The 121,023-nt window shown below is 44.9% G+C and overlaps 9 protein-coding genes across 15 annotated transcripts; 2 read left to right on the top strand and 7 right to left on the bottom strand.

The window, feature by feature from the left end:
- The first annotated feature begins 1,570 nt into the window (after positions 1–1,570).
- Positions 1,571–27,597, top strand: fgf11b (fibroblast growth factor 11b). Its single transcript, XM_057053957.1, has 5 exons — positions 1,571–2,629; positions 13,629–13,739; positions 14,680–14,783; positions 21,997–22,195; positions 22,278–27,597. The coding sequence occupies exons 1-5, from the start codon at positions 2,437–2,439 to the stop codon at positions 22,412–22,414; spliced, it is 744 nt and encodes a 247-aa protein (XP_056909937.1). The 5' UTR covers positions 1,571–2,436; the 3' UTR covers positions 22,415–27,597.
- Positions 27,598–37,029: 9,432 nt separating this feature from the next.
- Positions 37,030–39,838, top strand: LOC130537281 (claudin-7-A-like). Its single transcript, XM_057053963.1, has 4 exons — positions 37,030–37,487; positions 38,643–38,807; positions 38,886–38,970; positions 39,091–39,838. Exons 1-4 carry the CDS (start codon positions 37,265–37,267, stop codon positions 39,239–39,241), a joined length of 624 nt encoding a protein of 207 aa, XP_056909943.1. The 5' UTR covers positions 37,030–37,264; the 3' UTR covers positions 39,242–39,838.
- A 355-nt stretch (positions 39,839–40,193) lies between these two features.
- npm1a (nucleophosmin 1a) lies at positions 40,194–43,843 on the bottom strand. Of its 2 annotated transcripts, XM_057053956.1 has the most exons (11): positions 43,654–43,842; positions 42,472–42,551; positions 42,160–42,279; positions 41,901–41,994; positions 41,691–41,818; positions 41,564–41,610; positions 41,398–41,479; positions 41,239–41,319; positions 40,993–41,100; positions 40,822–40,896; positions 40,194–40,740 (listed from the first exon to the last, which is right to left on the bottom strand). In XM_057053956.1, the coding sequence occupies exons 1-11, from the start codon at positions 43,700–43,702 to the stop codon at positions 40,690–40,692; spliced, it is 915 nt and encodes a 304-aa protein (XP_056909936.1). In that variant the 5' UTR covers positions 43,703–43,842; the 3' UTR covers positions 40,194–40,689. The 2 variants fall into 2 exon arrangements, with proteins under 2 accessions (XP_056909936.1, XP_056909935.1); XM_057053955.1 differs by having other exon boundaries at positions 41,239–41,479; positions 43,654–43,843.
- Positions 43,844–44,377: 534 nt separating this feature from the next.
- Positions 44,378–55,325, bottom strand: kcnip1b (Kv channel interacting protein 1 b). 3 transcript variants are annotated; one of them, XM_057053958.1, is made up of 8 exons: positions 54,516–55,325; positions 47,140–47,264; positions 46,976–47,045; positions 46,821–46,891; positions 46,382–46,489; positions 46,198–46,302; positions 45,993–46,055; positions 44,378–45,583 (listed from the first exon to the last, which is right to left on the bottom strand). In XM_057053958.1, exons 1-8 carry the CDS (start codon positions 54,601–54,603, stop codon positions 45,536–45,538), a joined length of 678 nt encoding a protein of 225 aa, XP_056909938.1. In that variant the 5' UTR covers positions 54,604–55,325; the 3' UTR covers positions 44,378–45,535. The 3 variants fall into 3 exon arrangements, with proteins under 3 accessions (XP_056909938.1, XP_056909940.1, XP_056909939.1); XM_057053960.1 differs by lacking the exon at positions 54,516–55,325 and adding an exon at positions 50,571–50,595; XM_057053959.1 differs by lacking the exon at positions 54,516–55,325 and adding an exon at positions 49,475–49,828.
- hrh2b (histamine receptor H2b) lies at positions 51,496–64,766 on the bottom strand. The gene is made up of 4 exons (XM_057053954.1): positions 64,605–64,766; positions 61,120–61,913; positions 56,033–60,962; positions 51,496–51,736 (listed from the first exon to the last, which is right to left on the bottom strand). Exons 2-3 carry the CDS (start codon positions 61,738–61,740, stop codon positions 60,483–60,485), a joined length of 1,101 nt encoding a protein of 366 aa, XP_056909934.1. The 5' UTR covers positions 61,741–61,913; positions 64,605–64,766; the 3' UTR covers positions 51,496–51,736; positions 56,033–60,482.
- Positions 64,767–70,878: 6,112 nt separating this feature from the next.
- LOC130537882 (uncharacterized) lies at positions 70,879–77,424 on the bottom strand. The gene is made up of 4 exons (XM_057054979.1): positions 77,003–77,424; positions 72,988–76,005; positions 72,186–72,260; positions 70,879–71,550 (listed from the first exon to the last, which is right to left on the bottom strand). The coding sequence occupies exons 2-4, from the start codon at positions 75,939–75,941 to the stop codon at positions 71,334–71,336; spliced, it is 3,246 nt and encodes a 1,081-aa protein (XP_056910959.1). The 5' UTR covers positions 75,942–76,005; positions 77,003–77,424; the 3' UTR covers positions 70,879–71,333.
- Positions 77,425–80,798: 3,374 nt separating this feature from the next.
- Positions 80,799–95,766, bottom strand: LOC130537355 (protocadherin alpha-C2-like). 3 transcript variants are annotated; one of them, XM_057054098.1, is made up of 5 exons: positions 92,957–95,766; positions 90,662–90,723; positions 89,185–89,270; positions 83,982–84,185; positions 80,799–81,939 (listed from the first exon to the last, which is right to left on the bottom strand). In XM_057054098.1, exons 1-5 carry the CDS (start codon positions 95,495–95,497, stop codon positions 81,905–81,907), a joined length of 2,928 nt encoding a protein of 975 aa, XP_056910078.1. In that variant the 5' UTR covers positions 95,498–95,766; the 3' UTR covers positions 80,799–81,904. The 3 variants fall into 3 exon arrangements, with proteins under 3 accessions (XP_056910078.1, XP_056910077.1, XP_056910079.1); XM_057054097.1 differs by having other exon boundaries at positions 80,799–84,185; positions 92,957–95,765; XM_057054099.1 differs by lacking the exon at positions 80,799–81,939 and having other exon boundaries at positions 84,046–84,185; positions 89,120–89,270.
- Positions 95,767–100,662: 4,896 nt separating this feature from the next.
- On the bottom strand, positions 100,663–106,996 carry LOC130537766 (protocadherin alpha-C2-like). 2 transcript variants are annotated; one of them, XM_057054784.1, is made up of 3 exons: positions 104,426–106,996; positions 103,477–103,513; positions 100,663–102,746 (listed from the first exon to the last, which is right to left on the bottom strand). In XM_057054784.1, exons 1-2 carry the CDS (start codon positions 106,847–106,849, stop codon positions 103,502–103,504), a joined length of 2,436 nt encoding a protein of 811 aa, XP_056910764.1. In that variant the 5' UTR covers positions 106,850–106,996; the 3' UTR covers positions 100,663–102,746; positions 103,477–103,501. The 2 variants fall into 2 exon arrangements, with proteins under 2 accessions (XP_056910764.1, XP_056910762.1); XM_057054782.1 differs by lacking the exon at positions 103,477–103,513.
- A 1,938-nt stretch (positions 106,997–108,934) lies between these two features.
- LOC130537871 (protocadherin-10-like) lies at positions 108,935–114,356 on the bottom strand. Its single transcript, XM_057054972.1, has 4 exons — positions 111,616–114,356; positions 110,542–110,603; positions 110,382–110,464; positions 108,935–110,166 (listed from the first exon to the last, which is right to left on the bottom strand). The coding sequence occupies exons 1-4, from the start codon at positions 114,127–114,129 to the stop codon at positions 109,895–109,897; spliced, it is 2,931 nt and encodes a 976-aa protein (XP_056910952.1). The 5' UTR covers positions 114,130–114,356; the 3' UTR covers positions 108,935–109,894.
- Positions 114,357–121,023: the final 6,667 nt, after the last annotated feature.

Below are 121,023 nucleotides of genomic sequence, written 5' to 3'. Positions count from 1 at the left end.
GGGCGCTCGCCGGCTGCAGGGAGCACCAGTCATTAGAGGAGGAGAAAAATATCTTTTCTCTTTCCTTGTCAATACAAATGACATTATCTCCTCCGCTGCTCCCGTGGCTCAGCGGCCCTCTGCGCTCAGAAACAACCTCCGCTGTCACCTGTCAGTCCAACCCTGACAAGCGGTGACCTTGCTCGGCATTGTTGGAGATGATTCCAGTCGACCTTGTGTGTTGGGGAGACGGTTCTGGTGGCCGTTTCTGTGGCAATTGGCTCGTGAAAGAGGTGCCACGCCAAATAAAATCACCCCGATTGTCTCGGTTACGCTGATTTATTGAGTTAAGGGCTGAGGAACAGTTTCTGTTGTGGACGGACCTTTTTATGTGTCCATCAGTGTTATTTTGGTGAGCCAGCAGGATTAACCAGTGGAAATACGGCAAAAAACACACAAATGCACCATCAGATCTCACTTAATACGTGAATGAGGTTTGTGTCACAGCAGGTCCTTTGAGAATCTCCCTGCAGATGCAAATGTTTCAGGAGAGCGGCTTGATATTCCGCTCCTACGAACGTGCTGTTTGTCTTCCACCTGTCTATTTTTGCAGCATGGAAATGATAAACACAAAGCTGGTTTTCGTCGTGACGCCGGGAACGTGTGACTGCCGGGCAGTAACATTTACCAAAACCAGCCAGTATTCTAGCAAAAAAAGAAAAAGAAAAGTGCGTCAGCCTGACTTGTAATCTCCAATGATAGTCGCTGAAGTTTGTTGTGCCCTAAATCATTGCAGGAATCGTGTCAGATCACACATTTGCAAGCGTAAGCAGAACAAACGAGAGAGCCGAAGGAATATTACATGTGAGAATACCTCGTGTTTCTGCAGGAGCTGCGAGTTTGTGGCTCTGGAGGAGTGTGTGCCGGCTGTCTGATTCAATCTGTCCAATCTCGCGTCTCTCTGTCGGGGTTAGCGTAAGCCAGCCGCCAGACGTGTCAGGCGCCAAATGACTTGTGTTTTTGAATACCTCCAGTTGAGCGGGATGCTGGAGGAAGGAGACACGCTGAGGCACGCTGGCGTGACAGGGAGGCAGACGGAGAAGGTGCACAATAGCGGAGCGGAAGGAAGACCCCCGCTCTGAAACGTGCTGATGTTTTCGGCGTGACAGGATGGTAACACATGGTGATGCTGCTCCTCCGGAGGAGGCGCGGAACTGTTACAAATATGCTCCTTTAGCGGTCTCTCCCTCTCTCTCTTCTTTTCTCTATATCTGCCCCCCCTCCAGCAGTGGTTCAGCAGAACAGTCCAAATGATCGAGGTTGTTTTTAGGTAAGAAGCTGTTAAATAACAAAGCGCCTCATCTGCCAGCCGGGATTTCATCAAGTGCCAGTCTGTCTCTCTCTGTCTTACACAAACACACTATCTTCCGAGTGGAGCTCTCACACACACACACACACACACACACACACACACACACACACACACGCACACACCCCTCCTCCCCCTCCCCTACTTGTCTCCTTCGCTCTGCCCCCCCCCTCTTTCTCTCTCTCTCTCCCTCTCTCTCTCTCTCATGAATGTCACCTCTACTGATGGTGGCTGCTGGAATTCACGCGCCCATACTCTCAAAACCGCTTGCTGACTTTGGATGGGAGGGGTAGCCGGTGGAGGAGGTGGGAGGGGGCCGTTCGGCAAGGACTGTGGGAAAGGAGCCTGCTGTCGGAGGCAGAGGAGCAATCTCTGCCTGTCTGTGTCCATGTCTCTGCTCCGTTGCCTCTTCCATCCCCACGCAGACCGCCAGCATCCCGCCTGCTGTTCCACCTCTGGATCTAAGTGTGCCGGTTTGCCGCTCGGACCCCCGGCTCTTTACTCCATGCTGCCACATTTACACGGAAGGCAAAGTTGGACTTCTGCGGACAGCACAATTGGTGACACAATGTTTGATTTTCCACATGCTTTTAAGACCAATCTAGCATTCAGGATGGCTCTACTTTTCTTCAGTAAAAGTCTTTTTATATGTAAAACTAATTGAGCTCCTGCGCGCTGCTGTGGTCGACATTTAGTTCTTTTGCAATACAATCTTGGTGTGAAACATGAGTGGGGACGAGGGTTAGACAAATGCCGCTGGTCTTATCTTTTTTGAAATGCAAAATGTGTCCGTAGCACTTTTCAGCAGGCTCTGTTATTGTCCAATTTCTGCTCCGAGTGTTTTTACACGGGACTGCAGGTGAACTTGAATCTTTTCCTGTTCGTCTCTAAGGGAAGCCTCCAACCAAACTCTCTGCTGATAACCCACTTACACCCGGATCTCCCCTGTGGGGGATTTTCTGTTACGCTCTAGTCCTCCTTTTTTTTTTAGATTTTAATTTTAATTTAAAGAAGGCACAAAAGGCAAACCAGTAAAGGGCTACTGGGAAAAAAGAGACCCCCCTCCCAAAGGTGAGAGGGGGGGGAAGATGGCAGCTCTTGCCAGCACTCTCATCAGACAGAAACGGGCTGTCAAGGACGACCAAGCCAACCGACCGGTAGCCAACAAGCGCAGGCCCTGTCCGAAGAGCAACAAGTCCTTGTGCCAGAAACAGATCCTGGTCTTGATCTCCAAAGTACGTCTCTGCGGGGGTCGAAAAGGTCGAAACGAGAAAAGACCGGGTGAGTCTCTGCTATGGTTTTCACTTTCCTCTGCTGGTGATTTGTGGTCAAGGTCCAAATTGTAGCTACGTTCATGAATCATGTGTTTTCCTGAAAGAATTCATACAGAAAAGCTTTCATCTTTAACATAAGAATGTATAATTTTGTATTATGTGCAGTTTTGTTTTCTCATATTGATCTAAATTAATAATTAACCATCTGTTTGCCGATTGACTTGAAAAGTCAACAAAGTGCTAATTTGTATTATTAACCTGTCCAACAGCATTAAAAAATGAGGAATTTGTTGACACTTTGTTAATCTGGTTGACATAGATTTTGAATTACAGCTCCGCATTTATGGGTTCCAAACTTCATGGAAGGGGTATTGAGTAATTTAATTAAAATGTGATTCCCATTATTGGACGTGTGCAGACGCCTCTGTTAAATGTCAGTGAGGCTTTCTTGACACCTCCAGCAACAACACAGGAGAATCCAAGTAAAAAAATCCTTCCTGTGGTGGGGAAGTATGTCAGGTTTTCTGATGTGGCGTCACTTTGAAAGAGCGAACTTCAACACTGAGTAACTTCATGTGAAGAGCTGCCGACATGCTGCTTTCTCTAAAGCTTGTGTGTGAGGCAAGGAAATCTGGAACATCCGAAATAATGTTAGAGACCTTCCAGTTGCAGGGTTGTGCTCTGTGAAACATTAAAAAAACAAAGATTTCTGTTGAATTTAAGGATATTTAAACACTTTCCATGGTTTTTAAACTGCACTTATGCATAAAAAGAGAAGGGAGAATAATGCAATCAACTCATTTAAGCTTTTTTATTCTTTTGCTGGCCTGCTATATTATTTAAATCATGAGGAATTGCTCGCCTTATTCATGCACAATTATTAAGCGTAGTACATGAGTTAAATATTCATGCAACGGTGACCCTGTGCAAACATCCTTCATAGAGGCCACATATTTTTATTTCTAAAACAGCTAAAATTGTATCTCTGGGTGGAGAACTGATGAGAACTGGACTGTGATTGTCATTTAGTTTGCATTCATGCTTCATAAATGAAATCCAAACTCGTACTAACAAGGCACCAAGCAGTAATAGAAAATTCCAGCAACGCTAGAAGTCTAATGCCGTGCACCTGCTGGCTACTTGGGGTTGTTTTTTTGTTTTTTTTACCGTCTCTGAAGAGAAGCAAACATAATTAAAGTAGCGGTATTGCACAATGCAGGAATTCTATCATTCCACTTTAAAGAGACTTTTTTTTCATAAGGGCAAAGTGTGTGAAGTAGAAAAGTGAGGTGAAAACCTTAAAAATATTCCTTTTTCAATCTCTTCTTATGTTCTATTAAAGGTCTCACCCACTAGTTGCTGACTATAAGCTAAAGATTGTGTTGCGGGCTGAAACATGTGGACATGCTAACATAAAACAGTGCCTTAAACATGCACCACTGACTTATCCTTTATCAACATAAACTCCTGCAGCGTTAACGATGCTGGACGAGACAGAGATTCTGCTTGAGCTGCACAGAGCCCACTTAAGAACGGCAATTTAGGCAGATCTGGAGTGAAATGAACATTTCTCTTATCTCAACTGATGTCTATGATGAATGTAACATATCTGGAGTCGCGGTGCTGCACTTCTCAACATTAAAGCTTCATTTCTTTCAATATTTGGGATGATCAGAACAAATTCTACATATAAGAGTCAGGATAAAGTTCTTAATAGGTGGGAGTAAAGTCTCACCAGTCTGTGCTCTCCATTGGTTTGCCTGAAAGACTGCTGAATTTTGCAGATAAAAGGGAAAGATCATGGATTACCTGTGAGTGTTTACTTAAAAATGAATGATTTCTTCACGCATGGCTGCAGTTTCTGTTAGAGATGGGTTCCACAGCTTTTTTCCAGCTGCCACAGCAGCATCACACTGCACTCGTTATTTTCTACTGACTAAAATGTTGGGGTCACATATTTTGCATTCATGCTGCACCATTTTCCTTATTTTACCAGACTGTCCTCTGTTCATCACCATCCTTCAAATGTCCTCATATACAAAAGACCCCTTAAAGCCTGACCGATGAATAAAGTATCCCATTGTCAGTGATGTGCACTGCTGCCCTCTTTTCAAATCAATCAAGCTCATTAATGTATAGTGATTAATCAATAATCACCCTCTTAGTTTGCTCAAGGTGGAATCCGACTTGAGAAGGGAGATATATTGAACCACTTGCCCCTGTTTATTACCTTTAGCGCTTTAGAATTTACAATGAGTGTGGGATTTTTTTTTATTTTTTTTTTACAGATGTGTGCATGGAAAGAAAGCCATTAAAAATGCTACAAAATTAGCAGACATGCAAATATTTAAAAAAAATGATGATGAGAGGCAAAGCAACAGCTGCTCGGTGTGTTTGAGATCAGCAAATCGCAGTTCTGTGGACAGCGATGAGGATTTAAATGTGCTTCACAATTGGTGGAATTGCATTATTTTCACCAGTGATATGGTTTGTACCAAAACATTTCATTTGGGGGGTGGGGAGTTCTTGTTGCCTTGGGCATCCCAGCAACACAACAGAGCCTGATTTCATGTGTCAGCCTCATGCTCTAGCTCTAATAAGCAATTCCAATATGAATTTCAATCCAGCATGAGCTCATACGGGGTTTGGGATTATTGCGCAATGGCTTCTGCAGCTACAGCAGCACCTCACGCTGAACTAAAACACACTGCAGACACAGACATCTTGTAGATTTGAGTGAGCTATTTGGCATGCGGCTGTGCTGTAGTATGTCGTATGAGTAAGCGTCCGAGGGGCCAGTCAACGGCCCAGATATCGGTCCCGGCTGGCGAGCAGTAGACCGGGTTACAAGGAGAGATCCAGCACAGGATAACATTAAGCTGACCCGCAGAGTTCCAGCCTACAAAACCTGCTTACTCAACAACACCTGATCAGACAGTGCAGTGTTGGGTAGCTTCTCATCAGAACTTTACTGTCTGTGACAGGGTCAGGCAGAGAGAGAAAGAGGCCGGGAGAAAGAAACGGGCAGGGAGGGCGAGTCCGCAGAGGTAAACAGTGAGTTGATGGAGAGAGAGAGGCTCTAACTGACATTGGAGAAAACTGTATCAAAAGGTGGAGGTGGTTGGAGATGAGGGAGGTGGACAGACATGAAGAGACAGGAAGAGAGGAGGGGAGAGATAGTTGTGGAGATTAAAGGGAAGGTGGGTGGCAGTGCAAAGAGCTGTGAATCAGCCCATCATAGAGGCAGGATCTGAAGAAGGCCATGAGGTAAACACAGGGCCAACTGCCACAGCGCCTGTAAACATGAAGAGCATCTTTGCTTCAATAAGCTGTTTTTGTTTTTGTGCACGAGTTTAAACCATTGGACAATACTTCTCAAAAAACCTAACGGACGACTTCTTTGAAAGAGCTCCAGCAACCTAACAGCAAACACACGCCATCTACCAAACAATACTCTTTTATAGCACCTCAGTGCTAATAAAACAGGTTGTTGATCACTTGACAGCCCATGATGCGACCTGGAAGGCCCAGTCAATGGCCATGAACTCAGCAGCAGGTGGAACACTAATAATGCTGTTGAACATTGAGCCAATGATGATGATATGACCAGATAATTGAAATCTGTTTCATGTTCTTGCAGACTGGTGTTTGCGTGGAGCCTCTCCATATATATGACTTGATATCAGCATGGTTGATTTGGCTAATGCTAGTTTTCTTCATACTGTTCCCTGTATCCGAAGTATCCTATCATTTTTGGCCATGAACCCCCTTCTAAATCCACTATTTAACAAATTGTGAGGCTGTTTCTATATGTTATAATATGTTTGTTGTGCATCATTTGAGTGATTAGAAGATATTGGAACTGTTGCTATCAGTGCTAAACTAGATTTTCCTTCCAGCAGTCGAATATCAAGATTTCATTAAAATTTAAAGAGTTTCCAACAAATGACCGCTTGCTGATTGGCAGCATCCACACAAGATTAGTCACTGCTATGGAGGTCAAACAATTTCTTGGGATTTTCAAATTAATTCGTCAAATGGGCCTTAAAAACCAGGGACGAGATAGTATCAGATGAGGGGACACATATACGAGGAAGTGAACCCGTTTCCCGCCATGTTGAAGCGCTCGGTGTTTGTGTCTCCATTTCCTTTGGCATCATCTTTAAGATGCCACCTTTATCCTCCCAAGTAAACCTGCTAAACCAAATCAGGTGGTGATTTAAGTTGACAAGGACAGATTGAATTTGCCTCTAACGAGAAAAGGACATTGAGGGTGAGAACACCTGTAGAGGTAATGACGAGAAAAGGAGAGAGCGGGAACGAGTAACTGGGGCAAAACATGACGCCCATGCAAATGCATCAAGAAACGCTGATAAATATTAAATGTTCAATTTGTTAGAACTTTTATTGTTCCCACAAGTCTTATGGGTTTCTAACCTGAGGCTCACCCTAATGAACCCTAACGAACAGTGACAACTCCTTAACATGACACATAATAATGTACTTTACAGTATCTAACAGAAAACAGTCAGGGGAAAACAACTCACAATTTAGTTTAAAAAAAACGTAGGAGCCAGACATACAGTATTCGTCCCATGCTGGTGAATTAAAATGCAGCACATTACAGAATATGCATTAAATACAAGAAAGCAGAGCAATGGTGTTTTGAGACTGGTCCTCCGGGGTGCTTCAACTATTAGAACTGCTAGATTACTCATTATTGTGAAATTTCCAGTCATTACGGACCTACACACCTCATTAGCCCTGTGTTTTTCAGAACCTCTTCTGTAGCAACTAGGAGGGGCCGGCCATGATGTCTCTCACATGATTTTTGATCATTTTTGATCATCCTGCATGTCACAGTCTTAACCATATCTACTAAAATCAACAGGAATGCACATTAAGGAAAAAACAACCCAGGAACATTTGCATTTAAAGATTCTGTGGAACTGTCTCTGATCTGTGACACAAAGGTTTCCCTCCCCTAAATGCACTTTCTTCTTTTGTGTCGGCTTGTGCGCATTTGCCGGAACCTTTTAGAGAGAAAAATTAGTCCGTTTTTTAAAAAAAATGCATCATCCTTTGTTGACCATCTCCATGTGGTTATCGGGCTTTTTGTTTACCTGCGTGATCATCACGCGATCTGACAGAGGTACAGAGGTCTGCTCTCCCGTGGGACTGCAGAGGAACGGCTGTTTTTGTTCTGCATATATTAAAGCGCCTATTTGTGTCCTTGCTGGAGGGTCGATGGGAAGGTCAGGTGAGGCACGCTGCGATGATGTTAGGGGTGGTGGTCTTGCTAGCATTCTACTGGACAATCGTGGACACTAAATTGGTCAAACTGTGACGGCTGTAGTACTCCAGAACAGCACACAGCTCCACATCTCCCGCGCTGAGCGTGTTGTTAGCCGCCATTGATATGTTCCTGTCAGAATGCTAATGAAGCACATATGTGAATATCAAATGTGCGTTGGGGAAACGGTGTGGCCCTTTGCTCCGGCTCATGTTTGACACGCTCCTGTCAGCACCATTAATAAGCAGCAATAACTCTCACTTGGCAAACTGTTACGAGAAATGATTTATGAAGCCTTGAATTTCAAATCACAAGGCCATTGTCAGGGTTGCAGGTGGCACCATACAGCTTTTCCCCTCCTATTCTTTCATGAACCTCGCCCTGATCCTGACACATCCCTTCTCTGACATCCTTTTTTTGGAGCCTGTCGTCTCCTATCTCCTCACCTATCCTCTCATGTTTTGTCACAGATTGTGCCGCTGCCCTTTTCCTTCCCTCCATCCAGCCCCTTCCCCTTGCCTCTGTTTTGTTAACCAGCACTCATGACTTCATTCTTCCCTCTCTGTCCTCACACTTTACAAGTTCCCACAAGGTTGGTAATTACGAGTAGCACTGTAGCGCTCGTGGCCCACTTTGGAAAAGGAGAAAAGGAGGAATCATGTTCTCCTATTATTAGAAGCAGAATCAAATGCCGCAATAGTGACAGACTCTTCTTTTCCTTGCATGCACACACACAAATACAGTATCTGAAAAAAACGAGCAAGAGACATGAAGACACAAGATGTTAAGAGGGGAAGGAAGTATCGGGGAGTCCTGAAATCCTACGCCAAGGAAAACCCCTGTAGTTTGCTCCAGTCAGAGCAGCAGCAGAAGAAATGTCCTTGGCTGCACAGTCATGCATGCCTCCAATAATTACCTCAACCTTATCGGGAACAGCTCGGCTAGTGGGAGATCAGCGAGCGACATGTGGCGTTCAAATCAAGTCCGTTTAATATATTAGAGCAGTGATAACGCAACAACGAGCCTCATACTACGCCGATTAACGATAAACCTCAACCGCTGCTTATATGTAGACCAATTATGCTTTAGTGTCCTTGATGGCGGCCATGATGCACGAAGCGATTACCTTGGCTTCTTATGTGCGCTGACCTCATTTGTACAGACACACGCATAATTGCGGTGTGAATGGCTGCACTATAGCGCCGGGGCAACGGTCTCCCCCAGGTGATTTTTGAATTGATGACAGGCATCGCCGTATAGACAGAGGTTACCGCTTCAACGAGAATATTTTAACCAGCAGAAGAATCAGCAGACCTTGGCCCTTCTGTGGTGTTCTGGAGGTGGACCCTGTGTGTCCACCACTAGTCTGGCTGAGTCAACAAGCAGAAGAGCAGTGAAAGCATGTGTTGACCTGAGTCCTACATGGTCTGGACTTGGTAGTCGTGGTAGATGTTGATCCTGAACTCCACCGTTCTTCCCCTTGTTCGAATGGTCCAAGGTACATTGCGTCCCCTCCACTCACTTGTGATAGCACCACCGGCTTTTTAAAAATTCACTTTGACTTCCAGCGCACTTGAGGTATTTCTAAAAGCCACATCCCCAGAGGCGGGATTCTCGCTTCTCTGCTCGTCAGCTGCAAGTCACATTGCAGGCTGTGCGTGGAAGAGGTCAGCTGGAAAAGGGGCCTGCTGACAAGTAAACATGCTGCGTGCACTGACAACACCTGTGTGATGATGTACACAAATGGACAAGGGGGCCCTCTTTGGCCAACCTTCCGCTGACCCGGATCAGCGAATGTTGAGTTTTTGGAGGGTTTTCTTCTCGACGCACATGCACACGTGTCCCTCGAGTGATGAATGTAGTCACACAAATGCTCACAGCAGGAAATATTCAGGCCCATCAAGGCTGCAGGCTGTTGTTTCAGCGTAGTTAGTGAAAGACCCGTCTGTAAGGCAGATGTAGGTGCGCTGAGCCTGAAAGATAATGCACAGCCCCCGCTGTCATCTAATGACGGAAGGTGGACGTACATCGCTCACACCTGAGTGGAGGCACAGTGTTTCATCAGATTAATCATTCATAGCAGCTTGGGTTTTCACAAAGTGCTGATGGGTTTCATGGCTTTGGTTTGAGCTTTCCTTTGGAGGAGTTGAGAGTTTTTAAAATTCTTCAGAGCTTTTATGAACTGTTCAGATGTGAGTGCTGCAGTCTGTAAGATAACATTATCATTTTAGCTTAAAACCATTGTTTTAGTTGAGCATTGAAAGCACAACGCTGACAGCTTAATGCTCAACCCTCACTGCCATTTCTTCCTGTCCTTTTCTACTTTGTTAACACCCTGTTTCCCATATTGACCTTAACATTACTGAGATGGACCTGCACATACATGCAGCCATCAGTTGATGTCAGAGCTGTTATTTGATACGGTTGTTTTATACAAATATCATTGATCAACTGTCTGTATTGTACAGGGTTAGGGTTAGGGTTAGGGTTAGGGTTAGGGTTAGGGTTAGCTGAAGCAGTTAATCAATGAGTAGACCTGTAAAATCCTCAATTTTCAGTTTTGGATCTAGTGGATCCTCGTTTTCGGCCTTTGTCCTTTCAGACACTTTTTTGTGTGTTTAATTTATTACAGTCCAAAAGCATCAAAACAGAAATTAAAATTGTACTTGGGCTCTCTGCCTCTCAGCTTAATGGTATATGTAGCTTCAGAATCTCCGTTTTTGTCCATGTCTTTAAAAGAAAATATTATCGCTTCTGGCTCCCTGCCTTAAAAATATGCTCTTATGGTTTGAATACAAATACTATAGAATAAAAGCACACCTTTAATTCTGAACTTTAAGCCAGTCAGCTTCCTCCCATCATTTTTTTTTTCTGTGCATGGAGCAGGAGAGCCCACACGCTGTGTGTCCTCATGATTCAGGCTTCCAGCTCATGTAAATAAAGCTGCGTGTTGTGCTAATCCGTCCAGATGTTGACTGCTGTCACAGCGCGTCACTGTCTGTCAGACAACTTCTCCGGGGGCTCATGGCAAAAAAAGAAAGTTGGTCTGTCTACTAATGTTCAAGCACATCCTCGATTTGCTCGGGGATGCAGTGGGAAAATATATATATATACATACATATATATATATATATTACAAAGCAGTCACACCCCTGTAGGAAAGATCCTGGCAAATACACAGCCCTAATTTTATTCTGCCCTGGTTGCTTTGAATTTGACCACATTTTCTTTTTGTCTCTTGTGAATTACTTTAATGAAGTTCAAAAAAAGAGAAACGCTCGAGCAGACCTTTAATTTATCCTGTCTAGCGAAATGAGAGGAGAAATGACACCATATTAGGCATGAAAAAAGACACTAATTGTTAAAATATCTGTCAGAAAACATAAATCAGAACAGCAAATATTATACAATGTTTGTATGTTGATTTAAAGTGTGTCTTTGTGTGCGGAATACACACAGGAACATAACTGTTGCTGGTATTTGATGACAGCTAGCACCGCCCGTGTTCTGATTATGCTCAGTTTTGCTCATTTGCACGTTCAACGTTTTGTACTCAAGTGAGCGAAAAGGGTGTGTGTGTGTGTGTGTGGGGGGGGGGGGGGGGGGGGGGGGGGCTTTTAGGATGTTCACGAGTTAGAAAGTCACAAAGTACAACTGTAGCTTGGTGCTTGACACATCTGATGTGTGGAAAAGCTATCACTGACAAACCTCATTCATTTTAATAAGCAGATGAAATGGCCGATATCAAATTTTTCGTAGAAGTTAGGAGAGATACGATGGGGAGGTGGGAATCCAAGAGTTGATAGATGCAATATAGTTTCATGTTTTTATCATATAGTAAAAGCTGGCTTTTATTGCGTTGGATTAGAATGGGCTGTGTAGGATGGAGATTGTAAAGTTGAAGCCAGCTCCTCTACATAATGCAGTTTTTATGCCCCTAATACCAACAATGGCTGTTGTGATTGCAGCCCTATTGCACAAGCTTCCTGCTGAAATTGTGCTTAAAATGTATTTTCCTCCAGCACGTACAATGTCACTCCATCTTGTTTACTCTTTTCTTTTGCTGTTGCTTATCTCTCTTCCCTTCCGTTCTCACTTTCCCCTTTATTTCTCTCTTCCCTTCCATTCTCCTCACTTTTCCCCTTTATTTCTCTCTTCCCTTCCGTTCTCCTCACTTTTCCCCTTTATTTCTCTCTTCCTTTTTTGCCTCTATAGGGGACAAGAAATGAACAGTTGTCTTCCTCTAATTAGATGATGTATGAAGTTATTAGGTGCAATGAAATCACATGCAGCTCAAAGAGTGGGAAATGGAAACTGAGGGAGAGAAGAGAGCGCAGGAGAAGAGAGTGGGATGTTTTGACAAGCTGCTTTGAAAGAGAGATGAGGAGCACTGCAGATGCTTGCATGTTACAATGGGAGTAGGTCACATTTTCATCGATTCCTCGAACCTGGCACACTTCCTTTGGGAAACCATTTCCACGCGTCTCCTCCCAGTATGTTCTGGTAGTCTGAGGAAGGCAGGCAGATTGCACAGTGCCCTAGATCCCTCCCAGGGGAGCACGTGTGAAAGGCACGGGCAAAGTTTAGCAAAGGGAACTCCCAGGTGGCCTTCAGAGGGCTTGCCATGAACTGCTTCATCATCTGTGCTGCATTATTAAAAGGTGCGGCAAAGAAAACCGGCTAGTTCACAGAGCAGCCTAAATGACTGGGCTTTAAAGTGAATCGGGGTTCCCCGTGCTGTTAGAGCAGCTGGGCCAAGGCAGAAAGGTGCTGAGCTCAGGAGATAAATTAGACTTCCCCAACATGGAAAAGTGGTTCCTGTAATTGAAGAGGGCAGCAGTGATGCCTGAGAATCAGCGATAAGATTCTGCGCGTTTCTTAAATGAATGCAAAGTATGCTGCAGGGACTCTGCTCATGAAACATTCAACCTTTCTATTCACCCCTTCCTCTGCACCCAACCCCCTTGATTATGTATCTTTTATTTAGCAGGAGATGGACTAACGCTCTCACTTGACTTCATCCTCTGACAGTCCAGCTTCTACTAAAAATACTCGTGCCGAGACAGCCGACTGAGCTTAACTGAGACGGACCAGCAGCTACAAAATTTTAATTCATTGTGTTTTATAAATCCCCAGTGTGGGGTGAATTAGTCCAAAACTGTACCTTGGGCAATTCACTAATTAACTAAGAAATTGTTACTGAATACTCAAAGCATAAATCCTTCTTTTTGGTGCTAAATATTTTCATATCTTTTCTCCTCTTGAGAGCAAATCTCCGACTTCTGACAAGGGACACGACAACTGTGCACAGCTTTGTTGTCTAATAACTTTAGAAGCCTGGATTTATGAGCGTAAGACCAGGGAAAAGTCCAGTCTCCAATTTTCTGTCTCAGCCAAGGCTTTTAATATCACATATATGGGTTATGGTTGAGGGTTAGAGAGTGGAAAACCAGCATTTACTGTATTACAACACACCGAGATGACATTGTAAGATTTGTATTCGGGGTGACTCCACAGTCTCAGGTGAGAGCCCGGAATTGTTCACTGACTGTAAACAACAGCTGAGAAAGCCAGTAAAAGTTATACCCCCACCAAGAGTCAAAGAGGGACAAATGAAGAGTGCAAAAACTGGAACCGTCTCGGCTCTGAAGGGGTGGCAGCTGCACCGGTTTAATGCAGCGCTGTCGCTTTTTCCCCCTGTGTTTCTCTGCAGAGCCACAGTTAAAGGGCATCGTTACCCGGCTGTACAGTCAACATGGATACTATCTGCAGATGCAGCCTGACGGCACCATGGACAGCACACGGGACGAAAACAGCTCTTTTTGTAAGCCTTTTTTTGTGTGTATTTGAGTTCTGTCCTTTGACATTAATCTTATAATTCTTATTGTGAAAAGCATGCCCTCACACTCACACACAGCAGCTGAGGTCAGAAACGGTAGTGGTCAATCAAAAGGCGGCGGGCTGTCCTGTCCTGTCCTGTGCACACCCAGCTGAAGAACGCCTTTGAATGGGTTGCATTCTGCTCCAGACGCCCTGGGGCTGAACAATGGAGGCTAAAGTCATCCGTCAATGTTTTTTTCCTTAACTGTTATTGAAAATAGAGCCATGTCTCATCAAACTGTCCGTCAGACAAACCTCACCCATGCGCATCGATGCCACCTCTCGGTGCTGGAGAAACAAGAGCAAAGACGCGGCCCGTGTTTACATTTCTCGCCGTGAGGTGACCTTTTCTAGTGAAACCAGTATTAACGTGGCGTTTTCTAAAAGTCTGTTTGCTCCACATCCTCCGGAGCTGCGCCGCTATCATGTGTGGTTAATCACTCTCATTACACTAAGCTTGTTTGTGGGAGAATGCTGTGGCTGGGCAGAGATGAGACTGATCCACTATCAGCGACAGGTTCACCCCTCAGTTAACGGACAGATGTTATTTATCCGCCGGCCCGTCCTGATTCTCCTGTCAGATGTTTTTAAATCCCCCCGCTGCAAAAGCCTCAGAGGTAAATCTGAGGATAAAACACTAACAGCAGGCCTCACATTATTTTAGAATTAATGTCTGTAAATAATATCCGAAATGGAGCATGTGGCAGGATTCAGACTGGTCTAACCTTTCTCGTATAAAGCAAGGTGAACATGACATTTCACTTATTTCCTTTCTTTTAACTCTCCATGAATGTATTTATTCTGGCGCATTAAAGTTTGCAGTTCTTCTCATTTTCTTCCGCTTTGCTTCACCTTTTCTCTGCCCCTTTCTTCTCTTATTTTAGCACAGTTTAACTTGATTCCAGTGGGCCTGCGGATTGTGGCGATCCAGGGTGCGAAGACAGGCTTGTACCTGGCCATGAACAGCGAAGGGTACCTCTATACTTCGGTAGGTGCACCGAGAAATAACGTACATCGTTTCTCATTATTCCTCATCTCTTTGGACGGGAAATAACATTCACATGAATAAAATTTGAAAGACCCATCAGCTGCAAAATAACTGCCATTTACAGCAGAGACGGTATGGCTGAGATATTTCGGGTCTTAGAAAAAAAAAGCATTTTTATGACTTCTGCTAGTTTGACCCTGGTGGGCTACCTTTTATACAATTTTAAATTGACTTTCTGGGACTTAAACTTGCTTTACAGATGAGGAAGCCGTTATTTTCTGCCCAGAAGCTGAGTTTTAATCTGCTCATGCTGTCATTGTTGTTGCTGTCGTTGTTGTTGTTCTGAGTTTACTGTGCTCCGTTTCTCACGCTGATGGAACATGCTTGGCTACATATCCACCCCAGGAAGTTTAGGATTGTTTATGCAGTTCTGTTAAATTACAGGAGTGATTCAGGACTGCAATGTTATGACGGAGGACAGGAGGAACGTCTCATTTAACAGTTCCACAGAGGGAGAGATGTAGCTGCAGAAGGGTGAGGGCGAATATGCTAATAACTCTGCTGCCTGACTCAAGTCCCTGAGCCAAGGGTGTGGCACAATTGCAGGGTTTGATGGTGCATAATGGTATATTTACCAGTATAGTGTCCCCTTCCCAAGAAATTCCAAAATTTAATACACAGGTATTGTTGAAATGTAACATTTGCGGGTCATCGGACTGAACAGACACTTGTCTCCTGTGTGTAACCTTTGATGAGTGACTTGGACCTTTAACCGGGAAGCAAACGATGATTGTAATAATCTTGCTGCACAGTATAATGCAAATGTATTGCCAACACAGTGTAAGCATGCAAGATACATAATGGCAAAAGCAAAATACATATTACAAAAGATCCCTCAAAGCATGTAAAGCACCGGGCTTCAAACAAATGCATGTCCCACAAATTCCAAAGGGAATCTCAGCTGCGACAACTGTCCCAGAATTCACGATGCACTATGCAAACATAAAGATGAGCAGAAGGAAAACAGTCCATTGTTCATCAACATAATGGGCAACCAAAGTGTGTAGCAGTGGGGAGGTGGATAAGGAAGTCCATTGCAAATGTACACAGCAGCATTTGTTTTATGATTATTGCCATAACATTTAACATCATCTTGAGATTCCGCGTTTTAAAAGGATCCCAGTGCTGCATCGTGTAACGTTTAAATGTAAGGCAGATTTGTGAATTCGGAGCCCTTCAAATTTATGCTTTTTTCGTCCCCATTCACCTTTCCTGTTTCTGTTTTGTCTTTGAAGCGATGTAAGGAAACTGTTACAGCGGCATTGTACGCGGGATACGCGAAGGAGGGCTTCATTGTTGCATGTTAGACACAAACGCTTCCACATTTACGGTATTATCCTCAGATCCTCGGAGCCCCTGATTAGCATGCAATAGGCTTGCCTCTCTGAAGAGAAGGAGAAGGGACTTCCTCAGCACCAGTCAATAGCAGCGCTGGATTCTGACCTCTTCTTGTGTAGAAGTACATCATTGTGCAGTAGAACAGCTGTGCTCTAGTGCAATATCACGCATGCCTGGTTTTATTACCTCTATGTTATTCTCCACAGTGTACATAATGCACCTATGTTGCTGGGAGAGGCAGTGCAGGTGGTGTTCTACAGCACTCCATTCATATCGCTGGGCTTTGTCAACTTGTTCTGATTTGCTTTTACATTGAAATGACTGCGAGGGGGAATGTTTTCATGTATTGTAGCTCAGCTCGTCGCTGCCTTGGAGCAGCTGAGTGGATGAATGAGAGGCGAGTCACTTCCTTGCAGCTATGCTCTCATCTCCTTACATCTACATGTCTGTCCCCTTCAATAATCTGTAAATTGTTCCGTTCTATGACACCAGCTGATAGAATTTGTGGGGCCAGGGTCTAAAAGGAGTCTGAGGAGTCCAGTGCCGCTGTGTCCCCGACACAGAGCACAGCCTCATTATCTGTAGATGAAAACAGAAAATGGCTGATCCTGATATAAAAATAGAGCCTGGCTCGATCCTCTGCAATTGTATTATCCATGCAAGAAGGAGAAAATGGGTGGGTGTTCATTTACAAGTAGCCAACAGACCCCAAAAACCAATCATTGTGATTATAAAATCAAATCCTTGGAATTTTATGACGCACAATCTTAGATTTCTCGATCATAACCGAGATTGAGATCAAACGAAGATGAAACTGTGCAACAATTGAGGCTGCGCGATACCATCAGGAACAAACCTATCTTCAGTCACTTCGCTGACATTGTGATAGGAATAACATGTACTCGTTCATATTAATCTTTTATTAAATCGTACTTTCAATCACTAGATGTAGTTGCCCCGCATATGTTGTGCTTTAATTATTTTAGCGGACATAAAAAGCTGTTGCAGGGAGATGAATGGAATTCATTTTACTTTACTTCCATTGTGATGAGCGTTGGGCTAAACTAAGTCAGGGAAATTCCTAGTTGGGTTTTCTGTAATATAATTAGATTTAACTTGGGGTATATCAGATTATTAAGAATAATTATCCTTGAGGTTCAATGAGAATAAGAATAATTATCCTTGATTCACTTATTTAAACGGGGAAAAAAACAGTATGGTATCATAGATCATCACCGATGGCTGATGAAAGCACTAAATTTAATCATTTTTGGAGGCATTGATTCTTTTTTGTACCATTTTACTACTCAGCTCAAAACTACAAATGACATCGCAAGGACTCAAAGTTGAAACTACACGAGTACATCAAGAGTCCGAACCCCTTGATGATGATGCATGTGGTTAATCTTATCAGCCTATGATCACTTTTTTGTCAGTTGTCAGCATATTTGTCATGTTTAAGTGAATTTCATCCTCTAGCACCCAGGTTGGTGCTCCATGTCCTACAAAGGTTGTTGGTTGGATCCCAGACCCTTGTCTGTATTCTATATAATTACATACAAAAATCTATATAACAATACAGTATAAACACAGAGAAACAGTACATGACCATTTTATCTGCATCTGTGCCATCCACATCAGCCTTTTGAACAAGCGTTCATTTATAGTTTTCGGGAGGCAAAAATGTGACTGGTTCCAAATCAGCCGTGTTCTTTTCACGACACGTTTTGCAGCAGCACAATAGTGACTGTTTTGGTTTTGTGTAGGCAGATGACGCTCGTGCTGGACTGACAAAGAGAGAGAGACACCAGCGAGGAATAAAAGACCTGTTGGAGAAAAGCTTATTCCTGCTTTTCTAGCCGTTCTGTGGCTGGATGTGATTGTGGTGTGGGACAATACCAGCGGCAGGATGGCTGTCGCCACAGGCCAGGGCATTACACGTATGACCACATGTAGAGGACAGACTGATGAATACGCAATAACAAATGCAGAGATTTCAGGGTTGTTTTTTTTATATAATCCACCCCAATTCCAAGATCCCTTCAAGTGTTGGTGCTGACATGCAGTGGGATCTCAGATGGAGGCAGCAGGCAGTGTGTCACCTCTGTCAACATTAACTCTGATTTCAGCCACATTGTATTGGCAGGGGCCTTCCAGCTGTCAGTCAACACTGCACATTACCATCCACTCTGCCCTTGTCATGCGAGCACGCCGCCCACACACAGAGACAGACCGTACCGCGATACGGTCACAGTGTGAGATAGCATTAACTGCCAGTCTCATTCTCCGCAAAGCCCCCACTTCATAATCGTGTCTGTGCCATACTGACTTACGTAACGTGTCGTGTCGTGCAACAACAACATCAGCAACATCAGCCCTGCTCATGGCAACGTGTGCGCGTCTGTGCGTTGTCTGCGTAAATAAAAAAGGATGTGAGTGGGGCGCTATAAGGGTGATGTGGTTTTATGGAAATGCGGTTGTATTGCTACATCTGGGAAGATTTTTCAGACTGCCGGAGATTACAATGGAGGCATGAGGGGACAGTCTATAAACGCAGGAATGCCGTGTGACGCTGTGACCCCTGCTGTCGGAACAAGACACTACAAATAACTACATGCCCGATATGAAACACGTGCCTCGAATTCCAAAAGTGCAGCTAAATTTTCCAGGCCAATCATTCTGAAAGCAGAGAGATATCACACGGAGGTTCAATGAACTGCATATTTTTCACCCTAGCCGATTGTCTCGTACGTGTTTCCCTAGAGCATGCTGGGAAAGGGCCCGATTTAGGAAGCGTACCGTACTACTCTGCTGTCCCTTTGTGATGGCACGTGCGTTCCCGGTGTATGGTGAGTTAAGCATCCCGAAGCAGGTAGAATCGATGTAATCAGATATGAGGAAAGAGGTGGTGCATGTGGGTAGAGGGGGTGGGTGTGGTGGCGGTGGTAGTGGTGGTGGTGGAGTGTGTGTATTGGGGGCGGTTGCTGTTCTGCATCCTAAAAAGGTTGTTCCCATCTTGGGGATTCTCCGCACGGACACCGCACGTTGCCTTTCTCCGCCGCTTCCATTTAAATGTGTTTGCAGCTTGAGACACATGGAAGAGAATCTACCTGAGACCCTCAATAAGTCACGGTCCATTGAAGGGGAGGGGGTCGCATTCAATCTCTCGTGTGGAAATGGCTATATATATGGAAATACTCTCCAATCACTTAGGAAAAAAGTGCAGCTTTAACACATCCCAATTAGAGTGACTTTAGCGTGTGTTACCCAGGCAGGTGACATGTAGTCTGTGCACTGTGGGTGGGAGCTTAGAGGTTACTTCAAGGTGAGTCTCAGATATTTATAGCATTAATGGGACAAGGTTATTTGCCATTGTGTTTAGTTACAGTGGACACATTTTGACTCATTTAGTTTTTCCTACGTCCTTTCTTTGGTCAGACCTGTGGAGATTTCCAGCAGCAGGCTAATTCCAGGGGGCTGATTATGAAGGGTTGTTTTAGGGTATCTCATGACAGAGGTTGAGCTCAAGGGGGTGTCTCTGTAGTGACAGGCTCTCAGGGACATCAGGGTTAAAGGGTGGGCTGCAGGTGACCGAAGCCCTTATTCCTGCTGAGGTCCTGGGGGAGATGCAGAGAGGCAGGCCTCTTCCTTTCTCACTCTTCTTAATCTCCTTTATTACCCAGCAACCCTTCTGTCCTCTCCGAGTGATCTTCTCCTCTATCCTACCTTTCTCCTTCTCCCCCGCACTTCCCAACCCTCTTGCTCTCTGGCCTGATTAATAATGAATGAAGCAGATCATCTATCGATCCCATCCCTCTTCTGTGTTAGCAGCAGCCCGAGATATCAAACCTGTCAGAGGTTATTGAAAGATATCTCCGATTTGGCCGAATTTTCTCCGTGATGGTCGTTGATGAGGTTTGCTAAATAAAGAGTAAAGTTTTGTGTATTTAGAGCAGAGGGGGTAGAAAGATCTATAAACTCTGGTTGAAGTGCACTGAAGGATGGATTTGCCTCGTCAGCTCAAGGATGATGCCTGTCTGAGAAGGATAAAGTGATGATACGCGGTAACTGTGAAACGGGAGGTCTTTTCCACCTTCTCAGGCTACTTTAGGGTCTTTATTAAAGCTCACCTGGGTTGTGGTCCTCTGGACCTGCTTCTGTCATCCTCAGACTAAGGAAAATTCTCCACTCAGCCATTTCAGCCTGCTGCTCTCACTTAATCAATCCAGCAGATTGGCTTTGCACTCTGACAGGAGAAGGACCCTGTCAAGACCCTGATGGAAGCTAAGAGAGATGTATACATGCCCCTATTGGTTAATTACAACATTACGCAGGGTTCCTCGTGGTGAGGGCACAGAGGCAGGAGAAGAGCTGCTGGAACACGATCTTTCACAATAACTGTCTGTATTCTGGCAGTTGATCCATGGTTGGGACGTCTATTCGAATTTAACCAATCAGGCAAAACTTCTCGGGAGTAGCCTAAATTACATGTACTTTAGATTAATAAAGTAAGACAAAGTATGTACTCTAAAGGCTTTCCGGTCTGACAGATCTGCTAAGGTTGCTCGCCTTTTATTGCTTGTGACCTCTGAAAAGTGCACCGAGGCAAATATTAGCAAATGTAGCCAGGAGCACAATAAAACATTAATGGACAGTAATAAGAGCTCGTGATCACAATATTTTAATCCCACTGGATTTAAAATCACAAATCAAACTGTCAAGTATAATTATAATTGGACGTTTCTGTATTTTAAAGGTGAAATAAGTAAAACAGACATTTTCAATAATCAGTTAACGCTCATTTGTTTGTAGGGGTTTAACCTTTGCTGTGTTTGTGTTTAATACATATTCATAACCACTAAATATTTATGCCATTAAAGAAAAGGAAGCGGTGCTTCCACTATGGAGGCAGTTGCACCACCAGGGCTCCCATCACACCCTTCAGAGCAATGTCATTACAGCAGTTTACTGTGTGATCCATCTGATTGTTCGCCCCAGAAATGACTGACCTGGAGTGTCCACTAGGTCAGATTTTTATCATCCTTCCATAAATATTATCTTGTTTCGAGATCGGCATCCCCTCACATTTCTTCTGAGAGCGCGAGCATCCAGAATCGCCTCCCCTAAAAAAGGAAATTGACTGTGTAATTAAAACAGATGAATCGAGTAAAGTGGTTTGACGTTAAAAATCGGGGCCTCTCTAATGCTCTCCTAATCCTGTAGACACAGATTGTACAGTCCATTAGCTAAACTTGTTTCTCAGATAAGAGACTTCCGATGACTAAAAACCCTTCATCTTCATCAGAGATACAGTATTAGATAAAGCCCGCCAGATCTACAACCTGATTCCAGAAAAATATATCGATAAGACTGAGTAGGACATTTTCTTAATTGTTCTGGCTTTAAATTGACTTAAAAATAAGGGTTGCTCTTGGTTGGCGAAGCAAGGAAATTAGTAGAATGTCTTCATCAAACAACTGCTTAGCAGTTTTTTTGCAATCATTACGAGCTTAGTAAATTTATCAAGTCTGGGTTTAAAAAGAAATAAGCTGTTTTTTTTATTTTCTACTGAGATTGTGAAAGTCTAATAAAAGCTACATCTCTTACTTCACCTATTGTAGACTGAACTGAGTGGCGTGAACTCTGGTCTTCTCTTTATGGATTCTGTAAATAAATACTGAAACAGGAAATTATTCACCCAAGGAAGCAACTTCTTTGATCAAGGACGCCAGTGAAGCTGTCAAAAGTAGCTTATTATATCAATGGTTGCTCGAGATTTATTTTAATTTCTATTCTTTTTTTCTTTTTTTTACAGGAGAACTTCACTCCGGAGTGTAAGTTCAAGGAGAGTGTGTTTGAGAACTACTACGTTACGTACTCCTCCATGCTCTACCGCCAGACGCAGTCGGGCCGCTGCTGGTATATCGGTATCAACCGTGATGGTCAGATCATGAAGGGCAACAGGGTAAAGAAGAACAAAGGAGCTGCACATTTCCTGCCTAAAGTTATAGAGGGTTGGTCTCCCCAGTGCCGCCTGAATAAACCCAACGTTTTTTCAATCTGTCGCACTAACAGCTTCTGTCTGTCGTCACGCAGTTGCCATGTACAAGGAGCCGTCGCTCCACGAGCTCCCCAGTGAACCGGTGAGTCCTCCCTGCAAGACGGCGAAGACGTCCGACTCACCGTCCCTGAAGAACGGGCGCAAAGAAGCCCCCAAGGCTGAGGCATCATAGCACCGGAGCCTGAGGGTGGGTGGGACAAGGGGCAGCGGTGATGCCGGGAACAGGGCTGCCCAGCCAGCTCTGGAGACGCTGAGGGAATGGTCCTCGCTGACCACCACAGGTGTACGCTGCAAGATGCTGAGGATTAGCAATCCATGAGTATACCTGAAAGGGGAGCCCCCGCCCCTCCCACCTGCCACTAGGACCAAAACCCAGGACCAGATCCAGAACGACATCCCAGCCCCTATAATCACTCACCTACTTTGACATTTTCGTCCTTCCTTTTTTCTCTAGCTTCTCTGTCCTACTGCCTGCTTTATTGCACTGCACACTCACCAGTCACACGGTTCCAGTGCTGACTCAGCATCATAATCCAGAACCACGGGTTTCCCCTCTCTTGAGCCATAAACTCGGTAACAACAGCTAAGCTACTCCCCAAGGTCCAATAAAACTCCAAATGATGTGAAACAGCTCCCAGAGGAATGCCGGGGTCAGCCCGATAAAACGATCACGCTCTCCTTTCTTTAGTCCAACTCTTAAAATTTGAAATCATGATTGAAATGGAGAGAAAACCCCCAGTAAAAATGACTGAGAAAACGAACGGGAGCATACAGTAAAAAAAGGGAATAGTTAGGATTAGAACACTGAGACAAAAAAGAAACATTTACTTGAGAGGGAAATCATTGAACTAGTCTTCCTTGGAGGATGAGCCATAAAACATCTTGAGTTTTTACTTCAGACTCTTGATGGAGTCAACTAAGCATCAAGCAATATTTCTACCAACAAAGAATGAGAGCGGCACCTTCTTCTCAACCTCTGCCAGGCGACCGCTTATTACATCTGCGCCGCAAAGGCCGCAGAAGAACAATTGGGTCACGTTTCCAAACCGGAGCAGATCTGAACTCAGTCGCCTGCGAAAAGGAGCCGTAGTGTGTGTTTCACTCAGCATCTGCTGTCAGCATAAAGCCAGGTTTGAAGTCAAACATCAAAGCCGGAGGAGCCTTGGAGCTGCAGCACTTGTTATTCCGGGGATGTCAGGCAGCTTATCCACTCGCTAGCTTTATCAAATCACCTTGGAAGAATTGCCCTCAAAATTGTAGTCCTTTGAGTGAACATCTTGATGTGATTGTGTTTCAGCCCCTGCGAGCGGCCGTCTTCTGCGGCCACACGTGTGTGAACGGGTGACACGGGTGGGAACTGTCCTTCGGAGGAGACATCTCCGGGATGCGTCTGTCAGTTCGGAGCTTTGACAAATCCGACGTAACAATCTCAGTTATTTATCTATTTGCTTTGAGTGCATTGATTGATTCTGATTTGCACACTGTCTTTTGATCAGAGATGAAATATACATATATGCAATGACCCGATGGAGGTTGGGGCTGTTGGGCGGTCGTCAGTTCCGTTCCGTCTGAACGCACAATTGTGGCTAAAATGTTCAGTCAAGGCGAACGTACATTGATACCGAAAGGAGACAGTTTTATGTCCCCTAACTGTGTCAAGAAGAGTGATGCTAGCTGAGGTGGAAAGCTAACGGTAATACTCATTAGCCACTCACTAAAAATGAGATGATGGCGACGAGGGCATCAGCCGTGTGATTTTAATGGTAACTTAATGTGAATGAAGGTTACAGATGTGGAATGCAGGAAGGTGGGACTGAAGGGGAGAGCGCGTCTTAAAAAGGAGGTAGGGGCGGTAATTTAGAGGAGGATGGATCAGCGGGTGGACTTTTGAGCATAGGTAATAAAGAAAGTCAATTCTTGGCAGGTTTTATGTGGTTGTGATAATTACTGGAAGACAAAGAGGTACAGAAGGCACTTTAGGTTTACAGATGGAATTATCTGAAGGGCACTGCAAGACTTTCATTTTCTTGGCTTTCCTAAAGGGAATATCATTCATTTTAAAATGGGGAATATTTTCTTTGTCCTTGTTTTGGATTTTTGCCTACATAGCCCCTTTTTTTGCAGTATATAACAGAAACCAACCCCTCCCCGGTGGATTTACAACAGCCTAATACAGTTTCAAAGTTAGTTTCCATCGATTTTGAGATATCAACAACCACAGCAGGAGGCCTCAGCATGCTGTTGGGCATTTTTTTTATTAGGTGACACCAAATTGAGGGAATTCTTTGTGCTCAAACGAGTTATCCTGTTATTGGGCGTTATTTGATAGTTAATTTTATCAGTTGGGACAAAATATCATCAGTTAAAAAATAAATCAGACTTCCCTACTTGCTGTACTGCCGAATGCTGCAGGAAGTTGTCTGAGGGTGACACGGAAAGTAGCCAGAAAAGAACTGCAACGTCCTGTTAAATGTGAAGCCAGGAAAGAATCTGAATGTTTTACTCTGACTATGAATGTGAAGTGAACGTTGATGATAAGTTGTTCGGGGATGAGAAAGTGCAATAGCGACAAAGCTAGGAGTGGAGAGGTGGCATCAGGGTGGGACTCACCCTGGTGTAGGTGAGTCAAATTCCGAGAGAAAAAAAGGTCAGTAAAGGTCAGTAGAGCACAGGAGGTGTTGGGAGAAAGCGCTGAAGTTTGATTAATCGAAGTCCTTTGACAGTTGGTGCAAAGCTAATAGCGGTAACGTGGGAAATAAAAAAAATACCAGTATGGTTTGTCTGCCCACGCATGAGATTTAAAGTCATAATCCCTTTCCTACACAGCTCCTTAACCAGCCTAGAGCTGCTACAGCCCATTACCTTTCTTTTCCACATGATGTTGACTGTGTAGGTGTCTACTTTCAGTCTGTTTTTGAGGTTTGTGTGTGTCTGTCTGTCAGTCTGTGTGTGTGTGTGTCTATGATTAAGAGTAAGGTAAGACAAGTCACAGAGGCGAGAGGAAAAAGAGAGGACACCCGGCTGAAACGATGATCGATAGACTCAATAAAACACAAACAAGAGAGCAACCAGACGCCGATGGGTGAAAATAAAGTTCCCTGATGTCTTCTGCAGACAGCAGAAATCTGGTTTTGTTCATAAAAAAACTGCAATCTCAACTAAGGAGCCGGTTGAACACGGCCATGTTTTCCCACACTGGGCCGGGCTGACGTGCTTTTGTTCCGCTCAGTGTGAGCACCAGCAGCTATACTGTCCTCCGAGACACACAGCCAGTACAGCGTTCACGTCACGTCGCACCTTAACACCAAAAACACCGTGGCTGCTGCTTGAATGTGCATTTTAAAAAGGAATCAACAGGGTATTGTTGGACTTGATCACAATTTTGATGCTGTTAAACTGCAGCTGAAGCGTCACCACTTTTGTTGAGTCATAGAGATTCAGTGCAACAGCCTGGGGCGAGCTAATAGAGACAAACCTTTGCTATCATTTGATTTTAGGTTTATTATGAGGAGCTGACACAGCATTTTAGCCTCATTCAAGATATATGTAGAAGAAACTGGCTTTAAAAAAATACAGCTGATAAAGTCTGCATTATGGGATCATTTTAAGTTAAAGCTCTTTTACAATGCAAATTAGGCATGTGCCATCTTGAAATCAAGGTTCTTTTCCGTCATATGATGCACCTCTCTGAAAGGAAGCCTCGGCCCATTTTTCCAAACACTGCTGTGCCAACATGGTAAATGTACACCAGCAGCCACTTTACTGTATAAACATCTGTGTAAAACTGGCTCCCCCTAATGGAAACATTTGGTATCTAAACCAGAACCCTCCTATGATTGTGGACAAACTGTGATTTGCAAAGCTTTTTGTTAAAAAAATGAAAAATTGTTAGTTTCTAACATTTTTTGATGATTACACCGATGATTATGCAGCAATAACGGCCTCCTCTGCACACAACGCTCAGTCCCTACTGGAATATGCCATAAAGTACAGATCTGTGTGTGCAAAGCCCATGTGTTATTGGTTTTTAATAATAATAATAATAATGGACAAAATTAAATTAGTCACTGCATTAATATTGGTTATAGTGCCATAGGAATTTTCTGCAAGAGCATCATATAAACTGCACTGCAGCACTAAAATATGTGTAATCAAAAATGACAGTTTCTCTGAAGCCGGTGGGAATTTACTGTTTTTTGTTTTCTTTTTCTAAACTAAGAGGTTGGGGGTTTTGTGTTTTTAGCATTTTTTAAAACATAATTTACACAGAAATGTGAGTGGCCTCTCTGCAAACGCAAACCATGTGAAGGATTTTAAATATCCAGTACAACATAGCAGCATGCTTCCAGACCACACACCCTGTATGACTTACATGTATGGAATGCTGTCAGTTTCCACTACAGTATGTAAAATATTATATATCTGGTGTGATGTCGGGTCTAATCTCTTAAATATGTGCTTAAATAGTCACTGTTGTTTATTTGTTTTTGGGGTTTTTTTGTCTTTCCTTTGTGTCATGTTTACTTTTTAATGCGAACTCCTCTGGGGGAGGAAAAGTTGTTGTTCTTCTGCAAATATTCCTCCCTATTTTGACGTGTTCTCGTCTTGCACTGTATCCACTCTGATGCGTCCCCCGAGTGAACTCCATCCAAAACTAAATCCCACTGTGCACCGGAGCTGTGTGTTTGGGAAAGATGTATTCAAGTGAAAACAGCAGGATAACCGCTGCGGCGGCGATGACCTTGCAAGTCTCAGCGTTACGGTCACGCAAGTCTTCCAGAGGGATCCCTTAACCTCATTCTAGCCCTTCTTCACTTTCAGATCGCTAAGATATGCCTGTCTTCCAGGAGAAAAAACAATAAAAATGGTAAAATAACAAAAATACAAGCCATAAACAACAACGGGCCTCGGTGCAGAGCAAGGCCGGAATCCTCAGGCACATCCCAAGTGTTACGAGGGATTTAGACTCGGGTTGGGCTCCTTAAAATGAGAGCCAAAGCAAGTGGGAGGAATGTTGGGACTTCTCTGACCACCTGGGAAAGAGGCGAGGAAGACCAGCAATATGCAACGATCACAAGCCTGCAGCAATGGAACCAGCCGAAAACCGTTGGTTCTCAAGACCGACATCGGGGTTTTATTTAATTCTCTTCAAAGCATGCTTTGTGTTTTGGTTGAATGGCTCATTAGGGATGACTCCCTCTCAGTATCTTCAGACACAAGCCCTTGATTCACCCTCTCTCCCTGTTTGCCATCAGACCTGTGTACATTTCTACACTAACTTCTACATGAATTGAACGGGGATATCTTATTATGGAATATTATTCAATAAAATAACATATATTTGTATGATTGTAAGCAGGATTGCCGTGTTTGCCGTTTATTAACTAACTTCTATCCACTTTCCACCTACATTTAAGTGCTCCACTGGGTCCTGATCTTTGAGCATTGGAACAAGGACTTAATCTAGCAGCCATTATGCATTAAGAAAATATATTATAATTGAAATCTATAATTCCACAGCTATCACAGCAAGGGAGGATGAAGATTAGAGGATTAGCGCCCAAGAGGCAGGATGAGGACACCCTGACTTCATTAAATTACATGTAGAAAGAACCATAGTAATCTCAAATTTAGAGTCACCTGCACATCTGAATACCTAGCGGCAATCTATGCAGACAGGAGGAGGAGGGGAAAATTCAATAGGCTCTCCAATCTTTATTCTCTTAGTTCTTAAGGATGTTGATATTTCATAGATTTTATAGAAAATACTGTTCACTGTAGGCACATAAGCATGACAAAATAAAAATATAACCACTGGCAAAGCCCATCCTCTCACCCTTATCTACAAGTCATGTGACACATAATAACAACATAATGTTGGCTACAATAATTTTAGTTGACAGCATTAAACAGAGCTGACTAGTTATTTAACCTTTGAGAACATGCTGCTATAGGAGAAGTGGAGATTAAGTGAGGTTATCTGTTAATTACACATATGATTACCTCCATGAGTCGGTTCATTTGACTATGGCTACATCATAAAGCCCCGTTATTATAAAGTACAGGCATCATTGATGCAACCTTCTCAATGCAACGGTTTATCCATGCCTCCTTTTTTTGGGAAATGACTATTACCCATCTATTGCCTTCGACATCTATCACCACAAGCGGTTTAGATTTCTTCATTAAAATGTCAAAGTGGAGACATTATTTTATAATATTTTTCAGTTAAAAGGGAATTTTACTTTGAGGCTTTGAGGATTGTGTTGCCCCACAGTGGGACTGATAGATGAAAATGTCCCACAAACACCATTTCAGGTGCATTATCTCCTTCCAGTCATAACCTGGATACACATTATTTTATATATAAATGTGAATAGACCTCAGTGCTTTTACAGGAATTCTCATTGGAGATCCATCAGCCAGGCCTGGAGAGCAAACATATTGGCAATTCCTTTCCAAAGAGGACGAGCTGCATTTGACCAGAGGAGCTAATTCACTTCTACCAGCCGACAGATGGATATCAGCAGGGGGCAATTAGAACCGTGGATGTAATCATGTGCCTCTGCTGAGACCGCCGTGGGGTGATCGACACACAAAACTTTTTATGTTTGCCTTCACAGCATAGGTAGATCATAATGCTATTAAACCAGGATTGCAAAACTACAATAACAAGAATCTCTTCTAATCCATTTAAGTCAGGCGGTGTCCCCATTGTCTTTACCGAGGTTTGTCAATGCTTAGTGGAAATACCACACTGCAGTGGACGTACAGGCTCCTTCACGACTTGGTGCGTCTGAAGGTGTGACTGACATCAGTGGAAGTCTTTTTCATCAATTTGCAGCCAGCATTGTAAAAGAGCATGGTGATGTTTCTGCCTCAGGTTTAATACAGATAAGAACATCAGACCCGAACACAGGACTAACACAGGATTCAAGATTAAATTAAGAGAATAAAGCCTCAACTATATTGGTGGGTTCATCAGAAAGTTCCATCGGATGTCAGCCTTTACTGACCTGTAAGCTCCTGCAGTCATGGTTGAAGGGTTGGAGGTGGGCCTCCATAAAAGCAGATAATGAGTGGTGGGATGATTTCCCTCACAACTGGGTGTCTAAATGCTATAAAGGGAGAGACTCAATCTGCTGCCCTCTCAGGACTGAGGTGGTGGTACAATTACATCAAAGTCCATTTTTATTCTGGGTCTAGATGAAAGCATGTGGAGAAAATACTGACATCATATGTTGGGTTTGTAACAACTGTGCATTCAGAGTGGGAGAAATAACTTGATGGATCAATGAGAGAGATATAAGACAAGACAACAAAATGCAACAATGTTTGACAGATACATGGAAAATGGCACCACATATGTTGCTCTTTGGGTTCACGCTGATTGTAACTGAAGATGAAGGGGACCTTCATGTCTTTTGTGTCTGAATACCCTGGCATAAAAGGACCATCAAAGCTGCTTTGATGATAAAAACATGTTGCCTTTGAAGTGAAACAATGTTTAGCTTAATACTCAAACCTACTATCATTTCAAACGCAGGCTTCTATCTCAACATGTTGCCAGTGTGTAATATCCCTTGCAATGTCGTCATAGGAGATGTGCTGCGCTCGGCAAACACCAAATATCTGGTGCAATCCTTTGTTGGGCAAGGCACATTTGGCTTAGTGGCAAAATGTAGAAATCTAGCCACCAATGCAAATGTGGCTATTAAAATAATCAGGAATATTTGCAAACTGAAGGAGCAGACAGCTAACGAGGTAAAAAAAACAACTAAAATATTAATATTCACAATGAAATACAAATATTTTTCCTTTAAAAGATTTTGGAAAGCAATGGAATGTTGTTTTGTTGGTGTCTATGTAACTCAACAGATATCTGCCCTTCGAAAACTGCAACAGCTCGACTCCAACAAAAGCAACATTGTTCATTGGTATGAACATTTCAACGATAGGGGAAACAGCTGCCTTGTTTTTGAACAGCTGGACAAAAGTCTGCAAACCTTTATGGTGGAGAGGAATTGGAAGCCTCTACCTATTAAGGAGATCAGACCAATTGTTCAGCAGGTTTGTGCAATAGCAAACATCTTTAAACACTAGCAAAGAACAGTAATCAAAGAGGGATGTTGCAGGTTGCCAGAGCACTCAGCGACATGAAGGCTCTCCGGTTACTGCATGGTGATATTAAACTTCATAACATCATGTTGGTCAACCAACAACTAGAGCCTTTGAGAATCAAAGTGATTGACTTTGGACTCGCATATGATGTCTCAGCAACCCGACCCGGTCATATCTTCCAGACTGTTCCATACAGGTCAGTGCACTTCTAAACCTCGACAGTGTAGTAGTGTCTGCTCGAAAGGTATCACAGGAACAGTCTTCAACATTTACAGATGGCAGGGAGTAGCATATAGTTACCACATGCTTCTTTGTCCTTTCACAGATCTCCAGAGGTTTTCTTGGGTCTTCCATTAACCACAGCTATGGACATTTGGTCCCTGGGCTGCATGGCTGCAGTATTGTTCTTGGGCGCATTACTCTTTGAAGGAAAAACTGATTATGATATTGTGAGTGCAAAATTTCTTTGTGGGCATTGGTTCATCTGTGCTGGGTCATAACCACCATCCCTTGATGTACTTTTTTATTAGGAATTTAAGAACCCTTCTGCACTCCCTGACTCTTAAAGTTCGACGAAAGCTTTTCTACCCTGTCCTCCAGCGTGTCATGTCATGCTGTATTTTCAGGTGATGCAGATAGTCCAAATTATGGGTCTGCCACCAGACCAGTTGCTCTCCACTGGACTCATGACTACCTGTTATTTTGAGAAAACCTTTGACTCTTCCATCACGGCGTGGAAAGTCAAGGTACTTTCAACACTGTGGTTGCTCTACTGTGCCTGTTCTCCAGGGTCGTCCCAAACCAATCACTTGTATGCTTCACGAAAAAGTCCCAAAAAAGACATGAACAATTGTAATACTGGTACTTTTTTTAATTCTACTTGTATTTTCAGACTCTGGCACAATATTACAAAGACACAGGAGAAATGGCAAGGGATTTAAGGAAACATAGAATCAGGTCTTTAGACGACCTGCTAAAGGTGAGATTTCTTTCTTATGGTTCGCAGTAGCGGTGAAAGCTTTTTATCCTGAAGCAGCATCCTGGGAAGTAACTTTTGCCTTTACTCTTGTTCCAATTAGGTGCACCAATTTATTCATCGTCTTTCCCCGGACGACTTGGCAGAAATGAATGATGTGTTTATGTTTGTGGACATGCTTAAGCTGATGCTTCACATTGATGCTACTCAGCGTGTCACATCTCATAGACTGCTGGAACACCAGTTCATCACCATGAGCCACATCATGCCCTTCTACAACCTCAGCCCTTAGTGAGTCTAAGCTAGGATTTTAACATGTTATTCCAAAGCTGTGACAGTCACAGCTCAGTCCAACTATAAGACAAAGACGGTTCAATTTTAAATGACAGTCGGCTGATTTCGTGTTTTACTGTCTTGCAGTTCTCGGTCCTGCCATGAAATTATGATGGTCTCTCAGATTCACAGCAGTAGGAATGCTGAGTGGCAGTCGTCACAGCAGGTCAACATCAGTTCTGCTCAGCCTAAGTACGATGTTTGTCCCTCACCTCTCCTGCATCCTGCTGTGATGACTGGTCAAGCCCAGCTGGCTGGCCATGACTGGGACACAACTGTACATTCTAAAAAAGGCTCCAAGAGTAAGGCTGGAGATTGCAATAGCATCTATGAGCCCAAGCTGAAGCCGTCTGGAGGTTCTCCAGCAAGGTAAATTTGTCTCTTAATTTACTGGTTTACAGTTCACAAACTGATTAAATTATTTGTTTTTAATTAACCTTTTGGTTTCGTCCAAATACAGAGAAACGCATGCAGGTCCACTGATGTCCACCAGCATAAAACCTCACCCTGAGGCTAGATCTCACATGAGAATCAGGTCCGTCCACCCTTCTGGAGACCCTCAACCACAAGTATTGTGTTGGAACACAAATATATCACAGGGAAAAAGGCCTCCATTTGAGCACACGTCAAATGATGGAAGCAGTAAACAGCTGTTTGTCAAAAGAAAGACATGTGATGATCATGAAATCGGGAGAAGAGGTCAGTAGATATCCAGTGCAGCCACCTCTAAACTTCATCTTAATTCCTCTTTTGGAACCCCACGATTTAACTTAAGTGTTTTCAATTTTACCAGATGCAAAGAACCCAAAGCTGCAACACCAATGAGAAGCCAAGGTTTTAGTTCTGCTGCAGCTGGAGGGACGACAGAGGCAACACTCACTTAACATACAGACGCAGGCTGTGCATATCACATTTAAGCCTTCAGGGGTGTCCGACTTTGTCCTACCTAACTTAATTCACCTCATAATTGGGGGAGCTTAAACAAGTTTGGCCAATAAACTATTTGTACAGTAAGCTATTTTTTCCATTTTGTATAAGACAGCAAAGAGGCGATAACAATTTAAACTGCAGAATTTATTGTCAGTAAACAATTTGTTTTTTATCCATCTTTGTCCAGTCCTTGTCTTTTCTTTGTCACCAGTCTTTCATGTGTTGTTCTGACTGCTCCCACCTGTCGTCCCAGTGTTTATCCCAGTTCAGATGCTTGGTTTCTTTCCTTAGTTTTGCTTTGCACTCTTAAATAAGTCACTTTAACGCTCTATCTCTCTCCAGTAAACTCTGTGGGGTCACCAGACCCTGACACCAGGAACAGTTAGCCTTGACTATGGTCAAGTTTTTTAAAATCAGCTTTTGCGATCTAAATATCCCCTCTGTAAATTGTGCTGGGTCGTGTAATCCATGTGTTTACCTTGCTTGGATGCCTGCCAGTTCACCATCTTTGGATCCTGATCCCACGCTCTCCACACAATAATGTTTACCTACAGCCTCAATCATTTATGTAAATGAAGTAGCTGGATGGAGTATCAGTTGGATTCAAAATACACATCATTTATATGGGGGGATGTCGAGGGGAGCTTGTGAAATATTAAAAGGAGGGTGCCAAAAAAAGACCATGGTGGAATCACATGTGCCTAAGATCTTCAGTCTTCGTGGATTTCCACCTTTTTAACAATCTGTACCCATTCATGACAGAATAAACTCAAATAAAAGTGCCTCCTTCCTCTACTCATGAAGGTACAAAAACTAAAATTTCACCCAAACGCATCCCTTCAGAAACTTTCCCTCACTTTTCTCACTACAAGTGCTACCAAAAAGCACACTGTCCCGTGTCTTTGCATCTCTTTCTTGGGATTATGGCATTATTCCATTAGAAATAAATATCTCAAAATGTGAGCACAGGTCAAGAAGCGCGTGTTACAAATGTCAGAATCAGAGCGTTAGATTTCACAAACATGATCAAATGTGATGCGGGAAAAAAATAAAAACGAGTGACTTCCTGCAGCGTCCACTCGGTGGGATCTGTTTAAATCTGCTTAAAAACGCAGTTGTTAAGCAGTAATGTATTCAGTATGTGAAAGGCTGCAATTACATCCCATCCACAACTCAGAAGTCAATTAAACATTCGAATCTCTCGGTGACGGCCGTAGTAAATGGATGATGGCTCGTGTCCCACGAACTGGGATGATTAAAGCTACAATTCTTCAAGCTACAAGTCTTGCCGCGTCTGATCTGAGCAGATTAAGGCACGTGTTGTGCTTCCACACATGATTTCCCCTCTCAGACGTGACCCCTGTCAAGGTCAAACACTCCTCTTTCCTTCTCTGATCCTCCCTGTGCCACAGCATCTCAAATCTCATGGAAGCATGACTGGTTCGTTTCTATAAGATTATTCTCAGAACACCCACAAATAGACAGTCTGCGCTCCGTCTGAATGGAGCGTTATATTTTCTGATGCAGTAAATAAGGATTAAGGCATTAAACCAAATATAGTTCTCACGATAGCTGGAGGAACCAATTACCCTCTGTGTGTGCCTGTTCCCTTTATATATATCCAACTGCTAAATGTGAACAGACTTGGGAAAATCATGACCTTGGAGGCTGTTTCTTTTTTTCTTTTTTTTAAAAAAAGGTTGCATCTCATTTTATATTTCCAGGCTACAGTTGGACTGAATTAAATGGATTGTGAGTTAAATGTATAGTCCAACAGTTAAGGTCCAGCAGTACATATGTAATAAAGACAAACTGCTTTAAGGAAAAAAAGCACACTATATTATATAGTAAGTAATGCCTTAATGGGAGAGTAAATGCTTTCTTGATGATAAATGACTGTCAAACTGTGAATTTCTCCTCCAAGTGCCTCCACAAAAGGCTCCACCGAAACACTGTCACTGCCTCATGACACATTATTTGTTTTAATCTAACAGGTAATTAGTTGAGCTGTATTTTCATTTGTCCCATACAACATATGCGAATAGCAAAAAACAAAAACCCCTGAATTTCTTTCCTGAGCTGCATTAATCGTACATGCTAATATTAGTGGAGGTACGACAAAGTATATCATAAATATCATTTTAAACTACTTCCTTCCTTTTTTTAAACCCAAACTAAACTGGTTCACTACTTGAAGAATTGCAGATAGAATCAGATGACATGAAGTACATTAAATTGTAGCTTCCCAGGGTAAAATTGCGTATTTTTCCCCTCCTCATTATAAACCACTATGTCGACAGGGTTGGGTGCGTTTTCTCTGAGACACAGGAGAAAATGTATTATGGAATTACACCACACGAGGAATATGAGAAGTTGGCCAGAGCAGATTACTACATAGATGCAGGACAAATAGAAAAACTGTATGTACTCAAGCGTGTTCTTTAGGTCAAAAAGTCAACTTGATGAATGAAATAAAAAATTTGAGTGGAAGAATTGGAAGGAAAAACCTACCCAAACGTGGAGAGACAACATATATACCAAACATATCATAATGGTATATATTTAACTTTCTTTTTCAAAAATGGCTGCCTGGTCACTGCACACACGCAGCCCCAGCTGCTGCTGAGCAGGAACTAAAATGGACGCCAGCAGCTCTGGCTTATTTTCCCAGTAACCAGCAGATGACAGCATTGCTCTCGGCAGCTTGCTTAGCTTTAGTCTGGCCTGGTGTAACCTTTAGTCTCACAGCCTGCCCACTTCAGCACGCACGGCCGGGGTCAAGGGATTAGAGGGGTTCATTACAGTAACATCAGCGCAGCGGTGTCAGATGGCAAGGATAAATCCTAACTGGAAAGCATCCGACCGGGGGAAAAAACTAAACACGATTAAACTAAAGTGATGATTTGTGTGAGTCAGGGATTTAGGGAGAGGTGTGCAGGTACAGAATAACATATGGTTCATTAAGTTAAACCCTCAGCTGATTAGATCCTGGTGACGGGTCCCATATTTATGATATCTGTTGAAATGCCATCGCTTAGATCCCAAGATTACATAAACCTATACTTTAAACAGTGTGATTTACATTCAGGAGTGTTGCTACAGATTCTCAAATAGTTACTCATCACAATGAGTGAGGCTTTCAAGGAAACTCAGGGTGAGACGCGTGTTTACAGTATTATGACTCACTCCTGTTCAGCGTTGCGCAAGTTTCGCCGTGGGCCACTGAATCATTTTAGTCAAAGTCCTGGCAAAAACATCTAAAGGCGTGAGAAGGTCCCATGCCTGTACTCGCCAAGGTCTATTGCTAGTAACCAAACGGTCGTGTAGCACCTCGCACTGCCGCTGCACAGGAGGTCTCAGATTCAGGAAACGTTGCTCACCTGGGTAGCTACACTGGTGGCCTGGAATGCTCCAATAATACATATCTTATCAGTTTATGCCAGAGTTCCTGGATATGAACAGCCGTGTAAAAGGAATTGCTGATTTAGATCATAAATAACAATGTATCATGATGTTCTGCTAAATGTCTTAATATATTAGCTACATTATCTGGTAGATTGCTCCCAAATATTGTCTGAAACATTGTTTGTTTGATACATTGTGTGAGGCTATATTTATCGGAATTCAGCAGTTGGGCAACATGGTTGATCACCTTGAAATACATGTTTATATGTTGGTCTGACTCACTGATTGTTATTGTGCAGCAGAGGGAACTTATTTTTGACCTCAACTTCCACTTTTGAGGCTCTACTTCATTATTCCCCACCCTTAATTATTAAAAGCCAGAAGGTTTGAATCTTTCTGGATTCATTTTTACTTTCATTCCCAACACAAATGTGATGATTATACAAAGCCACAGCACCTTTGCAGCAGGTGCACTACAGTTTATTTATATTTTGACATCACTAACTTAAATGTATTGTGTGTGTGTGTGTGTGAGTGTGTGTGTGTGTGTGTGTGTGTGTGTGTGTGTGTGTGTGTGTGTGAGTGTGTGTCTTTAACGTGGTTGTTGTATGTTTATGTTTTGGGGGGTGCAAATTTTAAAGCCCCTAACTGAAGCAGCGCTCCACTTCCGCTGTTTATTTTTAAATACAGTGACAATAAAAGGCATTGCAAAACATCTGTTTTACAACGTGTTTAAATAACTGATCATCGGACACGTGCTTTCATTAAAAACCACAAATAAACTCTTACACGCCACATACCTCTGTTCTGCTGTCAGTTTTAGGTTAAAAATAGGCAAAATCTTCGTTTCACTGGGTCGTAAACGCCTCAGCAGTTCCGGTTCAGGAAGCAATGACGTCACGATACTTCAGGTGTTTTTTGCGCCACAGGTGATGAGTCGAAACTGCGTGCGCGTCCCCGCCCACCTGCTGCAGAAACCGCCTAAAAAGCTCGCTCCCGCGGCCTCCTCCCCATTCAAGGTGCGGCGGAGCAACAGGTGCCTGGAGAGGACCACAGAAAGCGCCTTTATTAAAGTTCGTGCCATTTTCCCCGGCGGCTCAGGAATACGCGCGTCGATAACAAGCGAGGCGCAAACTCCCAGAGAACGAAAGCAAAGTTCAGCCAAGTCCGTGAGAGGACGCGTTTTGATCTCCGCAGCAGGTGGACGTTGTCTTGGTCCAGTCACCGGAAGGTCGTCGAAGAACGAGGCGAGAGGAAATGGCCAACTCGGGTCTGCAGATTTTGGGCTTCGCCCTGGCGCTCCTGGGCGTAATCGGATTGATAATCGGCACCATCCTGCCGCAGTGGAAGATGTCGGCCTATGTCGGGGACAACATCATCACCGCGGTGGCCATGTACGAGGGCCTGTGGATGTCGTGCGCCTTCCAGAGCACAGGGCAGATCCAGTGTAAAGTCTACGACTCGATCCTGCAGCTCAATAGTAAGTGGAAAGTGGTTGTTTTTAAAAGTTTGTTTCCACTAAGTGTAACAGGAAGTGATGAAAAAGAAAAAAAACACGCACCTGTTATATATAATTTTGCTTTTTATGTGTTGCCCTTTTACGACTCTCAGACGTCCCAGATTCTTGTTGCCAGACCGGTTTAGTTACTTATTAACGTTCGGCTTTTATTCATGCGGGAGGGGAGATTTGTTCGAACCCCGCCGTGGAAAAAGTATCACGCAGGTGTCGAATATATCCTCCAGAAAGAGCTTATATTTTCACGGTTACTTTATTTAAAAAAAAAAACCCACACACACAACACCTTGGTAATCATTGCTGGCCCGTGGGGTGTCGGCTCGTGGGGCAGCCCCTCCCGTGGTTACAGGTGAAACGGCACCTGTATGGGTCGCTCTTTAGACAACAGGTCCAAGACAGATGTTGACATTATCTGCCTATAGAGACCAACACAACTAGTTTTTTTCCATGTAATGTATTGATTTGATACAGGTGAGGGCAGAGCATAAAGAGAAGTAGGTTAGAGTTACAAGGTAAGGTCGCACTATGTTCAATTTTATGGCTCTTATCTAAAATCGGTGGCCACATAGGGTCGTTAAATGTGACTCATGCGTTGGTCCTCTGGTTGATTGTTGGCGATATTGGCGGGGGAGAAGTCGCTGCTGTTGGCTGAATGTTGCCAAATCGGAACCCTCTGCCGGGAATTCTTTGCATTCTTAGAAGCGCTTAGTCGCAGTCTGAGGTTTTGGATCGGCCACCTGCTGAAAAGCAGACTGTGCACCTGAAATGGGGAGTGTCTAAAGAGAAACCTGAAACCTGGTTGGACCTGTTTGTGCCTAGCTTCCACACACACACACACACACACCCTCCTCCTCTCCCTCTACACAACCTCTGTCAGTGCTGAGGCTTCTTGTTAGAGCCAGTTTCAGCCGTTTGTCACATCTGGGAGTGGTTATAAATGAGACGGCAGCTCCGTACACGCAGCAAAGCCTTTTTTATGGTTTTCCAAAGTGCCAACTGCTGATGTCACTTTGGGCCCCTAATGAGTGTTTTTTTTTTTTTTTGGGTTAGGTTTGTCACACCCTGGACCCTGCACCCACTGTAAATGATTAAAATATCTTCTGTTCTTTCTCTTCCTAGGTGCCCTGCAGGCCACTCGCGCCCTCATGATCGTCAGCATTATCCTGGTGGTGGCCGGACTGGGTGTATCCTGCATGGGAATGAAGTGCACCACCTGTGGGGGGGATGACAAAACACGCAAGTCCCGCATCGCCATGACCGGAGGCATCGTCATTCTGATTGGAGGTTGGATAGCATTAACCTGTTTGTATTTTTATTTGAATTCCCTCTAGATTCGATGTTTAATTTGCTTTTTTTCTGCAGCTTTGTGTGCCATCGTCGCCTGTTCCTGGTACGCCCATGACATCATCCAAGCCTTCTACAACCCTTTCACCCCTGTCAACACCAAGTAAGTACTTTAGTGTTGAGGCTAAGTGGAAATATGGAACCAGAATATCACTTTCAGTTTATTTGCAAAAGGTCTGCTGCTATTTTTTGATTTATCTCTTTTTTTGTTCCTCCCCTGAAGATTTGAGTTTGGTTCTGCCATCTTCATCGCCTGGGCCGGAGCCTTCCTGACTGTAGTGGGGGGTGGCATGCTGGCCGCATCCTGCCCAAGAGGGAAGTCTACACCCAGATACCCCATGTCCAAACCCCCCAGCAGCAAAGAGTATGTGTGAACTGGACTTTAATTCAGAGGCTGATCGAACACTTCCACATTCCCGCTAGTCACATGTTTGAAAAGGAGTATCAGAAGAGCAGTTTTTATATATTGTTTTTTCAGGATGCTCCTATGTTTGTTACTGTTATATTTTAAGAAATGCATTATTAAAGTAATGGCTGTTTTACTCCATGAAGAACAGCGGTCAGTGCTATTGACTGTGCCCAGTCAAGAGGTGACACCTGTAAAGCACTCTCACAAAACATGTTATTAAACGGTCGTGTAGGTTTCACTGGCTGCATGTTAGAACGTATGGCAAACTGTAGTGAGCAGAAGTTTAGATGTAGCAGTGGACGTCTAGCCTCACTGTGTCTGAATCCATAAGATGATCATGTGACACTGCTACCACGATTCCATGTTTGTGCCTTATTTATACAAATGTGATAAATGGCTGTTCTAATCACGTTTATCTGTAAGCTTGCCATCGTTTCCTGTGTAACATGCAGCAAGTCATTTTTAAATTTGCCATCTTATTGCTGCACTCAACTTCATTTTTTTAACTTTTTAAAATTGTGGTTTTACAGAGTTGTGTATGTAAAATAAATATCAAATCTCATTTGCAAGTGTCTTTAAATTTGTGTAGAACACAGCCTCAAAGGTTCAAATGTTAAGGCGTCACTAGACTCAGAACTGGACGCCATCTTAATCATATGGGCTTTTAAGTTGGCTTTTCTCGCCCCCTTGTGGCGACAGAAGGTAAATGCTTGGACTATAACACGTGGGTTAACGTCCAGTAACTGATCCGTCTACGTCAACATCAAGGTCCATTTGGCACTTCTGATAGTTAACAGATGCCATTAGTATCCTTAATGTCCCCGCCATGGTCAGGTATTCTTTAAAATGGTTCTATTGGGACTTCGGTAATTGAAGTGATCAGTCATTGGACGTTATTCAAAAGATGTGTCACAAGATTTGTCAAAAAATTGGTCACTTTATTATTCTAATTGTAGAGAAGCAGTTGCCATAGTTCTGGTTACATTCAGCACTTCATTTAACCCAGATGCAACCGTTACAAATTGATGCAGCTCTAACAGGTTAAATCTGCATTGATACATGAAGAAATTATATCCTTTCTGACAAGACACACAGGATGGACAGTTTGTCTTGTGACCCTGAATCTCACAGTAGCATCAAATAAAAGTGCAACGTGATTCTTGTTGATGGTTCTGAAGTTTGGGATTCTTGACCGAATGTGTTATATAAAACAAAATAGATACCCTGCTCACTCAGCAGGGTATCGCCAATTGTTCAAGGGTTTAACACTCATGTCTCTGATCTCATGAGAAGGTGGGCGGAGCTGGACGACACTTGGAAAATGACACGAGGCACAAAATTTGGCTTCTGAGGGCTTAAGGGGCATTACACATACAGCAAAACATAAAAAAAATTCAATAAAATTGCAGGGATTTATTTCGAATCCTTCACCGTCTGCCTCCACTTCCACAACTCTGCCACAACCTAGAATAAAAAGAAACAGCTGTAAACATCCAGGGACTAATCCAACACCAAATTCATAGGCTGGATAAACTTGTACTGTACTTCAGGGTCAGCCACTCTGTATCCATTCTTCAGAAAGTTCTCAAACTTGGGCTGGGCTTTGGGTAATGTGACTCCCTATTAAATTCAGGGAAAATACAAAGGGAGATTTTAATTTTCACAGAACAAAACCAATATTACAGACAAAAATGGGCATTTGGGAATTGAACGCACCTTCTTTACTGCCTCCATCATTTTGGCTTTGACTTCAGGAAGGGTTAGAGCTGCTTTGGGAGAGGGTGAAGTTTTAGGCTTATCCCCCTTCCCTTTGGGGGTCTTCACCTGTAAATATAGAAATTCTTAAAGTCTTGAATCTAGAGAAAGGCTGAAAAATGTGTCATCGAAGAGAACTGTTATATTTGTAACCAATAAAATATGCCGTGTGCACCCTTCTGGAAATAAAAAAGGCAAATATATCACCTGCTTCTGTGCGGGGGTGTTTGGTTTAGGACTCTTTCCATTCTGAGCTGGTGGTTTCTGTTTGGACGGTGTTGCTTTCGCCTGTACCAAAAAAATAAAATAAATAAGTGATACAACCCACCAAATGTACTCAGATGAACTGCCAAAACACGAGCGTGCCTTAACAGGCGACTCCTCAATGTCCTCTTCCTCGTCATCATCCTCATCATCCTCCTCGTCCTCGTCGTCATCATCATCATCACTACACACAAAACCATTTTAATTTTAAAAAAAGTGGTGAATAGAAAGCAGAAGAAACAAAATAGCACTGGGAAACAACGCTCACTCGTCTTCGTCGTCTCCATCCTCTTCCAGGTCCATTTTCATTTTTTTCTATGAGATGTAAACAAGTCTTAAATAAATGTTTACAATCACATGGAAGACCCAAAGAACTCAAAGGATGTAAAAGTAACCTGTGATTTTGAAGCTGGTGACGCAGCAGGTCTTTTCTTTGACGTTTTAACATCTTCCTCCTCTTCTTCTTCCTCCTCCTCCTCTTCATCATCATCATCCTCGTCGAAGGACTGATCGGCCTCCATCACTGTACAAGTTAGGAAATGTGTCAGACTGGGTTTAGATATCGATACTGGCGACAGTGTGGGAATAGCTTCGGAAATACTCACTGACGAGGTGCTGTCCACTTATGTGAATTGGACCAGAACCTGCTTTTAGACGGAAGGCTGCTGGAGGCGTGATGGTGAACCCACCCAGGCAAGCCTACAACACACACCAAGGTCAGCTATACACCACGGCAACCAGATCGGAATCAAACTAATATCCTTAGAAACACAGGATCCCGAACCCAAGATAAAACAGAACCTCCCCAATATCAATTTACTGTGATGAGGACTCCAAAGGGAAGATGAACTCTCGTTTACTCACACTGGGCAGAGAGGAGGGCTTAAGTGAGACCAGAACTGCCTTGACTTTCTGGCCCTCTGCGTCTTGTCCTTCCATCTCAACCATGTGGAGTTCATCTTTTGTTTTTGGGTCCACACAAGCCTGGAGGAGGAAAATGCATATTTGTGTGTGCAGATGACTCCTTCAAGTACACAACCATGTCTATTAATGTAAAAAAAATAATTAAAAAAATCACATCTTCCATTATCATCTATATGAAAATTCTAAATCATTTGCAAAACAAGAGGCTGTAGAATTTGGCTGAAGCTTAACTCGTGATCCACGACTACTCACCATCCTTAGGTCCAGTTGATGCTCAAATCCATCGTCCTCTGGGTTGAACACGACCTCCTTCCCAGCTTCCAGCAAACACCCTGGTGAAGAACAGAGTACAGTGAATAAACGGTCCCAAAGCAGCAATGTTACAAGACAATCAACCCAAAATGTAACGTAAATGCACACAAGATGGAGCTATGCAGAACACAGGTGACACATGTTCTGTTGGTGATTCAAATCAGTGAATCAGTGTTTTTACTAATAAATGAAAATAAAAAAAGGACCTACAGCATGTCTTTTGCTGCTTTGGGGAGAGTGCTGTGACATAAAAACCTGTACTTTAGTGTAACGTTTAGTCTAAGGAAAATACATTTTAATGTCACGTGAAACAAAAAACTTGAAAACATTCTTGAAAACTTGCATCACTTGATGTGATTTTGAAGGAGTAGATTTACTCATTTCCATATTTATTTAAACTAGACAGAGCCAGAAAATCTTATATATACACACACACACACCTTGAGTATTGTAAATGTAGATTGTAATTTTATTCATTTGACCCCGCCAGTGAGCGACTTAGGAAAAATAATTAAGCTCATTCGCACAAATCCAACCATTAACACAAATGTACATTTTAGTGGGGTGTTGCAAGAATCATTTCAAAGACACGCTGCAAGAGATCTCATTAAATTGTGGTTAAACCAGGTTCAGTGACCCACTTCCACCAACCCGGAGGGTCGTCAGCAGGTTCCACGTGTGTGTGAAACCACGTTGCTTTGGCTTTCTTGCCAATTCGTTTACGGTGAAATAATATGCTGTGGCAGGTTCTCGGGGATAGCATTAAAATAACGAGTAAATAGCTGATAAACTCACATGCTGCGGGAGGAATAAACCACATAAATACTACTTTTAATGAAAACCTGGACGCCGCCATGTTGGTTTTCAAACACGTGCAAGGCTAACTCAAGTCTGAAGCCACGCTGTTAACAAGGACTCGCTTACCGGATAGAAGCAGTATTTAAATCAAGGTAAACTGCATATTAACTTTCCCCTGACGATTAAAACTCTTTTTATGGAGCACGAAGGGTGTAGTTTACTGAGAGGAATCACAGCAGCTGCATTCTTTGTTCTGATATCTGCAGTGAAACACTGAGACAATATTCAACACTACGAAGTCAGCGTCCAATAAAGTTCTCTTACCGTAGAGGAAGGTCTGCGGTGCCATCGTTTCTTCGTCTAAACCGTTCATTTTGTTGGTTAATATAGCAAACCTTGTTGCTCGACTGCAATTAGCAATGGACTGGCAGCGGCAGCAACTCTGAGGAGCAAACCCCGCCTCTTCTTCTCCTCCTTCTAGGAGGTTCGCTTTCTTCTTCTATGTTTATATTTCAGTAGATTGCAATGGGACACACTTCCACCTGCCGTTTGGGAGGACAACGCTCAATACCGCGTTTACAACAACTACTACTATTAATCCTAAAAATCCTGTGGTGTGTCAAATCACATTTAAATCACACTTGAAATGCGAGTTCCCCCCCCACAAAAAATACTATTATTTCACATTCGTGCGTAAAATCACAGAGACACTGCAAATGAGCTGTAAATCATGCTGACAATAATTGATAACCTTAACACAAACGTGATGGAAATAGCAAAGCATCACACATACAAAATATATTCTGTTAATTATTTAGTTTGTAGTCTATTCTGACTTTTGGAACACATTATAATGAGTTGTACCTTACGACATAAACACTAGACATCTTGAAGGCAATGTCATAACAGGATTGCGCATAAAATAAGTGGCAAGACATCAAAAAATGATACCGCCTGCCAGATAACCATCCCCCAATGTAACAAATGGCATGACACACACTCTCACACACGCACACACAGAGGAAAAAATCTAGACATACAAAAGGAATCTAAGAATTTACATCTTTATTCATATGGCTTCAAATTATATTTCTGATGTGAGACTTCATCAAATCTATTCCAACCCAAGATATCAAGACAACTGAAGGCTGTGATTTCACATGATGTGATGTCTACATGATGAAAAGCTGCTCCTGACAGAGCGGCATTGAATATTTTGGTACTGAACGTCCTGTTGGAATTTCTGTTAATGTCATGACTTTCCTCCCTCCCTGACCCGAGAGTGTGACATCACAAAGCCTCTGCCCTATAGCTCAGCTAAACATCACATTTTGAGGCGTCTACATCTCAACCATGCTCGTACCAGAAATTCTTTACAGCAACTCAAGAGCTACCTTTTAGCTTTCATTTTATCTTATATGATAAAGATTGCCCTTTTATCTCTGATGCATTCAAAGTGTTCGGTTTTGATCCCGGCAAAGAAATATATTTAGATTTTGTTTTGTGGGCACTTCTTTGTGAATTCTAAAACAACCTAACCATCTTTCACCACACATTTTTGGTAACACAACGGTTTGACGACAGGAGCGAAGCAGCAGGTGCAGATGTAAAGAGTCAGTCGGTCGCTCCCTCGTTTCAGATAAGCTCCAGAGCAACACAAAACATTATGACGTAAGATCTGTGGAATGTGGCTGCTTCCGATCAGGAAGCTTTGAACCGGATTTAAACAATAATCATCACCAAATCACCTCGGTAGGAAAGCGAAGGCCAGGTCAGCACAACAGTACGGGGGTCACTGCAACAGTAAAACCAACGAAAGATACTTCGAATCTGGCATGACATAGTCTGTATGGCCAAATTCCTATCTGAGAGATGGCTGAAGAGTAAGAAGCTCTGCAAAGGCATGCATTCATGGAAGGGGAAAAGAAAGCAGTTCTTCCGGGTGGACAGTAGCTCTTAGCTGGTGGGGCTCAGCTGTGCGTCTTCATCTTCCAGAACTAGAGGTTTGTCTTCTATTTCCACACCCGTCACATTATTTTGGTAGAACCTTTCCAGGTCAAACATCTTGAAATGTTTGCATCCAAAATGTGGCCGAAAAAGACGGGAAGAGGAGGAGAGACTATTGGAAGAGATGCATCCACACACGCGCGCTCACACCAATTCCTCTTGTTTTTTCATGTCTTTGTCCCCATCGTCTCATTTTGTTCTACATCACGTTTTCAAACAGCTGCATGGATCTCATCATGGTTTCATCCTGTTCAGGAACAAACAAAGGATAGGTACTACTGGGTACATGTACTGGTTGCATGAAAACATTGATATAATGTTTCTTTTCTTTCTTTCTATGTGTGTCATGACCAGTTTACCCATCTCAAATAGAGCTCATGTACATATTTACCCATCCATGCATTAAAAAGAAAAAAAAAATGCTAAGAAATAGCAAATATTCCCATTGTCATACTAATGTGGAGGTAAGACGCTTATTGGTAATATGTGGTGAGTAAACATGACAAATCTGCTAAAGAAAGCTGGAAACGTACAGTTCAGCCCGACAGAAATGTCCCCAGTAAATGGGGATTTCCCACACTTCATTATTTTAGATTGGGGGATGCTGATATCTGCATCTTTCTTTGTCTGAATTCATGATTGTTTCTTCCACCTACCTCCTGACAGGCTATGACGAACTCCTCTAAAGTCACCACTCCATCTTTGTTTTTATCCATTTTCTGTGTAAAGGAAACACTCAGTGCAGTAAACACATATGAAACCAAACATGTTTAGCATTTACAGACAGGAATGTTGTGGTAGGACATGTTTTGCCCTGTTGAACAGGATCACAGCGTTTGGCCCAGTCGATCACAAACGCACCTGAAAGAAAGCGTCCACGTGCTGCTGGGGGACATCTCCCTTCAGCGCGGGGTAGGTGTACTTGCCCATCATGTCATAGATGGCTCTCACGATCTCGGTCATTTCCTGGCAACAAAAAGAGAGCCCGCATTGAGGTGAGGCCTTAGCGGCCGTGCAAGCGCGCGGCGTGGGAGCGCGGCGTCACCTCTCTGTTTATGTAGCCATCCCTGTTGATGTCGTAGAGGTGGAAGGTCCACTCCAGCTTTTCCCTCACTGTGCCTCGCAGCAGTATAGACATCCCTGTTACAAAGTCCTGGCAGCAATCAGAGGAAAACATTAGATTCTGAAAGATTCACTGAAGAAACATACAGAAGGCAGCCGTTAACGTGCAGCCATGTTTGATCAGTTTGGCTTTAAAAATGATGTGTACAGTAGTTTCCAATCATCATATTTGCTGACCAGTATAGGCAGAACAGACTGGTTGCTTCTTATTAGAATTTTATTACAATATTTTGCACTCCTGTTCTCCTAAATCAACACTTTTTTGTTATTGTTTCAACAGCTCATGACGTATCTCGCCAGCAGTACGCTGACTGCGAAGGCCTCCTCAAACACGAAGTTTTGCTGAAATCAAGTGTATTTACCTTAAATTTGATGGAGCCATTGTTTGCAGTGTCGAAGGCGTTGAATAGATAATGCGCATACATGCTTGCATCTGCAACATACAGGCAGCACACATGACGTCCGCATCGCAGCCTTCAGTACAGCGTCAAAAAGAAGGAAAAATGTTGCTCTTTACCTCCGTGAGGGAAGAACTGTGCGTATATGTGCTTAAATGTCTCCTCATTCACCACACCACTAGGACATTCCTGTGGAAAACAGAATGATTTTAGCAAATCAGAACAGGACTTTTGGCATGGAAGTGGACTGATGTACATCTTTAGCAATAAGAATCTGAATTACATTCTTAAACCCACGGTAGAGGATCTGCAGCTCCTGTTTGGAGAAGTTAGTCTGAGCCTCGAGCTGATCGAGGGCCTCGGGCCTGTGACACACCGTGGTCATCTCCAGCTCATCATCTGCTTTATCTGTCAAGAAGACGGGACTTTGTTATAATGGTGACGGGTCTACAGCCACTGATTAAAACCTTTAAAGGTCGAACGTGTCAGAAACTTCAGAAATGCAAATAGTGAGGAGAAACACGCTGAAAGCCACTGTTCAATAAATGAGTGAAAAAGATGAGAAAATTATGAGAGAATAAATAAACCTGATGGATTTAACGGTAAAGACAGAAGGGGGGGGGGGGGTGTCACTGCTCTGACATCATCCAACCACACAGCAAGGCAAACATCCCCACATCCTGCAGCCGCAACGATCAACGCGGCAACGGTGTCTCACTAGCAAACAACCGGGGGTAAATAAAAAGCTCTCCTTTATTGTGCCAGCCTCTCTGACTGTGCTTGCTCAGGTTTTATACTCTACCTGATACCTCAGGGACATTAAGTCCTGCTAAACTGACTGAATTCTTGCTATAGTGTCATTTGGCTTCATCAGCTCAGCCGCAGATCCTTGATACATTCTATTTTCAAACACTTCCCAGAGGGATCAAACACATAAAATTGATACGGATATCAGCTCTAATTAGCTGCAGCTCTTTGCAGGAAACAGCCACCAATAACTCCCCCCTTTTTTGATATAGAAAACAGAATGTTATTTGTTGGATGTTAAATTAAGTTTTTTTCTATTAAATTCCAGCAGATCTATCGAATACATTACTTATTACTGATGCATTTACCACATTTCATGCAAATGAAACCATGTCAGTGTAATCTATCCTTTGTATTTGCTTGTAGTGCTCTCTGTTCCTCTTCTCATCGTTATCTGTTGTCATGGGGACACAGGGCCCGGATGCACAGTGATTAGTATGGATCAGTTGGTTGTCACTCTAGTATCACTGTATATTTATTGCATTTTGCCATCAACAAACAGAGGAACAGTACGCCTGTGTGACAGAAAACGAACCCTGGGTGAGAATATGAACCGGCCAGAGGTGTTGATTGGTGCGAGGCATTAAAGGAGAATAAAAGGGTGTGAGAAAATGATGGAGGCTGTGTCAGTGCAGACGCTGTGTGACAGGCAGCCTGGAAATGGTGCAACAGCTGCTCGTGCCCATAAACATTCATCAGCAGGTTCCGGCGGAGAGCTGCAGAAGCTTCACGCCAGCAGAGCGCACCCATCGCATCTGCTGGGTTTGGTGCAGGCGTTAATGTTGTTTGACGTTCTGAGACCACTTCAGACAGAAAGATCGATGTGGCTCAGTTAAGTTAGCCTAAATTAGCCTAAATACTGGAGGGATAAAATGCAAATAGGTGCAGATAAAATAAATCTTCTTTCTACGCCATTTGTGAGCTTTGGAGCTCCTAGAAAATGAAATATGGATAGAAAATGAGTAAAGGTGTGAGCATTTATAACCTTTTCATGGCTCATAACACAAGATGTCTGAACAATTTCGTCTTTAGGATTAAATGAAAGCAACCTCAGGTCAGACTTTAATTACTTCCATTGTTGGTTTATTTATCTCTATTCCATGTTGCTATCAATTCACCGTTAATCCTAGCAGAGAATTATTCACACTTCCCTCTTATGCCCCTACAACCCAGTCTCCATGACAACAAGGATCTCAAGCATAAGGCCAGTGAGAGGTATGTTATGTGATCTGAGTGTTAATTCACCGCCTGAACCAGCCTTCCTCCTCTGCCTCTCTTTCATTCATCCAGTCTCACACACACACAAACACAGCAGTGCGCACACACACATGCGCACTGGCGTGCATGCATATGCACACACACACACACACACACACACACACACTCACAAAACATACACGATCAGAGTCAAGGGCAGTGATTGTGCTCTCTTATTTTCAAGGACACTCCAATTGCTGGTTTGGTTCAACCTAAGCTCCCCATCCTCGCTACAGCCTCGTGCCTCACACCTGATCCTGCAGGATCCCTCTGCAATCACGGCATCTTACAAAAGAACCCCACCATAAGCGCTAATTTTAAATCTTTTACCCATCTGATGTCATGTGGTTGTGCGCTTGTGGACTTCTTTGTTCAACTATAAATGATGCGTTCAGTGACTCCAGGCACTGGTAAAGAGCAGCAATAATATTCCCGACATGCATCATGCACAGCCTCACAACTGCACTTCTTCCATATTTCCAGTGAAGTTTGTTCTCTCCCCGCTGCTGCCTGTCCCTGTTGCTCACCTCTCCACTGCACTACTGCAGACGTACCTCTTGATGGTCTCCTCTGCTTGGCTTGCATGGTCAAAGTGCCCACCACTGCACCCATGTTGTCGCCGTGGAAACCAGGCTGACCAAACAACCCAGAGAGTGATGGTCCTCGATTTTCTGTCGTGATCTCCTGGTCTGTATCCGCCTGACCAGCTCTGTATCTTGAAGAGGTTGGTCTTTGTGTTGTTAAATCTGGGATGTCGCCTGCTCTCGCTGGTCTCAGATCTGCCACAGAAGCTGACTCTTCTCTCTGGATCCTGATCTCTTTCTTCCAAACACACGCAGGCTGTTCCTGCGCCACTCCCTCCGTTTCTGCGCTTCACGCTCATCACCAGCCTTTCCCCCCTCTTTCCCTCCTCGTTCCCTGCCCTCCTCATGCCCTCGTGTTATTGTGGGCTGTTGGTAACCAAGGCGACACTCAATGATAACACCACTGACAAGTGAATGATAGCAGGTGAAGGTCGTGTCTTTAAATCTGTCCAACATGACTTATTTCTCCTTCCACTGCTGTGACACACATACACATCTATATATCTTTGTGAGGACATACACATGCATTGATATACTTTCCACCCTAACACAACACAAAACCTAAATCTTAGCAAAAAGTGTTACCAAAATGCAATTTTAGCATCAAAACAGTACTGTCTATTTACATAAAATATAAAATCCACCCGCCCAGCTAATTTTTTAACAGTCGCATCAGCGGGAAGATCGGAATCCTCATACTAGCACGGAGAGAAGGGCAGCTCAACAGTTGCTGAACCCCAGCACACAGGTTCGAACAACTGAAATGCCTTTTGAAATTATTTGAAAATGTCACTATAGGAACTGAGTGAAAACACACAGCTTCTCACACTGGCACACACACTCAGTCCCTCATGAGTCCCCAGCTCCATGATGTATGTATCTGCATTGTTATGAAGTCCATTTATCTCTACAGTAACAGTAACAACCAGATCCACACACGCTCTATTTATTCTAATCTGAGCAGCAGCAGAGAGTTTTTAAGGCGGCAATAATTATTCATGGAATAGATTCCATTTGAATAACCAGCATGAGGGTTATTGATTTGACTGCAGATGCAGAAACTGACCTATTCAGATGAAAAGTCTTGTGAAGCACATCTGAATGGGTTTTTAGAACATCTGTGTGTTCTTTTGTCGGTGCATGTGTTGCGAGGGGGCGGATGGGGGGGCTTCAGAAAACCTCTCTCGATTTTAAAAATTCATGCTCTGCCATTTTTCAACGCCGTTCTCTTCCTGTTTCGCGAAAAAGTTGCGCTCTACTCTGCCGCAGCTGTTAGAAAAAGGGCGGTTCGGTGCGCTGAGGCGGCACGAAGCGGCCGGAAGGCAGAAGAAAAGCAGATAACTTTCACTCTCCTTTTTTCACTTCTGGCCTTACTCTTTGAAAATGGCGAGGGCTGCACAAACATAAACCTTCAGGGAAATGGCATTAAAAAACTGTTTGGATGAGTGTGTCATACGTAATTCTGATTATGCGTGAAAATTCTCTGACACCTTCTGCAAAATCACTCTCACTCCTTGCTGGCCCTTGATTTACATATGATGCACACGTGCACACACATGCACATTTGCTCTAAGTAACCCATGGTGTTCCTGCTGTCAGCTGTCTGCCATCTTCACACTTTTTGGTGCGCCAAATTACCATCAGCCCCTTAAAATACAAGCAGTTCACAGTCAGGGAATCACCAGTTCTGACCATATTTACCACAAAGGAGAATCATTGAAACAGATCTAATGAGTCAGCGTTCCTATGACATGGAAACGGATGATCAATAAATGTTGTAAAAGCCAGTAAAATCTTCCCGTTTTACTGGCTTTTACTCTTTCATGAATTGCCCCCTCGTTCGGTCTCCTGCTGCATTAAGTTTTCATGTGCTTTTGTGGAACACGTAACAGCCATTCATGAGAAGCCTTTTCACTCATGCATTATTTCAGCAAGAGTTGACAGCAGTGCACTACGTGTCACAGAATTGTTAGAAAGTGCCATAAAATATATTATCTCTTAAATGTAGGCCTTTGGCTTTATTTGCAAGTCCTAAAAGATGATGAAATTAGGTTTTTCACACATCTCTGCCAAACAGACTCGTGAGGTATGCATATAAAACAGCAGTAGAGGACAATATGATGGCATTTTTGGTCGATCATAAGCATCTTCCACCGCATTAATGCCTTCAGTGTGCAGCTGTGTTGCCTTTTGAACAGCAGGGGGCAGGAGAGTGCAGCACATGCCTGATTACTGAACAAGCAAGAAAGAACAGTTATCAGTTCACACAGGCTGATCTTTGCTGCACCTGTATAAGCATCACAAAGACGCACACACATACACACACGCACACACACACACACACACACACACACACACGTGTGCAAATGTTAGATAGTTTAACAACAATGGAGAGAATTATAGTGCAGAGAAGCTCACAAGTGGAGACAAAAAGAAATCTCGATGGTTACATAAAACCAGTGAGACGATGTACAAAAACAAGCAAAAACAAGTCACTATCAGCTTCAATTCAATGAAATAGAAAAAGATGTAAAATTTTCCAAGGATCATCTATATTTTAAATGTATCTGATGAACAGTGACTCTGACGTAACAATCACAATGATTTATGGTGACATTAATGTTTGAGATCAAAGAATGAATCAGCCTGATGTCAGCGATACACAATAATGGTCCAAATCACTGATCTATGGAGCCCTGGAGTGGCAGGAGGCTGTGTGAAAGAAAAAGGAGACAAAGGAGGTCAAAAAGAAGGAAGGGGTGGCAGTGCTGAGGAGGAGAAGTCATAGAAAACTAAGAGGAACAGACTAAGCAGAGAGAAGAGGATGAAGCAGAGCTGCCGACACCAGAATTCATTCATTGATTTAGAGTTCAATGGGGATTGTAAGTGTAAGTTTTTGATTTATAAGTTGTTCCTTTGAAGAAACGATTAACAAAAAGAGATTCTTTAAATGAATGTTCTTAGCTTTTGAATTTATGAAGCATCCCAATGCGTTTGGATCTCGTGCGCTTGTTTATTCCCAACATTTCTGTGAGGTAATAGTTCCCTGGAGAGTGCGCTCATCACGCTGTAAAAAAACAAACTCTTTTTCATTTGCCTACAAAAAAATCCAGACTTGCCCTTTCTAAAAAAGGTTCCAGTAGGAAGCTGACAGAGCTAAATGTAGGACACTTGCAAAACCAAAAGCAGATCTGACAGAACTTTCAAGGGCTGTGTAACATAAACCATACCGATTTTTCCCCTCAAGGGAAATAACTTCCAGGTAATAGAAATTATTGGGAATGTTGGTGGGAAAGGGGCTCATATTAGAATGAGTGCCTGCTCAGCTTCTGTGTAGGTCGTCTTGTGTGTATTCGTCTCTCTGTGATGGTCTTCAACACAGATTTGAACTCAGACCCGTGTGAAACAACATGACACACATGAACTCCCACAGGGCCGACACAGACCTCAGAATAACCACAGGAGTCAGTCGGCGTGAGGCCTGAGGCTTCCCGCCAGCCCTGTTTATGCAGCCCTGACACTCCAGCTTGGAACATTTAAAGGGCTCCGAATGAATATCCATGCTGCACCGGCGAGTAGATCACCGCAGAGGCTAACTGGACGACCTTTCCAGCTCCTGTCTACATGCGTGAGACTGTGCAGGCACGTGTGCATAACAAGATAAACTACTGGAGATATGTGCGTGCAGATGATGACGGCCTTGCATAGTTCAGTCTACCCTCGCTTGCGTGTCTGAGGCTAAATATGCATGTATGCACGTTTTCTCGTCTTCCTCCATGCATGTGATAGTGTGCAGGTCCTTCGCACGAACTGCAGAGCCGACGTGATGCTCTGAAAGATATGTATATACAGCGTCAGCACTTTCTACAGTTACAACACTGAATAAATAATTCTTTTGACTTGTTTCGGCCGGATTGAAGTCATAACCAGGGACCCAAACGAGGCAAGAACCAAATCGAGAGCTGAGCCTTGTCACGAAGCAGCAAACACGCACCGAGGCACAGCGTCAGGGACGATCTGTTTAATAAAACGAACACTCCATTTAGCACGAGGACACAGGGGTCTGCTGTCTGGGGAAATGACAGCACCAGAGAAGTCTCAGTGCCCTTGAGCTGGTTCCATAACATGTACGTATGTGTTCATGATAATGTGAGACAATTTCTGAGTCTGACTTTTGCTGCTACACCACTGGTAAAGCCACTATATATCAACAGTGTGACATTAGCTGTGAGAGGTTGACACACAGAGACTATATACATACTGGCTTTTAATTTGTGGCATAACCATTAAGGATGTGTGAACATGATAAGAAAATTGTATTTTTTTATATTTTATATTTTGGGGTCAGAAGGTCAAAAGTCACTTTTCAGGTCCAGACACAATCCAGGCTTTTAACCAGAACACATCAGAAATCCAAACTATTCATGCCACAGAAAAATCAACCTCTTTATCTATTAAATGGATTAAAACTACTGTTAAAAAAACTAACTAGCATGATGTCAGAGTCACTTTGGGGCTTTAAATCAGTGAAAGAAGAAAAACGCTTAGTTTCAAAAAGCATCAGAATTGCAAAGTCACCCAAAAGCATTACCAGAAGGCAAACCTGCCGTATTAGAAGCTGCTGAAATCAACTGTCGAGTGTATTTCACATCACCGTGAACTGGGAAGCTGCTGTCAAAGATGAAACCATCCAGAACGTGAACATTCCAGGAGTTTGCTGTTGAGTTTGCTTGTGGTTAGATGAACCCAAATATAACTTTGACCATAGCAAGAAGCACTTACTGGTATATCAGAGCAGAATAATAGAACGTAATGAACTACAGACTGCTGCTGTCTTTTGTTTGTACTCTTTTATGATCACATTGCTCCTTTCTGGACCAGTTTTACAACATGCACATGTCAAAGAACAAAATAACTTGGTGAAACAGGAAGACATAAGAGCAGGTTTTGGGGGAATTCTAACAACACACTGGTATGAGAGCAGATTCCAAAGTATGCAAATGTAGCCTACCTTTTGTGAGGGTTCCTGACACCAACCTCTGAAGGGACTGGATTAGTTTGAGCACCCCCTGTCGGCAGCGGCTGGTACAGCCAGCCATCCTGATGAAACAGGCGTTGGGGCAGATCTAAGAACCCTCCTCAGATAAAACAGATTCCTCTAAGGTTCCAAGTGTCCCCAAAGCTCCTGTGATCTTTTCAGAGATATTTCTATTCTTTGGTTGTGTCACTAAAGTTACTTCCTCAGCAGGTTTTCATAGATGACACCAGAAATTCCATTAAGAAAAATATTGGAAAGTACTCACTGACTATAGACAGGCAAACTAAAATCTGGGTACCTGTTACTGTTCACTCAGGTGCATTTAAAGATGCTGTTGATGCTCTCAACAAAATCACACACACCCAGGTGGATCTCAAAATGATGAAAAGACAAAACTTCACTGGAGCTTATTGTGTAGATCTGAATTTCAGAGAATTTTCAAGAGGCACGGTTGTTGTCCTCACACACACACACGAGGCAGGAGCTAAATTATTGAATAGACCCCAATAGTAGAGCGTGAGGATCTCTGGAAGTTCAGTTCATCCATGAAAAGAGCAGAGCGGGTGATCTTGTCCAGTTCTCACCACCTCTCGTGGCTGGTTTCTCTCCTCTCTCCCGTCTCCCAGTGCTGCAAGGAAGCGCTTCCTCGCCCAGTCTTCCCTCTGAGGTGTATGAGCTCTGCCGCTACAATGTGTGGAGGAGTTCTGCACTGAAGCTCACAGCAGATCTGTGCTGCAGCGAGCAGCAGCAGCAGCAGCCACCACAGCACCCGCCCTCCTTCACTCCCTCTCCAAGGCTCAAATTTGTGCTCCCTCACATGCAGGTTCACTCGATCTGCCTTTATTATCAGCACTTGTCCAGTGTAAGACTAAAGGGAGGCTTTGTTGCTCAAGTAAAGCATTTTAGCATGATATAAACAAGATTACTCCAAATGTATAACACCTCTAATGTACGAACCCACATCAACATCTCAGAGGCTGCTGATTGCACAAGTTGTCTATCCTGTTTGATATTTATTAAACCCATGCTTTACTGTTGCATTGAGCGTACACACAGAGAAGCCTGTTCCTCCAGAAGAACACGCATTCCTCTGGAGATATTGCACATGGGAATCCCTTTAAATCATTATAATATTACACAGAAACTAGAAGGAATAATCTGATGATCTTGCTGTGGAGCATATAAACAATCACTACTTATATGGAATAAAACTGTTTTAAAATATAGCAAAGGAAGAAAGGATGCCCTCTAAAAATACTGAGTAGAAAAATGACTTCAGCAGCAGCCAAAAGATACTGACCATCATAAGTACCGCCTGGCTGTAGTGCATGATGCGCATTTCTCCAGAAACTACTGAGAAGCTGTCTCAGCTAAGTTTATATTTGCAGAGACTGACTCATTTAAAAGTCTCCTCTATTGCTGACTGACTCCAGGAAGGGTTACATAAGTTTGCCAGTTCGCTGGTGGAGACGCAGCTTTTGGTTTCTCACCCCACTGAACTGAGGCGAGCATGACGCAGTGCTTCCACCATCTATTTTCCTCCCCTTCGCCCTCCGCCTTGTCCATATTTAATGCGGATGGATTCTGTTTAGCTCCTTGCTGGCGAAGTCAGGAGGTATCTGCCTGGATTGTCTGTAGCATGGAGAAAGGAAAAGAAAGCAGGAAACATAAAGAAGTGCAAAAGAAAGACCAACTCTTCTGTGACACGTGGAGGTTGTTCACACAATTCTGGTTGGATCCCAGGAGAGGAGCACTTAACTCACAGAGTGGGGGAATAAAAATAGCAACACTGTGCAAAGCATGTGGTCCAAAAGACTGGATGTGTGCAGGATATCTAAAATTATTGTTACATTTTTGTACTGTGTTGCTTCCTTAGCTGTCACATGACTTCACAACAACCTGAGCTGCATGGATGAGGCTACTCTGTGTATTTCTGGTGCGGACAGGTGGAGAAATACACCAGATTTGTGTGCACTGCTGCTCTGTCTGGCAGAAGCAGAGAATGAATATTTCTGCAGCAGATAAACAGTGATTCAAAATGTTGTGAATACATGCCGACGCAACACCGAAAAATCAAAGCAAGCAAGAACAATCAGTATTTACAATGTAGTTGAGATTCAAAATAATTATCCTGCATAAAAAATGTTGGATTTTGTTTAAGAGGATAAGGCTGGGTAAAACATAAAACCCACAAATGATACTAAAAGAGGCATCCCTTTATCACATTTTAGAGGTTTCTCAGTGATGGAACCATGTAGGGGGCATTTCCAGCCACTCCTGCATCAGAGCCACTTAACCACATCTGCCCCCTGGAGACCAATAGCAGGCAGGGCAGTGCCAACAAACAACCTGCACGGCTCCCGAAAGTAATTAATGCATCCCATCTGGGCCCATTGCTTCATAGCATTGTCATTTTATTGATGTGGCTCTTCATCACAAGCAGGAGCAGCCGTAACACCCATGGTGGCTGAGATAATGGCAGCATGCTTTAGAGATCTACAGTCTACAGTAGTACTGTAGCGAATATACTGGTGCCTGCATGACAGAATAATTACATTTTACATCAGCAGATATGACTATTTGTGAGGGGACCCACTTCCAGTGTCCATGGTGATAGTGAATAAATTAATATGCAAAGTGACAAAAATAATAAAAGACTTTGAGCAAAAAATATTGTTCCCACAGTGAAGTAAGTGAGCTGAATTAGACTCCTGGTGATATTTTCATGCATCTTGTCTCAGTCACGTTTTTGTGAAACCTAAGTCAAACCTGCGTTTGCATCAGGACCGAGTGTTCAGGATGAAAAAGACTGCTGTGTGTCGGCGCTCGCTGCACACTCCCACACTCAGATGTTAAGCGTGCAAAGGAGCGCGCTAAGGAAAATAATCTGCTTGCAGATTTCAAGTGGGTTTTACAGGCGGTGGTGCTCTGCAGGGATGAGGAGTAACAGCAACAGTAGGAGGCCTCGCAAGTGCAGGGCGGCTTTAATATCAGAGCACATTTAAACTTAAGCACATAAAAAAAATATCAATTCTTGTGTTTAGGATGCTAAAGTCTCAGTGAGCCGGTTGGCCTGGCTTCCACATTTGTAGGGCAACATTATTGTGGGGATGTTCATTTTCTTTCATTGGAGCACAAAAAAGGTAAAAATGAGACACAATTCAATTGCTGTTGTAGTGAAGTAAAAGTTTTGCATGGTCTTGCACAGCCTGCAGAAGAAATTTGTTTAATTATCCATCACCGCCTTTTTGAGAGTCAGGGATTAATTAGGATGGGTGACCTGACAAACACCATGCAGCCCTCCAATCACATGCACTGTCTGCATTCCAGCCTCCCTCTGCAGGCTCGTGTTTTAAGGGAGCCAAACAGGAATCTGTGGTTGCGCTTCACCTCCTACACTGTTGCATAATGGACTTTATTTAAACACTCCTGTCTGAATCCGGTAACAGGTTCACACATTAAGAACTAAAACAATTAAACCACTCATCTACTTCCAGCGCCAATATCCAAAAATCACCCCAACCTTTGACAACCCACATTCACTGAAAACAATGCTCACATTACTTCATGGAGGTGAAGGCCTGTTGCGTTCAGCAGGATGAAAGCGGGTCAATACCGCCATCTGCTGGTCAGGATGTGAGGACAGAACATTTAAGGTCTTCATTTCATTTTATTCTACTACTACAGCTGAAAAAACAAGGGAAGAATTGGAAGCAACAGGCATCAAGCCATCAGTGACATTTGTTGGTCAAGAATGTGACCATTATGAGCCTTAAAACTGAGATAAATATGAGATGCAAATAAAAAGAAAAACAAACAGAAGGACAGAAATGTGGAAAGAAGAGGAACACAAAGCAACTGTGCAGAAAGGTGCTAAGAAATGATTGTGATTATTATTATTACTATTATTTTTCTTGAGCCAAGACGAGAGGGATTTGTTTACATTTTAAAAGCTGCTTTGCTAAGAAAGGAAAAGGGTGTCTACTTCCTGTCTGTTTAGCCGCTCACACGGATATACGGCATATGCGAGAAATGCTAAAGTGTCTACTGGATACATGTGGATGAAGAAGTGTGGAGAGTAAAGGTTACTTCCTGTGCACATTTCAGAAGGATCAGATGGAAAAAAAACATCTCGTAAAAACAACAGAGATAAGAGGGAGGAGGAGGAACAGAATACAAACAGCGGCATAAATACATACCCTATCTACAAGAAAAAGATAAAAAAGAAGGGGGAACTGGAGGTACCAGTTCCTGTAGGCCATCAGGGAGTCCAACCATGTGTTTTTGCATCATTTTAATGTATTTATATATAAAGTTCTCGATAAGGCCTGGCAGTGGTACAAAAATAAAGGATCAAGTGTCTTTGTACCAAAAGACCTTCAGAGAGGGTGGCAGCATCCATATTTGCCTGAAATCCTGATATGTTAAATTTGGCTTAATCTGATGGATTAGACATTCACGAACATGTTTGCTGGGGCACGTTTGCAAAAGGCTGGACTGAGTGTGTCCTGACTGAACTTTTATTTCTGTTTGGTTAAGGGTTTTTTGCACATGTCAACTACTTGCTGTCTTTATGCACCCCAAAAGCTTTTTAAGTGTTTGTTAAGTCGTGTTCTTGATTATAAATTCTCCATTAATAACAAATCTCCCCCTCAGCTGTTTAACATGCTGTGCTACCACTTGACCTCTCTGATTTCAGTGGTTTCTCATAACTCCCATAAAACTTTAAAATCCACTTTTAGAAAAAGTGGCTTCTACTCAGCTTTTAGACTTAAACAGCTCTTCATAAAGTCCCAACTGACTCTAAATTCTCAGCCCACGGATGGACCTCTGAATGAGAACCAAAGAGCCAACTGTTACCTGTCAAATGTACCCCCTCTCCACTGGATGGAGTTTGATTATACAACTTTACCGACCATTTTTTACATTTGGTCCTCTTCTTGTGAATGAAGTGACCTGTTGACCTCATATGATCTGAGATCCTCAGGTAGGACCCTTCTGGTGGCCCCAAATCCAGGTTAGAGACTAAAGTTGACTGGGCATCTGAGATCAGGACCCTTCTACTTTGGAGGGACCTACCAGAGGAGACGAGGCTCGTTTATTTAGTTGTTTTCCTAAAACCCACCCGCTTTGCTGTTTTAATTTTCTCGAGCTCCTTGAAATCCCGTCCTTTCAAAATGTGTTATATAAATAAATATATTCATACCCAATCATCAGTTTTATAACTGGACTAAATGCAGGAGACTGCAGTGAGGCATCTTCTTACAATATTTAAAGGAGCAGTTTAATCTGGGTTTGTTTTGACACATTCCAGTTTAAACAGCTCGGTAATCCAGGAAGCCGCTGAGGTCAAAATTATACACATCACATGGTCACTTATTCACATTCATTGGCAAGCTTAAAGGAAAGGGACAGGTGACAGAGTTACACACATTTATCGAAGCTGCCCATTTCTGGGAAACTTAGTGACTCATCCATTCATTTTGCACTGCGCTGTTCAGTCATTGTTCCTGTTGAATGACACTCTGGTCTTCCATTCAATGCAGTTAGTAGTTAGTAGTAGTCCTGTGAGGCTTGTGCCCGCAATTTATATGTTTTACATAAGCTTATGCTCGCTGTCTGAACTTGCATCACAGATTAAATAAAAGCAAAAACACACACATGTATAATTATGCAGGTGTATGTAGTGATAATCAGGCCAAAACGAGCAGTTTGACCTCTCACGACCTCTCTGACGTTGCGTGACTGGTTCTTCGCACAAGCGCCATCTTGTGGACAGTTATAGCAGTACGAGTCAACCCAACAGCAAACATATCACAGGGAAATGTTAGTCTGTAAAAGTGAAAGTGTTACATAACGTTTGTACTGTGGGGATACCAGTATCCCCAGCATGGGCCTGTGGCAACTATGGAATTTGTGTTAAATAAGGTGGTTTTCAGTTCAGCTTGGCTCATCAAGAATGCCATTTTTGCATTGAAGAGTAAGAGTCTCCCCCTCCGCAGTTTTTATTACTGTGCTGATGTGCCTCTCAAGATGCTTTGGGACCCTTTTGCTATTAGCGCATGTGAGCCGTTGAGGCACGGACAAAAAGGTAAATGGCACTTTGATGTGCGAGAGTCCTCTGTAGCGGAGCAGCTCTGCATAAGCCCTCCGGAAATCCCTGTTGAAGGCCGGATACAGGATGGGGTTAAGGGCTGAGTTAAAGTAGCCCAGCCACAGCACCACCGAGTGGATTGTATTCGGTGGGTTTCTCTTTGGTTTTATGCCTGTCCAGGTGAAGAAGGTGAAGTAAGGGAACCAGCAGATGACAAAAGCCCCTAGCACAGCTGCCAGGGTCACTGTGGCTTTATGCTCGCGTGCTATGACCGCTGTTGTTGACAAGCGAGCAAAAGATGGAGTGGCAGCACGAATACGGTGCACCTGGAAAGATCAGAAAAGAATAACACGTATACTGTTAGCGTGTTGCTGCATGTAGGAAATTGGAGGGTTTAGAATTTATAGAATCATCCAAAACTTTAGAAGTTTGGCAAAAAGTCGTGGCAACTGCGTAGAAAGAAAACATTTTGTGAACACTAACCTGCTCCCGGGCCACTCTGAATATGCAAAGATACATTCCACACATAAGCAGCAGTGGCAGATAGAATGAACACAGGGTGTAAAGAACAACGTAGTTGTTATTCCATTCAAACTGGCAGTAACGTCCATCCCTGTCTTCATCCCCCACGCCCCAGTCCAAGTGTTGCACCTGAAAGTCGACGGTGTTCCAGCCCATGTGGATGGGAACAAAGGACATCGCCATTGACCAGGCCCAAATGGATAGCAGAACCAGTGCCGCCCTCAGACGGGTAACTCTGTGGGGGTAGGTGAGAGGAGCTGAGATGGCTAAGTAGCGGTCCACGCTGATCGCCAGCAGGGTCAGTATGGAGGACGTGCAGAGCAAGACATCCGTTGAGATGTAGATGTTACACAGGACTCCTCCGAGGGACCAGTTCCCACTGCGCAGCTCCACGGTGGCTGAAAAAGGCAGCACGAGCAAGCCCAGCAGGAGGTCTGTGACTGCCAGCGACACCACAAAGCAGTTTGCGATGCGCCGAAGCCGACGACTGCGACACACGGCCAGACAAACCATCACGTTGCCACTAATGGTCAGAAGGATAAAGGCCACCAGCAAGACGCAGCGGGCCGCCGTGGAGCTCATGGCTGCCGCCCTGGCTGCGGGTCCGAGGCGCGGTGCTGCTGGTGCTACTGTATCTCAGTGGGAATTCTTTAAACATGCGCTGAGCACGAGCATTCTGGGGTCACCGTTTGTGGATCTGTTACGGGGCTGAAAGGAACCACAATGACAAACTGCCCCTGCATGTGGAAGCATTCCTGGTGACAGAGAGCAGAGGGAATTCCAAAGTGTTAAAAATACTTATTCCTCAAACACAATCAATCACAGGTATATAATGTAATTTATTACATAAATATTTACCTCATGACTGACATCATCAGTCGTGATTGAATTATATACACAAAGATCAACCTGGTCCTTCATAATGGATTCAGACAGTTTAAGTGTTAAATACTTTGACATCTAATTCAATTAAATGACTTGTAAGAATCATGAATAAGGGGGTTTCTATAACATTGCATTAAAAGAGTCAGTGCTGATAACAGAAGCCCCCCTATTTTCCACACATTTATTTTGCCTGAGAAAGTGATTAAACATCTGCATGTACGCTGTTTCTGTCATAGTCATCCTTCCAGCTTATAACGATTCAACAAATCTGCATTTTTAACAACGCAGATGAACCAAGGACAAGATGCGACTTCTACAGGTTGAGTTTGTGCAGTTTTCCTCCAGAGACGGAGAAATGTACGGCAGTGTGAAGCGTCTGCACTGTGTAGGATGACCATAAACCAGGCAGCAGCTGTCAGAGCTTTAAAACAAACAAAAGCTCCCCGAGTCAAAAAAGGAAAAGAATCCAATGTATCAGAAGACATGCTATGGCTTTTTAAATCAAGGTGTATTTGAGACAGCACATCGGCCTCCTTCCTGGGTCTGTAGTGAGGTTTTAAACACAGAAGCAGCACTTATTGCACAGTTGCTGGTGGGTAAGCATGTTGAGATATTTGACGGTATTATTGATGCTTTGTTATTGCAGAGAGCTCTCGATCCCCTACCCCACAAAAATAGATCTTATTTGGCTTCAGCCTTCTCAGAATATATTTTGATATTCACATTCATCTGTTTTTAGCTCTTATCCGAACTTCATCAAAACCCTCATATCCAAAAACGTCCATATTAATCTAATATGGAATCACTAATATAGAAAAACAAACAAAGAAACAAAATAGAAGCAAAAGACAAATATATAGTGTAATTGCTTTCATATAAATACTTTTGCTTCTTTCAAACACATTTCAAGAACCACAATAAATGTTTTATATGTAGCTAAAGACATCAGCCGGTATAATAATTGAATAAGAATGTTATTGACATTTCTGACATTAATATTTATAACTTGATATAATAATGATGGACCTAATTTAGAAAAAAAGACCATCTCTAATTACCTTCACTTGCATTATGGACCAGAGGCAATAGAACACAAAATCAATGATACAAAGAGAGAAGAAAGACAAGTATTCAGCTCAAACCTGAGTCTAACTGCTGTGTAACTACTGACAGATAATGGCTGACTTTACAGCAAGAAATATGTGACAGACCCCGTATGCAATTAAAAAAAAAATAAATCGAAATCTACCCCAAACAACTCTGCACTTATACATCATTGTTAAAAATTCTGATTTATTCATCTCTCTCATATAAACTCAATGAAAGGGCACTTTCCTATCTTGCTCCAGGCGTGAAACTGTAACTTCTGCACATCCTTGCATCAGCTTAGCTGTTATTAAATGACCTGACTTGGTTATATTATAATTTGGGAAGCAGACCTGTCTGTGTGTGTGTGTGTGTGTGTGTGTGGTGTGTGTGTGTGTGTGTGTGTGTGTGTGTGTGTGTGTGTTGTGTGTGTGTGTGTGTGTGTGTGTGCGTGTGTGTGTGTGGCAGTCCAGGATGTCATTGGACGGCCTGGTGAGGGACCCTTTGAGACTTCCGTGCTGCCCTCTGCTTTCTACCTTAACCCTGTTCACGCCTTTATGCATCACCAGTTGGGCTCAACGCGGACTGATTCTATTAAAGGAGCTATTTCACACTGTTTTCATTGAACCCCCCCTCCTAAATCTTATTTTCAAAGTCTTAATAATGTCAATAGCTGTCCTGCAGGTCGAATCCTTTGCCGTTTCTATGGCGACGTATATGTATTGAGCATTAACATAGTTTAGCTGGCCTTATCAGCCTGCTGCTGTCAGTGTGGGACGATGAAGACCAGATGTAGACGAGCTCCGCGAATGAAGAGAACTTTCCAAACTGCGTCTCTGACAGCCGACAAGAACAGTGTTGCTTTAAATTTCACTGCATAATCAACCATGATCAGATAAAGAGTTTACAGGATATCGCTTGTTTACAATACATTGATTAATATTATTCACCTGCAGGGTTGATTATGTGTATTATATAACGTGTCTCTTCTCTCATAATGCTATTAATACATAACCATATGACAATGTTATCAGCACTGACTGCAATTTTCCTTTAATGTAATGTTACAGAAGCCCCCTGACGCAAAGGTCAAGCCCTTCCGGGACCAGATTAAATAACGTCTGCAAAGAAGATGAGTAAACTAACTTGAACCGAGGTGTAAATCAGTCGGCCTGTAATAAAGACAGCTAATATCGCGGCTGTAACACAGGGGGGGTTGGATTTTTTTTGCAGCAAAGCAAAGAATATTATGCACAGAGACGTGATAGCTGTCTTTGCATCATGCAGATATCTGTTCTGAGCCGGCAGGATGTGTATCCAATTTCCTCAGACAGAGATAAAATGAAACCTGTATCTTGTGTGAGTTGAATTAGACACACACAAAAAGATTGATATGTGACTTAAACATGGTCAGATCCATATGTTACAGCAAATGCTCAGATGAAATGTTCACATTTGGAGTCAAACAGAAGTACCTAGATGTTCGGTTCTGAGGGAGACTCGCTTGTCCTCTCAAACGCTCGCTGATGTGAATATGAACCAAAGGAAGCAGAGACATAAATGAATCACCCCAATTCTGCTCAGTCTCCTCGCCAGAGCCTCAAACTGTTTTAGTCCGTCTGAACCTGGAGAAGCTTGTTTGTCGAGTGTTTTCACTCACCTCACGTGCTTCGTCTTAGATTAGATCCTAGCCGACAATGAATGTTCACCTCTGTTTGCTTGAGCCACTCAAGTTTAGACTAAGCTCTCATTCATTCTCTCCCTCCCTCTCTCTCTCTCTCTCTCTCTCTCTCTCTCTCTCTCTCTCTTCCCCCCACCTTCCTCACCGCCCCCTCCCTTTATCTCTACACTACACTAGGTTGTATAAATTATTCAGCCTGGGTGGACAATGCATTTATTTACAACCTGTGTATCGAGGTTTTACGCTGAAGAACAAATGTTAATTAGAATGTTGAGTTCAGAAGGTTGCTTAGGAACCAACAGTAAATATGCACTTTGTTTCCCTAAAAAAGGGCACTTGAAGCTCCCACCTGTCTGCGGTAGGTTTATTTGGCCTCGCTGCTCAAGTTTATGTGCTGTTTTGTGTCCGTTTTTAATTATTTGCCTTTATCCCCTGGTCCAGAGCAGAAGTGTGCGGTGTATGATTAACAGGAGGAGATTCACAAACAGCCGTGATGGTCTGAAACAGACTTAAACTGAAGTGATAGGAAGAAAAAGCTGCTGGCCTATCTCTGCGGTGCTCAGCTTTTCCTGTCACCTTCGATCGAGTTACCAATTAAAGTCAGTCCGGAGACTCCTACAGACCTCACCGATAAATCAATAACTCCGAAGTTGAAAGTTAAGATCCTCTCGAGACAGCTTGAACATGTGTTGTGCCACCGCACGTGTGTGCAGAAAATAATCAACTGCGGTTGCTTTAAATGTGCAATGATCCAGAAATGAATGTGGGAGGGTCAGTGGATGTTTAATATCCCAAATCCCAAAGTGGGCCATAAAATAATGCATCCTGGGAGGAGGAGAATGCCTGAGAATCACTCAGCCTGCTGTTTGCTCAGCTTGAAATAGCAGCTTGTTGTGACTGGGTCAAGAGGAACTTGCTGGACTGATATCTCCTGTTTGCTAATCTCCCAAAGGGCCAGACAGACAGATTGAACCTCATCATTTCTTGGTTGTTACACAAATATATTTATAAACTGTGTACGGATATTTCAAATAAAACCTCTTTCAATTAACCCCGCTGAAATGCATGCTCATTACTATCTATCTATCTGTCTGTCTGTCTGTCTGTCTGTCTGTCTGTCTGTCTGTCTGTCTGTCTGTCTGTCTGTCTGTCTGTCTGTCTGTCTGTCCGTCCGTCCGTCCGTCCATCCGTCCGTCTACTCTATCTATCTATCTATCGACCCGTCCGTCCATCCACCCATCCATCCGTCCGTCCATCCATCTGTCTCTATGATCCATTGTGGTAACATCTGATTCTTTCTTCCAAGTTGTCAGTCATCAGAATAAATACATAAATGTAATGATTTCCTTGTGGTGAATGAATAATTTGCTTATATAAGATTATTACATTTGGACTGTTGTTTACACAGCAGCGATGCACCGTCAGAGCGGCTCAGAGATATCAGGAAATGACTGCGCCTCGTGTCTCAATCATCCTCATCCACGTCATGCTAATGAGACATGAGCGATCCTGAAGTGCTGCTGCCCACTAACAAGCTATTCTTCTTCCCTTTCATGGCTGCCGGGCTGACCTGTTCCATGATGCTACACATCCCAATCCTGACTTTCATCTTTCATCAAAGCTTTCTTCCATATTACATAAAAAAACAGCTCCGAGCCAAAACGTGGCCACAAACGCCCCTCTCTGATTTTTTTTTTAACTACTATTCCGTGCTGGCTGGACTGGCATGAAATCTTATACAGCATCACAGTTGGGTTGATACTGGGTCCAGACATTTGTGACTTCTGCAGCATTTTTCAACACTGGAGCTGTCAAGTATTTTGTTTATCTGAAAGAGCAGAGCGGTAGATGTGGATGAATGATGGGATTCCGTTGTGTTTGTCTTAGCGTGCTGCTGCTGCTGCTGTGTGATACGACCCTCACTCCCACAATCCTCCAAAGGATGTCACGGCCGTCACTGTCAAATCCGGAGTGTTTTACTCCCTGTTTTGTCGGAAAGTGGTCTGGCTTTAAAAGATGTGAGGCTTCGCTTCTTTGCTCTGTTCTGGAGAGTTAAATTAAAATATTAATTAAAATCTCCATATCTCCTTCTTCCTGGTCTTTCCTCTTCTGCCCATTGGAAGCCATTTTCCCTTCAGATCTCAGTGAACTGCTTCAATCCCCACAGGATCTGGCAGGAGGGAGAGTTGTAACCCCCCCCAGCTTCTTCCTTTCTTGTGTCCCCACATCAAAATAAGTCATCGGTTTTGGCTGCAAATCAGAACAGTAGCGATAATTCCATAAAGAGACATAAGGACGTGACCGGACTGTTTGTGTTTGCTGGGAAAAAGTTTGGGCAAAAGAAAAAAAAAATCAGCTCATAAAAACAAGTGCATGCTGACAAGTGAGCCAAAATCATAAATCAATTAGAAATAGCACAAGTGCTGTTTTTTTAGTCTGTGTTCAGGTCACATTTGGTGACCTGCGTGCTAACATGGCTAACGTGCTAATATGAGACTGCATGAATACTGCAACTACAACTGTGATGTTTAATGAACTGATTTGGAAAATAACACTCAAGAGTTCATGCACGCACGCACGCACACGCAAAAACACACGCACGCACACACACACACACACACACACACACACACACACACACACACACACACACACACACATACCCTTTATTCTTCAATTTAGCCAATGAAAAGGGAACAAATTCCCATGATATTAACAAAGTTAATGATCTTGGGTGGGTGCTTGGGGTGAACATATGCTGAGTTGTGCTGTCGGTAGTAAATTGGTGTGTTAAATCAGGTGTTCATAAACTACTGCATGAAATTGATCGCACACATCTCTCTATTCATGTGCTGCACGCTTGTCTTTTTTAACCCCTTATGGTGATTCCGGATGGTGATTAATGTGTCAACACTGTGCAATCTTGTTTTGGATATAACTGTATTCAACTTGTTTGCTGTGTTTAGTGTATTTACTGCAAACAAAAGTTAGGTAAAAAGCCACTGCCAATGTTTCTGCAGAAGTACGGCTGCAACGTGTGCAGGTGATGAGATCAGAAGGTCACCCGCCTCAGGGGTCCCTTTCACTGATTTCCTCTACAACACCTGATCAAAAGGAATCAAAAGGTCAAAGTGTGACCTGATTTTGATCATTCCACCTTTTTATTTGTATTCAGCTCAAATGTGAATTAAGAGCTTGCCTCCTTTTCAGTTTGGCTCAGGGATAATGCCAGAAAAGGCAAAGGGAAAAGGTCAGAGCCAGAAAAGCCCACCAGTTTTGGTTGTTCACCTCTAAATACATAAAAAAACAGATGCTTTTCCGTTATTCATGCCGAAATTTAACAGCTAACAAATTCATCATTGTTGCTGGTTATGCTGTTTTGAAATGCCAGCTTATAGATCCATATAGATCCCGTAATTTCCGGACTATAAGCTGCTACTTTTTTCCTACACCTTAAACACTGCGGTTTATTCTACGGTGCAGCTTATTTACCGTAATCCAGAAATTATGTGCTTTATTACTGTTATTATTCCTGTTCCAATCCAATCTTCCTGAGAGAAGAACAACGGTGCAACTAGAACAACAGTTCACAGATCTCTTCCGATGCTCAGCAGGCTGCCGAGGAGGAAGAGCACAGTGGAGAAAATGAATGTTTCCTCTCGGAGACCGCCTCGGTCGGGCTGCCCACAACATAACAGATAAGAGATTAAGCTCATTACAGCTGTTGGGCTCACATTTCCAGTTTTGTCCAATTAGAGCTTGTGTAGAGTTCTCGGCGCTCCAAATTTGGAAAGGTTTTGTGTGGAATGTTGCACTCAGATGATCAGAATATGTTTTGCCGGATTAAAAACACACATGAGTCATTGGGGCCTCATACTGTAAAGCTGCAAAAATGCAAATCAGGCCCAGTGGCCTGTTCAGGATGTGTGCACATTTGTAATGCATGCACACTGTAATTTGATATTTTCTGATTCAGAGTGAAGCGTCTGGGGGAAAAAGAAAAATCCAGCAAACGTGATGCAGCTGCACCTTGTTAGAATCTGGGGATGTTTGAGACCTTCTGGCTGTTCAGGCTGCAGCTTCAGACCGAGGCGCACGTGTACGTGTTCATTTATAGCTCGATATATACGTTGACATAAGTTTATGTCTTGGGTTTGGACGACTCACTGCTGGTCTTTTATTTTTGGCCTTTCAGAGACTAATTTTATGCAAACCTATGACCACAGACAGTTTGTTGGTGTCGGGATGTTTTAGTTTGACCTCTTGTCACAGGTCATTACCGGAGGAACGTTTTTTAAAACGAGGGTGCTAACAGGTTTCTCTGAACCATCAGGGTGTTGGAGTAATAGTGAACCTTTACATTGTGAGCCTGTGTAGCCGCGACCCTCTGCCTTTTTACCCAGCGCACAGGCGAGGCTCATTTCAGCCGCACAGAACTTTGCATGCAGGAGCTCGTCAAAGGCGTCAGGACTGAACCATCACTGAACCCAAATAATGAGATAAAAGCGGCCGGAGGCACCGTCGGTGCTGCAGTTTAGTTTGACTGGGTGTGAAAGCAATACTTTCAGAGGTTCAAAGCTAATAACATCCGTGTTAGAGACTTTGGAGCGTGGGCTCAGGGTTGTCAGATTCTTTATAATCTGCTGTTTTTCTAAATTAAATGCTTTTGTTTTCATTTAGATCTTCTATGTGCAGTAAATCTCTTTAGAAAAAGCAATAATAAGTATTGCGTTTGTGAGCTTAATGATTTGTGAGGACATCTTTGTAATTATTTATTGATACAGAGTGGATATTGGGGATTTCATTGTTATTGATAAATGAATAAAACCATTTATGCTCCTTTATTAAAGGCTGCACCTTCTTCCCTTGCTCCTCCCTGCTGTGTAAACGACTTCACTAATTTCCCTGCTGACATTGTTCAGCCATTCGTCTTTAAAATGAAACACTTGAACATTCACACGGAGGAGGAGTTATTCCTCTCACTGCGAGCAACGTTCCGCGTTATGGAACGCACCGTAAAAGCAATCAGCTCTGCGGCCTGTCCATGCTTTGTTTTATAGCGCCAATGTCTTCGGCTCCAGGACCTGGCAGAGTGCACCGGCTGCACTGTCGTTTCAGCAGTATTGCTTTCAAAATTGGCAGATCCATTCGCTGAAGCTCAGCAGCTGGTCAGGAATTCATAAGCAAGCGGGACTCAAACAGGCTGATCCCTGATCGGTAAACACGACCCCAAACTGATCTAAGTTTGTTGATCACAGGTGAGGCCTATGGTCTAGCCTTGCACCCTTGTCCTTCCCTACCACCCTCAGATGCTAATTTTGAAGGTGACCCCAGGGAATGTTTCCCAAAGTTTGTAAAATGCCACTTGAAGCCAAGGATTAGGTGACAACATCACAAATTCACACTAATGTCTGTCACCACAGGCAATGACATTTCACTGCTAAAAAAAGGTCAAAGGAACATCATTTCTGCATCGGGGGGTCCTGGAAAAGAACACGTTCCATGCCTTAAATAGCAGTAAACAAATCACCTGTTTGGTATATTTAGGAGAAACTATTTAAATTGAAGCATGTTTCAATAAAACCAGTGGAAAAAGTGTCTGGTTGCTAATGAGGAACAAATATTTCCAATGTAAAGGTTGTTGTTTTGTGCCTACAAAAAAAGTAACACAACAATTCCAACATGTTTATCCTCCCGCCTGCAGCAGAAACACGTCAGTCTTCTTCTGAAGGGGAAATGACATCAACATTTTTTTACGTAGCTTAGTCTTAACAACCCAAACTGGTAGTTGATGGTTTTTAATGTACATTTACATCCGGGGTTATTTAAATCTCAAGATCCCCTAATTAAAGAATTGGCTTCATGACTGCACCCACGTGCGCTGAACAATCCCGCGCTCGAACGCACCTTCCCTCACATCAGTGTTTTATTGAGGCCTTTTTATGAAGCTCAGATTGTTTGGGGATTTGGAGACCATCGGCACAGTTCCTCCATCCTTCAAGGGCTGCGGCGGTTTTTGGGCGTGCCGAGATTTGTGCCTCCAAATTTGGCTGATTTCATCCACAAAGGACGCAAAAAGGATTCATTTTATTCAGAACGTATCAAGGTAAAACATTCATAGACAAAGCAATCATCTCATTATTTTACACGTGGAAATTGCTCCTTTTAAAAAAAAGTTTGGCATTGCACAGTTAATCTAAGGAGAGAAGCTGGGGGACAGCTGAAGGAGACTGGAGCTGTGGGAAGCATGTCAAACAGGCCGGAGTGACAACAAAATAACACCGTCTTCAAACTGGAATAGAAAAAAAACTCCTCACAGCTCAGCTGAAGGTCGTGCAAACCAACTGAGCACGACATGAGCTTTGAAAAGACTCTTCTTCAGGGAGACGGCAATTGAGAGTAATCCCACAGTGTAGGGAAGGAGGAGAATAGTCCGGCTCCTTCTGGCAAAGGCTTGTGCTGGTCAGCGATAGTCAACGCTGGATTGTGGCTATTCAAACTCACGGGGGTATTCGGAGGATGTCTACCTCTGCTGGATTTTCCTCGGGAGCCATTTGAAAAGAGTCTTGCACAGTTTTTTGCTTTTTACCTTGGACTTTGTCAGGTTCTTAATGGTGTTTCTGAGCATGCTAATGTTCAGGGAGTGAGCTAGGTGTGTGGAGAAAGCCTTATTCCCTCTCGGTGAACGATTAAGCACCTCCAGGAGATGTCTTTCTTGCTGCCTGAAATCGTACTCCACGCTGGACAGACAGACAGACAGAACAGAGTGTTTAATTAGGAAAGCTAGATGGATGTTCAGGTGCTTCAGAGAACATGAAAAACACTTTTTTGCAGCTTTTTGATACGTTTCATGCCTGTCAGATTCCAGAGTGCTTGATTGGTTTCAGCAGGACGTTTCTTCTGACTGGAAATGTGTCTGTTTTGATTCTGTTTCAGAAAGCGCGTGCATCCACCTTTATCTTCCACTTGGCCTTTGAGAAACAGCCTCTAGCACATGCCACTCAGCCAATCAACTTACATCATCACTTTATCATAGAGAAAAAAAGGTCGTTTAAAGTAAGCAGATCAAGAGGAATGTTTGAAAAGTACTGTTCAAGGCTCTGCTTTGTAGGGCTTATTTTCCCCATAAGATAACGAGAAGCCTTTCAGATTAGCCTCTCTTAGCCTCATTTGCACGTGAAATATATCTGGGACGGTGTTTTCGCTCTTGTTTTCCCATTGCATCGCCTCCACCTGATGCAACAATTCAGCAAACGTGTGCAAAACAACTGTGCAGGCAGAAGACGGCGAGCTCTTGAGAAAAGTCTCCCATCACGGGACACAATTGTTTCTGCTGGCTAGATGGCACAGCAAGATGGCGGCCCCTGTAGCTCACCTGTAGACAATACACGCGGTCTTCTGGCAGGTGGTGCAGTTTCTCAGGTCCTGTCCAGCTGCGTTGCACCGCCGGCTGCAGCGACCAAAAAAAACACATAATTAAAATTAATTTGGCGACTAAGAGAAACTTTCCCTACGCTCAAACTCCACATCTGACATTCGCAAAAGACAGCTGCTGGCACTGACGGGGCGCGTAACGGGCATGAGACTCATGTGTCTGACATGGGTCCGTTATTAGCGGTTGGTTATTCTGAAACATGACCCCAGAGGCAGTCGCAACTTATTAGCGCGCAACAGTGAGAATGATTGACGGAGACACGTTCCCCGGAGGTGGTGTTAATTCCTCTTATTTGTCCCAGGAGAGTTTCCCCAGCTAAATAAATCCCGGCGAGACGTGCCCTCTCTCCAAACACCCAGTAGGTTTCTGCCACAGCCTGGCTCCCGGTCGCAGACCTGGTTGCAGGTTTCGGAGCAAAGTTAAAGCTCCGCGTTGTCACATTGCAAAGCTCGATCCACAAAGTCAGCCTGTTGCGCAACGTCTTACATAATCTGGACCCAACCGAAGTCATTATTTATTTCCGCTGAAAAGGATGAACTTTTCCAAAACCCGGTTCAGCATCAATAGTCAATAACAAACGCGCCGTTGCTTCCGGAATCTTCCTAAATCACCAAATACTGTTGCGGCCTCTCCTTCGGCAGTGAGAGATTCAGGCTGATGCCGTCAGCGTGACCTCATCTTTATTTCATCTGTCTGACTGCGCTCTTGGAATATTAAGAACATGTAACGCACGGACTCTTACCCACTGCTGGGAGTGTGGGACATCTCCAGGTCATGGATAATGTTCAGCAGAGTGGTGATTCTGTCCTTGTTGGCCGCCAGGCTGGCTTCCACATTCTCCAGCTTCTGCTGCAGGGTGGCAGATTTGCAGCACTGTGGGGAGGGGGGCAGCAACCGGGCCACATCGGCTGGGTGGGAGTGAGCGCCGCCGGTGTTCCCCGGGCACGGCCGAAGGCCAGACAGGCTCAACTGCAGGCGCGGACGGGATGCCAGATCCATGGCAAATGACGGGAGTGTGGAATTACAACCGGGGTCTGAATAAAGATCCCCAACCGGGGGTGTCAAGATGGAGGAAAGCTCTGGGTCCTTCTGTGATCGTGGTAGGGATGAAGTATCCGAACCAGACGTCAGCTGGTTTAAAGATGCCTTGACGCCATTGGCGTCTCCACGGGGGTTTGTGTGTTTATCCGCGCTGGGATCGAGCCCCACGTCTGCCGGCCTGGCAGCGAGCTTCTCCGCTTTTTTTATCTGCTGGTCTGTGTTTGCTGGTGGGCACGCCGCACACTGTCCCGCACGTTCTGAGTATCCTCCACAACGCCGTTCTGTGCTCGTGCAAGCGTGCAGGCAAGAGCCGCTCGGCTTAATTAGGGAAATATAATTCCGAAGGCTAGTGACCTGTGACACGCTGGAATTTTCATGGGGTTTTGACTCATAAGTGAGTAATGTCTTGATCGGATTAGCATTTATTTTGTTTCCGCCTCTATGTGAATCGCTTCTGGTGGTGATGTCGGATTTACTGTGACTTGCATCAGTGTCTCTTTGGTGATATTCCGGCAGGGTTGCCAGCTCAGACACCACAGCCGGACATGCTGTCGAGCTGTTTTCCTCGGCGGAAGCGACGCAGCCTGAACCTGATTCATCACTGGCTTGTGCGTTGCTGCCTTTTCCCGGTGGATTCGTATTATTCCCACCGCGCTCTCTGTTGTGCTGCGTCTCGTCCGCTGACTGAAGTGAAACCGCCGCCGATACGCAAGCGCCCGCTTGGCTTTCCGCCGTTGTGGCGTCGGAGGCGGCGGCTGTGGGCGGTGAACTTTTCACACAAGTCGATGAGTTCCTGAGCGCTGTAGCTTGAGCACATCTACGCATAATTGTGGAGTTAGGAGCCACGCCTGAGAGTGGAGAAGAGTTTGAATTCTGGGGATTTGAGGAGTTAAGAGCTGCATTTGGAGTTTCTGTATAAACAAGAGCTGTTTCAGCATTTTTGCACTTGGGTTGAACCGAGTAACATTGTGAAGTCGCAGGTTTGGTGGAATAATGCGTGATTTTGTCTGAATTCTGCCTCCAAGTGCTCTGCTGTGGAGTGCTGAGTGGGACGTGCGGCGCAGTGCTCTGAGGGGCGCTTGAAATTGCAGGACGCCCGCTTGAGTCCATTACAGCGGTAAACAGTGACCTTTGATGCGGCGCATAACCTGAACAGGGCGGAACACACGACTGGCTCACTGATGCAAATTGTGTGTCTGTCTCCAGTTTATGGGCTGCCTCTAAAGCGCTGGGTGCTAGTGATACAGGTTTAGCGTCGCTTCCGTCCGCGTTAACCTTTGCTGCAAACACTGAACTCTGGTTTTTGGATGCAGCGTTAGCGAGCGCCATGTTTTCTGCGGGCGCTAGTGCGGCGTTAAACTCTGCGGTTCTCTTGAGTGCGTTGGTGATAGAAATGGTTCCTGCTCCTGTGGCCGTGGTGTACAAAGAAGGTGGCGTGGTGTCAGGCGCAGCGTGGACCGATACGCACACACTCATGGGCCAATTGTGATGCGTAAGGTTGCGTTGTGGGATCCCACGGTTTTGGGGATACGTGTGCGTGGTGTGTGGTATGTTTGATTTGGTGGCAGTGGCCATCTGTGGGGTCAAATGAAGCCTTGATGCCTGGGAGACCGTGTTATGCTGTGACGGCTTTGTTTCAGTAGTGCCTTTAGTGACATTGACCGTTTTAGCGCTGACAAAGGTGGATTGTTGGGTGAATAATGCTTTCCTGGCAACAGCTAAGTGGCTCCTGGAGTGCAGCGGACACAGTGGCGTTCCTATTTTGCTGTGTGCGACTTCCACTACTGATGTTCTCTCATCTCTTCCAGTGATGTCAGAGTTCTGCTGCTTGATCTTGTGCTCCGGTTCAGTCAGTGGGAACTGGTCGGTTGTCAAGAGCGGGTTAACGGCCTTCTCTCCATGACAAGCGCTCTTCTGATCCAAAGTGAATATTCCAGCGGCGTCCGACTGTCTCCCGCCACACTGGCCGCATATTTTTTGCGGCGTCCTGAAAGGTCGAACGCCAGACAGCAGCAGAGGCCTCCCAGATTTCTCTGCGTGATGACTTTGCAGCTTGGCTTGTTTTTTACCAACAGAGGATGCGACAGGCTCCGCCTCAATACCATCGACGCTAATTCCACCGATGGCCTCGGAGTCCACCACGCTGCCGTTACTGTAGCGAGGGGGTCTCAACTTTGACTTGACACCTGCGTCTTGAGAAGGGGGCAGGCTTCCTTTGGTTTCCTTGCTTTGACAGTGTGTCTGACTGATTTCCAGACTGCAGGTCACATCCCGAGAGGCCTCACACTCCACAGTTTTGAAAGTGACTTCCTTTTTAGTCTTTGAGCTCCTAGTTTTCAGTTTTAAAATAGCCCTTTTCTCCTGGTCGCTCTTTAGTATCTCCTTGTACTCGCTGTCATTGTTAATGGAACTGTTGGACATTTGAATGCTGTCTGATGGTGCAGCTAGTGCGCCAGGTAGCTGCATACTGTTGACAGGGGGTCTTCCTACCGCCGGAGAGGTCTGAACCCCAATGCTGCACTGAGTCCCCCATGACTGCAGTAGGGCCCCTCCAGTCCTGTCTCCTGCTATCGTCCTCCAACCGCGCACTCCGACCAGAGCGGGGACACCCAAAATTGGAACCGGAGCTGTCAGGTCGACCGCTCGTCTCCCCATCCTTCCAGTCAAAGAAGCCCGGCTATTTGCGAGAGCGATGGCGCTTCCACACCATTACACCCATCTGAAAGTGAGAGAGGGACAAGTTTACTGTGAGAGACAGTCGAGGAGGCGCGGTGGAAGAAATCCATGAGTAAGCAGGACGATTGGAGACAATGCACAGAGCGGGAGCGGGGACAACAAAGCCGCAGACATGAAGGATAAATACAGCTGTCACGAATCAGCCGTTACTTTGTGATAAGAGGAAATTAATGATGCCCTTTCTTTTTAAACTGTCCCGACAGGGTGTGACCGGGGAGAAATTGGAACAAATCCGCTGATGTTGCAATAATATTTAGGACAAAAAAGTCTTGAGTATTAGCATTTCAAACGCACTCTCACACACACTTCCTCTGTGACAGCCTCAAAACTGCGTTTCTACGTGATTCTGAGGGGTGTGAATGAGAGCTGCATTGTCCTCCACATTTAGATCAACCTTGGAACGAGACCATAATGTTTCAACTGATGCTACAGACTTCATTACAGCACTTAGCCAGAGGCGTTCTGGCAGTTTTGACAAGATGGCATTTTGCGCCCGTGCGCGCACGTGTCAGCAGATCCCACGTCTGTGCAGGGAGGAGGGGGGTGGTCGTCTTGGGTCTCTACAAGTCAACGGCGGGGCAGCGTCACGTGGATACCGTGCCTATGGGAGGTCATAGGTGTTGATTAATGCTCAGGCAGAAGAGTGTGTGTTGTGCTGGAAGCTTTGATTTATGGTTTCAAGTGGTGAACAGAGCCAGTGTGACAGTGCTGCCTCCTTCCTTCCCCACAGCCTCTTCCAGGGTTGTCAAATTTGCAATAGGAACATTTAATCACCAACTCCGCTGCGATTTGTCAAGTCACCTATTTGTCATCAGCACCTAATGCCAAGTGACAACTGGTCTCCTCCATACTGTAAAATCCAGCTGTGCGCAGGGGACCAAACCGCTGCACAACGCACTTCCTGCGCGGTCGAAACAAGTCAAACGTTTATTTGCGGCTTTGCTTGAATTCTCACGCAGTGTTGGTGGTTGCAGACATACCTGACGCTTTGTTTGCTCGGCAGCAGGACCTCTCGGCTCCCGGATTCCAGATTTGCTGCTACTTTTCCATTTGTTGTTTTGTGTCCTGGCTGGTTTCTTGGTCGTAAATCCTTCGATTCGTAGAAATCAAACTAAAGACAGAGTCTGCGTTCCAGCACCACTAACAAGCCTCCTCCTCCGAGGCTCAGGGTCTCAACTGATCTACCTTATTGATCAAGCTTGAAGTGGAGCGGTGTCCTCAGTGCTGCTCTTGTTGTGGTCCTGCTGCTCCATGCTGACTTCATGATCACAACACCGCAGTTGGCTACAGTACGGCTGCCCTCCTCCTCTACTCCTGCACGCCTCCCCCCCTTTTCCTCCTCCTCATCTCTTTTTCTCTCGCCTCTCTCTTTATGCAACTACCCTCCTTCCCTTTCCTGAGAGACAGAGGAGAAGGAGAGCGAGAGAGGGAGGGAGGGAGAGAGAGAGAGAGGGAAAGAGAGGCAGTGACTTGCATCACCCTAGTAGGGACTGTGTGTAATTTACCACGCACAGTGAAAAACAAAAAAAAGCAACTCTCCGAAAAAATGTCCAACACACATAATGAATGTGTGAAATTTGAAGCCTTTTTGAAATAAGGCAGCTTCTCATCTGCCTGCAGGCTGTCTGAAACATTAACACCTGGATGAAATAATAAGTCAATCAAATTTGCTAGGAAGTTGGTGCTTTGGTCTTGGGTTCGTTGATTTTGCCCTTTCTGGACCAACTTTTCAGTCTCTGTGGAGTGTTTGATTGGGTTCAGGGTTCGAGCTGCTCCACTCAAAGTCACCGTGGGTTGTCTTGACTGTGTGTTTAGAGTCATTATCTTGCTGGAAGGTAAACTTTCAGCCCTCTCTGGGGAAGTTCTGAAGACTCTGGGACAGGTTATCATTAAGTCTATTTCTCGCCTAACTAGTCTTCTTGCCCCAGCAGCCTAATGTTGCCCCAGCATGCGTCACTGAGATGATGGAGGTGATAAAAGGTGCTCGGTTTTCTTCAAACACGATGCTTTGAGTAGTTTAATATTGATGCCATCAGAGACTCTTATTCCTCACAGTCTTTGAATCCTTGAGGTCCATTTTAAACAGACTCCAGGTGCTTTCAGGTGTCCTTAACTAAGCTCAGACTGGTGGAGCTGCGGTGATGACTGACCTTCTGGAACCTTCTCAGAGTCAGAGGGACCATTGGGTTCTTGTTCTCTTAACGAGACCCTTTCGCTTCATGAGGTTTCTTCAAGAAAGACAACTAAAGATGATAAAATAGTAAACAGTTGCATCAGTGGGTGTTTTACAGACACGGGCAGAATGTTGTTTAGTGGATGCTGACTGAAATCCATTAAACTTTAACAGCGTCTGCAGACTGCACATGTATTCCATCAGTGCCGCCATGGGCAACTCCAGAATGACTTAGTTAAAAAAAAAAGAAAGAAAGCTTGTGTTGCCTCGAGATGGTTACACAGCATTGTATTACTGAAACTGTGTACTGTGCCTTAATGACATGGTTAAATATTTAAACCATGCTTCTTAGAGGGCGTGCTTTATAATTAGGCTGTGTGTTATCGCCACTTCCTAAATTTCACATTTGTTCTGAGCCTTCTGGTGGCAGCCGTGTCATTCATTCGATTCGCTGTGGCGACAATGAGCTGATAATGAAGAGAGATCAGACCATCAGGTTGGTGAAGGGCTTCGAGATCCAGCAGAGAACATCGCAGAACAAAAATGGATCATCGTCCATTCTGAGAAATAATGTGTTTCGGGGCCTGCAGAATATTTTTAATCAGCAAATGGGTGGAACAGCAGTAAGTAAAAGCCCAAGCACCAGAAGCCATAACCTTTGATTGAAGGGGTCAAGGCCTATAAGACCAACATGGTGGCCAAGAGCCCAGCTTTTACCATGCAATGCACCCCCGACTTGGAGCTGAGCTGAGTGTGGAGCTGAAGAGGAAGCTTATCTTGCCACAGGATGTGGCAGTGAACTTGCTCTGACATGATCCTGCTATCCAAGGAAACGAAAACCATCATAACGCTGCGGAACTCGCAGAGTCCTGCGAAGAGAGGCTGGACACATCTCACCAAATGATGAAGGCAAAATACCAAGATCGAAGAAGCGGATTTAAAAGGAAGGCAAGCAATCAGCTTTCCCATTGAAGTCGGCCACTGTGGGCTCCCAAAACGATCGATGCCCTGCTTAATCCACAGGGTTGGACTGAGTCTGGCTCAAGACAGCTGTGGATGCAGAGAGCCCGCAGTTTAGACCCTTCTGCAGATGAAACCCAGTCAGACATCGCTGCCCCTGCTCAGGCGAGGAGTACAAGCTAAGAGGTGGGACATCTGTGAACCTGAGATCCCTGCTGATAATGTGGAGGAGTTTCCAACAATGTGAGTGTGGATTTAAAGGAATACAGAAGAAGAGCTGCATCACCATGGATACACTACTACTGTAGTTGCTACAGTTGCAGCTTGTGGCAAAGCATCTCTGATGTTGACTTCACCTCTGGAGCTAAACAACAAAGTTTCAGGGCTTTTCCTAGTTATCAAAAAAAATGTAGACCCCAAAAACCCAGCTAAATAATTTCCTGTATTTTCTTTCTTAGTACCTTTATGCAGATTTGTTTAAAATAATGACGTTTGAAAACACGTAGTTTAATCTAAGACCTGTGAGAGTATTTTTTGTATAATAGCAAGTGACAAATGTGAACTGGAAACACGTTATTCATAATTATGTAAGAGTATCTATAATAAATAAATGAAAATTAATTAAGGGAGGAATTTACGTCATCGCGTAATTGCTATTCATAGAATTGCCACTAGATGGCGAAGGAGCATTAAACTTCCATTATGCCTGCAAACATTTTGGGTTTAATCAATGTTGAAATTATTTGAAAACACCTTTAATAAAACAAAATTATTAACTTACATCTGCTCCCCGCGCCCTGGTCATAAAAAGGAATGTTGTATGTTGTAACAGACGATAATTATCAGAAGATAATCATTGTGACTCCACGAGACTCGTGGACCTGCGGAGAGGCAGAGTAAGAAATTGTCTAATTAGGCAAAATAGACAAAATGATATGGATCTCAGATTTTGATGGTCTGCATTTCAAGGGGATAAAGCTCTGGCATCAGTCTCGGCTTTCATCAGAAGGTGTCCGAGTTGTTGGAAAGAGCTCATGATGATACTTGATTCCACAGCCAGATGGTGTCAGTGAATCATCAGCCATCCAAAGAGCTTTAACCTGCCCATTAACCCGCCCAAGACATGACAGCCTTGACCTTTGGCCTGGTTGGCTCGCGTTTGTGTTCATGTTCACAGCTTTGCAATAAAGTTGTGTTTTGAGAAACATTCAGCAGCATGAAAAATGGTTTATCAGCCTTGTTCCATTTTGAAATGAACAAATGTCTTTTTTTTTTATAATAGTCTTAGCATGCAGTTTTGACTTCTCCTAGCAGTACTTTACTAAAAGCAAGTGGTACTGTAAACTGCTAATTATTTAATGTATGCGAGGTTCACCTCCCTGACTGATAATATGATGAAATAAAACAATCATTAATATTTTCAGGTAGTTTTCATTTCCCTTTTATAAAATTCTGAGAGAACTGGACAGCAAAATGAATCCTTATTTTCAGAATTCTGTTCAAATGCCCTGCATGTGTGTGTGTGTTATGTGTAAATGCACAGGAGTGGTTGCCTATATTTTATCATTATTTATTATATTTTACATAACAACAAACAGTAATCTCTTTTTCACAGCCTGCAATGACGCCATGACACGACTGGATCATATTTAAGAAAAAACTTTATTTGTGACTTTTTAACAAAACACATTACCAGATTGATGAAATCATAAGAACCACTAGAATCACCTTTACAATGATGAAGCAGGTGTACAAAAAATGAAAAAGTTCTGAACAGATCTGCACTGGCACAGTCCACTGATGTGAGCCGCTCACTGCTACACCCCGTGAGACTGAGGAACATTCACTATACACAAGCAGAGAATACATCAACCTTATTTTTTTTATCCTTTTTTAAGTATATTTTGACTTTTTTTTCTCATGTTTTCTCTGTATTTTTGTATTCAGTTCTCTAACGGAGAGAAGTAGATATGGAGGGTGAGCAAACGACTCTTTGCTCGGTCGTCACTTCGTAGCTTGACGCGACTTTGAGGGTTTTCTCACCTATGAAAAGTCAGGAGGGTTAAAAAACAGAAAGAAAGGAGCGATTTCATAGCAGAAGACAATAGCATGATGTACATCTAGTAGCTTAAAGTCATTTTCAACAGGATAAAAAGTGTGTTTCGTTCAGCTTTTCCCACAAGTTACTGTTAGCAACAGCGTACATGTATGTAAACGTATGTAAGATTGTGGGGCATTGAATGAGTATTGTCTGAGTGTGTGTATCAGAGTTATATCTGTACCGATACACACGTCCCAGCGAGGGAAAAACATTTCTATGTATATATAGTATCTATATAATATCTGTTTCCTTTGCTTATAACATGCAAACAGCCACTTGGTGATCTGACAGCACAGAAGTACAGTTGAAGGGGGCGGGGCATGGGGCAGGACAGGGGGCGGAGACACGTGAATGGCAGGGAGGGAAAAACCAATGGGCCGGAAAAAAGGAGCGCTGACGTGGACCCAGCTCCAGGACCTCCATCCTGACTTCACCTCCTTCTGTAACCTCTCTCCACCGCTGCCGACCTGGATTTCACTTGATTTTGCGAAGGCCTCCAAATCCGATCGTCCATCAATAATTCATCACTCTGAAGCAGCTCCTCCAGTCCAGTTGCAGCAGTTTCTTTATCTACACAATTCTCTGCAAAGTCCCGCTCGTCTTTTATCCCGCACCCCCTCCGCCAAGCCAGCAGTGAATAATATCAGATTATGCTAATCCGTCAGACGTCGTCAGATCCGAGGCTGGGGATGACAAAAAAAATTGCATATTTGACGCTGAAATGCCGACAAGAGAGTGAGAGTGTGTGCAAGCGCAGATACACAGACGATGCTGGGTTAGAGTTCACTGGAGCCGTCCCAGCGTGTTCTGATGACCCAGGAGAGCAGGTAGGGACACAGGTGGACGGGCAGGTCCCACGAGCACTGAAGCAGCGGAGGCAGCGGTGTGGGGAATGAGGAACAACTACTTAACATTCAGAGACAGAAGAGGAGGGTTCAGCCTTGAACTGAAACGAAGCAAAGAGCAACTTTCCTGCATCCCAGCCATATCGTACACTTCTTTATCGAGCATGGCTTTCAGGTTCAGAGTGTCCAGGAAGGAGCCTGTGTCGTCTTTATGTAGAGCTTTGTGTTTGGTGCATGTCTGCATGTGCATATTTGCATGTATGTGGTCGATACACGCAGAGATTAGGACCCTGGTTGACCTGTGTTCAGTGAGGTCAGGGATCACTTGGATCAGCTGCACGTACGCTCCCTAGTTATATCCCATCCGTTCACTGCCCCCGAATTCCGGGCGTTGCCAAAACATAAGCGGTAGCACCACAAGAACCTGTTACATAACCTTAAGTAGCAACTACATATTTAAGCAAGCAATAAAGCAGGTGCAAATGATACAAAATCACACAACTGCACTCACTAACAGTAAATTAGGATTTCATTTTTTTCCTTTTTTTTAGCATTGCACAAAGCCTTTTTTTTATTTTTCAAATTTCCATGCCTGTCGCAGTCATTGATGATGTTTCCATCCATTTTCTTCCTATTCACTTAATCCAGCCTTAAATCTGCCATGATGGGACTCGCTAATGGTCCACCATGTATGTGCTTATGCTTGGCCAAACCCGTCCAACACCGTACTCGTCTCGATGATGTCATTCTAAGCCAGGGAAGAAAAAAAAAGTCGCCCGGCTACATTTGCACAGTGGTTTGTCAATTAACTGTACACGATTTATAGAAAATGGATGAAAACATCGAGACACTTGTAAAAATCCAACAGATACCAATCACCAATCATGGTATTAACGCCACTCGACTTAAATCTACAAATTTGTCAGCAATGTGCTGATTGGCTGCTCATCTGAATGAACGCCAGAACTATACAACAGTAAAATCCCCCTCGTTGCCCGTGGTACAGTCCAATTTAGCAGTGTGTTAATTACAAAATATCTTCCAATCATGGAGCCGGTGATCATTGCCTGACCTGGGAACAAACGTAGGCGTGGATGCTGCGACCCAGTCCAGGCTGCGTTAAATCGGAGCGCGTTATCGCAGCGGTTCTGCAAGGTTCAACCGCCCCGCTTGTTTTAGCGATGCTAATATTGTGGTGCCATGTTGTACGGTGTTCCTTTAACTCTTTTTTTGCTTTTTCTTTTTATAAAAAAGACCACATTTTTCTGGATCTACAAGGCCTCCGTAATACTGACGTTAAAAGTTTTTTTTATTATTATTTACTTAGTTTGGCTTTATTTTCACCTCAAGCGCGGTGATTGAAAAAGGAAGGGGGCTGCATAAAGGCCGAGGTGCCAATGCGGGCAACCTTAGCCGAGGACGGTCAGATACAAATAGTGTGGGGGGGGGCGTTGCTGCAACATCTTTCTGTTTGAATTTGGTCCAACTGTAACAGCGTCTCTGTTGTGTTTTGGTGATCATGGGTTTTCACTGGCCAAGCATTAAAGGCCAGACGAAGCCAGAAAGCTAGAACCATTTGTTTAGCACTTTCACGTTGTGTGAGAAGCAGGATCGGGTCTAAGGAGGGTTTGGCCCTTGTACAGTGTCTGTGTGAATTTGCACGGGGACACCCTCGGTTTTAAAGAGTGCATTTGGCTTTGATCTTTTGTTTCTTGTTTGCTTTGCTCTGAGATTGGGACGTTAGTAAGTTGGCTCTGTTTTTAAGTCACCCCTCAGCCTCTACTCATCATCCTTCCCTTTCTCCTTCTTGTCCTTCTTGTCTTTCTTCTTCTTTTTCTTCTTCTTGGCCTCGTCCTTCTTGCCGAAGCTTATGAACTCGCCTTTGTCGTCTACGGGGCCGGCGTCGTGGCGAATGGAGATGATGGCTGGGGACCCGGGAATGATGAAGGCCTCGGGGGGGATCTCTCCGGGCTTCAGGGGCTGGGGGGGATAGTAGGCCTGCGCCGCGCCGTATCTGAAGTTCCAGCTGTTGCTGTTGACACCAGCGCCCACAGGCGGCGACAGTTCTCCGCCACCTTCTCCATCTGCACATGTTGAAGGAAACAAAAGGATGTGACTGCAGAGACATTCTGATTTACCCGTATTTAAATCTTCATAACTGTTCATGTAAAAAGGGGTCGATGACTAAGCCTTGGGGCTCACCTTATATAACATCCTCACATCCAACATTATCCTATAGACACAATGCTGTGGACTCACTCTACCATATCCATATATGGTTACTATTACATTTGTTTTAAGGGAAATGCTTTTATTTTACTTTTAGGGTATAAAAACATTCATGAATGCATATTCCAGGCGTTCTACAAATAAAGAACAAAGCTTTCTTTAAACCCGCTCAGAAATAGCATTTTCCGATGACCTTTACTGACGCAGGAAGTACAAACGTTCCTGAAAGTCGTGGATGCAGCAGTGTTTGATCCAGATTCATTCCAGAATCGACTCTTTTTTCACGAGCAGATGATGAACGAGTCATGTTAAAAATGCAAAGCAGTTGAAAATAGCCCATTAGAATATGCATTATTAAATCCTCCAACTTTAAACAAAAGTGATGCTAAAGGGAAGAGATGGATGCTGTTATGACTTTGGCATGAGCTCAAGATGATGCGGGTGGTTAATCAGTCATTTCTTCACGTTTATTGTTGGTAAAGTCTGAAGTTTGTGTTCAGTTTATGGTTAAGTTCACTACATCACCCACTTGGCCATCAAAAATTCACCATCGGCCATTAAATCTGTTGGCTACTTCCTAATTTCTCACGACGGTGCTCATCAAGAATTAGAATTAATCCCAACCATTAGGAGTCTGAATCATTATTATTATCAATTCCCACTTGTAACATCGATCAGACTTCATTTTAAAGTTCATTCTGGCGTCATAAAGTGTCTGGTGATAGCTGCTGATCCTGCCCGTCACGCTTTGCTCTTTCCTCAGAGTTGCTTAAGTCTGGGATGTTTATAAAAGCTGACATATCAGGAATAATGGAAACGAAGCAAAAGCAGGCAGAGCCGGAGCCTGACAGTGAGGCGACGGCCAAAGAGAGCCGACATTTTCAGGACAGCGATCCAGCCGAGAGGGAACACTGCGGAGGAACAAAGCTTAAGAACGCGGAGATCTTTAACTTGGCAGCGTGCTTCGTGTTTGGACGACGGCAGCAGATCACTGTTGCCATCACCGAACGCAGGGATTCCACTTCCTGGGCTCCGGCAACAGCAGCCTCGATGGCAGGTTAGAAAATGGCCATTAAAATAGGCAATAGGGAAAAACAGGGCGATTAAGGTCATAAGGTTAAAAGGATGCGAATGAAAAGGAGTGGATGAGATGAGATGAGGAGGGAGGGAGGAAGGGAGGCACTAGGAAAGACGGGGGTGGGCGGGTTTGCAGACATGGTGCTCTCAGGCCCACACCAGTTCCCTCCGCAATGACCTACTTTCAGCCGGGATTTTATTTAGATCAAACAGGCTCCTGCAACAACAAAAAAAAGGACTCAGTTTGACTTTTCTTTTGTAGACTATTTATGACATCGCTGGAGCACTGAAATTGTCTCAAACGCTGCTCCGCTGGGGAACACGTTCTTTAAAAATACCGTCCGCGCGCACGCCCCGTCCCGATGCCGCGAGTTCAGCGAGCATACGAATAAATTACTCGTACGGAATATCGAAAAAGATGGGTTGCGAGGCGGAACGCTGAGCTTTGCACTGTTGATCAGTTATTATTTAAAAGCATGCAGACGGCTCCGGATGATGCATGGAATCACTTCCAGAGGTGCACAGACGCCCCAGATCGGGCTTTTTTAGTGAAATATAAACTATTTCTGCCAACTTAGAGGCCTGTTTGTGGTGGATAAGGAGGAAAACAACAGAACATCACATAAACTGCAGTGGAAATGGAAATACTGGATCCTTTATACCAGTCAAGAATAACACTTCTGATAGTTTGACCTCTTATTTTATTTGTTTTGCGACCACCAAACAGGGAGACAGACAAAAACCTCCATCGTTTTGCTATAAACCTTTAACGATCGCCAACCAGTTCAGATTTACCAGGTTATTTTGAATGAACGGCTGAATAAAGGATAGTGCTTCACATGGTCGTGTGCGTCAGCTGACTGCTGACAGTAGGGACGAAACAAAGGCTAACATTCAGGTTAGCAGCAGCTCAGAAGCCTATGAATAATTTCTTTTTGACTTGTAAAAATAGAAGTGTATACATTTTTAAGTTACATTAAATAGTTAGAGATTGAGAGGCGGTTAAATGAACAATATAAAGGCCTCAGATAAAATCTACAGTGACGTTGAGCCTGACTATTCAATGTCAAGTTATTTAAATATAATTTTTTTTAAAAATCAGCAAAACGACCGAACAATCTAATTTGGCTTGTTTAATGATTATTCTGACGTTATCGTCTTATCTCGCCATCAGCGAAGTCAAAGCTGGAGAGCGTGTCTGTTGTGGAGGATTATGACATTTGATGGTGCGGCCTGTCTGTTTGGATTTAATCTGGGTATTAAACCCAGGAACAGGATCTGACATTTGAAATAAACTCCCATTCAGCTGCTCCCGTCGCGCGGTTCCTGTGTGGAGGAGGACAGCCGTGCTGAAAATAAACCGAGAAGACAGCCTGCGACGTTCGGAGGGGAGACGTGCAAAATAACGTGGAGCAGAATGTGGATGAGATTAGCGAGGCAGTAATGCAGCCCATGACACTGGCGTGCACAATGCACCTCCATTTTATATAACCGCACCATTTCCTGTTACCTGATTCTGAGATTTAACGGAGGAGAGGAGATGAGAAACACATCCTTTAGGTGATGCTAAAGCTCTTGGCGGGTTTTAAATCGGAAACAAATCCCGCGTCATTTTGCAGGGGTGGAAAATGTGGAAGTTTTTGGCTTCCGCTTCAGATTCTTCTGCTTATCTTCAAATCATCAATCATGGAAACTAACCATGGGACCAAAGGAACCCCCCCCCCCCCCCGAGCTGAGCTGAGCTGAAGTGGCTGCGCAGCATCTAATCAGGTGAATCTCGTCCAGGTTTTTTGGGGGGACATCCCACATCCCACAGCCTGAAGTGTTCCTTTACAGGTGTGTGCCTGTATATATATATTTATTTCCATATGCAGAGCGTTCGGCTGGTGTACAGGATTATTCGTAACTCCATCTGCGTTTCATATTAGCCTAAATTTCCCAGCCACGTGTGTAGTCGGGGGATTATAGCGGAACTGCTGGTAAGCAGGTCAGTGCGGCTTCTTGTGAGGAGGTTGCCATGACACCTGGTGCAGCTATGTGGGAGTATTAAGCCTCAATTTTCCTGTAACCTGATGTCCTACATTCCAAAGAGGCCGCGATATTTCCTGTCTCAGCCAGAAAGACGAGTCCCTCTGGTGTTTTGTAACACCTGCATGCACTCTGGGCATCGTGCAGATTGCACAAGGCGCATGTTCCTCTTCTCTGCGTGTCGTTTCCTCCATGTCTCGATGCCCTCTTTTTAATACCGACCCTCGCTCGCGTCCTCACAGCTCCCAACGCTGGCTCCAAATCTTCCATTCAGAGATGTGAACGGTTGCCATGGAAACTGCCTTCTCGCCCACTCCCCGCTGATGGAGGGTGCGGCCACTGCCGCAGTCGATCAGTTAGACAGTGTTGCCAGGCAACAGGTCACATGGCGTTCCCTAGCAACAACACTGCTGCAGGAACCTGCCAATCCTCTTAACCTTTCTCTCTCTCCATCCCCCAACACCTTGCTGCCCCCCCCCCACCCGTCTCTCTACTCCTCTCCAAAACTGCGATTAAGCCCTTTTAACCCCAAAACCTCAGTGGGAACCTTGAAGGTTGTCTTTAAACATGTTAAAAACCAAACCATTCATCATAATTGTGCGGATGCGACTTGAATGGAGAATAATCTGGAGGCTGTGTTTACAGAGCAGAGATTTATCAATGCAAACAACTGGTTTATCCTACAGCACACAGAGCTCACCCTTCTTTTTCTTTCTCAAATTGCCAGCAGCTGTGGATACAATGGAAAGAAAAAACAACAACCTGTGTACAGTCTATGGCATGTTTTAGCACAACATACCATGAACAGGCTTTAACCACAGACAGGATAAACGTATGTGTCATGCAGCATTAGAGGAGGGAGAGAGCGCTCGCTCTGTGTTGGGGCTGTCTCGTCCCAGCGTAAGAAGGTCCGTTCTCCTCCCCTCTGGCTCCAGACCAGCATCTCCTCCTCTGCACCAGGGGTCACTTATATAAACACAGCTCCGACTGCGCCACATTTGGAATGCGCTCCATCACAACCATTCACTGCCGACTCTGGAGCTTACTCCCGGTTTCATCTTCGGCAGCGGCAAACGATGGCAGACGGGGCAACACCGTCTGTTCGGTGATTAATCCTGATGCTCTCCATCACCCTCAGGACTCCACCCATGTTTTTATTCTTGGAATTGGACAGATAATCGTTGTCAGTAAGCCTGGCTGATGAGACAAGGGGACACTGTTCCTCCGTTGCGAAATAGTTGTTTTCAAATTCTTCCAAGGCACTCGACATTCAAGTATTGGAGTAATTAGTTGTGAGCCAGTGTGTCTGGAGACCCTTTGTGTGTGTGTGTGTGTGGGGGGGGTGGGGGTGTGTGTGCTCTGTTTCCTCTTACTTTCAGCATTTCCACCAACGCAGCACAGCACACACACACAAACAAAAATGCTTATTTTTTTGGGAGTCTGCAGCTCTCCAGCTGCCAGCTGCTGTTGGATGGAGATGTTTATCTGTGCCTCGGCACAGGGGCCTCAGGCTTTTGGCACCTCAGCTCAGCTCTATATAAACATCACACTGGAATTCAATATCATGTAGATGATTAAAGGACAGTTCACTCAAATCTGGAGTAAAAACAGATGATTTAAATGTGTTAAAGGACCTGTAAAGTGTCCAGGTGGCTTACATGCTGAGTCAAATCTGCAAACTTACTGGTTTCATCTCAGTATTTGAAAAGACAACTCAGTTCTGGTGGACTCTGCTGGACTCCTGCTCACCTGCAGCGCTGGACACAGTGGGCCAGTTCTGGACCAGCATCCCCTGCGCTCCCTGCATCACAGAGGCCTCCTCCATGTGGACCGAACTGAAAGGCAGAACAAACACAGTCACATACATTTCCAGGAGGATCTGGGGTTCCTCCAAAGGTTCCTGGTTCCAGCAGCAGAAATGCAGCTGCCAGTGGCGATGATCGGACCTACAGAATGCACAGGAGCACCATCCCTGAGTGGGGCCTCTGCAATGCAGCACATCCAGCCTCTCTCAGAAGTGCAGCACACTTATGCTGAACAGGGACTTATGATCAATATGCGCCCCTCCCAAAGCACTGATGAACCCAAAGGTGCGAGACACGTGACGATTTATTTGTTTACGCCGTCTGAATGCACTGGGAATGTGGGTCAGCGGCACGCTGCAAGGACAGATCTATTACAACTGCGCCCGTGCCGGGTGAAGTGTCGCGAGCCGCTGCGTCTGCGCCTGTCACTGGCGCCGGCGCGTCAGACACGCGCGGCAAATTGCGATGATGATTTATGTTAATTGATGTCAGGAAGACATGATGCACATTACGTTACCCTCCGCACCCCGAAATTAACACTAATGTCCGATTCAATCAAACGCGCGTGCAGAACACTGCACAACTAAGCATAGCTAGCATGAAATCACGAAAATCCAGCACAATTAAGACACAAGTGGAGGTAAAACTAATTAGTCCCTGATGTCCTGGTGGAAATACTGATTTTACAGTCAGCATTTCATCTTAATCTGGAAATTTAGTACCTGGAAATGACCAGTTCAGCAGAAATAAACCCCTGGGGCAACACTCACGCCCTTTAACTTAGCTCCGTTAGAGGATTCAGTTATCTTTGGTTCAATCAGTGATTGGGATTCATTCCATCAATGCTGGAGCCACGTCTGTGAGGTTGTAGCACCCCAGCACATGTGAGGAATTAGCATGTATGTCTGGAGTCTGAAATGTCCTCTGTTGTCTGTCTGCATGAGCCTCACCGCTGGACAAAAAGTATAAAAATACACACAGAGATGCACGGCTGTGTGTCCGTGCGCACTGGTGCCGATGCATCTGGTGATCTGAGAAAGGTCAGGCTCAGCTCATTCGTCCTTCATGCTTCCTGCTTGAAGAGTGCAACTGTGGGTAACACTCAGAATGTTGATGACCTATATTGTGTTACACTGCAGAGGAGGAGTGAGACGCATCCAATGCTTGTGCAGGTTAGGACACACACACGTGCTGGGAGGGCCGCTGGTGACGTCTGATGGGGAGGGAGGGATTCTACTGTATATATTAAGCTGCAGCATATTTTTTTTGTGTGGCGTCAATGGTGATTTGGGATGTGCCGCAACATGAAGGGTCACAGCAGCACGGTGCAGGGTGGAGCAGCCGTGAGCGCCTGACTCTGAAAGGGTTTTTTTTTTAGATGAACAAAGTTGCGGTCGAGTTTTAAGATGGAAAGTGCTTACCTCTGTACCCCTGCTGCCCTCAGAGAGGCAGAGTATCGCCAGTCAGCATTTGGGGCTTTGGGCTGCAAGAGAGAGAGAGAGAGAGAGGTGGGGGTGGGGGGTTAGTTCATACAATGCAGAGCCAGGCTCACATGGTCTCATCAATTAAACATAATACACATCCCCTGCACACACACACACACACACACACACACACACACACACAGTATCAACATGGACACACCAAAGGATTCTAAAGCGGCCAGTGAATCAAAACCATATCGATGCCTTTTTGAACACTCTCTGCCTCTATAAATGTGAGAACTGTCATGACTGTTGGGTGTGTATAAACCAATTTGTGTGTGTGTGTGTGTGTGTGTGTGTGCTTGTGCGTGTTTCCATGTGCATCTGTGTGTGACTCCAGTAAATCTGTCTGCTGCTGATGAATTGGGTTGCTCCTGTCAGGACCCCCCTGGTAAATTACTGCCCTCACACCCACTAAGTGGCAGACATCTTCACCTAAACAGCCTCCTCCATGTCCAGCCTGCATCGGCCTCCGGTCCACCGACCGAGAACGAGCAGATATAACCGATTAACTGTTTTAATGAGAAACAAATTTACTGTTTTCTTTTCCATGTTTTTGTCCCCGATCAACACATACACATATGGTGATTGTTTAAATGAATTTGTGTCACGATATGTTCGCACGCAGCCTTTCTGGAGCGCTTAACAGTGCCATGATTAGACGCCTGAAGGAACATCAGTGTTTCCAAACTACTGTTAACCAGATCTGCTTTCTTTACTTATGTGTGGCTGCGCACAATCCTAAAGGTTTAAATGAATTTTTACGCGATCAAATGTCAGATTTTTAACACGAGGCCAATGAAGCCGACCTTGCGTGCTAGTTATTCAGTTGTGCGGGGGCTTTTTTGGCATCCCTTCTGTGAGCGGAAACTGCTGGGAGCATCTGTTTTGCAGCCCATGTTAAGTTCTGTGAGCACCATGTAAGTTGCAGCAGCAAAGAGCACTGAGTGAGAAAATCTGTGTTTCAGGCCCAAACCCGCTCAAGCAGTGGCAGGTGTCCCAGATAAAGATGGCACATTTTGTTCCTCGGTGCAACCCAGAGGGGAGTTCTTTGTGCTGGTGGACTCTGAGAAAATCTAATTTGCTGGGCTGAGGAACAGAGGCTGGAGGTTAATTCAATCTACACTTGCTTTGGAGAAGACATTTTCCCATAACTAATGTCCCTGTGACTGGTGCCTCATCATTATGAAGCTAGAGTACATCCCAAGATAACCTCTTGACCCCTGAAGTGTGTGACGCAACGACTTTCAAAGTGATATTTTGGAATATTTGGCGCTTTGACAACTCAGTTGTTTGAAGTTTCAAAATCGGACGTCTGAACTTTCCGTTGGAGCTAAACTTGGCTTTCTCTAACTAATTAGCTAATGCTAATGTCAACTTTAAAGGGTGCACGTGTTACTCAGAAAGTCTCTCAGCTGAGATGCCAACAACACAGCCAGATATCTGCAATGGGCCCGCTTCATAATTTATATCCAAGCACAAGAGCTGCCGATACACTTGTTAATGAGTTCCAGAAATCCTGGTGGTTCATTGTTATTTCATTCTCATTAACATCTGAATACAATATGCGGTGAAATGTTGCTTTTTGCCTCCCATAAAAAAGAATCAAACTTTTTAAATCTAAAACTTGTACAACCACCCTCATCTGTGGCTCTGGCACGCTCGACTGTGATTTCACAATGGAGCAGTGTGATCGACCACTCGTTAACTACAGATATATCCGTCTATCTGACAGTGTCATCAATGCACAGCTCTCTCACAGTGGGGGGGGGGGGGGGACATCCACTAGTTCTGCACGCACATCCAGTCAAAGCCGCTCGCATGTTGACTGAGCAAGTAGTGAAAGTCTCTACGTGACCTGTTCTCAGCGCTGATGCGATGACGAGCTCGCGTCAGGACACAAATCTCTGAATCATCAGAAACCACACAGGACGCCTGAAAAGCATCAAGACTGACACTAATGCACTGCGAGTGCTGAGCTGGGCCGGGCTGATGTGGCCGTGCACTGCAAGTGGGATGCGAACCAAGAGGCCTGTGAAGATTCAATGCGTGGCAGGATGGGATTGAAACAGACACGCAGGAGCGTCCCGTAGCAGCGACACGCGCGTCTTTAAGCAACCCAATACAAACCCTTAAGAACCCAATAAAGCCACGTCAATGCATGGACATTAACTGACGACCTTGGCAGTTATATGGACCAAGGTAAAGATCAAAAAAAAGGGAGTGACCCACCTCTGGGCAGATCTGAAGAGAGGCATCGGGCATGCTCAGTCGGCGGACAAATCCGCTGCCACTCGTGAAGAAGCGGTCGGCGCCGCTGCCCCAGGTGCCGCTAATGGGACGCCCCGTGTTGTAGAACATGAACGTGTCACTGCCAGAGGTGGCGGTCAGGCAGGTCTTGTAGCAGTAAGTCTTTGTCAGGGAGCCATTCCCGCGCACTTCAATGTAATGAGGCTCCACTTTAAGGTCTCGCCGGAGCACCACGTTGTTATTGGGCTGCGCCGCGGCTCCGCCGCTTGCTGCCCCGCCGGCGCTCACGCTGCTGCTTCCACCGTCCGGAGGAGGCTTCTGTGACCCACAGCAGGTGGAGCAGGACCCGGGCTGGCTGCAGTAGGCGTGACAACGCACGATGGCCAGGACCACCACAGTGACCAGGAACACAAAGGTGGTGGCGCTCAGAGCCACGATCAGGTAGAGCGTCACGTTGGAGAAAAAGAGCGTGTTGTGAGGTCGTATGATCCTCTTAGGGTCCGGGGCCACTTTGGGTGGCACCTCCATGACTGCCACATTTATCGTGGCCGTGGAGGACAGGGGAGGCAGCCCATGGTCTTTGACCATAACAGTCAGGGAGAAAGAGGTGAAGTTGTCTTCCAGGATCCTCCGGGTGGTCCTGATCTCACCGGTGTGCTCGTGCACCTTGAACAAGTCAAGGTCAGTGGCGGTCTCCAGGACATACACCAGCCAGGCGTTCGGACCGGCATCCGCGTCATATGCCACCACTTTGGTCACCAAGGCACCAGGCTCTGCGTTCTTCTGTACCGTTTCCAAAGAGCGTGTGCCGTTACCGGGAGGATTAACTATTAATGGCGAATGGTCGTTCTGGTCCATTATGTAAATGTAGACCGTGGCGACACGGCTGAGTGGGGGAATACCCCCGTCTTGGGCTTTGACTTGGAAGTGGAACTCTCTCAATGACTCATAGTCGAAGGCTCGCAGGGCGTACGCCTCCCCTGTATCAGCCTTCACAGACACATAGGAGGTGACAGGGATGCCATGGTTGTTGTCATTAAGCACTGTGTAAGTGATGCGCGCATTCTCTTTAATGTCCGCGTCCTGAGCTTTCACAGTGCATAAAGAGGCCCCGGGGGCATTGTTCTCGGCCACGTACACCGTGTACGAAGTCTGTTCGAACCGTGGCGGGTTGTCATTCACATCGGCCACGTCCACCTGGATGGTCTTCTGGGAGGAAAGGGGGGGGTTTCCTCCGTCTGTGGCACTCAGAGTGACATTGTAGGCATCAGTGGTCTCGCGGTCCAGGAAGGCTGAGGTAACCAGAGTGTAGTAATTTCTGAAAGACTTGATCTTGAACGGAAGGCCTGGCGGGATTTCTAAGCTCACCTGCTTGTTGGTGCCAGAATCCCGGTCGGTGACGCTAATGAGGGCTACGACTGTGTCCGCCCGGGCGTCCTCCCTCACAGGACTGGACAGAGACGACAGCACTATCTGAGGGACGTTGTCGTTCACGTCCACCACCTCCACCACAACCTTGCAGTGCGACGCCACGGCGCCTGGGCCTTTGTCCATGGCCTGGATGTACATCTCATAGGAGTTGGTCTCCTCGTAGTCAACATTGCTCCTCACTCGGATTTCTCCCGTGTTGGTGTCCATGCTGAACATCTGCCTCACCCTCTCGGGAGTGTAGCTGCTGAAAGAGTAATAAACCTCTCCGTTTGTGCCTTCATCCAGATCTGTTGCATTCAGTTTAATCACCAGAGTGTCTTTGGGCGAATTCTCCAACAACTTCACCTTGTACACTGAGCTGTCAAAAGTGGGGATGTTGTCATTGGAGTCCAGGACCCGCACGTTGATTTTAGCTGAGCCCGTTTTCTCTGGCGTCCCGCCATCCACAGCACTTAGAATTAATTGGTGGTAAGGCGTCTGTTCGCGATCGAGGGGCTTTTTGAGCACAAGCTCGATGTGCTTTGTATTAATGGAAGGTTTGTTCGAAACCAGCGCGAAATGGTCGTTTGTGCTCAGCTGATACATACGGACCGAGTTGGAGCCACTGTCTGGGTCTTGGGCATGTTCGATCGGGTAACGAGATCCCGGTAACGCGGATTCTGTAATCTCTAGCTGGTACTCGTCTCTGGGGAACTGCGGCGCATTGTCATTGGCATCCACGATCTCCACCTCGACATGGTGCACCTCAGTGGGGTTTTCGACCACAACCTCCAGATTAATGAAGCAGGTGCTGGATAACTCGCACAGAGTCTCTCGGTCGATCCTTTCGTTGACGAGCAATTTCCCGTTTTTGGGGTTGACAATCAGATAGCGTTTGCCACTGTTGGACGTTACCTTGATTTTTCGGGTGGAGAGCTTTCGAATATCCAGCCCCAAGTCATGCGCCAGATCACCGACCAGTGCCCCGTTTTCTAGCTCTTCTGTAATTGAATAGCGCAACTGTCCAAACGAAAGGCCACAAAACAAGGAAAATACCACAAAATAAAAAGGCACATTATTCCCTATCCAGTTGCATATCCCCACCACAGCCATTGCAAGCTCACAGGATCCGCAGACGGATTAAACGCAGCCTTCCGCCTTTTTAGCTTGCAGTATCTTGCATCCCAGCACCTCATCCAGGTGGGCTAATTGGTCTCCCAGTGAATAAAACACGGGCGTTTCATCCATTGTGTGACCCGTCTGAGGTGAATCCTCTCCAGCGCACCCATATTTCCTTTGTCCGTCTGCGCTTTTTTTTTTGTCTCCGTTGCGCGCTGCTGACGGGTGTGTTTCCTTGCTGTTGAAGCTGTGAGATTCGCAAAGAGTCCAAAATTGTCGCATAAAAACCGGAAATGACTATTGTGTCTTTCGATATAAAATAACGAACGCCAGTTTATCAACCGATTAGTTTCGCGGTGGATTCTGGACCCGCTGCCGGGTTCTGGAAGTCGAATTGGAAAACAATTTTACAGAAATACACAGAATTTTGAGATTTGTGTTTTTAGTCTCAGTTTGGCCCTTTTTGATTGGGGTTTGGATTGTCCCTGACTGTTGACAGCAAACACAAAGAGACGAAGAAGACGGTCTTCAAACAGAAGAAACACAGTCCAGTTGACAGAGAAAACTACCTTGGATACGATGACCTGGATGATTGAGAATCTACACAGACAAACTGTTTTAAAATGCAGGAACAACATTTTCTTTGGTTTATTTATGTCGTCATAAGTATGTTAATTGTACTTTTGGCAGCACGAGCATTATTCGGTTTTATTTTGAAAGGGCAGTAGCCGGATGCGCTGTAAATCGATGCATCTGTCTTGACCTTGAAGGCTCCGCATCCCACCCTAGTGCGCTCTCCAAAGCTCTCTCCATGGTGGCGCAGCTCCCCCTCTCCTCCCCCTGCCCTCCACCCATTTCTCCCCTTCATCCCTCCATTAAGATGTCGGTGTGTACGTTCGTACGTTGGGAACAGATGACCGGCATGTTAGAGAGAATGGCCACCGCACAAAACTGTTAAATATCCACATTCGCGCACGTGTTGGACGAAACCAGTCATTTGTGGCACCAATACGAAGCGCTGTGTGTGTACTTGTTGACCTTAAAGGACGCGTGGCAGACCATTAATCACATCTGTCCATTTCCTGTTTATTCTGTTCAGCGTCACTCTTGCGCAAAGTAAATCTGCAGAATTCAATACTGCACGCTCTTGCTAAATGACCAGAAAAATGAATAGGGGGGGGGGGGGGCGTGATTGCGTAAAGACACATGTTTTGTCGACTGGCTTCGGTTGGGCTCCCTTTGTCTGCGCTGGAGTCGTTTAATTTGCCGGTAGCGATTTTGTGGCGCAGCGGTCGCGGCCGAGGCGCAACAGAGAGAAAGCATCACACTGACAATCACAACCTTCCCTCCACACGGATCACTGTCAGTGGTAGACTGTCTGTCAGGTCACATAATCGTATTTAAGATGCCGGTGGTGAACCCCACGATGCACACGCTCACTTCCCCTGCAGGCTTTCGGAGAAACGCGATGTCTGGAGAGAATATAGAGGCGCGACAAGAACGCATAAGCGCATATGTGCCGCACGGAGGAGAGCACAGAGTAAAGAAATACTGAGGGGTGCATTAATAATGCAGGAGCAGACTATAAGGTCTTCAGCTCTCCAGTATCTTGGGTGGGAGGGGGGTAATAAAAGCTCCACAAGCAAGTGAGCAAGCCTGGTGATGTACTCCCTCCCTGATGGAATCTTGCCCCAGGAGGTTGTTTTTAGATGAACATGTTAGGTTGGGCTCTGAGTGTAAGTGACATGGTGAAGCTTATTCTTCCCAAAATGTAAACATGGGTTGCTTTAAAATCCGTCAATGTTTTTTTTCTACTTTGAAACCACTGGTTAAAAGTAATTGTTCACCTATTTGTTTGCTGTCTCATAATAATGTCTATTATCTGTCATTTGTGGTAAGAGAGAGTCACTGTGGGGCTCAGTCAGCACAGCTGGGATTGACTTGTGTCTTTTGAGAAGGTGCACTATTACAACTTGGCTCAAAGTTGTAGCAAAAGGAGAGAATCAGCACACAGAAAGATCAAATTATCTGGATATTTTTATTGAGAAACCCAAAGAAATGTGAGAAAACAGGATGTAGTGCAGGTGTGGGTGGATAGGGGTGTATGTGAGAGTGCTGAAATAAGGATTCAAACCCAAACTAAAATGATGAGACGGCCATGAGGTATGGTAGCAGCAGCCCAGCCAGAGAGAGAGACTAAGGAGAACCACCCCTTTTATGCCCTCTGGCTTCTCCCAGCTCGCAGGTGAAACCAGTCTCACTGTCGACCCACCCAGTTTCTGGGTAAACAAAACAAGACACATGGGCAGGCCGTCACATGCACCTTTAATTTTTTTTCACAAACAAAACTTTTGTGCAAGGATTGCAAGGTTGGAAACCACGGCTCAGGCTGGAGCCTTTGAAAAACAACAGCCAGATAACTAATAAATTAGCACCCACAGCTTCTTGTGCAAAAATGGAAGCTGGGAACATTTGACTAAATATAGAACACGGAGCCGAGCCTCAGTGGAGATAAAAAGAAACGCTTCTAGAAACTATAGCCAGACACATGGTGAAGAAAACAGGAGCCCTTTGCAACAAGAGTGGGGCAGAATTAGCGTTAGCCGAAGTGAAACGAGTTCAGCAAAACAGACGAGCAAAGTCGGTCACAACATCTGGCGGGGGCAAGGCCGTGCTGATGGCCCTGAGCAGCGTAGATCACTGGCTGAACTCATCTAGTCAGGGGATAATGCACGCACAATCGGAGGGGCTATAGCCTGCTCTAAAATATTGTTATAAAACAAAGAACTTATTTCAGGTAAGAGAAAAAGACTGAATAATGAGACACATTTATAAACAGCTCTCATCTATTTTTTCTTCTCAATCTGTGCCCACATGTGCTGATTGTTCACCTGCCTGGTTTTGGCCTCCATTTTGGCTTTGTTGCATAAGCTTCAGAAAAGTGTGTCTCCATAGCAACAGCAGTTTGGTTAATAAATCAATGCTGTGGAGATGAACACATGCAATTTGATACAGTGCCCCCACATATTGTAGGCTTTTTAAAATAGCAACCAGAAGAAAAGTCTCAAGATGGTTTTTATATACCAAAAATAAATAAGACACTTTTGGCCACTATATATGTTGGATGCATTTCCGTGTGAAAATGATCTATTCATGACATGTTGCTTTCCCCCAGCAGATATGCATAAGTGCAGCTTCTTCCTAAAAAAAGGGGGGTGTGGGTGGGGGGGGGGACAAGACAGAATGGCTGATAAAGTAGTGCAGCAGTGACCCAAAGGCAAGGACAGCAACACATTAAAGAACAGCAGCCACAGGCGTCGCTCAAGATGGAGCCTAAATCTGACTGCACTTAACTCCAGCATAGTGCTCCGTCAGCGAAGCACGACTTCTGTCCCCGCTTACGCGCTCAGCCTGCTCCTCGCTCGCGCACGCACTCGTGTATGTGAATGTTACACTAATCAGGGCATTAATTCTCTCTCATCCTCAGCAGCGTTTGACTCATCAAAACGGCCTCTCCCTAAACAGACGCGATACACTGTGTCTGTTTAGATGCGGCAGCTTTGCACTCGCGTCTGGTCTCCGAATCCGGAGTGACACCCCCGTCCGGGTCTATTTCTGCTGCGCTGCAACAGCAGCTGGATCTGTTCATGCGTCCTATTCACTAAATAGAACAAATAACATCATTCCTCTGAGTCGCACCGTCCCCGGCGTTCGCTCGTCGCTGCAGTCCTCCCGGGCCGTGGCGAGGACACGGGCTCTAGGTGTTAAGACTCGTGACCCCATTGTGCACGGACTCCGGCCAGGGTATCTCCTCTGCCCGCCTGACTCACTGGAACAAGTGGGTCAAGCAGTCGAGCCGGTATCACACTGAGTAATGTTGCAATCCTACAAAACAAAACCATCTCTCCCTCCCACCATCCATCCATCCATCCATCCACTTGCAAACACACCTTGAGGAGAAGGTACAATAGTCCAATATGCTGGTTTTAGACCTGTACGAGGAAACTGGCGGACCCTGATCTGAGGCCGGCTGTCCTCCACATCAACAGGCTGACCACGTTCTTTCCCTACGAGAACCACATCTCCTCTGCGATGGAACACTTACGATGTAAATGGGGTCTGAATTTCAGTGCTCGAAAGCCTGCAGGTGCAAAGGCATACTTGGAAACTGATTTCAAATAGCCCAAATCTAGACAGGATAAAGCAAATCCACATAATCTGGTTAAAATTTGCTTAAGCGGCTTGCACCCATCTCTGATAATCTCAATTTTTTCCCCCAATATTCTAATCCAAGAAACAGGCAGCAGTCAGGAGTGAAGCACAGGAACTGGATCAATATGCTTGACAAAGACTTGAACTAAAAACAGGAATCACAAACGCTGCTTTCATCATATGGGCCTTAAAGAACCTTTCTTTCTTTCACTGCTTAGTGGCAGATATCTGCAATAGCTGAACTACAGTGTGTAAAAAGCTTCATACAGTCACATCCAGGAACAAAGGAAGCGTCTTTCAGTGAGCTCCTATTCCAGTCTCATGGTCTCCTATTTTTACCTCAAAGCACTTTTTTTCCCCCTTTATGTCTATCTACCTGGATCTGTTTTTCAGGCCATTTATTAGATCCATTAGACACAGCAGGAAAGCTGCACAGTACCTTGTTAAGCACAATTACTGCTAGTTTCTAGCTCATAAAACCTGTGAGATATTGAGAACTGGGCAGAATTGATGAGATCCTACTGTACAGTGTAATATAATATAAAGACCAATATGACACTTGGTATATATATATATATTATATATATATATATAATGATACATATATATATAATGATACAATAAAGGTCATATGAGGCCAATAGATTGGTGGCACTTTGGAGCCACAGTGAAGAGCAGATCAAACATTTTCATTCCAGGCTTCGACTAATCCTGAAAGAACTACTGCTGGTCTGTTTCTGCCATGTGAACCACAGGCACATCCCCCTTATTCAGTTTTCAATTTCCAAGAATTAGCACTTTGCATTTTACAGGAAAATTGGGTCAAATGTTTATGTGGGGGAATTTCAGCAGCTGTGTGTGTAAGAGAGAGACAGAGAGAGAGAGAGAGACGCTGTGTGTGTTTGTCACTCTTACTTTGGTTCATTTTTCATCACAGACACCAAGAGGCAGATTAAAAAGCTTTATTCAAACTGGTATGATCAGGCAGAACATTTAAGCCAAATAAGCAACATCAAAATCCGACAATTAACTAGACTCGGAAATAAAGCGGGACAGTTCTGTCCCATACTGCGTTTGATCTGCTGGGTGTGGGACGGAGCTGGACCAGGCTGGACTGGACTGGACCAGGCTGGACGCACCTCCCGGGACACGCTGTACAATCTGAAGGGCAGAACTGAGCAAAAACGGAGCATGTGTGCACAAATGAGAAAACACTGCACGTTTTTTTTTGTTTTGTTTTTTTACGATGGCCAGCACGGGACGCCCCTAGTGGCGTCTGATCACAGTGGACGACAGAAGATATCAAAAAACTCTACTGTATAAAAAACCACAAAGTATAAAGCAGTTCTGTCTGCAGCAAACGCGTCTCCCTATTTTTCCCATTAACATTTTTACAGGAGGAGGAGGAGGAGGAGGAAGAGGGGGAGGAGGAGGAGGAAGAGGGGGAGAGAGCTGTAGTTTGAAACACTGTTTGACATGCCATTGTTTCTTTCATCAACAGTCGTCTTTGACTTTGCAGAAGGCACACAAGGAGCTCATCATGTGCAATATATTTGTCTCTGAAACAGTGTGTGTGTGTGTGGGGGGGGGGGGGTCAGACACTGGGTGGCACGTCTATCATGCGTCCCAGTCGGGTCGGACTGGGGCAGAACACTGGTGCCGGGGGAACAGTCCGAGAGGTGGTGGTTCGCGTCCACGTTCTGCGCCTCCTGTTCCCTCCCTTCCTCCCAATGACTTTTGATCATTTAGCACCCGAATGAGTGGCTCCTTGTTTCTGAGTAACTCAAGTCCTGGGATAGTGCAACGGCGCTACCTCTGAGGTCAAAAGAGCAGGTTCCTTCCAGCTTCAACATATTTACACCGTCAAAACGACGTCATTTGCACTGAACTACAAATACTCAACAGAAAATTCTTTTAAAGAAGCCCACAAAAGCAGCATTGGAAATCCTTACATAAAATATTTATCTAAAAAAAAGCACAAATATGAAATAAAAACACCCTCTTGGACCTGTTGCCCTCCTCCTCACCACAGCCAAGATAAATACAATTGGTTACTTTTTAATATTTTCAATAACTGATATTTGTACCTTGTTATAAAGAGATTTCAAGGTCATCTCGCTCTTGTTTTGACACCCACCCAAATGGCCACCCCGTCGTGAGGAGAGGGGGCGGAGACATCACATCCTTTGTCTTTGTATCATGATTACAAAATTTAATATTGCAGAGCACCCAGCGCCACACCTCCGTCCTGACTTCTATACAATACAGATGTCTAAAATATGAATTGCACACCATAAACTCAAACGTTACACAAACGTTACTTCTTTTAAAATCAACAATCAAGTTCAAATGATTTTTTTTCCTTCTCTTGTTTCTGTTTTCTAGCATTCTTTTTGTTTCATCATGTCCACACATTCAGTACTGTTGAATACAAACACTGTAAAAAAAATGAAATTAAAAATGGAGAAATCCTAAAAAGTTGATAGCACGAACTTAAATGGACAGAGTGCAAAGCTTCAATCACAAACCAGCTACAGTTCAGTAATATCAGATCTATGGAAGAATCATGTTCACCCTGACGTGTAACTTACATATATTTGTAAGTAGGCGTGTTTAAAACTGTTTTTTTTTTCTTTAAAAGGTGTGGCGAGTCATGGGGAGAGTTTGATGCTCTCTAGAACTACAGCACACAGTGTAACACTGGAAAGAAGGCAAATGTGTCCACTGAGGAGTTTGTTAAGGAGAGAATGGTTTACAACATGAGGCAACTCTAAATGCTAAAATGCCCCCCCCCCATGAATTATTTCAACCCTATGTCCAAAAAGAGAATCATGCAGATTCATGCTTGGATGAGACGATAGAAAGTTGAGGTGATTCGTTGTCGATGTCCTGTTTTTGCGACGGACTGCGAAGAGACCGAGCGAGGGCCGTTGCGTCTTCGTCGGGGTGTGTGTGGGGGGGCTGGGGGCAGGAGGAGGAAAGGGTCTCGTGCGAAGGGATGACTGTATCACGGCAGTTCTCTCCTTGGCTCCTGTTGAGAGACAGGACACAGAAGTGAGCGTGGTCGGACGGCGAGCGACAGCCCGACGCTGCAGAAAGTCCTCCCTCATGCAACGGTGGATCGTGACTGGTTACTGCCACCATCGACAACATGTCACTTTTTGGTTGCCTTGTAGACTTGTAGCGCATCATTTCCCCCCAATTCTGTACAGAAAAGTGCATGTGTGTGACTGACACCATCGGAGTGAGCATGCATGCAGTAATCAGGCATCAAAACACACTAATTTTTACTCCGGCAGGACGGTGTCACCAATACAACGCGTCCATGAGTCTGAAATATGCACTAATAGAGGTCGTGTGCGAGGATGCAGAAAGAGTCTGACTCTCTGCTCTCAGGTATTTTGCACTCTGGGAAGCAATTTAGGACAATTCATCCCGTAATCCCCTTTTTTCCTGTGCCTGTGCCATCGTTTTGCCCTGAATCGCTGCCAAGCTAGCCAGATGTGCACAACACAAAGTCCTGAGCAGCAGCCAATTTGGGGCTAATCTCCTCTCTCCATAAGCTGATCGGTTTTTGCACTTTAGAGAACGGCCAATTTAAACACACCAGCGCCACCCCAGAATCGTTACAGAGAATCCACAACGTGAACACTCCGGTTCTGGAGATTTTAGTCGTTGTTGTTGAGGCAATCCATATATACTATAGTGAGAACAGAAAGAAGAATAGTGGCACTACAGAATGTAGTTGGTAACCAGCATACCTCCAGTTGTAGAATGGACTTCCTTTCATTTTGAGAACTTAAGAACAGGAAAAAGAAGAGACAAGTTAAGTTGTACGCGGGAATCCCAGACACTCAAAACTCACATTCGGCTGTCTGTGCATGCACCTGCGCGTTTATGCGGTGGGACGTTGCAGCTGTGCAGAGGCAAACACCAGCTGCACCGGTTACAGGACCTTTTTGTTTTTTAAGCAAATACAGCGACACCCCCCACTTAACACGGTGATGCGCTCTTGTCCTTGAAGACAAACCCTCCATGTCAAGGCTCCTTTGAAGCCCCCCCCACCCCCCGCCCCAGTTCCCTCAGTAGCCCTGCTCTGATTGCATGTTCTGCATCTGTAATAAATGACCTACATAGACTCAGACGTGGAAGAATGGCACATTTTCAGTTATTTGTATTTATATGGCCTAATTATGCACTGTAATTATGACTTTATCCCTCTCTTTTATCTTAATCTCTCATGTAGTCCAGTTTAAGAGAGTTAAACAATGCCCTAAGACAGTTTTTGGACTCAAGCCGACTATTTTTAAAAGTCATCTCAGCTCTTTGTGGTGTCAGGCTAAATCGATAGGAACACTTGTGTAAACAGTGCACATTTGCAAAGAAAAGGTGCACAAAGTTGCATTCAAAGTCAAAAATCACAGTCTGTGGAAGTTTTGTTTTCAAAGCCTCATTAGTACAAACTGTAAATCACGATCATCTCTGAGCGGAGTGGTGTTTTCCAGGAGGAAGGAGCCGCTAAAACCAAAACGCTCTGCTCAGACTGTCCCTACGCTGCAGATGAAAATGAGCTTTGGACGAGAAAATGACACAGCGAATCCTGAACGCACTAAAGATTTAAGTTTCTTGCTGTGTGCGTTAAGTCCAGCGTGTCATGCTCGGTCCTTGTTAATAAAGCTTTGTGACATTTAAAGTTCAGCTGATGCGTACCTCCAGCGTGGACGCTCTGGAGTCGGTGGTCTCGCTCGGCCCTATGCTCCTCGGTATGCTGGACACAAAATAGCCGGCTCCCTTGGGAATTATGGGCTGTCTCACGACCACCTTCCCCTTCCGCGTCTCGGCCAGGAACAGACTGTACCAGTAGGCGTCGCTGGAGATCAGGGTGGAGTCGGCGATGGTGGAGCTCCTCTGGCTGATGACGCTGTTCCTGCTGATCACACTGTTCCGGTTGGCTGGCGGGATCTTGATGGCCTTCGGTTTTGGTTTCTGACACTTCAGCACGATGATGACCAAGATGGTTATGAGCAACAGGAAGGACACGGCCCCCAGTCCGATCACCAGGTACAGGTTCAGGTCGCTGAAGACGTCGTATTCGAGAGGCAGCTCCGTGGTCTCTGAGAAGGCCATGGCGTGTTCCACCGTCGATATCTTGATGGTCACGGTGGCGGAGAGAGCGGGGTTGCCGTTGTCTTTGGCGACAATCACCAATCGCTGCTGCCTCGGGTCTCTGTAACTGAACATCCTGGTCGTACGGATCTCGCCGTTGTACTGGTCCAGGCTGAAAAGGCTCGCATCGCTGATCTGCAGGAGTTGGTACGTCACCCTGGCGTTCTGCTCGGAATCGGCGTCGATGGCGATCACCTTCGCAATCAGGTGGCCCTTTTCTGTGGACCGAGGGATCACCTCCTCCACCATGGAGCCCCGCGCCCTCCATGGCGACACGATGAGGGGAGTGTTGTCGTTCTGGTCCAGGATGATGATGTGAACCGTCACGTTGCTGCTCAGAGGGGGAACGCCGGAATCCCTGGCTTCTATGTGGAAAAGGTAATCCCTCTCTCTCTCGTAGTCAAAGGTCTTCAGGGCGTAAAGGTCGCCGTTCTCGGGGTTGATGGAGAAGAGCATCGACATGGACGTGTTGGCGATCTCCTTCTCCATGATGAAATACACCAAGTACCCGTTCTCGTTGAGATCTGGGTCAAAGGCGCTCAGAGATGTCAGCAGAGCCCCCGGCTGGTTGTTCTCCACCACGTGGATCGTGTAGACGGACTGCGAGAACCTGGGTGCGTTGTCGTTTATGTCCAGGATCTCTAAGGCGATGGTCTCGTTCTCGGCCAGGGGCGGCGAGCCTTTGTCCGTCACCATCAGCGTGATTTCGTATCGGCCAATGACCTCCCTGTCCAAGGGTTTGGAAACTATCAGCTCAAAGTAATCCTCAGAGGACTTGTTGAGGAGGAAGGGCAAGGACTGCTGCTGATACAGAGCCAGCGCCACCTGGCCGTTGGCTCCCGAGTCCCGGTCCCTGACGGTGACCACGGCGATCAGAGTGCCCACGGGGACGTCCTCCGTCAGCATGCTTTTCATAGACTTGATGGTCACCTCTGGGTAGTTATCATTCAGGTCTGTGACGAACACCATCACCTTACAGTGGCCTGACAGCGGGTTGGGGCCTCTGTCCTGAGCCTGCACATACATCTCAAAACTGGGACTTTCCTCATAATCGATCACGCCTTTCACCCTGATCTCACCCGTGTTGGGATCGAGGGTGAAGATCTCCTGCGTCTTCTCGGAGGTGTACAGCGTGTAGGAGTACACCAACTCGGCGTTGGTGCCCTCATCCAGATCTGTCGCTTTTAAGGTCATGACCACGGTCCCAGCGGCGGAGTTTTCCGAAACGTTGACCGCAAACACCGGCTGAGCGAACACGGGGGGGTTGTCGTTGATATCCAGGACGTTAATGACGATGCTGGCTGTGCCCGAGCGGGCGGGCACCCCCCCGTCCACCGCGGTGAGGATTAAACGGTGAATGGGCTGCTCCTCTCTGTTCAAATGCGCGTTCAGGACCAGATCGACGTACTTGGAGCCGTCGCTGCCGGTCTGTATGTCGATGTTGAAGTCCTGGCTTTCGCTCAGATAGTAGGTCTTGATCGAGTTCGCCCCCACGTCCGCATCCACGGCGTTCGTCAAAGAGAACCTCTCTCCGGGAGGGGTTGCCTCCGAGATGTCCAAGTGCATCGTCTTCCTGCGGAACACGGGCGCGTTGTCGTTAATGTCCATGATTTCTAACTCGATGTTGAATATGCGGACGGGGTTTTCCAGTATGACATCCATTTTCAGAAAGCAGGAGGTGGTCTTGGTCATGCACACGCTCTCCCGGTCGATTCTCTCGCGGATGATCAGCTCCCCGGTTTCTTTGTTGATGTCGAGGTAATTTTTGCTGTGAATGACATCGAGCTTTGCCCTGCGCTCCACCAAACTGCGGACATCCAGACCCAGATCTGTGGCCAGATTGGCAACAAAAGATCCCACTTCCATCTCCTCGGGTATGGAGTAGCGAGTGATGGAGAGCGCGCATCGCCAGAGTGCCATGGCTGTAAGAACAGCGGCCAGTCGTGTCCGTGCAATAAAAAGTGCCATCTTTTTTTTCTTCTTTTTTAAAGATGTAGCAATGAAATAAAATCCTTACGATCGGGTGGGCTTGCAGGGGAGCGCTGGAGTCATTCTCGCTTCCACGCGTTGGAGCTGCAGCCGCAATAGGCCATTCACGGTACAGTGCTGCTGGGGGGGGGGGGGGGGGCTCTCGTAGCACCCCTCTGACAGGGGCGGAGGCAACGTCTTTATAGGCTGCTGCCGCCGCTGCTGCTCGTAGGCTGGGGGGGGGGCATCTAAGAATGGAGCCATCAGTGGCTCCATTCTTAGTTCATCTGTTAATTTCCTAATCAGAGTTGCTGAGAACACAGGTCACATATGTGAAGGGATGCATGAATGAATGAATAAATGAATGAATGAATGTGTTCTTAATTTCAAGAGACAGAAAGATTGGATTTTGAACGAACATCCAGTAAAACTTGAAAAGAACCGGGCTAATCCTTGATAGATGTCAATATAAATACTGATTCCATACACAGAAGTCTTTTAACCGGACAATGTGCAGGCGTGTAGCGGTTTCATGGTCCATGGAGATGTTGAAGAGGAGAAAAACGACAATATTTTTGAATACAGTACACATTTGGCGCCATCCAGTGCTCATTTAGTGAACTTCAGATTCAGATAGAGATTCTTTTATTTGTCTTTATTTGGAAATTTACAGCACAACAGCAGCAAAAACACGCAGAGAGAAGAAAAATTGAAATTAGAATAGAAAATATATAAAAAAGAATATATATAATGATCCAAGATAAATGGATAATCAGCCTTTTGTATACCTGTACATAGTACTGAAAGTGTATACAACATACAGATCAGAAATATATAATATTCAGGGTGTGCAAAATGGTTGAAATGCCATTAGAGAATTGTAAAGTTAATTTTTGAGTCCAGTGGTAAAAGCAATTACTTATTTATGTCCACTAGTCTGCAGACGAGCGGGCATTATGTTTATTGTGCAGTCTGACTGCTCTGATCTGTGATACCTCTCCTTCACACAGCGAGGGTGGAAGGAGCTGCCCAGTGCTGTCAGGGTGTCCTGAGATCAGAGGACATCCCAGGACAGAGCTGGCCCTCCTTACCAGTCTGTCCATCCTGCTCCTGTCCCTGTCCGTGATGCTGCTGGACCAGCAGACTATCCCATCAAAGATGGCTGATCCCACCACAGAGTCATAGAAAGTCCTCAGGAGTGGTCCCTGCACTCCCAAAGACCTCAGCCTCCTGAGCAGGAACAGTCTGCTATTGACAAGGGCGTCTGTGTTGTGTGTCCAATCCAGGTTATTGTTTAGGTGAACACCCGGGTACTTATAGGACTTCACAACGTCGATGTCTGTTCCCAGGATCCACCACCAGCTCCTTGGTTTTACTGGCGTTGATCTGGAGGTTATTCCACAGGATCCAGTCCACAAAGTCCTGAATAAGTCCTCTGTGTATGTAATCAGTATTTATATTGACATGTATCAATGATTAGCCCGTTTTTCATCTATTACTGACCAAATGCCGTCCATCTTTTGTCACGTTCACATTTATTTCATGCTATATGAAGCTTTCAAATAGTATAGTCACCCTCTATTATCTCTATGTGTATGTATTGTTAGGTACCATTAACGTTCGTCCAAACACGTTTGTCACGGATAGTGACGTCCTCTAGTGGCCAAACGTGGGATATTTCTAGAAAAAGAGACGTAGAAAGAAATAAAACCATTTTCACGGCGTCTGGTACAGACGTTGGACATATGCTGTGGATCTCGGTATATGTAAAAGTTCATCACCGACACTGGGTGACTTAGACCCTGACATAGTTCCATTTTGTCCCAATTAACTGAAATGCTTCTGATGAACAGGAGCACTCTTTCACTGGAGACTCTAAGTTACCTTTAGGTTTAAGTGTCTGGTGTGTGTCTGTGATGGACCAATGACCTGTCAACTGATAACCCTGATTAGCAAGTCATTAACTGAAAATTGATGGATAAATATGAAGCAAATATGTGCGTATGCTTCCTCCATAACTATCTGATGCAACTCCTGAAAAAAATCAAAGCCTTCATATGAAAATAAAAGCACGAAAAATGAAGATAGTTGAGAAAAGGTTTAATAGTTTTCATACTATATGTTCCATAATGTACAAGCATGACCTCACAACCACGGATTTGCTTATTTTCACCCCAATGGGCGTATTAAACGCATGTGTCTGAATGAATCTAAGCTACCTTATGTAAAGGCCTATATGTAAATGTACTGTATATTTGATGACCTCTAACCTCCACTGCTTGGTATGAATGCGTTTTCGCACCCTTGAAATCTCCGACTGTTAAAGAATGCAGAACTCACTCACCCAACAATCCTTAGGAAGAATTCTATTTAACTCTAAGCCATTACAGCCATAGATTTCTTTAAAATGTTTGCCGTGAACTCACATAACTGAAATTTACTTGCAGTTCTCTGCTGCTGGAAATGAAAACATCACTTAAATGTTCCAGTTAACTTTCTTTAAAGACTTGGCTTTGGGATGAAAAAAATTAAAAAGAAACAGAGCAAAAAATGTCTTCTTGGAATCCATCATTCGACTCAGCCTGCATTTACTGGACAAAACATTACTCTGCTGAAGCGTTTCCCCCGCTGGAGTCATGCTCATAGAGGCAACAGCACGTTCCCTGGCCATCGGCCAATATTAGAGAAAGGCTGACACCTAATCTGACATATTGACACTGCCAAATCTACAGACATTCAGAAAAATATATCCCTGGATGTGTATCTGAGAATTAGTTGTGAATTTACCACCTTCTTAGCATTTAATTTCTTTCATTTTAAAGCCAACTGGTCAGATTCAACAAGTTTAGGGCCATTAGCCCAGCAAAGCATGACATCACGGAAAAAATGCTGACATAGAAGCAACATTTATTGATCATATTTACAAGAAGTGGCACTAAAATCCACCGAAATTTCAAAAATCTAGCAGAAATGGATCCATCCATACTCATGACCGTGGAGACATACTGGACCTAGCATAATGGATATGCGGTGTAATGGCGTGCATCATTTGAAGATGGCGTCTCTTATCAGGTCGTCCTGCCTTTCAAAGGACTGCTCGTAGTGGGAGATAAACTTCTTTTTCTTTCCAAAGGTAGAGAATGTGTTGTAGACGTCCAGTTCCCCTCTGGGCGCCAGCTTCAGCGTGCTGTAGTCGGATGTGGTTCCTGGGATGTAGACGTTGTGCTGGTAGTCAGGCCGCTCACACTGAGGCTGGGAGTACTTCGGAGCCCAAGAGGAGTCGGAACCTGCTCCCTCTTGGAGAGCTGCCTTGTGTTCTGGAAAAGAAGCATAAATAACAGTTTGCATCAGGGGATTATTTCCTCCCGCGTTTACTCCGACGATCTGAATAAAATGGATTAAAAGTTCTTAATTTCAGACAGTTAGCATAAAAGCCGGAAACATTTCTCAAGGGGGCTTCGCTAATCCTCAAGTCGATGCGATGAAATCCCCCAGCCTTCGGAAACCTGGAGATCTTTCCCTCGTGCTGTACCTCTCATACGGTTCCCCCACGTCCAGTACTGTGGCGCTACGCTGCAGGTCAGACCATCAGCGTCCATGTTTCCTGAGCTGTACCTGACACAAGAGAAGAAGAAAACCTCAGCACCTTGGTTCTTTGGAGCAAGCTCCTCCATCATTTGTGCATCTGTCACCTCTTGTATGCAGAGTTGCACTGGTTCTTGGTCCAGGTCCAGTCTTTGTTGGAGTAGTTCAGCTGTGCACGGAACACAGTGGAGACAGTGAGTGGCAGCAGTAAGAGATTCGAGTCTGAGAAGACCTCTAAAAGCTCAAGTTGCAGCGTTGCACCGGCGTCGCCCCTGACGCGTGGATCCCTGACCTCATCTGGCAGTTAGTTATGATCGGCTGCCCCGAGATGTTCAAACGTCATTAATTCCTGCTTTTATTAAACTCTTAGAGAGTCACGCTTTCAGAGCTCTTTATTAAAAAAGGGGGGCCTAACGAGCTCTGTGCTGCTACATTAGGCCTGTAATGAAGAAGGAGCTGGGCCGCTCCTCAAAATGCCAAATGAGTTGGTAACGCGATCATCTGCGGATGTGATGGATGTTAAGTTGGATGTTGAAGGAAAGGAGGCCGTCGGCTGCAGAGCAAAACAGCAAGCAGATCAAGAGAGGGCTGCAGGTTGGTGAATCATCTGCATCTCTTTTATCTTTAATGCCGACGCCAGGCACCTTGACATTCGGCGCTAATTTGCAAGGTTGCGCGCTGTCGGCATCTGGTTGATGTGCGTGAAGCGCACGCCCGAGTGTAGAATACTTCTAGATAACAAACTGGGGGTTGGACTTTCTGATCATGTATGCGATGCCATATTTGCCCCTGCAGCCCTTTCTGTCAGGTCTGCGAGGCAGATCGGTCTAAAAATACCATCTGATAAGATTCAGGTCAGATTGCTTTAACCAGGAAGTCATAAAATGCAGAAACATTGAAGCCAGTTAGGGCCACCTTTGAAAAAAAACACCAAAAACATCTTCCGACATTCATTTAAAACACATTTTGTTCAATAAACGGCACTATTTTTCTAACATCAGTGATATTAGCTCTCAAGGTCTCTCTTTCTAATATTTCTATGTGCATCACAGTGTTTTTAGCGTCACATCTTTGATTTTAGGATATTTTTGCTGTTCAGCTTTGTTAGAATTTTCACTGGCATGGGGGGAATGAAACGGCGGGACGAATCACAATATTGGCTTCACATCTGATTGTATCACCTCATTTGGAGTCAGGGCTCGGTTCTTGACTATCTCGCTGCGGTCCAGCGTGCTCCAGCCAGAGGTCAGGTAATCCGTGCTCTTGGCGTTGTTCTGCTGGGCCGACAGCACCGGGCTGCACGGCTTCAAGAACATGAAGTCGTGTTTCTTGGACTCGGGCGTCAGGCACATTTTGTAGCAGTAAACCTGCGGAATGGGACCGGTGCCGCTCGCCTCCGCGCCCGACGACATCCGAACGTTCAGGTTGGACTTGCGGAACACCTCCGTGGTGGCGCGCGTCTCCGGGCGCGGGCAGCAACCGCAACACGCGGGGATGAACGGGAGGATGGACTTGTTGGACGGTCTGCCCTTCAGTCTCTGCACGGCCACCAGGACGATGATGGCCACCAGGAATGTGAAGGAGATGGCGCCCAGAGACACGATTAAGTACAGCGTGAGGTTGGAGCTGTGACGCGGGCTCTGTGACAGGTCGCCCGGATCGGGCTTCGAATCTGGCAAGCTGTCAACCACTGACAGGATGATGGAGACTGTGGCCGAGAGGGCCGGCTGACCATTGTCCTTCACGAGAATCACCAGTCTGTGCCTCGTGGGGTCCTTCTCCACCAACTGGCGGATGGTCCTGACTTCACCCGTGTACAGGGCGACGCTGAAGAGGGTTGGATCTGTTGCGTGGATCATTTGGTACAGCAGACGCGAGTTCTGTCCCGCGTCCGCGTCCACGGCTCGCACTTTGGTCACAAGGTGACCCGCGTCGGCCGACCTGGGCACGACTTGGTTGGGGGACGTTCCCATGTGTGAAACCGGTGACACGATCACGGGGGGGTTGTCGTTCTGGTCCAAAACGAAGACGATGACTGAGACGTTGTTGCTGAGCGGCGGGAAGCCGGCGTCTTGCGCTTGGACCGTGATCTGAAAGTTTTTGAGCTGCTCGTGATCGAAAGATCGCAGCGCGTAAATGTTGCCGTTGTCCGAATTGATGGACACATAAGTGGACACTGGCATCCCCTGGATGTTCCCTTCGTGTATGGAATAGGAAATGTAGGCGTTCTGGCCGGAGTCTGGGTCCAGCGCCGTCACCGCGCAAATGGAGGCGCCTGGCGCGTTATTCTCGGTCAAATACACCGTGTAGGACGGCTGCTTGAAGCGGGGCGCGTTATCGTTGACATCAGCCACCTGGACCAGGATAGTCTTCCTGGTAAACAAAGGTGGGGAGCCCATATCCCGGGCCGTCAGGGTGATATTGTACTCCCCCACCGACTCCCTGTCCAAAAAATCCGACGTGACCAACGTGTAGTAGTTCTTGAAGGACGAGTGGAGCTGAAACGGGACGTGGTGCGAGATCTCGCAGTCCACGTTCCCGTTCTCTCCGGAGTCTTTGTCCGTCACACTGATGACGGCTATGACCGTCCCCGGGGGCGCGTCCTCCTGCACTGGTGTGGACACCGAGGTGAGGATGACCTCCGGGATGTTGTCATTTTTATCCAACACGTTCACCATCACTTTGCAATGCACCGCCACGGCGGAGGGCCCTTTGTCTTTAGCCTGCACGTAAATTTCATGCATCCTGGCTTTTTCATAATCGATCACTCCTTTCACTTTGATTTCCCCAGTGCGCGGATCTACGCTGAAAAGCTGGCGCACTCTGAGGGGCGCGTGGCCACTGAAGGAATAAGTAATGTCCGCGTTGGGACCTTCGTCTAAATCTGACGCATTTAACTTGATGACAACTGCGCCTTTTGGTGCGTTTTCGGCCAACCTCACTCTGTAAAACGACTGATCAAACACTGGCGCGTTATCGTTCGCGTCCAGGACGGTGATATCGATCTGCGCGGTGCCAGACCTCTCCGGCGCGCCCCCGTCCACCGCCGTCAGGACCATTTGATGCGCGCTTTGCTGCTCTCGGTCCAGCGGGGTTTGCAGGACGAGCTCTGCGAATTTACTGCCGTCGCTGCGCGTCTGGATGTCCAGGAGGAAATGCTCGTTGACGCTCAGCAAATAGGTGCGCAGAGAGTTGGACCCGACGTCCAAATCCTGTGCGCTCTCGAGTGGGAAACGCGATCCCGGGGCCGCCGACTCCGAGATGTCCAGATTAAACTGGGTCCACGGGAAACTGGGAGAGTTGTCGTTCACGTCCAGAATCTCCATCTCGACCCTGTACAGCTCCAGAGGGTTTTCGATCACCACTTGCAGGTGGAAGGAACAGGACGAACTCTGCTCACACAGCTCTTCGCGATCGATCCTCTCGTTGACGAACAAAACTCCGTTTTCCAAATTCACTTCCACGTACTGCCTCTTGCCACCGGAGACGATCCGGAATCTGCGCGCAGAGAGGCTGTCTGCATCCAAACCCAGGTCCTCCGCTATGTTTCCAACAAAAGCCCCGTGTTCCAGTTCCTCTGGGATAGAGTAGCGGATCTGTCCCCAAACTGCATCCAGAAAACACGCACACAGCACAGAACAGCACAATATCTGCCATTTCCCACAGAGTCCAGTCTTCAACCCCAGCGTGTCCATCTGGAAGCCTCAGAAGTGTCGTGAGTGAAACCAACACCCTGCCTGTGATGATTAAAGCGGAGGAGCGCGGAAAAAAACCCAAAACACAATAGAGACGCGGCTAAAATAAACTTGGTGTGTGCGCAACATCCACTCTGAGCTGAGAGGAGAGAAGAGAGTGAAGAGGACGTGCAGAGGCTACCAGCCTGGCTCAGATTAATGTGCGTGTTGTGTGTCTGTGCGCGCCTGTATTTATTATTGGCCCCAGTGTTCCAGTAAGGGTGGGAAACGACATCTGCTCGGATAATCTATCCTGCCTACTAGCCCGATCAAATTCATGTCACGTCTCTGGGCTTTGACCGCAGGTCAAACGCACTTGATACAATTTCTGAGGAGTGTGTTTCATCAGTCCGGACAGACACAGCCCAGCTCAGCTCGATCCAACCCAAACACAAAGGCACAGAGGCTCCAAGTCATCAAACAGATCGAAGAAAGTTGCACTTCTCAAAGTCCAAATGAGGGCACTTTTATTGGGTGGGGGGTCTCATGATATGGATGGTGTCGTGGATGGTGTTTATATTGGCCACATTCACTAACTGGGCTCCCTAGAAAATTGAAATATTTCAATCTCAGTTGGAGCTCGGAAGAAAAAGCAAAAGAGGAAACTTCAACTCAAACTTGTTTAAGAGCCCCCCCTAATGAGAAGAATAAATTAAAGTAATCCATTAAGAATATAGAGACTGTGTCACAGCACTGCAATTAAAGAGGCTGCATATTATCGAAACAGTTAAACAAGTGTGAAGTCTCTAAAGAGGGATATCAGAGGGAGTGGGCTGGAAGGCTGGAAGCTGGAAAATTGTCCCCAGGAAATGGCTCAAGTTGCCAGTCATCACGCCGCCCTGACAGGCGCTGCTACTGTTTAAAAGATGATGCTCTGCAGCGCCGCATTCATGCCCAAACAGAGGAGGGGCATCCGTTTACCGTTCACCTCGCTTCCAAACCACCCCCCCACCCCAGTTCCTCTGGTTCAGAGCGGGAAAACACAATCTGTCTGCAGAAAGGAAACTGCGGCAGATGGCGAGGTTTTCCACGGGCTCATGCTCTTTTTTAATTAATGGAATGGAGATTAGAGGGCATTTTCCCTGGATCATTAGTGAACAGAGGAATTAAGACATTTTGTGAGGAATAATCCCAGGGCTATCCATGTGAGGCACATGTGCTTCTCTCTCAGTGGTCGTACTGACCTGCTTTTCGCAGCCTAAGTGCACGGCATCACTTACGCGCCACAGAAACTAAGTAGCTGGGATAAGAGGACATAACCACCACATTTAGGGATCAAAAATACAAAAGAGATTATCTCTCTGTCACCCTCACTCCCTTCACACACACGTCCACACACACACGTACACACACACACTCCTCCTCTCACTCAAGGGCAAAAGTAGAATATCAATCCCTTTGTCTTTAACTACTTCCCCCGTTTAAAACTGTAGGATTAGCAAAGGTTCGCCTATATTCTGCAGCTTTTAACGCTTAATCGGTTTTGGGGGAAAACTGTGCGTTCCACCCAAAAAAATGGAGAAATTAGATCTTCTATCCTTTTAGGCTCCTCTTTGACCTCTCGTCAAACAGGACAGAGCGGATTCGGGACATCTTCTGCATGTTTTTGTCCTCCCTGAGAGGCACCTGTTGCCGGGAAGAGGTTGGTTTGTTGGACGGGGAGAAGGTCTGAGAAAGGTTGGTGAGACGCGGAGTTGGAGGGGGTTGATGATGCCACTGACTGACCAAAACATTCATCCATCCGTGCTGAAACTACTCCCCATTAGAAATAAAGAGGACAGGGCCTGATATCAGACACGGCACTCACAGCTGGGGACCTTGCCTTCTTGTGGGGGGCGCCCGGATGCGAAGTGGGGTCGGCCGTACCCTATTTAGTGCACTCAAGGTATCCCATAATGCAGTGTGAAAGTAGCGTACAACCCATCTGCTGCCTTCCAACTCTGCTCGCTCTCATTGGCTGCATCCATTGGAGACAGCTAGATGCAAAGATTTTAAATTTTGCCCCCCCCCAGGGTCTAGCACCAGAGTCAGATTGATCAGTGCGTCATTTCATGCTGCTCCTCGTCGGTTGGTCAGTGACCGTCGGCCTCTTTTCGCCGTCTATCGGCGACATTGTCAACATTTAACCACGTACAAGATGGCAGCTGTTATCTCTCAGCGCCACAGCTCCTGGTGCAGCACATTGGAGCCAGCATCAGCGTGGGAGTCAGCCGACTCCCCCGAAAGACAAAAGCAATGATGGTTTGAGTTTGTCAAAGGCACTCTGTAGAACAAATACCATTACCAGGAGAAATGAGGCTGGCTGCAATTTGGGTTTTTCCATTTGTAAACATGGATTTTTTTTTCTTCATTAATAAATTAAGCAATTCAATAGTCTGCAAAAAAATCCATTTAGATATTACCTCACACGCATGGTCGGCCGTTTTTATTATTCAAGTCTGAGGAGCACCAAAAAAAGGTTTGTGTCGTATATAAAGCAAAACCGGCACATGAAGAGCCGTGTGTATATTTTTAATGTTTATCCTGATCTAAATATGATACACAGGTGGAATCCTTCGCCGAGCAGCAGCAGGATTTTCAGGAGTCTGTCGCCAGCGTTGGGAGGGTTGAGCGTGTTTGTTGAAACTTGACACGCAACTCTGACAGCAAACGTGTCGCCGGCGTTGTCACGATGCGACTGTCTGCCGCGGCGCCGAGCTCAGACAGTCTCCGGGATCAACGGCGCGCCAGTCGCTCCTGCCCGGGCAAGTCGAGAGGCAGAGCTGCGAAAATAACCAGTTTATTTTCCATCCTGGCGTGCAAATCGAAGTTGACCCCGTCGGTGGCGACGCCGCGGCGCCAATTGCTAACGTGCGACGTCGTGCGTGTGGCTGACAAAAGGAAAATAGACGGATTGCATTTGAAATGACATTGTTTTAGGAGGATTTGGGACACACACACACACACATGGACACGCAACACACACGCACACACACACTATAAGGAGAAAGTGGCCCTTGAAACGCAGACTCAGAGATTATGGAGCAATTCAGGTCAGCGCTGGATATGGAGGGAGTGAGCAATTACCCCTCCAACAAACAGATGTCTGTGCACAGGAGACAGCAGCACCACGCAGCCGTGGAGCGACGGCTCACTCAGGGCGCCGCGCGCCGGCTTCTTTACTCGAGAGGATCCAATTTGGGAGGCTTCAGTGCTGCTATGATGGTTAGTGCTGGAGTAGGCGATGCAGGCTGGAGACAGGCCGCTCTCGCCTCATGTCGGGCCGGTAATAAAGAACCGCTGAAGTTCTTCAGTTATTATTTCCTACATTTTTTATTTCATTGCATTTTTGGAGACAATCGGACCTTAAAGAGTTTGACAGGGGCGGCCTCTTGGCTGCTTCATTTGACCGTAGATTGAATCCTTGTCCGCTCCAGTTGCACAGCAAATGTTTCGGTGCCGTCCTGCCAGCCAGAATGGCTCCGGCGGGCCATCTGGTTACTACTCCGACCTGTCTGCTCGCATTCATCATCACCAATCGCCATCTCTGAACACAGCGATTATGCGTTTGTCACGCTCACTATTGGCTGAGGCCACCACCAAAAACGGGCCAACGGTGTTGATCTGAGGTGCTGTTCTCCATCACTCAGCTGGCGAACGCCCCCCACCTTCGTCACCAGATCCAGACCAAACCATTCCACCCACGTTTGAAGGGAGCAGAGGTGTGAAAATCCCTGTCATAAATATTAAAATGGCGGATTAATTACACTAAGCTGCTAATTGAGCTCCTTTACATTCAGATGCTCCATCACACTGTCAGCATCGCGTAAATGATATTGTTAATACCTTTCCTCACGTAACAGCCTGTAACATTAGTCAGGCCGATATGAACGCACATTTGACTAAATTTGGCATTTAATATGGAAACATTGTGTTTTGTTTACCTGGTTCTGCTTTGGACTCCAGTTGATGCACAATACATTCAATGTTTGTGTTTAAAGGAAGAAAACAGTGAAGGTTGTTGCCTGGAGATGAAGCCACTTCTCGCTTAACCAAGACCAAAACAACCTCTGACACGTTTCGGAGAATAATGGATAGAATTTTATGGCAGTGCTTTACAATTCCCAAAAGGAAATAAAAACAAATAACCGCTGTCAAATGCTAAATAAGCTAAACGTAGCAGTTAGCATCATTTACGTATATGTGACTGGGTCTCCTATTGTATTTATTGGTGATTTAGTTCATGTGTTTTAAGTGGATTTCCGTTATAAGTTAAGCAATTTTCAACTCAGGCTTCAACTAGATGTTTTCCAAACATCTGTGGCACAGCTTAATCGTGGCTTGATGAACGATCCCCATAATATCAGCTGCAAACAATCTGGTAACCATCACGCATTGCATAGAAGTGGGTATTTAATTCATTCTTAATGATGCCGTGTTAACATTAAAGCTATTACAGCAAAGACGTAAACGGAGTTTTTGTGACAAATTGGGACATAATTTCAAAGTGGCCGTGTCCAGAAAGCATTAATTCCCCATGAAAGTTTGTTGTTTTGTCATTTCCTACGTGATACTTTCCATTTGAGTGACAGGACGACCCTGGATTGATGAGATGTGACACTTCTGATGAGTGTGCCAAAAGACTCTGTGTGTGTGTGTGTTTGTGTGTGTGTGTGTGTGTGTTTGGGGTTGCTGTCCATGCAGTTCTTGAATGACGTGGCTGCTGTGTATTCTCGGGTTTCTTGCTTAAGTTGCGAGTTCATAACCAGATAGTGTCATTGTGCTGCACCAGCATGTTGAAATCTTTTTATGTGTCTAAAAATGTGACAAAAAAGAGGTTTATTTGTGTGTCAGTGTATAGCCTGTGGTTTTAAAGCGTCACTTTGTGATGCTTGCATCCTGAAGTCTTCCCAGCACCTTGTCCGTTCCTCCTGTCGTTTGATGGCTTCAACATGTTGTCACGTACTTTAAAAATGCAATTTTAGTCGGATCGTCACATAAATTCAGCATTTTTTGGCGTCCTCTAAACATAAAACTCTGATTACATCAAGAACCTGGACCAAAACATCCGTTGAAACGGTGTTTTGAATATGTTCTGTTGGAAGCTTTTATCGATGCTGCTGTGAAGGAGAACGGACAGCAGATCCAGTCACGGCCATATTTTCCACTCAATCGGGAAGCTGTTTTCATGTGTTTATCCTGCTATCAAGTGTGAATCAATATTTTGACTTGAGCCAATTTAAAGAAAAACACAAGACTGCAGTCAGTGTAGCATAAATGGCGAAATCACACACGTTTCTGTTGCCATCAAGTGCTTCATTAGAACCGACGCTATTAGCACAAGCGCGTATTTTTCTCGCAGCACAGTGTCAAGTGATCACCGGGAGAACCAAAACAACTGTAGGAGCGGAGACAAACAAAGAGGGCCGTGTGTTGTATTCTCTGATCAACTGTTCCCGTTAGGCAAGGCCTTGGACGTCCACAATAATTAGCGATGCCAAGTGGGGTTTTTTAACGCTGGCTTTCATCAGTGTGGCGGTTAGCACTGACGCAACATCTCCAAAACATTGCCGACCCAGGCAGCGTTCAAGTTCACAGGCAAGCGGATACGCGCCGTCTGTTATCTGAACATAAGTGGAGGGTGTCGAGCAACAATGATGCCATATTTTCATAACAGGGTTTAGGCTCTAGATTAAAATAAACATTAGGGCTGAGTCAATTAAAAAAAAAAAACTGTCATATTTTAAAAGTTTAGTCTGTTTTTATTTTGGTAACGCTACAATCAATACAGCAATGGATGCACGTCGATTTAAGACCGTGCCTTTGCAACGACCTATAATCAACCTAATCAATCTAATAATGAACCTGCTCTTGACCTGCCTCAACCAGCAGGTTTTGGGAGACCACCCGTCAAGGACTGACTGAAGAAATTCACACGGAATTAATTGCAGTTAATTCACTCGAGTAATCTTGGAGTCGGAGGTGATGAGCCTGAAGTCGCTTTTAAGGCTGAATTTATGCCCACGCGTGTCACGGACTGTCATCAAATGTTAAAAACAAAGTAAAATATGTCAGCAGGAGCGCCTCAGAAAAGTTTATTAGCAGCTTAGGTCTTAAACAGTCCAAATTGGGCTTGTCAATTAAATGAAATATAACCTAAATTGCATCCTGAGGCAATTAGCAAAGTGCTAAGACAGTGACTAATTCTGCAGCCGGTGACACCGATCCAGAGATAATTAATTTACACATCACTTATAAAATACTGAATTATTCTCGTGACCCACCACAAATTAGCTGTCTTAGTTCTAAAGTTTAGCAACCAAGTGAGAACCCAGAAAAATATCCAAACTAGGTGTAAACTGTGTATTACACATGTTGTGTGAATGCCCATTTTGTTGGTAATGTCGGAGTCTGATTCTGATTCAAGGACTCGGTTGTAGGTTTTAATGTTGATAAGAGACTCTGTCCTGTTCGTCCATGGAATATAAAGCATTCAGAGATGCTTAAATTGACCTTAAAACATAATTTTGGCGTTTTAACCTGAGATTTTGCTGCGTTGAGCAATAAACACATCAGATATTTGTGCATATTTGCAACCTTTTCAGCCCTTATAATTACTTTTGAGACATATTTTACCTTTCTACTGCGACATTGTTAATTAAAATGCATGCTATGCTAATCACAATAATTAAATTAAAAGCCGGGGGTGATCAAAAGCATAAATAATCTCACAGAACAAGCGAGACAGCAAAGAAATATGTGTGATCTAGTGTAGAAATGTTCTAAATAGATGGTGTTTCTGTCCTGCAAGCTCTAACAAGTGTAAAGGCTGCATCCCAGGAGAACAACCTCTATGCACAAACCACCAGACCTCAG

The sequence above is a fragment of the Takifugu flavidus genome, chromosome 14, assembly GCF_003711565.1.
Source record: "Takifugu flavidus isolate HTHZ2018 chromosome 14, ASM371156v2, whole genome shotgun sequence".
Taxonomy (NCBI): Eukaryota; Metazoa; Chordata; class Actinopteri; order Tetraodontiformes; family Tetraodontidae; genus Takifugu; species Takifugu flavidus.
This window is presented reverse-complemented; position numbering and strand designations above follow the sequence as displayed.

What these genes read in the sequence shown, in the direction of transcription:
- LOC130537281 (XM_057053963.1), top strand. Translation starts at nt 37,265, where the DNA reads ATGGCCAACTCGGGTCTGCAGATTTTGGGCTTCGCCCTGGCGCTCCTG. An exon ending in CTCGATCCTGCAGCTCAATA is followed by an intron (nt 37,488 to 38,642) that starts GTAAGTGGAAAG and finishes TTCTCTTCCTAG; the next exon opens with GTGCCCTGCAGGCCACTCGC. An exon ending in TTCACCCCTGTCAACACCAA is followed by an intron (nt 38,971 to 39,090) that starts GTAAGTACTTTA and finishes CCTCCCCTGAAG; the next exon opens with ATTTGAGTTTGGTTCTGCCA.
- kcnip1b (XM_057053958.1), bottom strand. Translation starts at nt 54,603, where the DNA reads ATGGCTGGCTGTACCAGCCGCTGCCGACAGGGGGTGCTCAAACTAATC. An exon ending in ACAGTTCTTCCCTCACGGAG is followed by an intron (nt 46,892 to 46,975) that starts GTAAAGAGCAAC and finishes TGTATGTTGCAG; the next exon opens with ATGCAAGCATGTATGCGCAT. An exon ending in ATGGCTACATAAACAGAGAG is followed by an intron (nt 46,303 to 46,381) that starts GTGACGCCGCGC and finishes TTTTGTTGCCAG; the next exon opens with GAAATGACCGAGATCGTGAG.
- npm1a (XM_057053955.1), bottom strand. Translation starts at nt 43,702, where the DNA reads ATGAACGGTTTAGACGAAGAAACGATGGCACCGCAGACCTTCCTCTAC. An exon ending in ACCGCAGACCTTCCTCTACG is followed by an intron (nt 42,552 to 43,653) that starts GTAAGAGAACTT and finishes GTTCTTCACCAG; the next exon opens with GGTGTTTGCTGGAAGCTGGG. An exon ending in AGCCCTCCTCTCTGCCCAGT is followed by an intron (nt 41,995 to 42,159) that starts GTGAGTAAACGA and finishes TGTGTGTTGTAG; the next exon opens with GCTTGCCTGGGTGGGTTCAC.
- LOC130537871 (XM_057054972.1), bottom strand. Translation starts at nt 114,129, where the DNA reads ATGGACACGCTGGGGTTGAAGACTGGACTCTGTGGGAAATGGCAGATA. An exon ending in GAGCCCTGACTCCAAATGAG is followed by an intron (nt 110,604 to 111,615) that starts GTGATACAATCA and finishes TTCCGTGCACAG; the next exon opens with CTGAACTACTCCAACAAAGA. An exon ending in GTGGGGGAACCGTATGAGAG is followed by an intron (nt 110,167 to 110,381) that starts GTACAGCACGAG and finishes CTTCTTTTCCAG; the next exon opens with AACACAAGGCAGCTCTCCAA.
- LOC130537355 (XM_057054097.1), bottom strand. Translation starts at nt 95,497, where the DNA reads ATGGCTGTGGTGGGGATATGCAACTGGATAGGGAATAATGTGCCTTTT. An exon ending in CTCTTCAGATCTGCCCAGAG is followed by an intron (nt 90,724 to 92,956) that starts GTGGGTCACTCC and finishes TCTCTCTTGCAG; the next exon opens with CCCAAAGCCCCAAATGCTGA. An exon ending in CACTGTGTCCAGCGCTGCAG is followed by an intron (nt 84,186 to 89,184) that starts GTGAGCAGGAGT and finishes CAACATGTGCAG; the next exon opens with ATGGAGAAGGTGGCGGAGAA.
- LOC130537882 (XM_057054979.1), bottom strand. Translation starts at nt 75,941, where the DNA reads ATGGGGAGACGAGCGGTCGACCTGACAGCTCCGGTTCCAATTTTGGGT. An exon ending in TCCCACACTCCCAGCAGTGG is followed by an intron (nt 72,261 to 72,987) that starts GTAAGAGTCCGT and finishes TGGTCGCTGCAG; the next exon opens with CCGGCGGTGCAACGCAGCTG. An exon ending in ACCGCGTGTATTGTCTACAG is followed by an intron (nt 71,551 to 72,185) that starts GTGAGCTACAGG and finishes CTGTCTGTCCAG; the next exon opens with CGTGGAGTACGATTTCAGGC.
- hrh2b (XM_057053954.1), bottom strand. Translation starts at nt 61,740, where the DNA reads ATGAGCTCCACGGCGGCCCGCTGCGTCTTGCTGGTGGCCTTTATCCTT. An exon ending in TCAGAGTGGCCCGGGAGCAG is followed by an intron (nt 60,963 to 61,119) that starts GTTAGTGTTCAC and finishes TGATCTTTCCAG; the next exon opens with GTGCACCGTATTCGTGCTGC.
- LOC130537766 (XM_057054782.1), bottom strand. Translation starts at nt 106,849, where the DNA reads ATGGCACTTTTTATTGCACGGACACGACTGGCCGCTGTTCTTACAGCC. An exon ending in CCAGAGCGTCCACGCTGGAG is followed by an intron (nt 102,747 to 104,425) that starts GTACGCATCAGC and finishes GTCTCTCAACAG; the next exon opens with GAGCCAAGGAGAGAACTGCC.
- fgf11b (XM_057053957.1), top strand. Translation starts at nt 2,437, where the DNA reads ATGGCAGCTCTTGCCAGCACTCTCATCAGACAGAAACGGGCTGTCAAG. An exon ending in TCGAAACGAGAAAAGACCGG is followed by an intron (nt 2,630 to 13,628) that starts GTGAGTCTCTGC and finishes GTTTCTCTGCAG; the next exon opens with AGCCACAGTTAAAGGGCATC. An exon ending in GGACGAAAACAGCTCTTTTT is followed by an intron (nt 13,740 to 14,679) that starts GTAAGCCTTTTT and finishes CTCTTATTTTAG; the next exon opens with CACAGTTTAACTTGATTCCA.